Source organism: Eleutherodactylus coqui, chromosome 6, assembly GCF_035609145.1.
Source record: "Eleutherodactylus coqui strain aEleCoq1 chromosome 6, aEleCoq1.hap1, whole genome shotgun sequence".
NCBI lineage: Eukaryota > Metazoa > Chordata > Amphibia > Anura > Eleutherodactylidae > Eleutherodactylus > Eleutherodactylus coqui.
In genome coordinates this window covers 241,110,188-241,223,918 of record NC_089842.1, presented here as the reverse complement: position 1 = coordinate 241,223,918, position 113,731 = coordinate 241,110,188, and the positions used below count along the sequence as shown (strand labels likewise).

The 113,731-nt window shown below is 47.1% G+C and overlaps 3 protein-coding genes across 3 annotated transcripts in view; all 3 read right to left on the bottom strand.

Moving 5' to 3' along the window:
- SV2A (synaptic vesicle glycoprotein 2A) overlaps positions 1-4,807 on the bottom strand; it is a 176,629-nt gene extending 171,822 nt beyond the window's left edge. Inside the window, exon 1 of the mRNA XM_066605941.1 lies at positions 4,738-4,807. The gene's annotated coding sequence lies outside the window, so the exon portion shown is untranslated. The remainder of the gene's footprint in view (positions 1-4,737) is intronic.
- Positions 4,808-36,998: 32,191 nt separating this feature from the next.
- Positions 36,999-42,978, bottom strand: SF3B4 (splicing factor 3b subunit 4). The gene is made up of 6 exons (XM_066609181.1): positions 42,886-42,978; positions 42,147-42,275; positions 40,906-41,442; positions 39,516-39,677; positions 39,234-39,368; positions 36,999-37,552 (listed from the first exon to the last, which is right to left on the bottom strand). The coding sequence occupies exons 1-6, from the start codon at positions 42,917-42,919 to the stop codon at positions 37,368-37,370; spliced, it is 1,182 nt and encodes a 393-aa protein (XP_066465278.1). The 5' UTR covers positions 42,920-42,978; the 3' UTR covers positions 36,999-37,367.
- Positions 42,979-49,681: 6,703 nt separating this feature from the next.
- Positions 49,682-107,209, bottom strand: MTMR11 (myotubularin related protein 11). Its single transcript, XM_066609180.1, has 17 exons — positions 106,893-107,209; positions 93,385-93,445; positions 89,055-89,191; positions 85,340-85,412; positions 83,786-83,928; positions 79,774-79,849; positions 78,200-78,341; positions 75,640-75,727; positions 75,461-75,549; positions 72,209-72,333; positions 61,750-61,822; positions 58,889-58,959; positions 57,284-57,456; positions 57,016-57,186; positions 56,689-56,928; positions 54,246-54,515; positions 49,682-51,736 (listed from the first exon to the last, which is right to left on the bottom strand). The coding sequence occupies exons 1-17, from the start codon at positions 106,947-106,949 to the stop codon at positions 51,581-51,583; spliced, it is 2,145 nt and encodes a 714-aa protein (XP_066465277.1). The 5' UTR covers positions 106,950-107,209; the 3' UTR covers positions 49,682-51,580.
- Between the last annotated feature and the right edge of the window lie 6,522 nt (positions 107,210-113,731).

The following is a 113,731-nucleotide window of genomic DNA, read 5'->3' as shown; positions in this document are numbered from 1 at the left end:
TACGAACTAGATAGATATGAGATAGATTACATAGATAGATATGAGATAGATGAATACCAGATAGATAGATGGATAGATATGCGACAGATAGATAGATATTAGATAGATGTGAAACAGATAGATATATTTGAGATAGAAAGATAGATATGAGATAGATAGATAGTTACATAGATAGATAGATACATAGATAGATATTAGATAGATAGATACATAGATAGATAGTTACATAGATAGATATGAGATAGATAGATAGATAGATAGATAGATAGATACATAGATAGATATGAGATAGATAGATAGATAGATAGATAGTTGCATAGATATGAGATAGATAGATAGTTACATAGATAGATATGAGATAGATCGATAGATATGAGACAGATAGATAGATAGATAGATAGATAGATAGATAGATAGATAGAAATGAGAGAGATAGAGAGATAGATATGGGATAGATAGATAGATAGATAGATAGATAGATAGATAGATAGATAGATAGATAGATAGATAGATAGATAGGAAATAGATAGATATGAGATAGATAGATAGGAGATAGATAGATAGATAGATAGATAGATATGAGATCGATAGTAGATAGATAGATAGATAGATAGACAGACAGACAGACATATAGATAGATAGATAGATAGATAGATAGATAGATAGATAGATAGATAGATAGATAGGAGATAGTTAGATAGAAATGAGAGAGAGAGAGATAGACAGATAGATAGATAGATAGATAGATAGATAGATAGATAGATAGATAGATAGATAGATAGATAGATAGATAGATAGGAGATAGATAGATAGATAGAGACCTGAGACAAAGGGATAGATTAGATGTATATCAAGGAGGGGGATTGATAGATGTGAAGGAAGGAGATAGATAGATAAATAGATAGATAGATAGATACGAGATAGATAGATAGATACGAGATAGATAGATAGATATGAGATAGATAGATAGATAGATATGAGATAGATAGATAGAGAGATAGATAGATATGAGATAGAGAGATAGATAGATAGATAGATAGATATGAGATAGATATGAGATAGAGAGATAGATAGATAGATAGATAGATAGATAGATAGATAGATAGATAGATAGATAGATATGAGATAGATAGATATATATGAGATAGATAGATAGATAGATAGATATGAGATAGATAGATAGATAGATAGATAGATAGATATGAGATAGATAGATAGATATGAGATAGATAGATAGATAGATATATAGATATGGGATTGATAGATACGAACTAGATTGATAGATAGATAGATAGATAGATAGATAGATAGATTACATAGATAGATATGAGATAGATGGATACCAGATAGATATATGGGATATATGGGATAGATAGATAGATAGATAGATCGATCGATAGACATGATATAGGTAGATGGATAGATAGATAGATATGAGACAGTTAGATAGATAAATAGATAGATATGAGACAGATAGATAGATAGATATATAGATATGGGATTGATAGATACGAACTAGATTGATAGATAGATAGATAGATAGATAGATAGATTACATAGATAGATATGAGATAGATGGATACCAGATAGATAGATAGATATCAGATAGATAGATCGATATGCGACAGATAGATAGATATTAGATAGATGTGAGACAGATAGATATATATGAGATAGATAGATAGATAGATAGATAGATAGATAGATAGATATGAGATAGATAGATATGAGATTACATATATATGAGATCGATAGATACGAACTAGATAGATAGATATGAGATAGATAGATAGATAGATAGATACCAGATAGATAGATGGATAGATATGCGACAGATAGATAGATATTAGATAGATGTGAAACAGATAGATATATATGAGATAGATAGATAGATATGAGATAGATAGATAGTTACATAGATACACAGATAGATATGAGAGAGATAGATAGATACACAGATAGATATGAGATAGATAGATAGATAGATAGATATGAGATAGATAGATATATAGATATGGGATTGATAGATACAAACTAGATTGATAGATAGATAGATATGAGATAGATTACATAGATAGATATGAGATAGATGGATACCAGATAGATAGATAGATATCAGATAGATAGATAGATAGATAGATATGCGACAGATAGATAGATATTAGATAGATGTGAGACAGATAGATATATATGAGATAGATAGATAGATAGATAGATAGATAGATAGATAGATAGATAGATAGATAGATAGATAGATATGGGATAGATAGATAGATAGATAGATAGATATGAGATAGATAGATAGATAGATAGATAGATACCAGATAGATAGATGGATAGATATGCGACAGATAGATAGATATTAGATAGATGTGAAACAGATAGATATATATGAGGTAGATAGATAGATAGATAGATAGATAGATAGATAGATAGATAGACAGGGGATAGATAGATAGTTACATGGATACACAGATAGATATGAGAGAGATAGATAGATACGCAGATAGATATGAGATAGATAGATAGATAGATAGATATGAGATGGATAGATAGATATGAGATAGATAGATAGATAGATAGATAGATAGATAGATAGATAGATAGATATGAGATAGATAGATAGATAGATATGAGGTAGATAGATAGATAGATAGATAGAAGATAGATAGATAGATATGAGAGAGATAGATAGATAGATAGATAGATAGATAAATAGATAGATAGATAGATAGATATGAGGTAGATAGATAGATAGATAGATAGATAGATAGATAGATAGATATGAGGTAGATAGATAGATAGATAGATAGATAGATAGAAGATAGATAGATAGATATGAGAGAGATAGATAGATAGATAGATAGATAGATAGATAGATAGATAGATAGATAGATAGACAGATAGACCTGACAGTGTAGTACAGGCAGGGCACATGCCCCCCTCTATGTTCCCCTAACAGTGGGGTACAGGCGCGACACATGTCCTCTATATATCCCCCTGGTAGTGTGGTACTGGGCAGGACACATGTCCCCTCTATATACCCTGGCACTGTGGTACATTGGCACATGCCCCCGTAGCACTGTGGTATGGGCATGCAATGCCCCTTTTATATACCTATTACTGTGGTACTGGCAGTGCACATGCCCCCTCCCTATACCCTGGCACTGTGGTACGGGCAGGGCAAATACCACCTCTATATACTCGTGGCAGTGTGGTACGAGCAGGGCACATGCCCCTGTATAAACCCTGGCACCATGAGATGTGGACACATGCCCCTTTATATACCCCTCTCGCACTGTTGTACATGGGCATATGCCACTGTATATACCCTGGCACTGTGGTGCGGGCAGGGCATATACCTCTCTGTATACCCTAGCATTGTGGTACGTGGGCACATGCCACTGTATATACCCTGGCACTGTGGTACGGGCAGGGCACATGCTTCTTTCTATATACCCCTGGCAGTGTGGTATGGGCAAGGCACATGCCCCTGTATGTACCCTGGCAGTGTGGTATGGGCAAGGCACATGCCGCTGTGTATACCCTGGAAGTGTGGTACGGCAAGGCACATGACTCTGTACATACCCTGGCAGTGTGGTACGGGCATGGTACATACCACCTCTATATACTCCTGGCACTGTGGTATGGGCAGGGCACATGCCCCTGTATATATCATGGCACTGTGGGACATGGGCACATGCCCCTTTATATACCCTGGCATTGTGGTACATGGGCTCATGCCCCTGTATATACCCTGGCAGTATGGTACGGGCAGGGCACGTCACCTCTATATACTCTGGCAGTGTGGTACGGGCAGGGCACATGCCCCTGTATATTCCTTGGCAGTGTGGTATGTGTGCACATAACCTTGTATATACACCTGGCACTGTGGTACGTGGGCATATGCCACTGTACATACCCTGGCACAGTGGTACGGACAGGGCACATGCTCCTCTCTATACCCTGGCATTGTGGTACGTGAACACATGCCCCTCTATATATCCTGGCATGGTGGTACATGGGCATATGCCCTCTTTATATACCCTGGCACTATGGTACATGGGCACATGCCCCTCTATATACCCTGGCATTTTGGTACATGGGCATATGCCCCTCTATATACCCTGGCATTGTGGTATGTGGGCACATGACCCTCTATATACCCTGGCATGGTGGTACATGGGCATATGCCCTCTCTATATACCCTGGCATTGTGGTACATGGGCACATGCCTCTCTATATACCTTGGCATTGTGGTACGTGAACACCCACCCCTCTATATACCCTGGCATGGTGGTACATGGGCATATTCCCTCTCTATATACCTTGGCACTATGGTACATGGGCACATTCCCCTCTATATTCCCTGGCATTGTGGTACGTGGGCACATGCCCCTCTATATACCCTGGCATTGTGGTACGTGGGCACATGCCCCTGTATATACCCTGGCACTATGGTACGAGCAGCCCCCTCCTCTGGCACTACGGGGGTCAGTAGAAGCGCTGGGAGATCTGCCGGCTCCTCTCACTCCCAAGGTCACAGCACAGGACAGCCGCCGCCGCCCGCGGGCCGTGCAGGGCATGCGGTGCCAGCGGAGAGGACATACAGGGCGGCACATTCATGTCCTTCTACGGAGGAGGGTGAAGGATTTCCAGGACAAGATGGCCCCAGCGCTGTGCGGGCAGCGGTCACCGTGCAGAAGGGCACGGGGTCAGACAACGGGCGAGCCTTACCTTGTGTCCGGCATGCCCGCCGCGGTGCCCGGGAGGATGCTGAGCTCTGGGTACCAGGCTGACAGCGGCTCCTACAACAGAGCATCGGGTGATACCACTCCGCGCAGAGAATAGGGGGGGAGCAGAGAGGAGGCAGCGCTCACCCGCCTCACCGCCTCCCCCGCCGCCGCCGCACCGCCTCACCTCCCAGTTACCCTGGTCAGCCCTCTAGTCAGCCGGCCAGCGGGGCACGGAGGGCGGCCCGTGCCCCTCAGCAAGGCTGCCGGCCGCGCCGTGCCCCCCTCCACCTGCCGGCGGTGCCACAACTAATGGGACTCATTGAAATGCACTGAAGGAGCTGAACCTGACAAATCGTGTGTTATTATTAGTCTGCTCCAGCTGACTGCTGCAGGAGGGGGGGAGGTGGCACCTGAGTGCCAGATGGGCACACAAGGACTGGGCACTCATCTACCCCATTACAGGATGCCCCTAGACCAGTGTGCCAGTCATAGATGCCCCTATACTAGCGTGCCAATCATAGATGCCCCATATACTAGAGTGCTAAGCATAGATGCCCCTGGACCTGTGTGCCAGTCATAGATGTGCCGTGACAATGTGCCATCTATAGATGCCCCTATACTAGCGTGCCAATCATAGATGCCTCCTAGACCAGTGTGCCAATAATTCATTCCCCTTATAGCAATGTGCCATCTACAGATGCCCCTAGATCAGTGTGCCAATCATTGATTCCCCCTATACCAGTGTGCCATCTACAGATGCCCTAGACCAGTGTGCCAATCATAGATATGCCGTAACAATGAGTCAGTCATAGATGCCCAATAACAATGTGCCATCTACAGATGCTCTATACTATTGTACCAATCATAGATGCCCCAATACTAGCGTGCAAATCATAGATGCCCCTAGACCAGTGTGCCATCTACAGATGCCCCTATACCAGTGTGCCATCTACAGATGCCCCTAGACCAGTGTGCCATCTACAGATTCCCATAGACCAGTGTGCCAATCATAGATGTACAGTAACAATGTGCCAGTCATAGATGCCCAATAACAATGTGCCATCTACAGATGCCCATAGACCAGTGTGACAGTCATAGGTTCTGCTTTACCAGTGTGAAAGTCATAGATGCCCCTCTAAAAGATGCCCCTAGGTCAGGATGCCAACCAACCATAGACGCCCCTAGACCAGTGTGCCAATCATAGATGTCCCTATACCAGTGTGCCATGTGCAGATGCCCCTATACCAGCGTACCAGTCATAGATATCCCTATACCAGTGTGCCATCTACAGATGCCCCTAGACCAGTGTGCCTCCTACAAATGCCCCTATACGATTGTGCCAGTCCTAGATTCCCCTTATACCAGTGTGCCTCCTACAGAGGCCCCCATACTGGTAATCCCTCAGTGGTGCTGTTGGTGGCGCTGCTGCGGGATGCACACACAGATGGCAGGGAACCTCCCCTGATTATCCTCCTTGGTTCCGTAGGGGTAGAGGAGAAGCAAGGAGGAGTTCAGGCGCACACATTTCGGCCTGCAGCAGTGGTGCTCCGACGCCAAGGAGCTGGTAGGTAATTGATTCCCAGGGGGACACTGTTACTACAGGGGCCAACATAGGGGTCACTATTACTACTGAGGCCACTGTAGGGGTCAATATTACTACTGAGGACACTATAGGGTCACTATTACTAATGAGGCCACTGCAGGGGTCAATATTACTACTGAGGACACTATAGGGTCACTATTACTACTGAGGCCACTGCAGGGGTCAATATTACTACTGAGGACACTATAGGGTCACTATTACTACTGAGGACACTATAGGGTCACTATTACTACTGAGGACACTATAGGGTCACTATTACTACTGAGGACACTATAGGGTCACTATTACTACTGAGGCCACTGTGGGGGTCACTATTACTACTGAGGACACTGTGGGGGTCACTATTACTACTGAGGCCACTGTAGGGGTCACTGTTACTTCTGAGGCCACTATGGAGGACACTATTACTACTGGGGCCAACATAAGGGTCACTATTACTACTGAGCTTGATAAAGACCCTAAGAGGGGTGGAAACGTCGCCAGTCTTTTATGGAGGAATAAAAGTAGAATATTTTTTGAGACATCTGATGCTGCCTAGTCTGCCTTCTTTATTGGATTTCTATGGTGGGTCAAGATCCGGACCCTGCTGGGCTTTGCATTTTTACTCCTCGCTGAAACATACAGCTTTTGAAGACCCCAAGGGATCTGGGAATATCCCTGAAGTGCTCCAGTTGATTTAAACCTGCTTAACTATTACTACTGAGGCCATTGTGGGGGTCACTATTACTACTTGGGCAACGGTAGGGAACACTATTACTACCGAGGACACTGTAGGGGTCTATATTACTACTGAGGCCACTGTGGGGGGGGGGGGGATGGGGTCACTATTACTACTTGGGCCACTGTAGTGTCACTAATACTTCTGAGGCCACTGTGGGGGACACTATTACTACTGGGGCCAATATATGCATCACTATCACTACTGAAGCCACTGTGTGGGTCACTATAACTACTGAGGCCACTGTGGGCGTCACTATTACTACTTGGGCAACGGTAGGAAACACTATTACTACTGAGGCCACGGGTAAGGGACACTATTACTACTGAGGACACTGTAGGGGTCTATATTACAACTGAGGCCACTGTGGGGGGGAGTCACTATTACTACTTGGGCCACGGTAGTGTCACTATTACTTCTGAGGCCACTGTGGGGGACACTATTACTACTGGGGCCAATATATGCGTCACTATTACTACTGAAGCCACTGTGTGGGTCACTATAACTACCGAGGCCACTGTGGGCGTCACTATTACTACTTGAGCAACTGTGAGGGACACTATTACTACTGAGGTCACTGTGGGAGTCACTAATACTGCTGAAGCCACTGTGGGGGTTACTATTACCATGTGGGCCACTGTAGGGTCACTATTACTACTGAGGCCACTGTGGGGGGCACTATTACTACTGAGGCCACTGTGGGGGACACTATTAATACTGAGGCCACTGTAGGGTCACTATTACTACTGAGGCCACTGTGGGGGTCACTATTACTACTAAGGCCACTTTAGAGTTACTATTACTACTGAGGCCACTGTAGGGTCACTATTACTACTGAGGCCAGTGTGAGGGTCACTATTACTACTGAGGCCACTGTGGGGGTCACTATTACTACTGAGGCCACTGTCGGGATCACTGTTACTATTGAGGCCAATGCGGGGGACACTATTACTACTAAGGCCACTGTAGGGGTCACTATTGCTACTGATGCCACCTTAGGGGTCACTGTTACTACTGAGGAAACTGTGGGGGGCACTATTACTACTTGGGCCAATGTAGTGTCTTTATTACTGCAGAGGTCACTGTAAGGTTACTATTACTACTGGAGCCACTGTGGGGGTCACTATTACTACTGAGGCCAATGTAGAAGTCACTATTACTACTGAGCCAATGTGGGGGTCACTCTTACTACTGAGGCCACTGTAGGGTCACTATTACTACTGAGGCCACTGTAGGGGTCACTATTACTACTGAGGCCACTGTGGGGGTAACTATTACTACTGAAGCCACTTTAGGGGTCACTATCACTAGTGAGGTCACTGTGGGGGTCTCTCTTACTAATGAGGCCACTGTGAGGGTCACTATTACTACAAAGGACACTGTGGGGGTCACTATTACTACTTAGGCCACTGTAGGGTCACTATTACTACTGATGCAGCTGTGAGAGTCACTATTATTACTGAGGCCACTGTGGGGGACAATATCACTACTGAGGCAAACGTAGGGCTCACTATTACTACCGAGGCCACTGTGGGGGTCACTATTACTACTGAGGCCACTGTTTGGGTCACGATTACTACTGGGGCCACTGTAGGGGTCACTATTACTACTGAGGCCACTGTGGGGGGTCACTATTACTACTGAGGCCACTGTGAGAGTCACTATTACTACTAAGGACACTGTGGGGGTCACTATTACTACTTAGGCCACTGTAGGGTCACTATTACTACTGATGCCACTGTGAAAGTCACTATTACTACTGAGGCCACTGTGGGGGACAATATTACTACTGAGGCCAACATAGGGCTCACTATTACTATTGAGGCCACTGTAGGGGTCACTGTTACTTCTGAGGCCACTATGGAGGACACTATTACTACTGGGGCCAACATAGGGCTCACTATTACTACTGGGGCCAACATAGGGCTCACTATTACTACTGAGGCCACTGTGGGGGTCACTATTACTACTGAAGCCACTTTGTGGGTCATTATTACTACTGAGGCCACTGTGGGGGTCACTATTACTACTTGGGCCACTGTAGGGGTCACTGTTACTATTGGAGCCACTGTGGAGGACACTATTACTACTAACGTCACTGTGGGAGTTACTAATACTACTGAAGCCACTGTGGGGGTCACTATTACTACTGAGGCCATTGTGAGGGTCACTATTACTACTGAGGCCACTGTGGGGGACACTATTACTACTAAGGCCATTGTAGAGTTACTATCACTACTGAGGCCACTGAAGGGTCACTATGACTACTGAGGCCACTGTGGGGGTCACTATTACTACTAGGGCCACTGTAAAGTTACTATTACTACTGAGGCCTCTGTAGGGTCACTATTACTACTGAGGCCACTGTAGGGGTCATTATTACTACTGAGGCCACTGTCAGGATCACTATTACTACTGAGGCCAATGTGGGGGACACTATTTCTACTAAGTCCACTGTAGGGGTCACTATTGCTACTGAGGCCACTTTAGGGGTCACTGTTACTACTGAGGACACTGTAGGGGGTACTATTACTAATTGGGCCAATGTAGTGTGTCTATTACTACAGAGGCCACTGTAAGGTCACTATTACGACTGAGGCCACTGTATGGGGTAACTCTTACTATTGAGGCCACTGTATGGTCACTATTACTACTGAGGCCACTGTAGGGGTCACTATTACTACTGAGGCCACTGTGGAGGTCACTATTACTACTGAAGCCACTTTGGGGGTCAATATTAGTACTGAGAGCCACTGTAGGGGTCACTATTACTACTGAAGCCACTGTGGGGGTCATTATCACTACTAAGGTCACTGTGGGGGTCTCTATTACTACTGATGCCACTGTGAGGGTCACTATTACTGCTGAGGCCACTGTGGGGGTCACTATTACTACTTGGGCCACTGTAGGGGTCACTATTACTACTGAGGCCACTGTAGCATCTATATTAGTACTGAGGCCACTGTGGGGGGTCATTATTACTACATGGGCAACTGTATGGGTCACTGTTACAACTAAGGCCACTGTGGGGGACATTAATACTACTGAGGCCACTGTAGGGGTAAACATTACAACTAAGGCCACTGGGGGGGGGGTCACTATTACTACTGAGGCCACACTGGGGAACACTCTAACCACTGGGGCCAATATATGGGTCACTATTGCTACTGAAGTCACTGTATGGATCACTATAACTACTGAGGCCACTGTGTGGGTCACTAAAACTACTTTGGCCATTGTAGGGGTCACTGTTACTACTGGAGCCACTATGGGGTCACTATTACTACTTAGGCCACTGTGGAGGTCACTATTACTACTGAAGCCACTGTGGGGGTCACTATTACTATGTGGGCCACTGTAGGGTCACTATTACTACTGAGGCCACTGTGTGGGTCACTGTTACTACTGAGGCCACTGTGGGGAACACTATTACTACTAAGGCCACTGTAGAGTTACTATTACTACTGAGGCTACTGTAGGGTCACTATTACTACTGAGGCCACTGTGTGGGTCACTATTACTACTGAGGCCACTGTGGAGGTCACTCTTACTACTGAGGACACTTTTGGGATCACTATTACTACTGAGGCCAATGTGGGGGACACTATTACTACTAAGGCCACTGTAGGGGGTCACTATTGCTACTGAGGCCACTTTAGGGGTCACTGTTACTACTGAGGACACTGTGGGGGCACTATTACTACTTGGGCCAATGTAGGAGTCACTATTATTACTTAGGCCACTGTAGGGCTCATTATTGCTACTGAGGCCACTGTGGGGGGATCACTTTTACTACTAAATTCACCTAGGGGGTCAATATTGCTACTGAGGGCCACTGTGGGGGTCACTATTACTGCTAAAGCCACTGTGGCGGTCAGTATTACTACTTGGACCACTGTAGGGTCAATTTTACTACTGAGGACATTGTGCGGGTCACTATTAGTACTGAGGACACTATGGGGGCCACTCTTACTACTAAGGCCACTGTAGGGGTCACTATTACTACTAAGGCCATTGTGGCGGTCACTATTATTACTTTGGCCACTGTAGTGTCACTATTACTACTGGGGCCAATATAGGGATCACTATTACTACTGAAAGCACTGTGGGGCTCGCTATTACTGCTAGAGCCACTGTGGGGCACACTATTACTACTGAGTGCCACTGTAGAGGTCACTATTACTACTGAAGCCACTGTGGGGGTCACTATTACTACTGAGGCCACTGTAGGGGTCACTATTACCAATGAGGCAACTGCAGGGGTCAATATTAGTACTGAGGCCACTTTGGGGGATATTATTACTACTGATGCCACTGTAGGGGTCACTGTTACTACTGAGGCCACTATAGAGGACACTATTACTTTTGGGGCCAACATAGGGGTCACTATTACTACTAAAGCCACTGAGGGGGACACTATCTGTACTGACGGCCACTGTGGGGGTTACTATTACTACTGAAGCCACTGTGTGGGTCACTATTACTAATGAGGCCACTGTAGGGGTCACTATTACTACTGAAGCCACTGTTTGGGTCACTATTACTACTGGGGCCACTGTAGGGGTCACTATTACTACTGAGGCCACGGTGGGGGTCACTGTTACTACTGAGGCCACTGTAGGGTTACTGTTACTACTGAGGTCACTGTGGGGGTCACCATTACTACTAAAACCACTGTAAGGGTCACTATTACTGTTGAGGACACTGTAAGGGGTTATTATTTTACTGAGACCACTGTAGGTGACACTATTACTACTAAGGCCACTGTAGGGGTCACTTTTATTACTGAAGACACTGTGGGGGGCACTATTACTACTTTGGTCAATGTAGTGTCACTATTACAAATGAGGCCACTTTGGGGGTCACTATTACTACTGAGGCCAATGTAGGGGTCACTATTACTACTGAGGGCACTGTAGCGGTCACTCTTACTATTGAAGACACTGTAGGGGTTACTATTATTTCTGAGGCCACTGTTGGTGACACTATTACTACTAAGGCCACTGTAGGGGTCACTATTACTACTGAGGACACTGTGGGGGGCACTATTACTACTTGGGGCAATGTAGTGTCACTATTACTAATAAGGCCACTTTGGGGGTCACTATTACTACTGAGGCCACTGTAGGGTTCGCTATTACTACTGAGATCACTGTAGAGGCACTATTACTACTTGGGCAACTGTAGGGTCAATATTACTACTGAGGCCACTGTAGGGTCACTATTAATGCTGAGGCCACTTTAGGGGTCACTATTTCTCCTGGGGCCACTGTGGGGGTTGCCATTAGTACTTGGGGCACCGTAGGGTCACTTTTACTAACGATGCCACTGTGGGGGTCACTGTTACTACTGAGGCTACTGTGGGGGTCACTATTACTTCTTGGGCTACTGTACAGTCGTTTTTACTACTGAGGCCACTGTAGGGGTCACTATTACTACTGAGGCCACTGTACGGGTCACTATTACTACTGGGGCAACTGTAGGGTCAATATTACTACTGAGGACACTGTGGGGGTCCCTATTACTACTTTGGCTACTGTAGGGTTTCTATTACTACTGAGGTCACTGTGGGGGTTACTACTATTACTTGGGCCACTATAGTGTCTCTTTTACTACAGAGGCCACTATGGGGCTTACTATTACTACTGGGTCAACTGTAGGGTCAATATTACTACTGAGGACACTGTGGGGGTTACTATTAGTGCTTATTCACACAGCCTAAGTGCATTTTGGTAGTTAAGACTTTGTGCAACTGAATATTGATTCCCCCCCCCCCCCCCCCCATTTTCTGACCACTCTGGTACACATTTGCGCCGGCCCATTTACTTCAATGGCCTATTGCGATGCATAATGCGCACCAAAATAGGTCATGCCGCGTATTTTTTCATGCGTTTGCCCATGTGAATGAAACCATTGAAATCAATCGTAATGCGCTGCACAATCGCGCCCGTGAGCACGAGCCTTTACTATACAATTACAATTGGCCCTCTGAAGGCTACGGAGCGTAGCTGCACATGAACATGCTAAAATACTCTACCAGCCAAATGAGTTTCCATAACTCTGCCAGTCACAGATGCTGCCCATAATACTGGCAGTCACAGATGCCCACTCAAACAAAGAAATCCCAATTCACTGACAGCAAGTAGAGATCTTGAAAACGGTGAGTGATTGAAACGCAAAAAGATATTAGAAAGTGGCAGAACTTTTGCAAAACCCTTTCAATCACTGGTTATTCCTGCCAGCCACAATCCCCTCCAGATAGTCCCCGCTGTTACAGTGGGTTATGGAACGAGCGCTGGCTCTGCTTGCCTCCATCTTTGTGCGGTATATAAATAGACGTGTAACCGCGGGTGTAGACTGACTTTAATCCGGTCCGCGTCTTGTACCTTTCATTCCATATCCTCTACCTGAACACTAGCGAAGCTCCATTAAAGAGTTCCCCCACTGCTCGTGTGAAATGGCCAGACAAAAGCGAAATGTCAGTTTTGCGCGGCGTATCGACGCTCACCGGATCACCGGAAAAAAGTAACGCAACTTTGCAAATAGTTTTATAAATCATTCTTTTTCTGTATACAGCTCCCATGCAGACCTATGTCTCCATAGAAGAGTAGGCAATGAGAGTAAGGGCCACACAGGAAAACACGTACATCTTAAGCATGCTTTTACATTATTAAAAACTTGTGCGCGGTAGACGGTTTAATATATTTTCATCCGTCTTTTTATACGAAAACCGTATCCCAGGAGCTAAGGGAGCAGGAATTGCAGAATGGGCAGAGAGGTGCTGCAGGACTAGGAAGAAGGCTAAATGTGACAGTTTGCAGATGGCAGAGTTACCCGTGAGAAGAATAGAAGGAACTGCTCCCCATGGAGTGGCAATTGGGAGACTGCTTGAAGCTACAGCAGCGCCCCCGGTCTCTGGAGAAGTCACTGGTCCATGTTCAATGAGCACAGGACTAAGTGAGAGCATCCTGAAGGAGCAATGCTCTGCAGGAGGACGGCAGGATTAGCATCTGGAGTTCCAGGATTCTTGGTTGTAGAACGGTTTCCGTAAGTGAGGTCAACCTTGGTAAACACTGATATGTACACCAGTGAGTACAAGTTAGCTTAGCAGCAGTGATTGGAGCGAGCCTGGACACAAAAATGCATATGAAGTTGAATGAAGTAAGCACTTTCGGATACTGTGACATCCTACAGTGTTCTGTTGTTAGGGACTGTGTGCGGAAATCTTCCGTCTGCAGACTAGTGCTCGGCTCCCAGTTACTGTGTTCACATAGTGAGTTACTACTTCGCATAACTACTGTATATTGTTACATTGTGCATTATACCATATGTGTTACTTCCTAATAATCAGTATTCTTGGTCAGTGATAGGATTGCATACTATGAAAGTGATTTGCTTCTAAAAATGCCTTTTAAATTATAACATTGTGCTTAAAAGGTTTCTAATTTTGTAACTCCATCATCCTCATCGTATCCTGTAACCTGTGTTACACATCACCACCCGCGACAACAGTGGCATGGATCTCCGGATATCGTGGTGGAAGAGTGCCCCTGACCCTGGATTAGCTTGGGTCAGTTGAAGTGAGTACTTCCACGCAACATTGTAAGTGAGGCTGGCCTCAATCTGACAATAGATATGCACACTGAGGAAATGGTTAAAACAGCGTGTTAGCAGGCTCAAATTGCGGACACTAACATTGTGCAAGTTTCTGATGCTGGAACCCGGGTTATGGACGGTGTTATGTAAAGGAACATTTTACGGGATACCAGCTTTTCTTAAAGACTGTATTGGAGTATTAACCCCTAAGGGAAAGCTATGCTGCTGTGGCCATGACCGGACATTGTGTGAAACGGTGCTGAGACTAGTTGAGTGCACAAAGTATTGTCCTAAGGATCTAGTTACCCATAGTTAGCAACAGAGGATTCAAAGTAGAAAGGTTTAATTGTGTATCCATTATTACTAGACTATTATTGTTCTTTCTTTTTCTATGTTTATCAATAAATATTGTACACTTTGGTTACTCCATCTGCTGCATCGTATTCTGAATCCTGCGCCTCACCACTATCCATGAGGTGACCTGAGAGTTTACAGGACCTCAGAGGGGCGGCGGGTTGCTGCCTGGGCAGTATTTATTTTTTACCAGCCATATTAATGGTTGGTAAACAATATTTGCCACCTGCAGACCGGCCGGGTAGCAACCTGACAAGGAAGAGGGAAGAGGGCGCTACTGCTGTGCTGAGAGTGTGACCCCCGACCTCTTCCCCAGTGTCTGCGTTCCTGCACGCAGATGTCGACCAGTAAACAGTGCAAACACCAGGCAAAAAAGTCAGGGGTCACACTTTGGTCACAGCAGCAGTTGGCCCTGCCACCGCCAGACCTACAGAGCAAGTGAGTTAAATGCTTGCCGGATTTGTGCCTGGCTGGGGGTCACTATTATTACTGAGGCTACTAACGGGGGTCACTATTACAACTGGGGCCACCATAGATGACACTATTAACCCTTTCCAATCTACTGTCTGACGTCTGAAGACATTCTGATTTGAAGGTTGCACAGCTCTGATGTCGGAAGACGTCCGGCAGGGTATTCTTACTGTATATTACTGACCGCTCTGTTGTCGGGGGCCTCTCCAGCATGTCCCATACTGCAGTACTGGCTCTAGCCAGCAGATGGCGCCATTGTATAATTGCAGAAAGAGAAAGCCACCTAGGAGAACCCTGAATCCAAAGTTGGATTGCAAAGGGTTAATACTAGGGCCACTAATGGGGGTCACTATTAATACTGAGGCTACTAATGGTGGTCACTTTTACTACTGGAGCCTTTAACTAGGTGACTATTACAGCTGTGGACACTAACAGGACACTATTACTATTGGAACCACTAATGAGGTCACTATTACTACTGTGGCCACTAACGGGGTCACTATTACCATTGAGGTGACTAACTGGGTGACTATTACTACTTTGGCCACTACAAGGTCAGTATTACTACTGGGGTCACTAACGGGGTCTCTATTACTACTGGAGGTGCTAATAATGTCAGTATTACTACTGGGGCCATTAAATGGGGCACTTACTATTGGGGCGACTACTGGTACACTATTACTCTGTTACTTCAGACAAGTCTCAATGGCTCAAAAATGTGTTGGTTAACTTGTGTATTGGGACTTTCAAAACCTGTAAAATTAGTGTGGTTGGCGCCATTTCATACTTTGCCTTAGACAGCATAAAGGCTTGAGGCACACCTGCCACCACCCATGACGGAGACATAAGTGTGCATAGGAGCTGTATACATAGAGCGGTGGGAGATTTTGCTAATACACTTGTCACATCTGGCTGGCCTAGGTTTCTGCTATAATGTACACCAGTTTCTGGCATACATTACTGTAAAGGTGATGGGCCGTGCCCAGCCATGCCCTTTAATGCTAGGCCTCGCCCACTTTTGAAAAAAAATCGTAGCAATTTTAATACTTGTACCAAAATTGCAACTATTGTAATCCTGAAAACTGGTGTACAAAACATCATAGATATTCCCTAATGGATCAATCGAATAATAGTTGCAGAGATGCACAGCACACCCCTTTAAAGGGATTGACTGATAACAGGTTTTACCTGCCCTGCAGACACCTCAGCCGCGGGTCAGTTCTGAAGTTACTGACAGTGGGGGGCCGCGCATGCGCAGCACCGCTCCATTGTCTTCAATGGGACATCCCGAGAATGGTAGTGGATGGCTGCGCATGCGTATCACCACTCCATTAACTTCAGTGGGACTGCTATGATGGCTACCTCTGGTGGCGCTATCGAAGTGAGTCAGATATATAGACCGGGCAGCGGCTTACCGAGCAGACAGCGGATAAACAGATAAGTATACAAAAGACACCCTTGGACATAGCGGTCCCCATCTTACGAGTCCATCAACTAATTTATGGTGCGCATGGGTCCCTTTAAATTTCAGTCATCTGGTTTACCTATTTGTGTCACAAGTGGAAGTATATCAGCACATTTCCATTTAGCCCCCGCTCTGTTTGCCAACACGTCAAGCAATGTTCTGCTGTAATCCATCTTATATAATAGCGCAGATCGCTCATTACTGAATGGCGGCTCTGCCAATTCTGGAAGTTGCTTACTTCCAATCTTCCTATATTTGCAGCATGCAGTACCACTTTTCACCACTGCTGTCAGCGAATTCTCTTAAGCAGCAATGCAACAGCGCCCCCACCTATATTCTAGTTTACGGCTTTACAAATTTCTCAGATCAGGGACCCCCAAACCAGGTAGAAACCCAACTGCTTGTAGCAGCCTTGCTTGTACTATGCATGTGGCTGAAAGACACACGGGCAGGGCAAACCAACTGCAATCCTTGGGAATCAGTCCACAGAAAACCAGTGTGACCCTATTTAATTACACGTCCCCCTCAGTGTCCCCACATATAGTTCCCCCTTCTGCAGCCCTACTTAATTATAGTTCCCCGCCATGGCACCACTGTGTTATAGTACCCCCTCTGTGGCCCCACTTAATTATAGTTCCCCGCCATGGCACCACTGTGTTATAGTGCCCCCTCTGTGGCCCCACTTAATTATTGTGCCCACACTATGTTATAGTGCCCTCCTTGTTCTCGGGGTTGTCCTGGGAGGCAGTAGGCATGTTCTGCTTCCCCTCCACCTCAGTTATATAATGGAAGTCCATCCAATATCTCCATCCTTATACAGGACTCCACTGCCATACACAGACTCCTCCGCCCGGCTCTGGGCACACTGTGTGGTACCTGAGTCCTGTGTGAGAATGAAGAAAGAAGATGGACTTCTACTGTTTGACTGAGGTGGGCAGGCAGGGTGGTGGGACATGCCTCATGCCTCCCTAAACAGTGGGACAGCCCCCAAGATCCATGACTGTCTCTCCGAATTCGAGATGGTTGATAGACATGCTTTAGCTGAGTTAGGTGATATAGCCAATTAAAGGGATATTCTGGGACATAATAAAAGGTTATATGGCCTTAGAGTAAAGAAAAACCGAATACTCACCTATCCTGGCGCCTATATACCCAAATATGCCCCAGCCTTGTGAACATCATGTTCACAAAGATTCCCTGATGCCAGTATTTACCAAAGTCGTAATCCTAAAATTTCAATTATGAGCTGTGCAAAATAGTCAGATTCACAGTAGAGTTTTATGGAAATCCCCAATGCACTGGAGACTTATTATATTCCTCTTATGCTTCTTCCATTGCGCTACAATAAACAGGCTGGAAATCCTAACGACCCTACAAATGTATTGTGCCAACGACTTGCGCTGCCCGTTCAGGCTGCAATACCCGGCTGCGGGGATGATGGCACCCAACCTATACAAAATGATGGGGACACCCAGGGGGATAAGAAATAATCATGGGCCCCCACACCAATACTTGGAATGGGGCACTAATACAAAAGTTATCATTTCAGATAACTTTTCACTCTCTCCTACGCATAATTTCTCTTCGGTGGAGGTAGCCCCCCACAGCTATGGGACCCCATAGCATCCTCTATGCCTGATATCTAGGTAATTACTAGTGATGAACGAGCATTGCCCTTAGCGAGTACCTGCCCGCTCGGGAGCAAAGATTCGGCTGCCGGCGGCGGGCAGGGAGCTGCGGGGAGAGCGGGGAGGAACGGAGGGGAGATCTCTTTCTCCCTCTCCCCCCTCCCGCTCCTCCTGCTCACTGCGCAACTCACCTGTCACCCGCGCCAGCACCCGAACCTTTTCTTTCAAGCGGGCAGGTACTCGCTAAGGGCAATGCTCGCTTGAGCAATTGCCCTTAGCGAGTATGCTCCTTCATCACTAGTAATTACCGCCATAGATTCAGGAGGTGGCCAATATCCTCCAAATTCAGCTCCACCCATGCCTGCTTCAGCATCTCCATCAGTTGGTCCCATTTTGCAGATAAGTGGGAGCAGATCTCACAACCCCTTCCAGCATATCTCCAACATGTGCAATGGGTTAACAGTCCGGTGAGTTTGGGAGCCGCCTCATTCATTGTCAGGTTCCACCAACCACTCCTACGTGATCCAAATTCGATGACACGGAGCGTTGTCCTGTTGAAAGATGGCACTGTGGTCAGGGAAGACTTCCTTAAGATATGGGTGCAGATGGCTAGCTAACAGGTCTCTGTAGCGTTTACCATTCAAGGATCCTAACGGTCCTAGGCCATGCCAGGAAAACACTCCCCAGACCATGACACCGCCATCGCCGGCCTGTTATACCCCATTGGTGCACCCATAGGATTCGGCTTGGGCTGTTTATGCCAAATGTGAATCTGATTGTCTGTATGGTTCAGCAGGAAATGGGACTCGTCACTCCAGATGACCTTCCTCCTTGTGTCCAACATCCATCGATGTCTTTCCTAGGCTCATATGAGGTGTTGTTGCTGATAACGTGGGGTCATCAGGGGCCTCCTTGCTAGTCTTTGGCTATTGAACATCAGTCAACACAAGGTACACAACATTGTCATTGTGGGAATTTGTCTAACTTCCCCACTGTTGTACTGCTGGGTCAATTGGTCCATTATGGCATGTTGAGATACCAGACGTGCCACCCGACGCTTGCATCTAGGATCAACCACAGGTAGTCTCCTGCTGTGATATCTTCTGTCGGATGTCTGTCCATGGCTCAACCAGTCTTGGTACACTCTTGATACTGTACTTCAGGAACAGTCAGCAAGTGTGACTGTTACAGAAATACTGGCGCCGCACCTCCAGGCATCAACAATCTGCCCGCGGTCAAAGTTATCGAAGTCACCATATTTACCCATGACTGCCAAACGTTGGTTTCTGCTGCGCAGAAGAGTGGTCTGCACATATCTGACAGCAGATCATGACGTGGCCACGCGGTTGATAACAAGATATCACGTGCCAGCCGTTCCTAATGCAGTGATCGTTGGGTATCATGAAGAAAGTAAATGGTGAGCTCTCTGTACAACTGTTGTCTGAGTCTATTACATATATGCAGGTAATTCATGGAGATGATCCCAGGGAGTTCTGGATTACTGGACTCCTTTCGCCTTCACCAGACTGATGATGGATACTCCAGGGTGGTGATATGCTGCATGGTGGTGCATATCACCCCTTCAGAAGGTGGAATTCAGTAGCAAAACATGGTGGAGAGACTGTAGTCATCTGAAACTACATTTTTAGCATGATTGGCTGATTTGCCACTTTGTACAAGCCCATTGTTCTTCTGATCAGTCGTACAAACAATCAATCAATCCTACAGATGACTGATTATGACTGCGCCATTACACCTGTAACATACACATTACATCACACTTTACACGTACATATTGCATCATGACTATATAATATGGCAACTTTGAAGCAACTTCCCTGCAAGGCCTCCCATTACCCAATAAACCATGGCGCCAAACTCAACTATATATGCTAGCATTATTATAGTGCCAGTCGGTAGGTACTATCACAGTCCAAACCTGCCCAGGGATTTAACACAGCTATTGTTCCCGTCATCATGCTCCAATTTCCTGCCCAGGGATCTCTTCATCACCACGGTTTCAGGGAATTGCAGGGAAGGCGCCTCCCTCTCCTCCCTCTTCGCCCCAATCGTCCGGCCAACCTTTGTTCAGCTTCGGCTCTTCTCCCGGTTATCAGGGCCTTCTGATCTCTTTCTATGGGCAGCTTCCAGCATGGGGGAACCCCTCAACTATGTAGCCATTATAACGGCCTCCGCCACTTTAGGAGCTCACCGTGCTTCTGGCTCCTCGTACACTGCCGTGTCTGCTCTCTGTATTGCCATGACGCGGCTAGAGAACCACGTCATTGCAGTGCAGAAAGCAGATGCAGCACCTAGAATGTTCCCAGCACTTCGTCCTGCACTTCTTCTAACATTGGTGCAGTTTTTCTGGGCAGTGACATGCCAGCCACGTTACCATGCGCATTACTCTGGAGGCAGAGACACCTCTAAATAGTACTTCTGGGCACTTTTTAACCACCCTGCTCCCTGTCGCTGGTGTGGCAGGCTGCGGGGCATGAACCGGTGCTCTACTGTGCCTCTTGCTCTACCAGCTACATCGTGGACTGGGAGTGGGCGGGGCTTAGCGAGCTGCATTTCAGGGATCATTCACACAAATGTGAAATTCGCACAAAAAAATCGTGGCTAACTACTTAAAAATAGCATGCTTAGTTAGCAATGAAATTGCCCATTCACATTATTGGAGCTGCGTGGTGTGGAAGGAGAGAGAAAGGTGAAGGAAAGCCCCGGGGGACCCCCTTCTCTGCATGGCTTCCCTTCATCTCAGTGGGGCTGGAGGGATATCCCCAACAGTGGCGAGACAGGGCTTCACCTGCACAGGAGAATAAGGGATTCCTGGGCTGCTGGGGATTTCCTTATTCTCCCCTGCAGGTGAACCCCTGTCCCGCCGCTGTTGGGGATATCCCTCCAGCACCGCTGAGATGAAAGGAAGCCCCGCAGATAAGAAGGTTCCTCTGGGGCTTTCTTTCATCTATCCCTCTCTCCAGAGGCGTAACTTGAAGCTCCTGGGCCCTGATGCAAAACCTGTAACAGGGCCCCCAACTATAATGCTTTACTCATAGTACTGGGCTCCCTGTATGGAAAAGAGAGGCCTTATGGGCCCCCTAAGGCTCCTGGGCCCGGGTGTAACCGCATCCGCTGCATCCCCTATAGTTACGCCCATGCCTCTCTCCCTGCTACAGGGGAATTACCCCATAGGGGAGAAACAGAGATGAAAGAAAGAAGGGGAGTGGCTATAGGGCTTCCTGGAGAGAGGAACAGCCCTCTAGTCCCGCCCCCTTTCTAGTTTTGCTATGGGGGAATCCCTGGGAGAGCCCCTCTAGTCCCGCCCTCTCTTTTTAGCCACACCCCCTCTCTCCCAGCTACAGGGCAATTCCACCATTTATATGATGTTTCCCATTGGGAGTTCTAGGATGTTTACATGATATAGGATGTGAAGTGTAAAACAGTGTGACGGGGGACTTCCAGGATGGCCGTGTTATGTGATTATACAAGATGCTGTCAGAGTCACTTGAGATTACAGTTGCTCGTGTATGTGAATAATAAATCCGTCTACCCTAATTTTACACCAAAAATTGTGCCAAAATCTTAGCACAATTTGTATCTTTTTGGCACAATTCTTGGCACAATTAAGGAATTTGAAAACTGTCAGAAAGTGTCTACAAACACATGATAACGAGTCGCCAGCATGTAGGACAGTTTTGTAGCATAATTTGTGCTGGAAAATTATTGCATTTTGAATCGTATTCTGCACTCTTGATCTTCACTCCTCGTGACATTATCGCAGATCCTGACCTACTGGTGGGGTGCCGGCGCAGGCTTGACTGAGGAGGAGGGTTGGGGCGCAACATGCCTCCTGCCGATAGCGTCCTACATCCGGGACTGTCAGAATCTGGGATGGTTGTGAAGCCCGAAGCCCCTTTATATAATAGTAATGTCTTCCATATAGAGTAATGCCCCCTGGAGACTCCCTAACCCCAGATCAGCTCAGCGTCTCCTTCTCTCCAGGCAGCGGGCTCAGGCGGCACAGTATAGTGACATCATCGTGCCACCTACACAGGGACAGTGACAGCGCCTGGAGGAGAGGAGACTCTCAGCGTATTTTACTGCACTTTTTCCACAAGCCTAATGAGTTCCAGATGTGTTCTTTTTTTCTATACAATTATGTAGCGCTTCTCGCATCTCCTAGCCTATTTTGCACACATTTGCGCATCCCCATTTACTTCTATTGGGACTTTTGGTGTACAAATGCGCAGGAAAAGAGATTATGCTGCATTTTTTGCGTGACCAAAATGCACAGGAAAATATGCGTATGTGAACAAACCCGTTGAAGTCAATAGGTTCTATTCTCTGCGTGCAAATTTTGCATGAAGCTGGCCTAAGCGTGGCTCTGACGACTGTAGGGCCGACAGCCTCCAACTCCCTGCTCTATAGTTGAGAGCAGTGCTGAGATTGCCCCAGATCTCCAGTGTTTGCGATGCCCCAGGGCAACAAAAACAGATTTTTTTTAGGCAGCTTTCATAGAAGTGTGATGCCGGCTACATTATCGTGGCCTCCCTCCTGATCCATACACCAAAATGGCGGCCTGGTGAACAGGTGATTGGCCAGTGTCGTGCGCGACACGGATGTTGAATAGTGCCATCTACAATGTCATTGGGTCTTGTCAGAAAGGCGCTGCCCCTACGGGTGGTAACGGGTCTACGTGTAGCAGACTCTATTATACCCATGCGTTCTCATCATCCTCGTACATTATGATAGAGGTCACATTGTGCAGTCCTGTGTAACAGTAGTCCCTTACGGGTATATACTGGATAGTATGGAGACTACTAGATGGTCTGTATATAGCAGTGACTATAGGAGTTCTACCACCATCTAGAGTCAAACCCTCCTTACTGCAGGCTGAATGTACATTGAATTTAGTGCTAGCTGTAGCAGAAATAATGAGAATGCATGGAAAGACAACCTCCCCTTATCCACACTCGGCACATAACGTTGTGGCCCAGGGTTAGTGGGGCCCCTCCATAATGTTACATGTCTGTCTCGCGCCATTGTCTTGTCAGTGTCTTATGTGTAGTATGCATTTGATTCATGTGTATTGCACTTCTGCAGTACTGAATGGGTTAAAGTCTGGGTTATGTCTGGAAAATGTATCGCTGTGTGATTTATGTGACTATGCTTTATATATATGTATGTGTTAGCAAGGTGCAAGAGAGAGAGAGCTGAGGTCTTTTGCAAGAGTTAGCAATTCAGTCTAGTCTAGTCTGAGTCTGCAAGTTAGTTGGAGAGAAGACAGTGAGTGAGCCACACAGGCACTCTAGAAATTGGCCTATGTGTAGAGAGAATGGCGGAAGCTGAGAGACATCCTTCTGCTTGGCCTGGGACCAGTCTACCCAGGATAAGCCGGTGCTACCACAGCTGAGAGAGAGAAGGACTGCTACTTGGCGAGAAGAAAGCATAAGTAACGTGAGTGAGAACCGGTAGAGAGTGAAAGAGAGAGTGTCGCCGGGAGTGGAATCAAGCAGATAACTTGGACTGTGGATGTATCCAGATATCCTGAGAATCTTCCCTGTTGTACCATAATATTTTGTTGTATCTGTGCCAGAACTGTTGATGTAAATTGGACGTTGCCAAGTTACAGTAAACGGACATTACCGACCGTTCCCGGTTTTGTCCCAAACGTTTTCCCTGTGTGTGGACTACTTTATTCCATCGTCAAGATTCACTGTAGAGGACGGAATGTTGGCGTCACGTGTGACAAATGGAATTAAGGTAAGCCCCGGTTACTTCCCCTGTGATCTGCCCAAGCAGTAATGTGGTCAAGTCCCGAGCTACCCTTAGGGAGGAGATGGTAGAGCCCTGTGACAAGGCCTTTATCTACCCAGTTGTCTCCTCGACTGTGGGTCCGCTCCTCAGACGCTTCAGTAACAGCCCAAATTAGGTAACACACGAACACCAATGCTGGTATAGAAGGAGTCGCCACAGCTTTATTTATCGAAAAACACACCAACCCTGAAAGAGCAGAAATACTTTACTTCCAACAAAACACATGATGTGCTAACCCACTGCCCGTCTGGACAGCATGCAGGTAGGTTCTCATCGCCTTCAGGGTCCAAACCCACCAAGGAGGAGAATGCCGCCTGAACAGCATGACAACCACTCCATAAACAGACCTACTGTACGGAACGACGACCACCCTCATAAACAGACCTACTGTACGGCACGACGACCACCCCCATAAACAGACCTACCGTACGGCACAATGACCACCCTCATAAACAGACCTACCGTATGGCACGATGACCACCCTCATGAACAGACCTACCGTACGGCACAATGACCACCCTCATAAACAGACCTACTGTATGGCACGACGACCACCCTCATAAACCGACCTACTGTACGGCACGATGACCACCCTCATGAACAGACCTACCATATGGCACAATGACAACCCCATAAACAGACCTACTGTACTGCACGACGACCACCCTCATAAACAGACTTACTGTACGGCACGACGACCACCCTCATGAACAGACCTACCATATGGCAGGACGACCTTCACCATAAACAGACCTACTGTACGGCACGGCAACCACCCTCGTAAACAGACCTACCGTACAGCACAACGACCACCCTCATAAACAGACCTACTGTACGGCATGACGACCACCCTCATAAACAGACCTACTGTACGGCATGACGACCACCCTCATAAACAGACCAACTGTACGGCACAACGACCACCCTCATGAACAGACCTACTGCCTTTTCCACACCATCCTGCAGCTCAGGAAGGAAAATATCCAATCCAATGGGTTTGAGATGGACCTTCTCCTGAAGCAACAGATCGCCATTGTCCCCTTTCAGCATCTTGTGCCCAAGCGAAAAACCTCCTAAAGCCCTACAAAATGAACAACCCTTAAATTTAGTACACGCTTTAATTAGGGTTAGTAAATGTGCCAATTTAACCTTCCACATCATTCTCGGCAATAATACAAATGAAGACGTTAATTGTGCCCACCGCAATCTCCGAAAACTCAGTCAATGGATTCCGCCAAACGTATCCCCAAATTCGGGCCTAGGGGACATGCAAATGCTCTGTGAAAAGCCCAGTATTTGAAAGAGTGCCCCATGACCCATATATGTACAAGTCCTGGATCTGAGGAAAGAAACAAACACAAAAACAGTTAGGTCCCAATCAAATCTGGACGAACATATGACCGGAAACAACCTGAACTCCATCTACCCAAAGCCATAATACTCTGCGAACCGAGGCCCAAAGCATCTGACTCCGTGGCAGCCCCAATTCTGAATGAATGGGAACCAACTGCTGCCAACTTGGATAAACAGGCCGGAAAAACTATAATAAACTGGAAGCGGGTCAAAGGTAAGCCGTCCTGATGAACCAACACTGCGCGGATAGAACTCTCCACCGATCTCCGAGATGGATAACCACGAACCCCTGGACAACCGATCAACTTCTGATCTACGAATGCAAATTTGTAACCCTGAATGCAAAATTAAAACATCCGATATTCCCAACTCACCCAACTGGGATAAACTGAAATCAACCGATCGCCAACCCAGTAAGCTCCAAATCTACGATTACAAAAGCGGCTCTGAATAATGAAGTCTCATAACCGTCCGAAGAGACATGAAGTAAAGAGACCAAGAAACACTTACAGTGAAATGGAAGTTACAGTGCGCTGTACATTCACCGTTACTTTTAGCCAGACAGCCCCCCAAAATTGTCCAGAAATGGTTCTTTTATAGCAAATTAGCAGAAACCTTCTTCATTTTGGTGTCTGCTTTGCAAAAATCAGAACTGCTGACAAAGATATGTAAAGGATGGCCTCTTTATTAGAGACCCCGACCTTCTCACGATTGGCACTTCCTGTATGGAAATTGTCCCCGTGACCCCAAAGTGCAGCATAAAATCACGTGACAAGTTTTCTGTAGATCAGTTTCAGGCCTTTGTACCCTGCTGTACCGCCTCTAGCTTGGATACAAGATGTGATACGGGTGGGCATATAGGCTCTAGTACCCTGTTGTACCGCCTCTAGCTTGGATACCAGATGAGATATGGGTGGGCATAGAGGCTCGAGCACCCTGTTATACCGCCTCTAGCTTGGATGCAAGATGTGATACGGGTGGGCATGTAGGCTCTAGTACCCTGTTGTACCGCCTCTAGCTTGGATACAAGATGTGATACAGGTGGGCATGGAGGCTCTAGTACCCTGTTGTACCTCCCCTAGCTTGGATACAAGATGTGATACGGGTGGGCATGGAGGCTCTAGCACCCTGTTATACCGCCTCTAGCTTGAATACAAGATGTGATACGGATGGGCATGGAGGCTCTAGTACCCTGTTGTATCACCTCTAGCTTGGATACAAGATGTAATACGGGCGGCCATGGAGGCTCTAGTACCCTGTTATACCGCCTCTAGCTTTGATACAAGATGTGATATGGGCGGGCATGGAGGCTCTAGTACCCTGTTGTACCTCCCCTAGCTTGGATACAAGATGTGATACGGGTGGGCATGTAGGCTCTAGTACCCTGTTGTACCGCCTCTAGCTTGGATACAAGATGTGATACGGGTGGGCATGGAGGCTCTAGTACCCTGTTGTACCTCCCCTAGCTTGGATACAAGACGTGATACGGGGGGCATGGAGGCTCTAGTACCCTGTTGTACCGCCTCTAGCTTGGATACAAGACGTGATACGGGGGGCATGGAGGCTCGAGCACCCTGTTATACCGCCTCTAGCTTGAATACAAGATGTGATACGGGTGGGCATGGAGGCTCTAGTACCCTGTTGTATCACCTCTAGCTTGGATACAAGATGTAATACGGGCGGCCATGGAGGCTCTAGTACCCTGTTGTACCGCCTCTAGCTTGGATACAAGATGAGATACGGGTGGGCATGGAGGCTCTAGTACCCTGTTGTACCACCTCTAGCTTGGATACAAGATGTGATACGGGTGGGCATGGAGGCTCTAGTGCCCTGTTGTACCGCCTCTACCTTGGATACAAGATGTGATACAGGAGGGCATGGAGGCTCTAGTACCCTGTTGTACCGCCTCTACCTTGGATACAAGATGTTATACGGGGGGCATGGAGGCTCTAGTACTCTGTTGTACCGCCTCTAGCTTGGATACAAGATGTGATAGGGGTGAGCATGGAGGCTCTAGTACCCTGTTGTACCTCCTTTAGCTTGGATACAAGATGTGATACGGGTGGGCATGGAGGCTCTAGCTTGGATATAAGATGTAATACGGGCGGCCATAAAGGCTCTGGTACTCTGTTGTACCGCCTCTAGCTTGGATACAAGATGTGATACAGGAGGGCATGGAGGCTCTAGTACCCTGTTGTACCATCTCTAGCTTGGATATAAGATGAGATACGGGTGGGCATGGAGGCTCTAGTGCTGTGATGTACTGCCTCTAGCTTGGATACAAGATGTGATACAGGCGGGCATGGAGGCTTTATTACCCTGTTGTACCACCTCTAGCTTGGATACAAGATGTAATACAGGAGGGCATGGAGGCTCTAGTACCCTGTTGTACCGCCTCTAGCTTGCATAGTAATATACGTAGTATGTAAGGCCGAATGAAGACAATGTCCATCTGGTTCAGCCTGTTTATCCTCCAATTTTGTTGATCTAGATTCTAGATGAAGGCAGATGGAGACTGTAGGCCCGATATCATTCTATGTCCTCCTCCCTGACTGTCAGCTAAACTGTTGTTTATCTGCACAAGCGATTGAGCTGTATCCTCCAAAAGTCTGAAGTAAAGTTTGTCAGTCACTGCCCGTTCCCAGTGCTTGAGGTTCTCAAGTTTAACCATGTGGAGTTTCTCTTTACTTCTACTGCTGAAGAGTCATTGGTGAGAAGGAACGGTGGCGTCACGAGTGACAAATTCTACAGTCCACCTATACAGGTAACCTGTAAGCCAGCATTGCCTGAAAGAGGCCTAGCGGTACTTGGGCAGAGGTTGCATGCGTCCCTCTGGGGAGTCTGGCAGAGCCACCGTGACAAGTGCCATCTCTACCCCTGCCAGCTCCTCAGCGTGGGCCTTGTGTCTCGGTTGCTGCAGGATGTTACATACAGGATACATCACATGAATGGACCTCCTAAAGATCAGCAAAACTCTCACTTGCCGATATAAAAGTTCAAAAACTTTCCAAAAACCTTTGACTCGACATGTCTAAAGTTCTCATTAGTAGGGGTCTGTCTAATGAGATTTTCACGTAGGTAGGGGAGCTGCACTCCTTCAGCTTCAGTCAGCCTCTCTCAGCCCCACATGGGAAAAACAAAGGAGGACTGTATTCCGATGGACCTCATGGTTCTCCGGAGTACAGCCAAGAGATTCTGTCAGGAGCCAGGGAACAGGCCATGCTGGTATGGCTCATGGAGAAGATACTGGAGAGGAAAGGTGCAGGAGAGTCACAGATCTGTGTGTTTCCTGCCTCTCCAAGATATCTTCTGGCCAGTTCCTACAGTGTATTACACCACTATTAGAAGGTACCATCCTTGCAGGGTCGTAGCTATAAGAAGAGCAGAGGTAGCAGATACACGTGGACCCGATGGAGGTTTTCTAATAAGACGATGCCAGTATTGTGAATAGAGGATGGAGGCCGTGATGAAGATTGTCCATGGTGGCCAGGAGCTTCAAGTTACACCTCTGAGTCTATTATTAAAGGGAACCTGTCAGAACCTACAGAACCATAAACTAAGTTATGGCGCTGTTAAAGGAGATGGGTACTTATTTTTTAAACTCACCTGCTACTATGTTCCTGCGCTGTCACCTGACGAAGATGCTGCAGCGCACAGCAATCTGACTAATTTCAGATTACCATGTGTGCGCTCTCTCATAGACTTCTATGGGAGAGTGCGCACACAGCAATCTGAAAAGAATCAGATTTTTGCGCGGCGCACAATCTTGGCTGGATCGCGGCAGTTGGTGATGTGTATTGCATAGCTGCAGCGCTGATTGAGTTACTGTCTGGGTTATGGCTGGAAAATGTATCTTGTTGTGTGTCATGTGACCTTGTTTTATATGTGTGTTTGCAAGGTGTATTAGAGGGTCTTCTTCCCGGGGTTTGCAAGAGAGGAGCCTGCCTGCAAACAGACACCTTTAGTCTGTGTGTGGAGAAGATGGAAGAGGCTGCGCGAATACCGTGTGTGTCCTGGGCCCAATCTACCCAGGCCTCTATGCTAAAGACTTGAAGAACCACAAGTACGCGAGATCTCCGAGTCTCCTGATGGTAGATGTAAATTGTTGTGAACTGTTTTCAAGTTGCTCTTCAAGTAAACGGACTTTACCGACCGTTCCCGGTTCAGCCTTGAAATGTTAACTCTGTGTATGTGGACTCTTTATTGACATCTTCAGGAGTCACGGCTGAGGACGGAACGGTGATGTCACACGTGAAAAGGACTGAAGGTAACCACAGTTGGGTTACACTTTTAATAGCCTACCCTCGGTTCCTTGGACGGGTCCCCATGCTACCCTCAGGATGGGAGATGGTAGACCCCCCTGACACGACCCACACTATCCCCCACTGTCTCCTAGGCTGAGGGCCCGCTCCTCGGACGCTGCAACAGCAACATAAGTTAGTTTATGGTTCTGTAGGGACGTGACAAGTTCCATTTCATAAAGTAGATAGATGTCCGGACTCTTATCAAGTAGTCAGATGTAGAATATTGTGCAGCATGGGCTTGGCACACGTTCCTCGATTCCAGGGGTATGAAGACCACAATACAGATTATATAATGATGTAATATACACATGTCAATCTATTGCTTGCACTGATATTAAATTACAGCCTGTATGATACTCCAGAGCTGCAATCACAATTCCACCAAGCTTCAGAGCTGAAACCCCCCAACATCTGTTTTGGAAATGGGTTCCCTCAGGACAGAAAATAATAAACTAGCTTAAACTCACCTCCTCTGGGTCCCCACATGTCCCACGCTGGCCTCTCCGGGTGTCCCCTGTAATGTTACGTTTACAGGCTGCAGCAGCCCTCAGATCATCAGTGATGCTTCAGTGGCCTCCTTCCATGCTGTTCCCCCAGCAGGAATACTGCTATCCAATAGGTGGCGCTGCAGAGGTATTGTTCCATCTTCCTTATTTGCATATTTCCCAGAGGTGCATGGATGGCCTTATAAGTCTCCTCACACCTTCTAGCTGCTCTCCTTAATAAGAAACTAATACACTTCTCCACTTGTAGAAGGGTATTGTTGGAACGCTACGTGCTAGACACCAACTCCTACTCAGTTCCGGAAGATGATGTCACTGCAATAGCCGGGCGCTCCAGGCGCACACATCTGCGCTGCGTATTTGCATGATGGGGGTTGCATTTTTGGTTGCGCCTTTGCATGTTTTATGGTATTTTTTTGCACACGCATGTTGTGCGTATTTGCACGGACAAAAAAAAACAAAACATGCAAGTATGTGGCATGTGACACCCGCCTCAGCTACATGTGTTGTTCTGTCGAGACCATTGTTTTTGGAGTCCCAGATTACAAAAACATACAATAGGAATTGTTCCATTTTATGTCAGGTTACAGTTTGGGGGGAACGGGATGGGTGAAAACTTGAAATTTTGTGAACTTACCAGAATACCCCCTTTAAGTACAGCGGAGGTTCCATTATCATCTGGAATGCTTTTCGTGGCATGGTCTCTGTCCGTAGGTGGCAGTGACAAGAACCATGAACACGGAGGTGACGCTGACATTCTAGACAATAATGTGCTGGGACATGGGAATGGTCGGCCATACTTCCAACAAGGCAACGCGCCCGTCACTAATCCAACATTGTTTTATGTTGGTTTGAGGATATGGATGTTCCATGATTAGGCTGGCTGCACAGAGTCCCAGCCAGAACCTACTGAACATCTCTGGGACGAACTGGAACATTGGGTCATCAGCATCCATCTTCTTTGACAGAGCTCACCAGAGGTTTGCAGGATGAGTGGAGGGAAATACCAGCTGAAGTGTATCAGATGTTAGTAGAAAGTATATCAAGGAGAGCATCTGATGTCAGTAGGGCCAAAGGAGCCCCAATAGGTATTAACATTTGGGGATAATGACTACTTTTGATTCTTGCTCAGCTGTCCAATTACTTTGGGCTGGACAGTGTATGTTGGCTCATGTTCCAGGCCTAGGGCTCCAACTTATCCAACTGTATCGCCATAAAAAAGGTCTCTGCTGTCACCATAATGCAAATCATGACATCAAATGCAAACTGGTCTACTGCCGCACTGAACGGCTGGGCAAGGATCGCTTCTGGTGCAGCCTAAAAGGGAGTCCCCATCATAATCTGTGGCTTTATCAAAGAAGTCATCAAGAGAAAGCCCGAAATCTGATATCTTAATGTGACCTTCTCTGGTCAGCAGGACATTGTGGTGTTTGACTCATGGAACGTAGACATTGTATCCCACAACCATCGCAGATGCAATACATTTGCCAGTAGAGTCGTCCCACCACAAGCTGTCATTGATCAGATGATGGTAAAGAGGTTCCCGCTGACCAGCCCAAGGATGTAATATGCTGGTGCTCGGCCTGAAAGGCACCATAGCCATGCACCAGGAACCCGCTGCCGTCGGTCATTCGGAGGATGCGGCCTTCCGCTAGTCCTGCTCTGTGGTCTATCAGGAGTCTCTTCTTTATGGTCTTGACTACAAGGTTCTCTCTAGAAGGAATCTCTTGCTAACATCCCCTTCCCAGAACCTCCTTCTCCCAGGGGTGTAGGTCCGTGATCAGGGTACGGTGGAAGGATCAGATGCTTCCTTAAGGGCTCCAACCCACTAGCGATAGGTTTTCTTGTGATGCGAGAGTGATTGAAAACGCACGATTATGAAACCAATGATTTTCAATGGTTTCATATTCACTTGTGATGTTTTCACTGAAGCCTCGCAGCGCTCAGAAAAATCTGCGACAGCCCCATTGAAAACATAGGGAGTGCATCGTGGACTTCTGTCACAGCTGTGGCAGAGGTCCACGATGCTATGCCACTGCTGTCAATGGGGCCGGAGCTGCTGTGGCCACATTGAAAGCAGTGGGTTGCAGGCTACCCCCGCAGCAATGATTTTCAGAGAAGGGCTTGAAATATAAGCCCCTCCCTGAAAATCATGCCAAGCTGTAAAAAAAAAAACAACTTTTTACTCACCTAGAAGAGCCATCCAGCTCTTCTCTCCGACCCCGGCAGTCGTCTTCTGTCCTCTGGAGGCCGGGGATTGAAAAATCCCTGCCTCCAGAAAACACTGCCTCTGATTGGCTGAGCGCTGGCGCCAAGCCGTCATTGAATGACAGCAGAGCGCTGCCTGTGATTGGTCACAGCGCTCAGCCTTTCTGGTGGCGGGGATTTTTCAGCAATGGTATAGCATCTAGGACGTCTTCCACAGCTGTGACAGAGGGTTCAGGAATCCCCTGCCATAGCTGTGACAGCTGTGTCAGGGGAGCACCATGTACTCCTTATGTTTCCAATGGGGCTGCGGCAGATTTTTCTTAGCGCTGCGAGGCTTTAGTGAAAACATTGTGAGTATAAAACCATTGAAAATTTGGTTTTCTAATCATGCGTTTTCACTCGCATCGCAAGAAAATATATCGCTAGTGGGAAGGCGTCCTAAGGTTGCATTCCCACGTAGAGGTAGCGGATGGTGAGTGACGCTCCACCCAGCCACAGTGGGATCTTGCTGATGGTCATTATTGGCAACCATGACTGAGCAGAGTCTAAGCCGGTACCGGTCCCTGGGGATCACCCCGAGTCCATCTGTTCCATGAGCTTCAGTTTCAGCTTTGGGTCCTGCAGCCTTCATGTCTCGGCCATTTTCTCAGTCCTTTACTTTTGGTATTTTAACGTTTCCTCTAATCTTTGGCGCAGCCCAACCCTCCAATGGGTTCTGTTTGGCCGCTTTCACGCGGGACGGAATATTCCATAAGAGGGCACATTCCACAACTCTGCTAAGGGATATTCAGCCCCAGAATCCGCAGACTTTGATGCGGTTTGAAAATGATAGAATTCTGCCCGCAGTTTCGCATCAAAATCCGCATTCAGCCGCGTAGATTTTGGTGGGGAATCCCGGGATGGCTGAAAGCCCCCTTTAGAAGAGCCACTGCTTGCAGTCAATATCTTGACTTAATGTTCGGGCCTTCTTCTAGACCCTTCCCACTGCTCCCGCTTCTTTGGACGTCTCACTAGAAGCTTATTGCCTTGTCCAGCCCGGCGTTACCCTGCCCAACAAGAACCCAAAATGATATTCCTTTATTGGCAATGTTCTCTGGTAGGACAAGAGGGCACGTTCTAGTCATGGTAGAACAAGCTCAAAAAAGAGCTGCTTGGGTTTAGCAAAACATGGCTGCTTTCTTTCATAAACAGCGCCACCCCAGTCCACAGATTCCATCTGGTATTGCAGTTAAGCCACATTCATTTCAATGAAGCTTCGCTGCCCTGCGACATGACCCACAGACATGGGTGGCGCAGTTTGCAGAAGAAAGCAGGCATGTTTTTTCAAACCTAGGACGCCTTTGGGCCTTATTCACACGACCGTATATACGCAGGAATTCAGCGGCGTCCAAAAATCACGACCATCTGAAGCATTGGATTCCAATGTATTCATGCAGATGAGCGATTTTTGGTAGCGTAAAAAAAAAAAAAATCACGCCGGAAAAATAGCGCCGTGGCGATCATTTTCAGTTGCCGATTTTATACGCTGCGTCCAAAGATAGTTCTTGCTCTAGAAGCTCCCATAGATTTCTAAGGGAGCTGTAAAAAAAAAACAAAAAAAGACCACACAAGGGAGAGGGAGTTTAGCCACGTCCAATGCTGGGAAAAGAAGACAGCTGCCGCTATTTGATTGGATTTCTGCCAATCGATACATTTCTGCACTGCAGCATATTTTATTGCCGCTACGCTGCAGCCGCCCGTGTGAACGCCAGAAAATACGCAGCTAAAAATTTGGACTTGAACGCGGCTATTCTTCATTCATTCGAATTTACAGCAGTAAAACCACATCCGGTCATATGAATGAGGCCTATCGCCTGTTTCACACTGGTGACGCGATATCATCACAAGAAAATTGCTGCAATATCGCATCGGTGGTCCGTTTGCTATCACTGCGCTTTCTTGCAGCATTATAGCGAGTTTGTAACACCAAGGATTATCAGGAGGGGGGGGGGGGGGGGGGGATTTGAGGCAGCGCTTCTTAGATGCAGGGAATTTCCAATCCCCGGCCAGAAGACAAGGGCCAGGACCGGTGAGAAGACGCAGCAGAGCCGGACAGCGCTTCTAGGTGATGGATGTGGCTTTTTTCCTGCAGCCGGGGCTAATTTTAGGGCTTTTACAGTAAGAGTTCCTACTATCAAAGTTGCATCGTGTGAAAACCGCGTTTTCGTGCGATGCAACAAAGAGGAAGGCTCCATGGGAAACCACGGGCTACAAAACATCGCGAGTCACAGGGATATGGAGAAACCCACGAGGCTTTGGACTCGCAATGTGGCAGGTTACAAAACAGCGCTAATGTGAAGGAACCCAGAGGGAAGCACGGCCTGCACATGTATGTGATTTGTAGCATCGCGAGAAAATCACGCGACTGTCGCCCGTGTGACGGAGGCCTTAAGGTGCGATCTCTGCATCATTCGCCAGATAACGTCTATAAACCGCAGACTATGCAGCGCTCACCTGTGATTGGAGCCCGACTTACTACGTTTTCTCAGGGCTTCCATCTGTCTTAATTAGCTTTCTGCTTCAAAAGCCAAGTAAAAAGTTTGTTTTCACCCAATTGAGTTCACTGAGTTTAGATTTTTTTTTTTTTTTTAACCCTTTCCAATCCACTGTCTGACATCTAAAGACATTATGATTTAAGGCTGTCGGTTCCTCTTACTGTAGATTGCCAGCCTCTCTGCTGTCGGAGTCTATCCAACGTGTCACCTCATGCAGTACTGGCTTTAGCCAGCAGATAGCGCTGTTGTGTAACGGCAGAAAAAGTAAGCCCCCCCCCTAGGAAAATCTGGATGCAAGTCTTACATCACAATAAAAAAAAAAAGGGGGGGGGGGTATTATAAACAACTTTGGCCATTATAACAAAGGAGATTAATACTTCCAACCCGGGGAATCGTAACAAATGGCACAAATAGGCTTTCCAGTTTTTCAACAGAAGCGAACTAAAAACTTTCCACTTGCTATTGGCCATGTAAATATAACCTTAAGCCACCGTACACGTTACAGTAAAGTCATCCCAGCCCACCAGTTTCTGTGGACCGGATGACTGATGCAGATGGGGGCTTCCTGACTCATGACAACCTCCGGCCAGCCAACAGCTTAGATGTCAGTCAGCACTGACCATGGCATATAAATGGTTAAACAGCTGCAGTCTGAGTTCACAAGCATCTGATCGCGACCATTGAGGGCAGATATAATTGTTTAAGAAGGGGTATTGCAGGCTTTTACTATTGCTGACCTATCCTCAGGATAGATCATCAGCAGCGGCGGCGGCAGGGGTCAACCAATCAGCTGATCCTCCGGCCTACTTGTGCAGCAGGAACAGACTAGTGTAATAGAAGGCATCACCCCCATGGATTTCAATGGGAGCGAAGTCAGCTATTACACTTCCAGCCCGACTACCGTCTGGCTGCAATGCACTGACAGCGGGCCGGAGGATCAGCTGATCGGCAGGGATCCCGAGTGGAAGAACCCAACCAAGCAACAGACCCGGAATAACTAACACAGCCACCACTCGTTGGGTATAGAATGGGCTTGGCTACCGAGCCCACTCCCTACGCTCCTGGTACCTAAAGATGTACATGTACGACCTTGGAGGTCAAGGGGGCGTCAGACTTCCTTTTAGTTTTTGCAACAGCACGTGGAGGAACTCCAGTCCTCAGCGCCCCCTACAGGTCATGTTTTCAGGATTTCCTCAGTATTGCACAGGTGATGGAATTATTGTCGGTGCCTCAGGTGTTCTTACCATAGGAGATCCTGAACACATGACCTGTTGGTGGTCCATGAGGACTGGAGTTGGAAAACACTGGTATATACAATAAAACGAGCTATACTCACCGACTCCAGACCCCAGCTGCTCCGTTGGCTCAACCAGATGGCTTACCTCCTGCAGCAGTGACAGTCCATACCCACGTGGCAGCTGTAACCAATCACAGGCCTCAGCGACGTACACCGATTGGCTGCAGCAGTCATGTCCGTAAGCTGGTGACTATGGCTTATCTTATATACCACACCACTACTCGCTAAAAAGTATTAATAAACTTGGACAATCCCTTTAAATTACTGGGCCCTAGATGGCTAGCTCCCCCTGCCGCCTGGAAGCCGTGTGCCTCCAGCTCTGTACACCGACAGCGGCCACCCCCCCAATGATGACCTTCCCTGAGGATAGGTCCTGGAAAGCATGATCGCCATGTAATATGCTAGAAGTAAAAGACAAAGCGGTTCTGGTAATTTATTACAATCTACCATTTACAAAGAAGAGTAATCAAAAAACATCAAAAACAAAAAAAAAGAAAAAAAGAAAAAACGGTAAACTTCCCGCTGTGATGCATCATTTGTCTGAAGGAACTTCTTTCAAGACGGATGACAATTAATGAAGGTAGGACTCGGCCGTGTCCCCGCAGGTGGGATGTGTGGGCGTTGGGGTCACCACGGCTGCGGCTATACAACACTTGTCATTCCAAAAACCGGACAAGAATCCAACATGGATTTCCAGAGTAGACATGAGAAGAACGATGCAGCTTTACTGTCCGACTGCGGTGATGTCCCGCTATGGTGGTAGTCCATCATTACCATTTACTGTGCCATTGGCATCCTCATGGGTGCAGGAGGGCGGGGAGCTGGTGGACGTGGGGGAGCGGGCCGAGGTGGTGGGAGAGGACCCCGCTGATAACCGTAGGGTGGAGGTCTGGGTGGTCCATTGTATCCATGTGGTGGCATTAGAGGAGGTGGTCGCATACCAGGAGGCATTGCCGGGTGTCCTACGGCACAAGATGAAAATAAGTCAGTTTCCACCACGTCTGGACAATAGAGGGGAGGGGGCGCACTACTTATATGTGCAGGTCAGCAGTTTTGGTTGCTGGGTGTCTAGAAGCCAGGAATAAAAGGAGCGACCGCGCCTGGCAGAGAGGTGTGCGCCTCAGCCCTGGGGGACTGGTTTCTCCCCTGGGCATTTACTATTGATGACCTATCTTCAGGATAGCGCAATACCAGCGGCGGCCCAACGCACGGGATACCCGCAGATCACCTATCCTCTGGCCCGCTGGTGGTGCATTGGGGCTGGACAGTCATCAGTGGTCATGGCCACAAGTCTAACAGAGGCTTCACCGTCATTGGAATCCTTGTGATCGATGCCTCCTATTACACTTCCATCTCCTCATTGTAGTCACAGCAGGAGGTGTAATAGGGGGCATCGCTCCTGCTGATTTCACTGGGAGAGAAGCCGTCTATTACACTGCCAAGCCTAACTACTATGACGTCATCCGGCCCCGCTGCACCGACAGCAGATCAGCAAATCCCTGCCTATCGACAACTGGGGACCTATCCTAAAAATAGGTCAATAGTAAATGCCCAGAATATCCCTTTAAGATCCCCCTCCCCCATTATGTTAGCACAAGTCCTTTATTTTGCTACCTAAAAGGGGTATTCCCATATGCCATGAAGACTGATAGATGCGGGTAACAGAAGCGGGCACCAGTTATGACCCCTGCCCGACTACACACGGTGTCCAGACCTACAAAAAACAGTGCAGCGGGCCAGCATCTTCATAACTCCAATAGAAGTCAATGGGAGTTACACAAGAAGCATAGAAGCAATGCACAGCGAGCCACGAGGCCTTCAAGTGAAGGGAACAGATTAGCTCACTGCATAAATGCCATTAACTTCTACCAGTGTTACAGAATCAGCTGGCGAGGTCCGTTTGGCTGGTTCTAATAAAGGCCCATTTACACGAGCAGATAAATCGCTCAAAGGGCAGTGTGAGCGATTATTTTGCATTAAAAAAATTGGGATTCAAGTAGCTTCTCAGCTCCTTAAATCCCAATTATGTATGTAAATGAAGCCTTCCCTGAATGCAGATGATAGCCCAAGGCCATTATCGGAGCTCAGATCCTTTTTGTTCTCCATGGGATACAATGCTATCAGCGCTCCCCGGGGGGGGAACTACTCCTAAAAGTGAGCTTGATTTTAACAATCACCAAAAAGTGCCCGAAATGCGGGAGCCCCCGCGCCCATTTATAAGCACCGATTATCGCTAAAACAATCGCCGATTAGCGAATTTTTAGCGATAATCATCCAGTGTAAATGTGCATCAAGTCTCATCTACCCCATTCAGTCGGGCCAAGGGCATTGGGAGCCACATCTGGAGATACCCTGGGTGCGGGACCTGCATCTATCAGACATTCATGGCATAGGTTATCAATCCTGTGTATATGCCATGAAAGTCTGAGATGGAAATACCCCTTTAAAAAAGGGGTTGCCAAGTCTGGACTACTAACGCCTATCCATAGTGCGGGTTATCTATACTTCAGACATGGACAAGCCCTTTAAGTTTTATGTGCTGATAGAAGTTGACTAGATTGTTCCCCACTTGTTATTGTGCGGCTTTCTGGTTAACAAGAATACAGAATCCCTCTGCTAACGAGCTGGTGTGCTGTAACTTACCCATTGCGCCAAAAGGAGGAGCTCTTGGTGGCATGCCCATTGGAGGAGGGCCTGGATGAGCCACGCCATGCGGGCGTGCTGCCAGCTGAGCCGGCGAGGGTCCCAGAGCGGGATGTGGAACTTGCATCTGTAAACCTGAGAGAGCACAAGGTGTTAGAATAGCCCTTATATTGGATCAGTGGCCACTAAGGGGCAAGCTGCTCACCAGTAAGCAAGCCCATCTAATACAGCAGACCACAGGCTGATGACCCGGTACGCGTATGGATTACTTCTAGTACTCACCAGGGTGCATCGCTCCAGGCTGGAAGGGCAGTGGCACTTGTGGGTGACCAGCAGCAGCTTGACCAGCAGCAGTGACCGGAGACATTGGTGGTGGAGGCATTGAAGGCGGGATTCCCGGGGGCAGCGCTCCAGGCGGAGGTACGGGAGGAAACGCAGGCATGCCTGGAATAGGAAGTAGTTCACAATTACGGATGGTGCAATGAAAAGTGTTAAATGGCACCGATGATGCTGTACTGCAAAGCTCTGTCAGTCATAGAGGGGATCTGGGCACACCCCGGCTCCGCCCCATTGTCCATGCAAGACAGACAACTATTGGGACCCTTTATTGGTCTCGGACGTCTTATACACAGTGATGACTATTCCTCACCAACACAGGCCCAGATTCTGCCCCCTCCCGAAATATAGGATGTGTAGAGCTGGCTCATGAAATGCGCACACAGGAACAGAACAGGCGGTGTTCTAGGACTACATTATTGATGACCTGTAGTATGATCAATAGTATACCGGCAGGGTCTGCCTCATGGGTGATCGCCACATCCGCTTTTCAGGTACGTGACATCACATTCACTGGTCCCGTGGCCCGACAGCAGCTCAGTCCTACCCAAGTGAATGGATTGAGCTGCAATACCAGGTATAGCCACTATACAATGTACAGCACTGTACCTGCTAGGGACTGAAGGGACAGCGGTGCTCACCCAAGTGCTGTTGTCAGTTCAATGAGCCGATCAGCGGGAGTCCTGAGTGGTGGACCACCACCAGTCAACAGGCTAGCAAAATTGGAGTCCCAGAAAACCCCTTTAATACACCAGTGTTCATCTATGGATGCACTGGAGGTAAATGTAGCACAAGTATACAGGACTATACTTACTAATCATACTATACTATTGTGTCCGGACAGCAGCCTTTGAGGCAGATGTGAACATGGCCTGAGGAATCTCAACACATTGAGCGCCCCCCCATACCTGTTGTGTATGGGGGCCACAAAGAGAACGCACATGTCCGCTGACAACCCATCAATGAAGGGTTGGGCGACCTTCACTTCGGGTTCCCATCATGTATCCAAGGACACCATTACATGAACCGAATACAGACTGTCCTTTGTTAGGCCCCCTGGGGGCCAGCGGAAGCCCCTGCCGTTAGCTGAGGGGTATTACAAATTAACCAGCTGGGATTGGAGGCTTCTCTGATGCCTATTATGTCAGCAGGAACCTGGCTGTCAGTTACCACGGTGATCACATGTTCACGGCTTCCGAGCCCCCGTGATCACCATGACGGAGTAGTAAACGAAGGCGTGCCAATGAATGACACTGATGTAAAGGAGTGATGCCAATGTGGGCACAACCATGGGAGACCCTGTGAAGGGCGCGGAGTTATGGCCTAGTTTACTCACCTGCAGCGACAGCGGTGGTCAGGGAGGTGATGACAGCGGGGACAGAAGGAGGTGGAGGAGCATCTGCGAACAGCTGGTGAGGCCTGTCCGCCTGTGACAGCGGGTTCTGTGCCGCCAGCAGTCTCTCCGCCGCTGACCCGTGCCGCTCACCCTTGGAGTCCTTCTTAAAAGCATAGGAGACGGTGATGGGCCGGTTACACAAATACTGTCCGTTCATTGCCTCGATGGCGGCATCGGAAGCATCGAAGCTGGCGAAGTTGATGAAGGCGTAGCCCTTGGAGTTTCCCGTGTCGGGATCGCGCATGATCTTTGGGGTTTGGAGGATGACCCCGAAAGCGCTGAAGGTGTCGTACAAAAGCTTCTCGTCGATCTCGGGGTCCAGGTTACCGATGAATATGTTGGCTCCGACGTCCAGGTTCTTGTTGTGCGCCGAGGCCTTATTGACTCGGATGGGCTTCCCGTACAGTTTGATCATGTTCATAATTTTAATGGCGTAGTCGGCATCTTCTTCACTAAGGAACTCCACGAAGCCGTAGCCTGAGGAAGGGACAGCAGCGTTACACAGAGACATGTCACAATAACCCCGCCCACTGCGCCCCTTCGGTTTTTTGGGTTTTTTTTTTTTTAAATGGGGGATAAAAAAAATGAACACAGGCAGGGCCTAAGAGGAAGACATCCATGCGGGCCTGAGGACCCTCACAAGGCTCGAAGCTGCCGTAGTGACAGAACTGCACCCGGAGCTTTCGTCACAGGGGGCCATTTAAGTGGCAGAGGAAGAACCAACGCTGCCGGTGGCGGACAGAGGTCAGGAACAGCCCATACAGACTTCATGACCGTAGGGCGTTTATATGCGGTCGGCGGTCCAGAAGTGGTTAAAAAAAAAAAAAAGAAAAAAAAAACTTTATTAGCAGCTGTATAACAACAGAATGGGGACTGCAAAACTTTTCCAACTGGGGACTAAGTTTGCAACGTTGGGGCCTTCAGCGCTCCTCGTGGGCAGCAGCTCAGACGGGGCTGTCCGGATAAACGTCCTACATTGGCACTGCGCCCACCTGTCAGTGTCGCGCCACACGAGATGCCCATCTCCAGGTGATGCCCAATGCGTAAAAACGAGGCGGCGCCATCCCGTCGAGGACAAGCTTTGCTTTTTCCAGGACAGATTGAAAAATTACGTTGCTGATGCGACTGGCGGTTACGGTCACCCAGACCGCGCAGTAATGGCGGTACAGTCCCCTCCTTACCTTGGTGCTGCCCTGTGACCCGGTCCTTGGGCATGTGTGTGTTCACCACCGGTCCCGCTTGCAGGAAGAGCTCCCATAGCAGCGGCTCGCTCACCTTCTCATCCAGTCCTCCAACGTAGACCGTGGCGTCTGCGGACAAACAACACGTTTTAGGGGCTTTTCATGGGTGGGGGTCCGCCGCTGAGGACCTCCAATAATCAGAGGCTGCAGCAGTCGGGGGGCGTGGCTTGAGATGGTAAGGTCATAGGTCAGATGGATGGGGAACAGAACGAGCTGCTATATCAGGGACCGCCACTACGTATTGTACGGCGCTGTGCCCGGAGTGAAGGGCTGCTCAGCAGCTGATTGGTGGCAGTGGGCCACAACAACCGGATCCCGACAACCCATCCTGGGAACACCGTGTAGTAGCGTACGGCCTGCGGGTATATCCACCGCCCCGGAGCACAATGGGCCGGACATGGCAGATATCCGCGTAATATACAACCTGCTGCGCTCTGGTCCTCACATCCGGATTACACAGCCGCTCTCCAGCCATACCTCCTGAAGACACTCACTACGGCTCAGTATACCCAGTAACACCTGTAGGACTACAAGTCTCAGCACGCCATGACAGCAGCCACAGCTCTTCTACGTGCGGGGCGAGTGAGGCATGCCGGGATTTGTAGTCCCGTGGCTGCGGAGCTCTGAGCCGGTCAGATAGCTTCCATATCCTCCCCCTGTACATCCCGCTCTCTCTCACCCTGGTTCCGCTCTGAGATCGGACCCGCCGCCATGTTGACTCCGCCACCGCAAGGCCACGCTCGCGCCTTCCGCCTTACTTCCGGGACGTCACTTCCGCCTACGGTTACACCGCTTTAGAAAAGCTTTATTGACATTGGAAACACGAGCACAGTGTGCATGCAAGTCACGTGGTGTGTGCAGTAGTGTCCCCTGAACTGTAAACTGCATTGTAGCCCATCCTGACTGCCGTGGTGGCACCATAAGTGCAAGCAGGTCCTGACTACAAATAATCATGCTGAGCAGGGCAATAAAATCCACAGAGGTGTTATAAGACATATACGGACACATACACGGATACATATACGGACACATACGTGGAATTGTCCGCAGGTGCCGAATTCAATGTGTTGAGATTCAATTCAGATTTGCAAAAATCTGGGTCACATGTTGCGGACAAGCCGCGCAGAAACTGACATGTAGCGCTGAATTCCAATCCACAACATGTCATTTGTATCGCCGTCTCCGCTGCGGGCTCTTGGCTCTATGGGGAGAGATTTAGCGGAATACAGGAGGAAAATCTGCTCCAAAACCTGCAGGGTCTGAAGCAGCCTCTCTGCTGCAGGAAGCTCGCGGAAATTGCATGCGGTCCCGCTGTGAACATTCCACAAGATTTCGTCCCGTGTGACCCCGGCCTAAAAGGGAAACCGTGAGACAGAAATGTCCATGCGGACTAATTCTGTCCAGTGTAAAAGGTCCCTGAATCACAAATAGTACGTGACCCTTCAGGCAGACCCCAAAGTACAAACCCATAAATAGAATCTCTCCGATCCCCTAAATACATAGAGACCCCACACCAACTCCCTAAATACATAGAGACCCCAAACCAACCCACTAAATACATAGAGACCCCAAACCAACCCCCTAAATACATAGAGACCCCACACCAACTCCCTAAATACATAGAGACCCCAAACCAATTCCCTAAATACATAGAGACCCCAAACCAACTCCCTAAATACATAGAGACCCCACACCAACTCCCTAAATACATAGAGACCCCAAACCAACCCACTAAATACATAGAGACCCCAAACCAACCCCCTAAATACAGAGACCCCACACCAACTCCCTAAATACATAGAGACCCCACACCAACTCCCTAAATACATAGAGACCCCACACCAACTCCCTAAATACATAGAGACCCCAAACCAACCCACTAAATACATAGAGACCCCACACCAACTCCCTAAATCCATAGAGACCCCATACCAACCCCCTAAATACATAGAGACCCCACACCAACTCCCTAAATACATAGAGACCCCACACCAACTCCCTAAATACATAGAGACCCCACACCAACTCCCTAAATACATAGAGACCCCACACCAACCCCCTAAATACATAGAGACCCCACACCAACCCCTTAAATACATAGAGACCCCACACCAACCCCCTAAATACATAGAGACCCCACACCAACCCCTTAAATACATAGAGACCCCAAAGCAACGTCCTAAATAGAGACCTCAAACCAACCTAAATACATAGAGACCCCACACCAACCCCCTAAATACATACAGACCCCACACCAACCCCCTAAATACATAGAGACCCCAAAGCAACATCCTAAATAGAGACCACAAACCAACCTCCTAAATACATAGAGACCCCACACCAACCCCCTAAATACATAGAGACCCCAAAGCAACCTCCTAAATTCATAGAGACCCCAAACCAACCCTCATAATACATAGAGACTCCACACCAACCCCCTAAATACATAGAGACCCCAAACCAACCTCCTAAATACATAGAGACCCCAAACCAACCTCCTAAATACATACAGACCCCACACCAACCCCCTAAATACATAGAGACCCCAAAGCAACATCCTAAATAGAGACCACAAACCAACCTCCTAAATACATAGAGACCCCACACCAACCCCCTAAATACATAGAGACCCCAAAGCAACCTCCTAAATTCATAGAGACCCCAAACCAACCCTCATAATACATAGAGACTCCACACCAATCCCCTAAATACATAGAGACCCCAAACCAACCCACTAAATACATAGAGACTCCAAAGCAACATCCTAAATATATAGAGACCCCAAACCAACCTCCTAAATACATAGAGACCCCACACCAACCCCCTACATACATAGAGACCCCACACCAACTCCCTAAATACATAGAGACCCCAAACCAACCCCCTAAATACAGAGACCCCAAAACCAACCCCCTAAATACAGAGACCCCAAACCAACTCCCTAAATACATAGAGACTCCACACCAACCCTCTAAATACATAGACCCCAAACCAACCCCCTAAATACAGAGACCCCAAAACCAACCCCCTAAATACAGAGACCCCAAACCAACTCCCTAAATACATAGAGACTCCACACCAACCCTCTAAATACAAAGACCCCAAACCAAACCCCTAAATACATAGAGACCCCACACCAATCCCTGTAAATACAGAGACCCCAGATCAACCCACTAAATACATAGAGACCCCAAACCAACTCCCTAAATACATAGAGACCCCAGACCAGATCCCCGAAAATATACAAACTTACTCCAGACCCCCTAAACAAGTACAGACTCTAGGCTCATAAAAATACCTCAGACCAGATCTCCTAACAACTAGAGACCCAAGACCACCTAAAAATATAGACCGCAGACCAGACACCCCTAAAGAGAACCTGTCACGTCCCTACAGCATCATGAACTACATGATGGCCCCGTTGGGGAGGTGACAGGGAGTCGGGGATGGATTTGTTGTACCCATTCGCTGTGTCTCCCTATGAAGGTGGCGCGGCACTGGAAAATACGACTATTTTCAGAGTGGCTGTGGGGACGTGACATGTTCATTTTAAAAGTGACACTCCATGTAATCCCCTCATCACGGTGGGTGGGTGTGGTGGGGTCACGGGACCCCTGCTCTCGGTAATCAGTAGAGACCAATCAGACTTTAATCACCTAAGATATGTCCGGACTCAGATGCAGCACCGTCTTCTCTTACGCAAATCCTGGTGATGAAAGCGGTTGTGGCTGTACTTGACGGTTTTTCTCATTTCAGGAGTCAGGCAAAGCTGGGTGACGACCCCTGTGAGGGCGGCCATATTGTATTGCTGAAAACACCTCCAAATTAGGGCTTCTTCATGGACATATTTTCCGTTTGTGTGCTGTCCGGACAACATACAGGCCCATTATAGCCTACTAGGCGGTACACACAAGACATTTATCACACGGACCGCTGCTCATCGCTGCCTGTCCTATTGCTGCATATATCACGGATGAGGACAGGACATGTAATGTGTGCCGTCCACGCAGATCGCACAGGACATGGACACGTGCTTGTGTGGCGCCTGATGTAAGTTGCATCTGACATTCGCACTTGCCTGCCTGGATAAAGCCTGACTAAAGGCTCGTCCACACGGGTGTAAATGACTTCCAATGAATTGAGGACTATGTAACATATGGCCCGCCCGCCAGTATGAGCGCTGCTCCTTGTCAGGTGGAGGACCCTTCTCAGACATTCAGACAAACGTATATGCAAATACGTTGGCCAATACGGAACATATTTGCCCATGAAGGAGGTTAGGAAATGGTAAGCAGCAGGCTCCTACATCCGGGCTAGCAGGTCAATCAGGGGGTTTTTGCGATTGAAGAAGTTTGGTCTGGTGTCACCAGTAGAGCAAAATGTCATTGTTCCCAGCAAGAGAAACCACATAATGTTGTAGATATGATAGCTTTTAATGGCTAACAAAAATACATGATGTTACAGCAAGCTTTCGAACCTCTCAGGGTTCTTCCCCAGGTATAATGAAATGGATCAGAAGAGGCATGCATATCCTGACCGCGGACAGGATACAAATCCCCAACACACAGCAGGACTATAAGATCCCGGGACATTCACATGTTCCACGTCTGATGTTGTGTACCTGATCCAGTGCAGTAAATGCCCTGTTGGGGCCTTTATCTTGGAGAAACAGAGCAAAAACTTCAGGCTCGGATGAGGTCTCATCGTCAATTAAACATAGAAAGACAGAATTCCCTGTGGCCGAGCACTTCTAGTCACAGACACAACTTGGAAGGCATGAAAGTTATGATACTGAAAGGCAATTTCAAATCACAGCAGCACAAAAAAATTGAGGAATATAAATGTATAAACAACCTTTGACACTTTCAACAGAGGGTTAAATTCTTCAAAAGGATTCATGCGTGACTGGGAGGTATGAGGCATCTATAACACAGATAACACGCTAGCCTGGTGACCCCCTAACACTAATTCAGGGACCATAAAACCTTCACATCTATGTTTGTATTTCTGTTGTGGTATTCGATGTAGTGCAAATTAATTACATCCATGTTCTGTGCCTTGTCATATGAATATGTGTGTATATATATGCATGTCTCTTCGGATCCATTTCATTATGCCTTGATGAAGGACCCTGAGAGGTGCAAAAGCTCGCATGAACATCATGTATTTTTGTTAGCCCTTAAAAGGTATCATATCTACAAGATTACTTGGTTTCTCTTACTGAGAGCAATCATTTTTTGCGATTGAAATGCCTAATTAGGGAAAGTTATCTTCTCTCCCCTCCGTTGTCCGCAGGGTAACTCCCTCCCCCTCCTTTTTTTTTTGAGCTGCCATAGACGTCTATGGCAGCTTTTCTGTGTAACGCGGACAGATATAGAGGACCTTTTTTTCCCCAAACGAAGATTTTGCGAGGAAAAAACACGTTCGTCTGAATGAATCAAAGGCAGCACTTGGTCGCGTTATACGGGCATTGGATTCTCACATGTGGAAACGCCTCCGCAAATATGTTCATCTGAACCCATTCTCAGAGTGCTGTGTCCGTGTGCCGCCTGATGCTAGTTATTCCTGAGTCTCTCGGGCGCAGCTCACCCCCCAGACAGTGGGCACCCAGCCATATTCATTGCTATAAGGACAGATTCAGACGACCGTGGGCGCAACTACGCCCGCTGGCACGAGGGGAATTCCTTCCCCTTCGCTGGCTATTCAAACATCGCGCCAGAGCACAGGAGTTTGAGAACAACCGCGGTAAGATAGGTGCGGTCCGATATTTGCCGCACGTGGTATTCGCTACAGGGTGGGTCCTATCTTTTCCCGGGTGTAGAATTTTCAGGCGAGAATCCCGATAGTGAAAATGAAACCACTGAGATCATTGTTTTTGTTTTGCCCCGTCAAAAGGCCGTGATTATCACGTCCGCATAAGGGGGGAAACCACATTCGTCTGAATCCGCCCTGAGGCTTGTATGAAGAGTGTAACATTGACTTGCAGGAATCCTGCCTTCCAATAGGTGGCGCTGTGGAGGGATTGTTCCGTCTTCCTTATCAGCATTATTCCTGACACAACCCCATAAATCCGCCATTTGGGTAATTTCTATAAAGGTGTAGTAGACACACACGACATACGCTATATACTCGTTTTATTATAAATACCTTATAATAAGCTTTTACATCACTACAAAAATATACAGGCGAGCAGAGAGCGCTGGACAACGTACCGCACGCGTCATCTCCCAGGCGGTCGGCGTACAGGAAGCATATTATTCTACAGGAAGACAAATCCATTTTAACGTTAAAAAAAAATACAAAAAAACCAAAAACCATGAAATATCAGCCCTCCACTCATCACGTTTTATCAAATCCAAGACCCTATCCAGACAGCAGTAAAACAGCGATAAACGAGTCACCGCGGCTCCAGCCCCCATAACGAGTCACCGCGGCTCCAGCCCCCATAACAAGTCACTGCGGCTCCAGCCCCCATAACGAGTCACCGCGGCTCCAGGCCCCATAACGAGTCACCGCGGCTCCAGGCCCCATAACGAGTCACCGCGGCTCCAGGCCCCATAACGAGTCACCGCGGCTCCAGCCCCCATAACGAGTCACTGCGGCTCCAGCCCCCATAACGAGTCACCGCGGCTCCAGCCCCCATAACGAGTCACCGCGGCTCCAGCCCCCATAACGAGTCACCGCGGCTCCAGCCCCCATAACGAGTCACCGCGGCTCCAGCCCCCATAAAGGAGTTTCTGTGGCTCCAGCCCTCATAACGAGTCACCGCGGCTCCAGCCCCCATAACGAGTCACCGCGGCTCCAGCCCCCATAACGAGTCACCGCGGCTCCAGCCCCCATAACGAGTCACCGCGGCCCCAGCCCCCATAACGAGTCACTGCAGCCCCAGCCCCCATAACGAGTCACCGCGGCTCCAGTCCCCATAACGAGTTACCGCGGCTCCAGCCCCCATAACGAGTTACCGCGGCTCCAGCCCCCATAACGAGTCACTGCGGCTCCAGCCCCCATAACGAGTCACCGCGGCTCCAGTCCCCATAACGAGTCACCGCGGCTCCAGTCCCCATAACGAGTTACCGCGGCTCCAGCCCCCATAACGAGTTACCGCAGCTCCAGCCCCCATAACGAGTCACCGCGGCTCCAGCCCCCATAACGAGTCACCACGGCTCCAGCCCCCATAACGAGTCACCGCGGCTCCAGCCCCCATAACGAGTCACCGCGGCTCCAGCCCCCATAAAGGAGTTTCTGTGGCTCCAGCCCTCATAACGAGTCACCGCGGCTCCAGCCCCCATAACGAGTCACCGCGGCTCCAGGCCCCATAACGAGTCACCGCGGCTCCAGGCCCCATAACGAGTCACCGCGGCTCCAGCCCCCATAACGAGTCACCGCGGCTCCAGCCCCCATAACGAGTTACCGCGGCTCCAGCCCCCATAACGAGTTACCGCGGCTCCAGCCCCCATAACGAGTCACTGCGGCTCCAGCCCCCATAAACGAGTCACCGCGGCTCCAGCCCCCATAACGAGTCACCGCGGCTCCAGCCCCCATAACGAGTCACCGCGGCTCCAGCCCCCATAAAGGAGTTTCTGCGGTAAGTGTCCGTGTGCGGATAAAAACCATATCTGCGACATTACAGCATTTTTGGGCTAAAACGTGTAAGTATTGCTCTTTTGTTACTTTATTACAGCCCCGGAAATGGGTCACAGTTTTGCATCTCTGAACCCCCCGTCAGGCCACTTTCACACAGCCAAGAAAATCATGCGAGATTTATGCTCTCTTTTGACAGTGGAAGTCAGGTGACCGCTGCCTACCAATCAGAGGCCGCAGCCTCACTGCCTATTCTCCTGGCATCAGCGCTTACCTCCTGGGTGCCATGATGCCAGGAGTCCGGAACGCTGACCCTGCTGAGAATCGCGGAGCTTGAGAACTGGATTGTGTTTGTTTTATTGTTTTCACTCATTTGGCTCTAATTTTAAAAAGTGATTTTGCACCCGGACGAGCCCTCTAAATCCGCCGCAGGTCAATCTATGCTGTGGATGTTTACTGTGGATTTTATCCCTTCAAATGGAGGGGGTGGGATGCGCAGTGAAGATACAACAAAGTCTCTACCATTTGTGCAGATTTGCCGCTGAGGATTTTCCTCTGCAGCAGATCTGCAACGTGTGAACATACACCTTAAAGGGCCACTCCGGCGAAAACACATTTTTCTATCCCTGTCCCCATTATCTTATTGCTTGTCACACTCAGGGGTCCTCCAACAACTTTCATGCAGTGCAGCCCCCTGTCTGATACTTATCAGACATCTTCTTGAGAGTGAGATTTTTTACTTTCACTTTCAAATGTATCCCATGATGCATCAGCACAGCATTAACTGAGGTTGTAGCATTTCTGCTTGCTGGGGGTGGGAGAGATGGATTATCATTACCTTCTATAGATCACCTAAATAAGCTACAGCCCATGAGTACACAGTGAGGAGGATGATCTGTGATCTCCTCTAGTATACCTGTGTGACAGGAGCTGTGCAATCATCATCAGTAACTGTGACAGGAGTCTCTGTGTCCCCTTCTAGACAGTTTGGAGTCATGTAGGATTCATGCAGCAGCATCACTCGGACCATGAAGTTGACTAGTATCCAACAGTATAACCCCAAGTAGATCTGAGCTGTTCAGCATTGAGATCACATGACCATCTGAGGAAAAAGGCCGGGAAATGCAGGCAGAAAGAAATGACTAACGAAGGTAACACAAGTTCACTGGGGGAATAGCTACATAATGAATGAGAAAACAAAATCCCCGGAGTGGCCCTTTAATTGCCTGCTTTTTTAATGTCAGGAGTTTTAACGCGAAAAACGCCCAAAATACATCTTTTAAAAAAAAACATAAAAACCAACGCATTTTAAAATGCCAGACAATAAGGGCTTGTACACGCAAACATATGTTCAGTCCATGTGCCATCCGTGTGTTTCATGGATGGTACTCGGACCCATTATAGCCAGTTAGGCGTGAAAAAAAATGTTCTGGTCCGTATCACAAAGCGGAATCAGACATGCAATATCCACTGCCCGCGGTTCGCGCACAGCAGCCGGGCATGTTCATGGGTTGTGCGATGCGAGTTGCGTCTGAGTATGGTGGGCGCAGCTCACAGACCCCCGGGTGCATGAGCCCTATGGTGGAGGGGGCGGCATTACAACTCGCTCTTGGCCGAGGAAGAGCTTCATTCAAGGAGCTTCCAGAGTGTCCAATGAAATATTTTGCTACAGGAAAAGTTCCAAAAGTTGTGATGCTGTGACGGAAGACGCGATTCCTCCAACGTTCACGGTCTCAGTCCTTACAGGACGCAGGGTTTCTGTCTAGAAATGGCGCAGCTCCTGGCAGCATCTGCTATCGGTACGGTGAGGAGGAGACGCCATTTACGTCGGACTGGACTGAACCATTATGTCTCTGATCCTGGCTGTTTACACGGAGCTTCTTCAGTTTGTCTTCAAGCGTTTTTAGTTCTTCAGCTAGGCTGGCCACTGGGGGGCGCTGGTTGTCACCCTACCGGGGAGAAGAGAACGGGAGTTGTTAAAGGGTCGTATACATTTTTTAAATAAGCATTTCAAACCTGATACACTGTGTTATGCCTCGGGTTGCTATTCAGCCGGTAACAGTGCCAGTAATCCATAAACGGACACGGCAATACCAATTGCTTTATTTATTATTATAAATACAGCAAAAGTTGTTTTTTTAAACTTCAATCACCTTTTAATTTCTCAAATAATTAATTAAACTTTATTTTTTTACTCATCTTTACACTTTTTTTTTTGTCCCCATAGGGGACTTGAACTTGAGATCATTTTGATCGCTCATACAGTATAATGCAATACCATAGTATTACATTATACAAGGTTTTGCCAAAGGCATCTCTTGATAGCTTTTTAGTTATAGCAGCCATGGTAGCCAAATGACACCTCTCAATCTCATCGCATGGGGGGGGAGGGGGGGGGGGGGGGACATTCGAGACCCCTAACACTTAAGTATCACTGTCAGAATTGTTAGCAGCATTTAAACGGTTAACTTCTATGTATGGAGTGGGATCAGCTCCCGCTCCATACAAACCTCATGCACCAAGGATGTAACTGTAGACGAGTCCATGTCCTGGCCGAAATTGTTGGCTCGGAGCTAAACAACAGAAATAAAGACACAAACTTTACACGGGCCTCACAGCCCAACTTGTCCTTGGAAGATGCTGTTGAGGTTATGCACCAGCAGGGGGCAGGCTCCTACAGGACAACTATATCCTTACCAAAGCCGCTGTGCCCTGAAGGACAATGTGCGAAAGTTATTTGTAGGTGTGTGAAGACGGTGAGAAGTAGAACCTTACAGGAAGCATCAGCTGAATGCGTGTGAGAAGCCTACAGGAAATGAGAAAACCAGAAAAGAGACCGAAGAAGAAGAAGAAGGACACTGAATATGTCAGACAGATATACAGGGGGCTCAAAAGGGTGGAAACAACCATAGAGAGTGAAAATGATTTGGCAGACGGTGATCCAATTTTGTATACAAGCTGCTGAGAAAGAGGGAAACCTGTTGGACCATGTCACCAACATGACGGCCATTTTGAATTCTGACATCTTGGATTCAACTCAATGAGAAAGTAGGGGTGTGATACACCAAACAGGTAGTGGATGTCACCAGTAAAACAACGGGGCGCTTCATTTTAACATAACTTTATTAGTTCTCCTGATAACTCAGTGGTTTGTCTTCATTACAGGCAATGTGAATGATGGCGTTCTCTCAGGCAGACCATATGGCGTTTGTCCTTATGTCAGGTGAAGGACGCACACGAGTCATCGCCGCAGATTTCAATGAAGGCCGCCCAACCTTACCTTGAATTACCACCTCTTTCCAAACAACAAAAAACAGGTTCTGTTGCTCATAAACCCAAATCTGGAGTACCGAAGACAGTTCCTGATGGGTGAGGCCAGAGCGGCGGTCGCTGATGCTTCGTCGGTAACGGTTTTCGGCGTCCAGATTCGTTTCAGGCTGGATTCTCATGTGAGATTTGTGTTTGGCGAGACGCCCGGACCTCGCACGGATATGAACCCGATTCTTCTGAATGGGGTCATACTCGTGAGCGATGTTTCCCCACTGGAGTTGGCGGCAGCGTTGCCCCACATGCTAGGTGCACGCGAGTGGGGCAAACAGTGGGAGAAGCTCCGCGATCCTGTCAGCCGCGGCGGAGGAGCGCTACTTACCCAAAGTGATGCAAGGAGGCTTTGATACAACAACGCCTCGCATCCGCATGGTGGTGAGCGCCATATCAGGCCAAGTTTCACGACCCGACATCACCCTCGCCCGTGTTGTTTTAAGCGATGTGGCTCTAAAATTGAAAACTGACTTCCCCAAACAACCCCATAATATTCCTCCCTAAGGCCAACCTCACCGGGGCGAGGGCGATATCGGGCCATGAATCATGCCAACATCATTACTTCGGTGAAGCAGCGCTCCTCCGCCGCGGCTGACAGGATCGCAGAGCTTCTCCCATTATTTTCGATGGGGGTGAAACCTGGCATCACCTTGCATACACCTGGCACGCGGTGCGATGATGCCACCAACACCATTGAGAGATGTGATGCGAGAGTGCGCCCAAAGATAGGACGTGTTGCGACTTGTTACTTTATACCGCGTTCTGATAGACAATGAAGCCACACCACAGTCATGGCTTAATAGGCAATCTGCAATTACACCCTGGGGCTCTCAGAAGACACCCAGCTTCCAGGGTAACTGAACAATGGCATTGTGGGGGGCCATTTGGGACCCCTGGACAACGATCTGGGTATTTGAAGGCCATTTTCAGAATTGACAATGGCCTTTAGATGGTTAACAGCCGGCACCATCACTGATTGACAACTGTGGTGATCGTCACCTTCCCATAGAGGAAGAATTGGCTCTCCACGCACATTCAGAAGACCTACATGGGCTAAAAGTATCAACGTAGTTCCATAAAACCATAAAATTACTCATTTACGGTTTGGGCGCATCCTGTAAAAATACAGAGTCTTACCTGGACGTCGGTGGCGCAGCGCAGGTAGCAGCGTGTCCACAGCCGGACCCAGGGCGCCACACACAGGGGAAGTAGAAGGTCCGCCATGGATTGCTCCGACGAGATGTTGCTCCTCAATTGCTTCTCTTCTTCCAGCAAGCTCTCCACGGACTGGGAGCGGCGCCCCCCTCTCTTGGACACGGTCACACTCTTTCTTGGGAAGAATGGAGACTGTAAGACGAGCACGCCCTTGGAAAGTAGATACACGTTGCAGGCGTTGGAGACATCCAGCTTGAGGAAGAAGAAAAGTCAATGAATGTGTCAGTAGTATGATCGGGCACCTGAAGAGTGAACCACCACTAGGACTACACGGCCGCGCGACCAAAGATGACCTAACACTCTCATTGAAGTCGATGGGGTCACATTGCGCCAAGGTTAATATTTAAAAATTTTTTTTTTGCAATCTGTGGGTCATGACAACTTGTAAGTTCCACTGTGACTCCATTGACTACAATGACATATCGATCTTCAGTCAAAGTAACCATGTAGCAGAACTATCAGCTGTCCTAGTATATGCTGGTGTTCTCAAGGTAATGACAATTTTGCAGCATTTTACCTTAAAATTCTATGTTGTGTTATTCCTCTGTTATTCTTCCTGGAAATGTATTAATACATTGTTACTACTCCCTACAGAGTCTGGCACTGATTGGACAATGACAGAGTATCCAGGAACAGCAGGTAATGCCCAATTGTCAAGTTATTCCTACATTTCTAGGAGGAACAACAGAGGAACAGAATATGCAGAGATCTATGTTAAGATGGCCTAAAACATACTAAGTATTGCCGTGTACATAAAAGTCTGCTTTTATTGTCACCCTGTCTCCAAAGAAAAAAATGTAATGAAAAGCAATCCAAATGTCGTATGTACACTAAAATAGTACCAAAGGAATCTACAGCTCGCTCCGCAAAACACGAGCCCTCACGCAGCGCCATTCACATTGATCCACAGAATATGGCTGGATTAACACGTATGTGCGCAAGCAACACGCAAAGAATACAACCAGCTAACTTCACATCAGTCACATGTGTGTATTTTCCAGTGCATTTTGGTGGCACAAACCCCCCCCAAAACTCAGCATGCTCTATCATCCTGCGGTCCCCATAGAAGTCAATGGGGATGTGCAACATACAAGGCGATGCAGAAAACACTGTATAAGGCTTTATTCACACAAGCATATATCAACCGGCAGATATACACTGCCTATCTGATGCATTGGTTTACAGTGCATCAGTTCAGATGGGCGTATTCCTGCGGCATTATAGCTTTTACGCTGGCTAGGAAAGATAGTTCAGGAACTATCTTCTGGCTGGAATACGTCGGTCACTGCCATAGACTCCTATGGGAGTCTATGACATCTGCCGGAGAAAGGAGGTGGGAAAGAGTTTAGCAGCGTGTCTGCTAAACTCCCACCCCATCCCTCCTCCTCTCCACCCCTTGCCAGCTGTTTGCAATGGGAGGAGGCAGGACAGGGCTCCCGTCCCGCCCCCTCCCATTGCTGGATTCCAACAAGGGGCAGAAAGGTGGCGGGAGCTTAGCACACTAGCGCTGGGGACGGAAACGGGGAGGCAGTTTTGCAGAACTAAACTGTCTCCCCCCGCCCAATGGCATTCCGAGCGTGGCGTATACTCGCCATGCCCGGACAGTCTTAACACATGTACAAACGGCATTTTTGTGTGCCCATTCATGCGATTTACAGTCACGTTGTGGCACGGCTGACCGAAAATCACTACTCTCGTGTGAATGAGCCCTAATTCCGCTGGAAAAAGAACACATCTGGAACTCGGTAGACGAATTAGTAATTTCAATGACAACATCTTTGTTTGAGAATTAACGTCTTCTGGGTGCAAAAAGTGAACAGTACTGCGCGCTAAAAAATGGTGATGCGCGTGCAAATAGTTTGAAGAGGGCCTTAAGGTAATACGTCATTTTTACTGCACCCTGTACACCATAACCCCCAGGATTTCTTTTCATTCACCCCCAAAAGTTTTTTAATACGCTAAACGGTACCATTAAAAAAATACAACTGGTCCCACAAAAAAAAAAAAAGGGAATGTATGTTGGTGGAAAAAAAAAAGTTATGATTTTTTGCTTTTTTTTTAAAGCAGGGAGTTAAAAATAAACAAAAATGGCTGGTCATAAAGGGGTTAAAGGGATATTCAGACAAATATTATTCATGGCATACTCATGCTGCAGGTGGGGGTACAACCACGGGGATCAGACGATACCTAGAATAGGCTATAGGGGCTCTATAAACAAGTGTTTCCCGGATGAGGCCCTCTTCTTGACCAGGCCCGGTGCCTGACGTGGCATCACCATGGGTAGGGGCAGAGCACCAGACATTATTTTACTGCCCATTGTTTTCACTTCCCCTTTAATCACATTTTCACATACCCGTCGGCTCACCTTGTCGGCGTTATGCATGACCCCGTTGCCGTTTAATACTGCTTGTTGCCTGATGCGATACAAAGGATTGCGGAACTGCTGCCTACGTGAGTGATGGTAAAACAAGCTCCATTCCCAAACCGTTGGCGGAGCTGACTTCACCTCTTCCACCGACTTGTAGTCCCCATTCAGTAATACCTTCTCGCGCACAATGTCCCTCCAGCCGTTTATCGGCGTGTACGTCTGACTAGAGGAGTGCCGCTGAAAACAACAAGGCGGGTATTGAGTCATCGCACCCATTGTACACTAGTAGAACGGGACAGGTGTGACATCTCCTCTGGACATTACCTGGCTGCCTCTGATGCGGTCCCAGGGACAGTTGTGCGTGAAGGTGCTGCAGAAGAGGTTGTAGGTACTGTCATGAAGAGCCAGGAGGTAAGACTCGGTGAACTCGAAGGCGGTCGGGTACTGCTGCAAACACTGCCAGACACAGTCCAGGAACAGCAAAAACACCGGGGACTGCAAGAGGGAGAAGGAACCAGATGGGTAAGTCATTCTGGCCATTTTTGACCGGTTCCATCTGATTCGGTAAGAAATAACAGCCATAGCCACTCACTTCTTCCTTGTCCGATTGCTTGAAGTGATTGATCCTCTGCATGAAGGGGTGGCCGGCCGATACCCATTCCTTCTGAACCAAACTCTGGAAGCCAGACAGAGTCCTTGAGTAAGGGTCCGAAAGCACCTGCACCAACGATGCCAGCAGACAGTTTACATCCCGGTCCTCGGGCTCTGCGGTGTGATGGAGGATAAATACACCTTATAATACAGTAAAGGACAAAACAGTCCTGGCTCACCTCCTTCCGTAACGTCCACAGACGTTCAAGGAAAGGGCCGCCTCTTGGATGAAGTCTGTGGAGACAGCGGTCAAAAGAATCGGTCGACTGGTGTCATGGAAGCCCAATTCTCCTGACAGTTGTGGCCATAATCTCTTGACAGCCCACGGCACTGGTATCTTGGCACCAGTGGCGGTCCATCTTGTAGGGCTGTACTGATTTAGGTAAATGGCTGAAGAACATCAGGCATATCTAAGATTATAGGCTTTGCTCCTGTTTTATCCTGGTAGTTGAGATGTGGGGCCATGAAATGATGGCATTTGGAAGCCCCCTAAGGATTGAGAAAACTTTGATTCCATATTTTTAAAGGCATTTCGCCAACCCCTCTTCATACGCCTGACTAGGGGTCCTCCACGATTCAGAATGTAGAGCTGCTCATAAGAGCCGATCCTGTTCCCGCATCCTTTTTGATGGCCATTCATCTGAACGGCCATCCTACCATGCTCCTGTAGAAAAAATATGGTGGGCTATGGTCTCCTCCAGCTATATCTGGTGGGGGCTTCCAAGACCTGGGCTGTTCGCCATAGGTGATGCTGAAAGAGGTTGTGTATGATTTCACAACCCCTTTTAATATACCGTTAGTTGTAAATCAATGTTGCAGACAAGAACAGCCTTAAAGGGGTTGTCTGGGACTTTTACTGTTGATCTTCAGAATCAATCATCAATAGTTGATCAGCTGGGATCCACCGTTCGGGATCTCCATCCTATGTCCAGCTGATCGCCGTGCAGCTGGATAGAGGTGGAAGCAGAGAGCGCCATCTGTATGGATGCGCCCCGGTCATGTACTACAGGCACAGCCACCATGGAATATAATGGGGACTGCTGTGTCTGCACTACCAAACTGGGTCGCAATATGGACAATACTATCTGCTTTCAGCAAAGGCTTAGGAGTCAATTGATCGATAGGGATCCCAAGCGGCAGATTCCCACTGGTCAACTATTGATGATCTATACTGAGCATAGGTCATCAATAGTGAAAGTCCGGACAACCCCTTTAAGGGTGTGTGACCCTGTGCAGTACATCTCCTGTCTCTACTACAGCAGGTGCGACTGGCCCTAACGGCCTGGGCCCCAGAGCTTGCACCCCCTAATCTTTCACTAACCTATACGTTTTATTGACTGTGTTATGTGGCAAAGCTATGCACTGCGTGGTACGGTTATTTGTACATTATATGAACGGACATTATATGGTGCGCCATAAGGAAGCGGTTACGGTACTACATAGGGCATCATCCAAACAAAGCCAAGCCCTAGTGGCAGGTAGAGGGGTCATGGCTGGTCCCCCAACTATAGACCCGTCTGATTGATTACTGTAGGCTGTAGTGTACCTTGGAGAACAACAGATCGATTCCGTTCGCTCAACAACATGGAGACTTCACTGGCTTTCTTCAGACAAGACCTGCAACGGAGATGAGAGAGCATGTATATGTGTAATATGCAGCCATGCCATAATCACACAGATCAGAGTATAGCCCTTCTTAAAGGGGTTGTTCAGTCGTAAACTATTGATGGCCTATTCTCAGGACAGATCATCAATAGTAGATTGGTGGGGGTCCACTACCTGGGACACATGCTGATGAGCTGTTTGCCAGGCCAGCATGTTTGTGTACTGAGCTGATTTCTTCAGGAAGCAGACAGCTCCGTTCCCACTGCAGTGGCCAAGCTTGGTATTGCAAACAAATTCCCATTCATTTCAATAGGAAGTTGGCCTGCAATACTAAGCTTGGTCACTACACTAAGAACAGAGCTGTCAACTACCTGCAGAATTCAGTTCAGTACATAAGTGCATCAGCTGTCAGGGGGCCTGGTCAACAATCCCCCGTCAATCTACTATTGATGACTTCTGCTGAGGACAGACCATCAATAATTTACAACTGGGCAGCCCCTTTAAATTGTAGGGATAGGATGGAACATGCTAGTGAGGTGGGGGGTTATAGCTTTCCTGTGCTGGAATCCATGACATATAGCAATTTGTTGAAGTTTAACCCCATCCTGGCCACTCCCTGTAAGTTAATAGACTAAAAGGCCAGGTCTTATGTGCTGTGTTTGATTGCACGGTGCAGGCAGCAGGATTGGGCTGTCACAATGATAGGCAGGTCCTGTAGTGCCATAGGGACCTTAAAATAATCAGTTCCTTGTCACAAAGAGCACCAAACACAACAGTCATATTGCTGGGGAATCCTGCGATTTCGGTAATGACTACGGGGATTCCTTCTGCAGATAGGGGCTTGAAGGGATGCAGAGAAGACGCAACGTGTGCCCTCTGTGTCTGTGCATACAGATCACAGCTAATAGTGACCAAGGGGCTGTTGTCATTAGGGCTTGTTCACATCAACATGGAAACCAAATGAAACCCATTATAGTCAATGGGGTGGTTCTGCGCTGTTCGTTCCGTCATATGACTGTTCCGATCAGCCAGGGGGTGCAGTTTCCTGCACCTTCAGTGCAGAAATAAAACAGAAACCCCAAGCACTGATGTGAACAAGCCCTTAGATTTTCATCAGTGATCTCTAAGTGGGGTCGGCAGGGAACACATAGATACTGTCCTCCCTGCTAACCTGCGCCACCGTGGTAGATATGCATGACACATACCATATCAACTAGTCTTATAACCCTGCTGCACTGTTATAAGAGGCCAATGTGAAAGGGGCCTCCAAATTTTAACCCCTTAGTAAAACTACGTCCTGCTGTTGCAGGACGTGTATGGAGGGAGGTAGCGGCGCTATCTCCCTCCATACAGCGCGGGCATCAGCTGTTTATTACAGCTGACACCAACGGGCAATAGCTGTGCTCGGCCGTCCGGCCAATCGCAGCTATTAACCCTTTAAATGCCGCTGTCAATTCTGACAGCGGCATTTAAATCCCCCGAACGCTGTTTGGGGGTCCCGCACAACCCCCCCGCGGTGAGATCGGGGGAGCCGTGCAGGTGTCGTGGCAGCCGGGGGGCCTAATGAATGGCCCCAGGGCTGCCTTAGCAGACTGCCTATCAAGCCATCCACACAGGGTGGCTTGAAAGACTGCCTGTAAAAAAGCAGTATGACGTAATGCTATAGCATTACGTCATACTGCAGGAGCGATCAAAGCATAGCATGTTAAAGTCCCCCAGGGGGACTTCAAAGTAATGTAAAAAAAATAATCAATAAAGTTTTTTTAATTGTTAAAAAAAAAAAAGTTATAAAAGTTTAAATCACCCCCCTTTTGCCATATCCATTATTAAAAAATCAAAATCATAAAATATAAATATGTTTTTGGTATCGCCGCGTCCGTAAAAGTCTGATCTATCAAAGTAGTGCATTATTTTTCCCGCATGGTGAACGTCGTCTGAAAAAAAAAAAAAAGAACGCAGAAATACACTTTTTTAGTTACCCTGTCTCCCAGAAAAAACGCAATAAAAAGCGATCAAAAAGTCGTATGTATTCCAAATTGATACTATCAGAAACTTCAGGACATCCCGCAAAATATGAGCCCTCGCTGAACTACGTCGACGAAAAAATAAAAAAGGTATCGTGCGCACAAAATGACCGCAGAAAATAATTGAAAAAAATTAAATATCTTAAAAAAATAAATAAAAGTACGACAGCAAAAAAAATACTATATAAGTTTGGTATCGTAGCAATCGTACCGACCCATAGAATAAAAATATCAGGTCGTTTTTGTTGCAATTTGTGTGCTGTAGAAACAGGACGCACCGAAAGATGGTCGAATGGCGTTTTTTTTCCATTTCTCTCCGCTAAGAATTTTTTAAAAGTTTTTCAGTAAATTATATGGTACAATAAATAGTGCCATTGAAAAATACAACTCGTCCCGCAAAAAACAAGCCCTCATACAGCGACGTCGATGGATAAATAAAGGAGCTACGATTTTTTAAAAGGGAGTAGGAAAAAAACAAAAATGGAAAAAAGCAAAAAAGCTCCATCACTAAGGGGTTAAGAAGTTTTCTAACAAAACGGCCACTGAAGGACGGGTGAATGCATCTCTGGATGGAGCAGGTATGGGCCAGGGGCAAAGTCTAGCACCACACTCTTCGTTCTTGTTAGGCTGAATGGTAAGCCTACCAGTGGCACTAGGCTCCACCCCTTTTTACTCCATTGAGAGATGCATTGACCAATCCCAGGACAGGTTTCCACAATCAGCAGCTATTTTGTTAAATTTCCGTCCAACCCCTTTAAAGGAGATTTAAAGAAATTACCTGACGTGATCCAACCAGCGAGTTGCTTCTAGATTGGACAGCCATTTCTCATTAGGCACGGGAGTAGCGGTATCTAGAAGAAGCAAACAGTCTGCTCAGAGTTTACAATGACTTTGGTACCAAAATAACCCAAAATAACATGAACGTCATTTTACGGGCCGTTATAATTCTGGAGATATCACATTTCTATGTTTTTTGTTAACTTTTATTATTTTTGCACAATATTAACACTCTTTTACAAAATAATCGTGTTGTTGCAATTTTTTACAATTTTTCAACTATTTTTCTAGCGTGTTTTAGGGCGGGGATACACTGCGACTTTTGGCCACTACACGGGTCACATAATCAAAGATCGCTGTGTAGTCCTGCAACGTGGCACTATCACCGAGGTTGGACTTTCCACAACCATGCGGATGACGGCCACATTAACCTCCGACCCACCCCGCGACCCCATTGACGTCTATGACAGTGCGACGTCGCGGAGCTCCAAAGAGATCTTTGGTTGAGGCCAAAAGTCGTCATGTAGCCCTTGTCTTAGGATGTGTGATTTGGGACAACTTATAGTTTTCATTAGTACCATTTTGAGGCACTTAGGTCTTTTTTTACTCCTTTTAGTCATATTTTTGGGCGGTGGGACAAACAGCTATGCCAACATTTTGGATTTTTAGTTGTTTTTGTTATAGCATTTACCACGTGGGATAAATAACACATTAGGTAATTAGTGGTCGTTTCGGATGCAGCGATAATAAGTCTCTCATGACACCCATGCAGAAAAAAAAATTCTCACTCCGTCCTTTTTGCGTCTTTCTCTCCCCTTCTCTCTCACATTCTGCACCCCTAGAAGCTTCTCATGGCACACAAGGCTACCACGGCGCCCTGGTCGGGAATCATTGGTGTAATGGGGCAATATTTATTTTTATATTACTTATATAGATTTTTTTTTTTTATTTCTTCCCTACAGTTTGACTTTTTTTTATATCTTTATTTAGTTCTGTTTGGGGACTTCAGCATGCAGTCTTTTGATTGCTGTAATAATGCACTGCCATTCTTCGGTATTACAGTGTATTATACCAGTCAGTGTTTCATTGATAGGCAGCCTATTAGACCCTGCCTTAGGGGCCATTGTCAGGTCCCCGACTACCAACGTAAGGGGGTTCCCTCTCAACTGCCCCATTTAAATTTCAATGTTGCAACTTCTGGCAATTCCAGCCAAATATGAAACTTTCATAGGTAATATGAAGCCTCCAAAACTGGGAACCAAGATCTGTATCTCTTCCATGTGTTGAACCAAAATATGCGGGTGTGAATGAGGCCTTACAGTAATTACATGGCCGCCATGGGAACACCATATTCTACAAGATGGCTAGGTGGATGGAGACATTGAAACGAGGCTGGGCTACGCTGTTTCCATAACTCTCATAGAAGTGAATGGGAGTTGCGTAAACAGCATGGAACACCGTGCTTCACTGTTCTCATAACTTCTATTCACTTCTGCTTGAGTTAAAGTGGTATTCCGGATATGGATTGTTTTGTCAAGTTTTCACCCATCCACTGGATAGGCAAAAACGTATAGATAGGTAGGGTCTGACCACTGGGATCCACACCTATACCAAAAATGGGGAGTCCTGTTTCCCCCTTCCTCCAGAATACTACATTAAAGAAACAGCTTAGCAAAGTGCGCCTGGTTGTTTCGGGCCTCCCGGCCACTGCATGCAGACGGGCCGAGGCAATGGGGACTAGAGCCAGATATAAGTGCAATTCCCAAAGGTGAGATCTGCACCTATCGTGAGTGAGAGTTGCGTCCAAGAGGCTCATGTGCAACTCATATTGGGCAGCACACGGACAGCAGTTTGTATGCTCTTCGATTTACACAGACACAATACATTGGCGTGCAATGGTGGCATGTCCTACTTCTGGTCAGTGAAATGGCAAGGAATAGGACATACTAGGAGTTTTTTAATGCGGACCGTCAGTCCATATGAAAAAATGTCAATGTGCATAACCTCATAGGCTTATAATAGGGCGGTGTGCTGTGAGTGGATTAGCATGGATAGCACCCAGTCTCAAATACGATAGTGTGCCGGAGACCTTTCATGGCATATCCAGTTGGTTTTCCATCCTCACGGTAGGTCATCAAAAGTTGATCGGTGGGGTCAGCTACTTTAGATTGTCGCTCTTCAGCTAATTCTCTGGCCGGATGTCCATATCAGTGGTCAGACCCAGAATTATAATAGAAGGCCTTTCTATTACACTTCCGATTCTGACCACCGATATGGACATCCGGCTCAGCTGCACTGACAGCAGCTGGAAGATCAGCTAATTGTCAACGATCCTGAGTGGTGGACCCTTGCCAATCAACTATTGATGGCCTATCCTGAGGATAGGTCATGACTAGTAAATGCTTGGAAAATCCCTTTAAAGGTACCTGATAGTTGCCCAAATAATAATCGCCCAAATTAGTAATTATGGGCCACAGAGCAGGGAAGTGAGCGAGAAGTTGCTGAGTAGTCTCTAGTCGTTCCTTTTCAGATCACTGAAATGGAATGACTACTCAGAGTCTTCTCACTCAACCTTTGAGCAACTCCCGTTTGCAGTGAATGGAGACGTGCGGCTGGAATGGCTGTCGAGTGCTTCTGCGCCCAACGGTTGTAGCGTGTAAAGGAGTAGTTGAATGGGCTTGATACCAATATTCTGAGCATGCAATGCAATTAAAGTATTAGCTGCCACTTCCCTTGTTCTGCTCCCCTTCACAGTGTGACATGGGGCACAGGGGAACGCTCCTACCAGAATACAGGGGGGTTGAAACATCTGCACCGTGAAGAACCATGATAGGATTGACATCCATATTTGGTACCATGTGAAGTGGGCGCTGTAACAATAATACTGAGTTGAAGTGCCCTTTAATCATCCCACAGTTGTATACAGCGGAGAGTCATAAATTAGTCATTTCCTGAAATGTCTCTATTAATGTCAAACTATTTAACCCGCAGACACAATATAGATCCAGTAAATGGAGTCGGGGAAGTGTTTGTACCTTGGGAGCGATAACTCCTACTTCATAGATAGATTACTTTTTTCTTCTTCCGTTTAGGCTTCCTCTGGTTCAATGAAAATGCAATAACTCACCCTCGATTGATCAATGTGGGAATTTAATTGACACTCATCTAGTTTCATCACTTACTAACTGGAGTGCTCAGAGGTACAAAGGTTTCTCATTAGCCTGGGGCTGGATTATGGACTCTTCACTTGCCAAACGAAAGGGACGTTCATGTACGGCAAATGGGGAACACGTAAAGGGACACCTACAGGGTCTAATATACATTTGTTGTGTATCGGTGTATGGCCCGTAATCGCCAACTACAATCTAAATTGGGCGGAGGGTTCCCCTGTAGGGCATGCATGACTGGGCAAAGAGTTAAAGGGCTGTTTCCCTCTCCAGAATCCTATATCAGTGTGCCAAAATGCTCCGTTCTCCAGATATAGCAGCCATTGATTCCTTTGGTTGTTTACTATTTGTTGCCAAGGAAACCAACCACCCTTTCAATGGAGAGAAATAGCAGAGGAGGCCGATGCTGGCACCCTTCTTTCATCTAAATCTGATGGCCGGGATCTCAAGAGCATATACGCACCAGATTTGGGCCCGGCCACCAGCCACCATTGTGCTTTCCATATAGGTGGTGGTCTGTTTCCATGTTATCAAGCAGTAAACAAACAGAGGAATCAATAGCTTCAATATCTGGAGAACGGAGCATTTTGGAAATACACGTCATATGGGTGAGTGCATCAACCAGCGACTATCAGAATCCAATGCATCAGATCGTAGCGTATATCGGTCCGACCGTGAAAACGGCTCATGTGAGAGAGACCATAGAGAAATGAACTGAAGAGGAAATGGTAATTGTGGCATTGTTCTTTAACCCTTTGCAATCCAATTTTGGATTCAGGGTTTCCCAGGGGGCTTTCTCTTTCTGCCATTATATAATGGCACCATCTGCTGGCTAGAGTCAGTACTGCGATATATGACATGCTGGAGAGGCCCCCCCCCCCGACAACAGAGCGGCCAGTAATCTACAGTAAGAATACCCTGCCGGACGTCTTCCGACATCGGAGCTGTACAGCCTTCAATCAGAATGTCTTTAGACGTCAGACAGTGGATTGGAAAGGGTTAAAAAAAAATTTCCCCAGAACTTACCATGCTGGATAAATAATGGGATATTTTATAGTTCGGGCTGTTATGGATATGGTGATTAGTTTTTTTTCTTAAAATTTAGGTAAAAAGTTTAAATGCTGCGGTCAGCATTGACTGCAGCATCTGTGGGGTTAAACAGCATAGAGGAGTGATTAAATGAGCAAGCGCTCAACTTTTGAATCTTTTTGGAGGGTAATAACATGAACAAATGTCCATGTCACCTCTTCCCTAGGATAAAGGGATAGGCAGGAGGATCACAGATGATCTCTGCTGTCTGCCCCTCCTCCACTCTGCACAAAGTAACAGCTATAAATTCAGTTTTCCCAGCCCCACTTCAAATGGCTATAGCTTCAGGTCTATCAATGCTACAGACTTGCTTCTGGTGTCATTTTAAAGCCAAGAAGCATGGCAAAGGCATCGCAGTAGCACTGACAGAACCGAAGCTACAGACACTGGAAATAGAATGAGCTCTGTTTATTCTAAACTGTAATACCTTTATCCTGCAGAACAAACACAGCACAGGGCAATCAGTAGGGGGGAAGGGGTTAAATATATCTAAAAGGGAATCTGTCACATCCTTTATGCTGCCTTCATTAAGGGAAAGCATACAGTAGTGACAGACATGCTGATTGCAGTGATCTGTCACTTGCGGGTTATGTCTTTATGCAAGAGCTGCTCTTCATATGAAGTGTGAGTACAGTTGCTAAAATCTGTTGGTTTTGCAAGCTGGCAGAGAGAAGGTCTCCAGCTGCTAAAGAGGAATATAGTCTGTATTAGTTAGTGCCGGACAGGCAAGGCTTTTCTTTTGGTTCCTTATGTGCTTTTATATTGTTTACTTGCAACTGTGCTAATTAAGCTGTCCGAGTGTTAGGGCCCATTTACACGGAATGATAATCGCTCAATAATCACTCAGACAGTTTTGAGCGATCACTTTGCATAAGCTCTTAAGTAGCTGATTAGCTACTTAGGAGTTATTAGTGTGTAAATGAAGGTGGACGCTGTATGCAGAAGACAGCGAGAGCACTGTCATCTGCACACAGCTGCTTTGTTCTCGGAGCTATCGCTGAGAGCCCCGAGTGGGATACCAGCTGAAAGAATAGTATCAGCGGTATCCCGCTGAGAACTCAGTGTGCAGCGCTGATAAGAGCTTGCTAAAAGTTAGCGCTGAACGAACAGTGCATGATGGACGCCCATTGAGACACAATGATTATCACTCAAAAGATGATTTTTGAGCGAATTTTGAGAGATAATCGTTGCGTCTAAATGGGCCTTTAGTGGTAGTTTAACCCCTTAGTGACGAAGCCTGTTTGCGCCTTATTGACGGAGCCAAATTTTGGAAATCTGACATGCGTCGTTCAACGTAGCATAACTCCATAAAGGCTTTACATATCCAAGTGATTCTGACATTGTTTTTTCGCCACATGTTGTACTTCATTTAGGTTGTAAAAACAGACCGATATAATTTGTGTATATTTATTAAAAGTACCAATATTGGAAAAATGTTGAAAAAATTGTCATTTTTTCACATTTTCAACAGTAATAGCTCAAATATGTCCAAACATACTGTACAAATATTTGATAAGATATATATTTCCATCTGTTTACTTTATTCTGAATGCACACTTGAAAAACTTTTGTGTTTTTTTTAACCATTTAGAGGACATACAAATTTGACATTACTTTTCAGCATTTTGAGGAACACTTTGCTTTCCTGCACCAAACCAAGTTTGCAAAGGCTCATAAGTGTCAGAATAATAGATACCCCCTCAAATGACCCCATTTTAAAAACTACACCCCTTAATGTATTCACTGAGGGGTGTCATGAGTATTTTGACCCCACTGTTTTTTTTCAGGAATTAATTCAATTTAGAGGAGAAAAAATACAATTTCATATTTTTGCAAATATGTCATTTTAAAGACATATTTTTTTCCTATAGAGCCCATGAAAATGAGGATTTACACCCCAAAATGGATACCCCCGTTTCTCCCGTGTTCAGAAACATACCCATTGTGGCCCTAATCTTATGTCTGGATGCATAACGGGACCCAAAATGAAAGGAGTAGTCGGTGTCTTTCAGAACATAAATTTTGCTTGAAGGCGTTTTAGGCCCCATAGCACTTTTGTAGAGCTCTTGAGCGGCCAAAACCAAAGAGAGCCCCCACCAGTGACCCCATTTTGAAAACTAGACCCCTTAACGAATTTATCTAGGGGTGTACTGCCCATTTTGACCCCACAGTTTTTGAATGAATTCAAGCCAAGCAAAAGGAAAAAATTGTGATTTTCGTTTTTTTGTCAATTCTGTCATTTTAAAAACAGCTTTTTTTGTACAGCACACACATGAATGGAGCCTTGCACCCCAAAATGGATACCCCTGTTTCTCCCGTGTTCAGAAACATACCCATTGTGGCCCTAATCTTATGTCTGGATGCACAACGGGGACCAAAACCAAAGGAGTAGTCGGTGGTTTTTAGAACATAAATTTTCCTTGAAGGCGTTTTAGGCCCCATAGCACATTTGTAGAGCTCTTGAGTGGCCAAAACCAAAGAGAACCCCCACAAATGACCCCATTTTGAAAACTAGACCCCTTAACGAATTTATCTAGGGGTGTACTGCCCATTTTTACCCCACAGTTTTTGAAAGAATTGAAGCAAAGCAAAAGGAAAAAATTGTGATTTTCGTTTTTTTGTCAATTCTGTCATTTTAAAAACAGCTTTTTTTGTACAGCACACACATGAATGAAGACTTGCACCCCAAAATAGATACCCCAGTTTGTCCCGTGTTCAGAAACATACCTATTGTGGCCCTAATCTTTTGTCTGGATGCACAACGGGGCCCAAAATGAAAGGAGTAATCGGTGGCTTTCAGAACAGAAATTTAGCATGAAGGTGATTTAGGCCCTATTGCCCTCTTGTAGAGCCCTTGAGCGGCCAAAACGACAGAGAACCCCCACAAATGACCCCATTTTGAAAACTAGACCCCCTAACGAATTTATCTAGGGGTGTACTGTGTATTTTTACACTACAATTTTTGAATAAATCAAAGCAAAGCAGTAGGAGAAAAATTACAATTTTCATTATGTCGGCAGTCGTATCAATTTAAAAACTGTTTTTTTTGTACAGCACACATAGGAATGAAGACTTTCACCCCAAAATGGATACCCCCGTTTGTCCCGTGTTCAGAACCATAACCCTTGTAACCCTAATCTACTTAAAGGACACATGGCTAGGCCTATAATGGATGGAGCACCTGTTGGATTTCAGGGTACAACGGTATAAATTCCAGACCCCATTGCCCACTTATAGAGCCATTGAGCGTCCAAAACGATAAAACCTCCCCACAAATGACCCCATTTTAAAAACTAGACCCCTTAATGAATTCATCTAGGGGTGTATTGCGTATTTTGACCCCACAGTATTTGAATAAATCTAAGCAAAGCAGAAGGAAAAAATTACGATTTTCATTTTTTGGGCAATTTTGTCAATTTAAAAACAGTTTTTTTTGTACAGCACACATAGGAATGAAGACTCTCACCCCAAAATGGATACCCCCGTTTGTCCCGTGTTCAGAAACATACCCATTGTGGCCCTAATCTACTTACAGGAAACATGGCAAGGCCTATAATGGAGGGAACACCCGTTGGATTGCAGGGCACAACTGAATACATTCCAGGCCCCATTGCCCACTTGTACGGAATAAAAATTGACACCTTAAAAAAATATCCCCCCCCCACACACACACACCCACCCCTACCGCTCCGCCCTTTTCGGCGTTACCCAAATCTTAGATAAAAGTAATAATGTGAACTGTGTAATATTTCCAAAGACAAGGGTAATTACGGAGGCTGGTTGGGATTGGTACATGGGGCTATAAAACCGTGTATCCCCCCTCCTCTCATGCTTTTTGGGGGTATTTCGTGACCTCAGTAGCGGGGATGGGGTGTAAAAAGTGTCGCTCTGTGAGTCTCCGTAAGCTTAATGAGATGCGGCGGTCTCACACAGAAGGCGCTCAACAAGCTGCTCCTGGAACTGCAGGAAAGCGAACGTTCCCGGGGCTTCTTGTAAATTGCGTATTACAGGTAGCGGTCTGAATAACGCCGGGCTCACATGGCTGTAGGTGGAATCTGCTTGCGGAGGCCCGCAGCGGATCCCAGCTGTGAGCAGGGCTGTGACCCTGCGTACGGCTGCGTAATGTACTGCGCATAACTGCCTACTCACACAGGCGGTCATACGCAGTATATATATATTTTTTTGTTTGTATTTTCCGCACCGTCGCTTAGCGATGACGCGGGTACCCGCAGCCCGTATATAATGTAGTTGCGTATGGGCAGCGGGTATATCCGCGACCATGGAGCACAATGGGCTCCATGTTGCGGATATCCGCGGTAAAATAGAACCTGCTGCGTTCTCTTTTCTGGGAGTGGATTACGCAGTTCCGACCCGCTAATGTGAGCGGAATTGTGTAATCCAATGCGATTGATCTGCGTAATACCGCGGATCAGACGCATGCGGAATCCGTAATTCCTATCCGGTCATGTGAGACCGGCCTAAGGTAGATCGCTACCTTTTTATCACGTGATCGGGGACCGCCCAACGAGGCCACCCGTCACTGCTCCAGGCTCTCGGCGACCGTTGGTCGCTGGGAGCAAGGAGATTTTAAATTTCCTGGGCTCCCCGACTCCTGTGCATGTGTCCGATGTTTTGCCGGCGGTCGCATGCGCAGAATCCGGGAACGTTCACGGAAGAAGATCGCGTCGGGGCGCAAATACGGAGGCCTCCGGCAAAAAGTTTCATCTCCTCTCACCGATCGCATCAGTGAGGGGAGATGAACCTTCACCTTTTTTTTACTTTTACGTGATCGCCATTATCCATTGGATAACGGCGAACACGTGATCAGGAACCGCTCACCGCGGCCCCCCGTGACATCTCCAGGCTCTCGGCTAAGTTTTGTAGCCAGGAGCAGGGAGATTTTAAATTACCACGGCTTTTGCGCATGCACCTGCCATATTGGCGACGGGCGCGTGCGCAGAAGCTGGGGTAAGGTCCGCGGATAAATCCGCGGGCCTTAGGTACGTCATTTCATCCTCCCTCACGGATATGATCCGTGGGGGGAGATGAAACGCAAGTTTTTTAAACTTTTTTTATTTAACTTTTTGCACTTTTTTTTTTACTTTACATGATCACTGTCATCCATTGGATGACAGTGATCATGTCCCTGGTAACATCCCTCTGCTCTTGGCTACACATGGCAGCCAAGAGCAGAGGGATTTTGAATTTCCCGGGGCTCGAGCCCCTCTGTGCACGCGCCCGATGTCAATCATCGGGCGCGCATGCGCAGACCGGGATTTCGGGTCCCGGGACATCGGGACATCGCAGAGGACCGGGGGTGAGTATTTTCACCTCCCCTCATGGATCCGATCCATGAGGGGAGGTGAAACCTTACTTTTTTTTTACTTTTTCAACTTTTTTGCGATCGCCACTATCTAATCGATAGCGGCGATCGCGGGCCCGGGGACCGCTCACAGCGGTCCCCGGTAGCACCTCCTGGCTCCCGGCTACCTTCAGGAGCCGGGAGCCAGGAGATTTTAAATTTGCCGGGGGCTCCCGGGCTTCTGCGCATGCGCGTGACGTCATCGCCTGGCGCGCATGCGCAGAAGGCCGCCGGCGGGTCCGGGAGGACGAGATCTCCGTGGGACACCGCCGACAAGCCGGGTAAGTAATTTCAGCTGCCCTGGTGGAGCCGATCCAGCAGGGCAGCTGAAGAACTAACTTTTTTGACAGTTTTCTTTACTTTTTTGCGATCGGCGCTAGCCATTGGCTAGCGCCGATCGCAATGCCGGGGGGGACTGCCCGCATCCTGGGATGACAGCTCCATGCTGTCGGCTACCTGCGGGCACCGACAGCATGGAGCTGTCACGTCCTCAGGCAAGTGGGCATTAATCCAAAGAGGATGCATAAAACTACGTCCTCTAGGATTAAGGCCCACTTTCTGAGGACGTAGTTTCCCGATGGGGCAGTCGTTAAGGGGTTAAAGCCTAGTCCTGGCTGTTGACTTTGGGTTTGCTGAAAAGGACACTCGTCATTTGACCCCAGCAAAGGTGATCCCTCCACCAGATGTGGGTTTTTTTTGGGGGGGGGGGGGTTTGCTTGCATAGTTGGCCTAAACTGAAAGGTCAAAGCATAACAAAGCCTGATGGAAGGGCTGATGGAGGGTCCATATACGGTGACCTTTACTACTTAATTGGAGGCGTGCATGGTAGTCGGTGGTCTTACCATTACAGCACAAGGCGCGGAGCTTGAGGAAGGAGACCTGGATGTCGGCTACAGAAGGCAGGTCCTCGCTCGTGTCAATAATCACACACTGCGAATGGCTGCCAAATAAGAGGGATCTTATTGACCTAGAAAATCCAATCAATAATTAGTAACCAGTCGGAGGATTAACGCTTGCACAAAGCCCGATGCATTCAGGCCGAGGATCCGCCACGCTGTAGCTTCACGTATAAAATGACAGAGAGGAAGCGGAGACAATGAGATGTAACTGAAGACGAGGGAGAAGTGTATTTTCAAAGAAATCTCAGAACAGAAGGTCACGGCCGGTAATGGGAGAATGACAGTGAGCGAGGAGGGATTACCTTACAGGAGTGTCATGGAGTGGAAGGAGGGGGGAAAGGGCTCGCTCACGTAAGTTATAAAGTAATTAGCTGTGCTTCATGACCCGATAAAGTGGAAAGGGCAAAAGTGTGAGGTTTTAAAAGGCTGCCATTCAGAAAAAGGAGATAAGCCTTCAGATAACAAACTAATATTTTAAGAGGCAATCCCACCAATCTCCACAGGATAGGGGATCTAATCGGTGGGGTCCTACTGCTGAACGGGTGTACCAAAGTTCTCTGAATTAATGGAATGCAGGTCAAGCATGTGTATGGCCACTCCATAGATAGCTGAGCACTTGGTCCTGACTATGCCTGCCTTCCGCTGTGGGATGTCACTATTACTACTTAGGGCTGCTGTGGGATGTCAGTATTATACTGGGGGCTGCTGTGGGGTGTCACTATTATACTGGGGGCCGCTGTGGGGTATCACTATGACTACTGGGGCTGCTGTGGTGTGTCACTATTACTACTGGGGCTGCTGTGGGATGTCACTATTATACTGGGGGCTGCTGTGGTGTGTCACTATTACTACTGGGGCTGCTGTGGGATGTCACTATTACTACTGGGGGCTACTATGGGATGTCACTATTACTACTGGGGCTGCTGTGGTGTGTCACTATTACTATTGGGGCCGCTGTGGGATGTCACTATTACTATTGGGGCCGCTGTGGAGTGTCACTATTACTATTGGGGGCGCTGTGGGATGTCACTATTACTACTGGGGGCTACTATGGGATGTCACTATTACTACTGGGGCTGCTGTGGTGTGTCACTATTACTACTGGGGGCCGCTGTGGGATGTCACTATTATAGTGGAGGCCACTGTGGGAGGTCACTATTACTACTGGGGGCCGCTGTGGGATGTCACTATTATACTGAGGGCGGCTGTGGGATGTCACTATTATACTGGGGCCGCTGTGGGATGTCACTATTATACTGGAGGCTACTATGGGATGTCACTATTACTACTGGGGCCGCTGTGGGATGTCACTATTACTACTGGGGGCTACTATGGGATGTCACTATTACTACTGGGGCTGCTGTGGTGTGTCACTATTACTACTGGGGCCGCTGTAGGATGTCACTATTATAGTGGAGGCCACTGTGGGAGGTCACTATTACTACTGGGGGCCGCTGTGGGATGTCACTATTATACTGGAGGCCACTGTGGGAGGTCACTATTACTACTGGGGGCCGCTGTGGGATGTTACTATTAATACTGGGAGCCGCTGTGGGGGTGGGTCACTATTACTACTGAGGGCCACTGTGGGGTGTCACTATTACTTCTAGGGCTGCTGTGGTGTGTCATTATTACTACTGGGGCCCACTGTGGGATGTCACTATTATTATTGAGGCCACTGTGGGATGTTACTATTACTATGGGGGGGCCGCTGTGGGGAGTTACTATTATACTGGGGGCCACTGTGGGATGTCACTATTATTTGTGGGGTCGCTGTGGGATGTCACAGTGTATTTAGAGAACAGACCACCTGCTGTTCTCTAAATATATGCACAGTTACATCCTGTATTATGCTCTCCCTATTCAGCCAATAATTTTCATTAACACCAATGTAAGAGCATCTCCATTAATGTGATTTATCTGTGATCCAAATCAGGCGTGCCTATGTCACTATTACTACTGCGGGCCACTGTGGGATGTCACTATTATTACTAGGGCCACTGTAGGATGTTACTATTAATACTAGGGGCCGCTGTGGGATGTCACTATTACTACGGGGGCTGCAGTGGGACGTCACTATTATACTGGGAGCCACTGTGAGATGTCACTATTACTACTGGGGGCCGCTGTGATACGTCACTATTATACTGGGGGCCGCTGTGGGATGTCACTATTATACTGTGGCCGCTGTGGGATGTCACTATTATACTGGGGGCCACTGTGGGGTGTCACTATTACTACTGGGGCCACTGTGGGATGTCATTTTTAAATTGGGGTCCACTGTGGGATGTCACTATTACACTGGGGGTCACTGTGGGATGTCACTATTGCTACTGGGGGCCGCTGTGGGATGTCACTATTATACTGGAGCCGCTGTGGGATGTCACTTTTGCTACTGGGGGCCGCTGTGGGATGTCACTATTATACTGGGGCCGCTGTGGGATGTCACTATTATACTGGGGGCCACTGTGGGATGTCATTTTTAAATTGGGGTCCACTGTGGGATGTCACTATTGCTACTGGGGGCCACTGTGGGATGTCACTATTATACTGGGGGCCACTGTGGGGTGTCACTATTAATACTGGGGGCCGCTGTGGGATGTCACTATTATACTGGGGGCCGCTGTGGGATGTCACTATTATACTGGGGGCCGCTGTGGGATGTCACTATTATACTGGGGGCCGCTGTGGGGAGTTACTATTATACTGGGGGCCGCTGTGGGTGTCACTATTATACTGGGGGCCGCTGTGGGATGTCACTATTATACTGGGGGCCACTGTGGGATGTCATTTTTAAATTGGGGTCCACTGTGGGATGTCACTATTGCTACTGGGGGCCACTGTGGGATGTCACTATTATACTGGGGGCCACTGTGGGGTGTCACTATTAATACTGGGGGCCGCTGTGGGATGTCACTATTACTACTGGGGCCACTGTGAGTGTCACTATTACAACTGGGGCTGATGTAGGGGATACTATTAGTAATAGCATTACTACTGAAGCCACTGAAACCCCGCCCCCATATTACCAAAGCTCTGCCCCACTCCCACCCCGCCCTGCCAAACAGCAGGGATAGAACCCCTGCGCTGCAGCAATATGACAGACGATCATATGTTAGCTATGACATAGGCCCCCAGCATTGTGTATAGTGAATGGGCTTCCAATACTGAGACAGTCCAGTCTGTCCGGTTTACCTCACGTCCTCCTTATCAGGGTCTGTGTTGGTCTGAAATCCAGCCGATCTCAGCAGATCACTCCCACCCTGGTGATGCCAGGACCACCTCTAAGACAGGGGTACAAGATGGCATCATATCACGGTGCGATCCATCACATTACTGTCACTGCTATACATGAGGAGGTGGCCGATACTCACAGGAATGCGTCTCTGCTGAAAGTGCGCAAAGGTTTTCTTCAACTCATTGTCCAGCAGCTTGCAAGGAACCACAAAGTATTTGGAGAGACTGGAAAAAGTATGAACAGACTTAAAGGGGTTGTTAAGTTGTAAACTATTGATGACCTTTTCTCAAGCCAGACCCACCCTCCCATAAATCAGCTGTTTGCAGGGCCAGTGCGCTGGTGCACTGAGTTGATCTCTGCAGGAAGCATACAGCACCGTTCTTACTGTAGTGGCTAGGCTTGGTATTACAGGCACTGACATGAATGGGAACTTATCCTGCAATACCAAGTCTGGCCACTGCAGTGAGAACAGCGCTGTCTACTTCCTGCAGAAATGTACTCATGTAAAGTACCCAATTGAAATCAATGTATTCTTTTCCCATGTGAGTTCTGTCTATATCAAAATCAGACGGAACTTGCAGGGGATACATTGTTTGTGTGAATGCACCCTCACAAAGATACCACAAACGTGTACATACGGTAAATGTAGACTTCATTACGGCTATGTGACATGTGCAAGAGATGAGGGACCTCATGAGTGCTGTGAAACCCTCTCCATAGTTACTACAATCTTTAGGGAAGAGAACCGGCTGAAGAGTCACATCACTCATTTCTCTCACATTTGTAGAATTTGAGACTGGGGGGGGGGATGAAATAGGAACAGTAATGGTCCCTCATTTTGACTTTTCTATGTTGACCCCTACAATAATCATTACTGGTAACTGAATATGTATTATTGAGCTGACTCCATGCAGATGATTTGGAGCTCGTAGGACAAAAAAGGAGCCCTGACTGCCATAAAATTACATTGACTGGCCTCCTTATTAGGGACCCCCATCTAGTAGCGCCTTGTGCCTCCTTTGGACTTCAGAACCACAACAATTCATCGTGGCGTATGTGGTGCAATGATACTGGTAGACTGTCACCCATATTTCCCTGTCAATCTGCAACTTTTCTGGTCTGGGAAAAGTTGAGTAGGTTTAGGCAGATAGTTACGTGGCATTTCCTGCCAAGCAGAGCTCCTCAATATTAATTCCACTGCCTTTTTCTCCTGTACCAAAAAGGCTTTTGATTCCATTTACCCCTTTAGGGACCCGCAATGAAGCCCTTAGTTGTAGTGATAACGAAATTAGCCATTTGCTGGAGATCCCATGTCTGCCTGCTCCTCCAATACACATCCTCTAGACTTACTGTCTGCGATATCCCTCCACTGAGATGGGACAAAGGTAATAATAACGAGGATTATGGGTCATTCAAAGGTCCGAGCTCAACAGCAGTTATATCTTCGAATCCGTGAGTATACCACAGATGCAGCGAATCCACTCCCATCGCTGGGCGACCCGCGGGAACCCACAGAACCGCATAACTGAGAAACGAATCATCTGTAGCATATCATGTTTGGTATACACTTGTAGGTAAATCCATGGTATGAAACATGGCGGCCATAGCTCCTCGATTAGAGGGCCTCCTAAGAAAATATGGCCGAAATGTAGAATTGGGTTTCCATCCGGAAGATCTGCGCATATACTTAGCCAGCCTTTAGTGATGTTATGAGGAGGATGGAGGAGATTGGCCCCCGACTAAAGGGGAATCTCTGCCCCCACCCCCATTGTCAGACCCAAGGGTGGCATTACAGGGTGGTGACTGTCGGAACCGTAAACCCCATCACTGGTGACAGCATAGACTCCGCTAGGTGATGAAATCATTCTGCAGGAATATCGGCCCCTGCGGACAGGAAGGTTCTTCTAGTTGCTGCACATTAGACATGTTCTGGTCAGATGAAAATATGGGGTCATCGATTCATGCTGCTTGTGCCAAATTCTGACCACCTATCAGCACAGTGTAATGGGGCCTTCAGCTCCAGTTCAGGATGGGCATGGCTGCATCTGCGAGGTGATCCTGCCTGGGGTTCTCGGGGAAGTTCTGAACTTATATAAGATGGACATTCACTTCTATCGGAAGACCTGAGGAATCTGAGACAGAATGGTTGCTTGGAACTTGGTGCCTGACAACTGCATTTAGGTTTTGTGGTTGTTAGGTGGAGTATCCATAGCAACCAGCCTGTCAGACAAGAGCTCAGAGTAAGACGGCGCTGCCCACCTGAACATAAGGGAACTCAAAGTCGTCAAAAGATACATTTAGGTGGAGAGATTCTTTAAACTTTAGTGAGGAACCGCCGCTATCTACGAAACCCACAGCCTCCCTCTGGTTTCATAATTAGGGGTTTTGCTTCTGCTAAGTGCATTTAGACGGCGACCGTATGAATAACTTGTGCTGGAAGCTACTGCTGCCGTGTCAGATGATGTGATGTCCTAGAATGAACCGCCGCTGGTCAGATGACACTGAGGTAACGTACACTGAAGGATTGTGGGTAAAAACTAGCATGTACTGTACTTAAATCCCACACTTTATAGACTATTTCCTTTAGGAAGTACGGCACTGTATCGGGGGACATTCACCCCTACGGCTTCTATTATCACAGTCTTCAAGGTAAAAGAACAAATCTCCAAATCTCAGCAGATGTTCCATCACATTACCTTGTGCAGGTGTCACAGCGCTCGTTGAGTGGGGTCACCCTCCAGGCGCTCGCTCCCACCCTTTCAATTTCATTCTCCCAATCTGCAGCTGACTCAAACATTTGTGTAGGATAGTCCATGCGTGTCGGACTATCCCTCTTATCTGAGAAAACCAAAAGGCTGCATTAGTAACACTTAAAGGATATGTACAGTGCATTACTTATTTACCAATCCTGAGTTATTATACTCCAGAGCTGCACTCACTATTCTGCTGGTAGGGTCACTGTGTACATACATTACTTATACTGAGTTACATCCTGTATTATACTCCAGAGCTGCGCTCACTATTCTGCTGGTGGAGTCACTGTGTACATATATTACTTATCCTATACTGATCCTGAGGTCCATCCTGTATTATACTGCAGAGCTGCACTCACTATTCTGCTGGTGGAGTCACTGTGTACATACATTACTTATCCTCTACTGCTCCTGAGTTACATCCTGTATTATACTCCAGAGCTGCACTCACTATTCTGCTGGTGGAGTCACTGTGTACATACATTACTTATCCTGTACTGCTCCTGAGTTAAATTCTGTATTATACTCCAGAGCTGCACTCACTATTCTGCTGGTGGAGTCACTGTATACATACATTACTTCTCCTGTACTTATCCTGTGTTACATCCTGTATCATACTTTAGAGCTGCACTCACTATTCTGCTGGTGGAGTCACTGTGTACATACATTACTTATCCTGTACCGATCCTGAGTTACTTCCTGTATTATACTCCAGAGCTGCACTCACTATTCTGCTGGTGGAGTCACTGTGTACATACATTACTTCTCCTGTACTGACCCTGAGTTACATCCTGTATTATACTGCAGAGCTGCACTCACTATTCTGCTGCTGGTGGAGTCACTGTGTACATACATTACTTATCCTCTACTGCTCCTGATTTAAGGCCTATTTAGACACAACGATTATCGCTCAAAAGATGGCTTTTGAGCGATAATCACTGCCTCTAAATGTGTGCCCATTGTGCACTTTTCGTGCACTATTCGTTCATCGCTGACTTCAAGCCAACTTGAAGTCAGCTATGTGTCTTATCGTGACCGAATGCTGAGTTCTCAGTGGGATAGCGCTGATAGTATTCTTTCAGCTGCAGTCCAGGTCGAGAACAAAGCAGCTGAATGAAGATAACAGACCTCCAGATGTTATCTGTATTCAGCGAAAGGCTTCATTTGCATACTAAAAACTCTTAAGTAGCTGAGTAGCTACTTAAGAGTTTATGCAAAATGACCATTTAAAACTGTAACTCACACTGATGTTTGAGCGAATTTTGAGTGATCATCATCGCGTCTAAATGGGCCTTTAGGCTCTGGGAGGTAAGTATAACACATTCCTGGACTCCACAGGTCACCTACTTTCAGTCCATAAGCTCAATATATAGGGCTAAAAGAAGGTGACAGAGGCTCTTTAAGGATTGTTAGAAGTAATCAATATGTTGTGGCCCCTTCTGGCCATGGGCCCTCAGGTATTAGCAAATCTGATAAATAAGAGCTAAGAATGAAGGGTAACATGCTTCTCTCCTCACCTAGACTTCTTAACATGGCTTCCTGCTGCACCACTGAGCCGAAGACCTGCTGGTTCTTAGCCATAGTGTTTGTCATCTACCAGAAGGAGAGAGGAAAACAGGTCAGCTTGTGCGGTGTCGGACTCTGGATCTACAGTCCTGGCCAAAAGTTTTAAGAATGACACAAATTTTGATTTTCACATAGTTTGCTCCTTCATTGTTTTTAGCTCTTTTAGTTGGATGTTGCTATGGTTACTGAAGTACAATTATAAGCATTTCATAACTTAAAAAATGTTATTGATAAATACATCAAGTTTATGGGGCTTCATCAGAGAAATAAAGTACAGGAATTGGACTGTGGAGGACTGGGGTAAAGTTATTGTCTCTGATGAAGCCGCCTACAGACTGTTTGGACATCTGGAAGAATGATTGTCCGGAGAAGAAAAGGTGAACGCTATCATGAGTCCTGTGTCATGCCAACAGTAAAGAATCCTGAGATTATTCATAAGTGGGTTGCTCTTCATCCAGGAGAGTGGGCTCACTGACAGCCTAAGAACACTGCCATGACTAATGAATGCTATCTAAACATCCCCCATGAGCAACTTCTCCTCACCATCCTGTAGTACCTTCTCCCCACTATCCTTGAGCAACTTCTCCTCACCATCCTGGAGCAACTTGACCCCACCATCCTGGAGCAACTTGACCCCACCATCCTGGAGCAACTTGACCCCACCATACTGGAGCTACTTCTCCCAACAATTTAGGAGAAACTTCTCGTAACAATCTTGGAGCAACTTCTCCCAACAATCTTGGAGCAACTTCTCCCAACAATCTTGGAGCAACTTCTCCCAACCACCCCGGAGCAACCTCTCCCCACCATCCATGTGGTGATAAACAATGCTTGATGGAACACCATGTCACAAGGCATGATTATTTTGAACTGTGATTAGTGGTGGGTTGGCTGTGGTTTAGTGATCAGTCTGTGAATGTTGAAATGCACTGTATTTTGCTTGACAAAGATCCTGAGTGGGTCGAAACATCGTGATTATGGAGGAATAAATTATATTTGGATTTATACGCCTGGTAAGCTGTCACTTGCTTTGTATATATTGGACTATGCAAAGGAGTCTGTGGCTCAGACTCTCCTCTGTGACGTGCATTAAAGGACCTACATGGTTGGTCGTTCGGTTGGCAGGCTCTAAAAAGTGCTGTGGATTAATTGTGTTATATCTCTTTCTGTCTGTTTCTGTCTGTCTATCTCTCTCTTTCTGTTTCTGTATCACTCTGTCTCTCCCTGTCTCTTTCGTTCTCTTTATGTCTCTCTCTGTCTGCCTGTCCCTCTCTATCTCTATTGCTCTCTCTCTCTCTGTCCCTATTGCTCTCTCTCTGTTTCTATTGCTCTCTCTCTCTATCGCTCTCTGTCTCTCTATCACTCTCTCTCTGTCTTTCTATTGCTCTCTCGTTCTATCTATCGTTCTCTCTCTGTCTGTTTCTCTCTATTGCTATCTCTATTTGTCTCTGTATCACTCTATCTCTGTCTCTCTATAGCTCTCTCTCTCTCTCTATCTGTTTCTCTCTGTCTCTATCGTTCTCTCTTTCAGTCTGTCTCTCTATCACTCTGTCTGTCTATTGCACTCTCTGTCTCACTATCTCTCTCTTTCTGTCTATCGCTATCTCTCTCTGTCTCTCTCGCTTTCTCTCTGTGTTTCTATTGCTCTTTCTCTCGCTGTCTCTCTATCACTCTGTCTCTCTATCGCTCTTTCTCTCACTGTCTCTCTCTATTGCTCTCTCTGTCTCTATCACTCTTACTCTGTCTCTCTATTGCTTTCTCTCTGTCTCTCTCTCTATCGCTCTATCACTCTGTCTCTCTATTGCTCTCTCTGTCTGTCTCTCTCTCACTGTCTTTCTCTGTCTCTCTCTCGCTGTCTCTCTATTGCTCTCTCTGTCTCTCTAATCGAACTTTCTCTCACTGTCTCTCTATCGCGCTCTCACTCTGTCTCTCTCTTTGTCTCTCTATTGCTCTCTCTCTCTGTCTCTCTCTCGCTCTTGATTGGGCAGTGTATGTTGCAGCTTAGCAGTGTATGCTGTGTTGCTTAGCAACGCTTCACTCATTCCAGCGCATGCCTGAAGCACAGCAGCGCCACCCGTAGGCGTAACATTGTAACTTTCACCCCACCTGACAGTCCCTGAATGTATTACACTCACAGTTGATGATTTTACGGCACCGGTGAGCCTGTGTGTCATCTAAGGACACCAACATCATCCACCAAAGTTACAGCAAAGGGGGCAAAGTGTGGGGCAAGAAGAAGCATGGAGGCTTATTATATTAGATAGGTGAGAATGCCTTACTTCACCTGACAACTATCACAAATCTCCAACAGTCTCCCCTCGCTGCTTGAAGATTAGTTGTATGAGTACCACATTTCCCCCCAAATGTTTGAGGTTATGTTAGTGCAGATTTGCCACTCAGCACTCCCCTCCCTCACATTGTATATAGGGAGATGGCTGCCGGCCCCCAATACTGGAAAAATGGGGGGTGGGAAAAGGAAAAATTGTGCAATGGCGGTAGATACATAAGTCCAACCAGTGCAGGTCTTCAAAGGCAGTCTGTGGGGAATCGTTGTTGATGCCCCGCCACCTGTTATGAGCAAAAAATGATATTGCATTGATACGTAGTCTGACTGTATTCTGCTTGTGCAGAAAATAGCAGACTCACACCAGAGCAGCTCAGAGAATAAATACTGTACCTGAACCAAGCTCATAACAGAAATACAGCACCAGAACCAAATCTATAACATATTAACATAGTATGTTAGGCTGAAAAAAGACATATGTACATCTAGTTCAGCCTAACCAAGCTCATAATATTAATACCATACTAGAACCAAGCCTGTAACATAAATACAACACCGGAATCAAGCACCGCACATAAATACAATACCAGAACCAAGCTCATAACATAAATACAGCACCAGAACCAAATTCATAACATACTATAGTATGTTCGGACAACAAAAGACCTTTGTTCATCTAATTCAGCCTTTACCTCTCCCCTCCATTGTTTATCCAGAGGAAGGCAAAAAAAACCCAATGAGGTAGAAGCCAAATTTTTCCATTTAAGTGAAAAAATTCCTTCCTGACTCCATTCTGGCAATCAGAACAATCCCCGGATCACCGACCCTTTTGAAGTAATCAGTGACTATAACATACAATATTGTAACGCTCAACAAAGACGTCCAGGCCCCTCTTGTACCCTTTTATTGAGTTATTCATCACCAGGTCCTCAGGCAGAGAGTTCCATAGTCTCACTGCTCTTACAGTAAAGAACCCCCTATGTCGTGTAGAAACCTTCTTTCCTCTAGACGTAGAGGGCGCCCCCGTGTTACAGTCCTGGGATAAATAGATGGGAAAGATTTCTGTATTGTCCCCTAATATATCTATACATAGTTATTAGAGCGCCCCCTTGTTACAGTCCTGGGTATAATAGATGATAGGAGAGATCTCTGTATTGTTTGAATTAAGCGATTATGTTGTGGAGGCACTGATGGAATCACAGTAGCACCTCAGTATATAAAAGGGGAAGAGACAGAACCAGGAGGAAGATGAATTATGTAGCTCCACAAGACTGCCATACGGAGAAAAAAGACCTGGGCAGACCTAAGGGAGGGCAATCACTCGCAGCCTACATCTGCCTGGTGTCCCCCTACAAGCTGGTGGGCAGGTCGTGTGTAGCTGAGGCTGGCCATGGGTCCAAATACAAAAAAAAAGTTTTCTGACAACTTATTTACAGCATCACTGCTCTTGATGCTCCCAACTGTATGTAAAACCATTCTTTATTTAGATGGGAAGTGAAAGGCAATAAGTAACCACATTATGAGCATCTCCCTCAAGAAAACTCCACAAACAGAGCAGACTAGTCACGCAATGCTTGTGGTTTTTCTTCCTTACACAGACCAGGGGAAGCACCGATGACCACTTCCCCTTAATAGGAATTTGCATAATGGTAGTCACCAACTTATACTTTTCCACTTACACTAAAGGCTTCAGTCTTCAAGCCGTTGTCGCTGAAATGGAAGTGCATCAGCTGAAAGCCTCTGCAATAGATCAGTAACTCCTCAGGGACAAACTTCAGGCTCAATGAGGGGGTGACGACTTTCACTTTACTCTGATGAGCCACTAGAAAGATAAAGATGGAAGAAATAAGTGAAAGAAAGTGAAAGGAAAGATCTCCCCACTGTGCAAGGAACCTGCAACCCAACTCCACCCAAGTAAATGGGGCTGAGTGCACAACCAGGCGGCTAGTAGGTGGCGCCGTGGGTCCTGCACTCTCAGGATTAGTGGGCATCCCACAGGTTGGACTCTCCCCAATCATAAAGTGATGGCAAATCCTAGCAATATGCCATCACTTGTGATGGAAATACCTAATATCTTTCCCCCTTGCACTAATCAATCCCCATAAGCTGCCACTAAAGCTATATTCCTTTTTTTCCCTGTGCGAAAAGGCCTGAAATCTTCCACAAAATCCACAAACAAGAGTGCGAGTACCAAGGATCCGATCTATAAACTAACAGTGTTACCAAAAAAGTCTCTACAGTTTGTGGCCGCACCTACCAATGTACCTGTCCTGGTGGCTGTGGCGTGCACTTAGTGCCCCTCTCTGCAGACGTCCTCCTATCAGCGGCATGGAGGGTGCACGCATGCTCCCGGCTGTGATCCGAAGGGGCCAGTGCGCCCCTGCTAATCCTCTAAGGACTCTAGCTATATCAGGCATCTTCCCACTATGGAAGGTCCTTGAGTATTGTGGCAATTTTGGTCTCGCTCAAGGAGTTACTACTGGTTTCCTGAGAGGTATTGTCTCTCCTTGAGGAGAGCACCTAGAAGGCGAGTGAGGAGACTTATAAGGCCATGCAAGCTCCTCTGGGTAATATGCAAATAAGGGAGATAGAACAATACCTCTACAGCGCCACCTATTGATTGGCAGCATTCCTTCAAATCAATGTCTGACTCTTTATACAGGTCTTAACAATGATTGGGAACTGGAAGCCAAGCCAGAATCCATACACAGACAGCTGTTTCGGGGTGTTTGCCCCTTATCGGTGTGCAGTATGATTCTGGTTTCCTGGCATTAGCTTTCTCTGACTCTACGTTCCCATCTCCACTCCTGACCTCGGCTTCATACACTGACTCCGCTTCTGATTACTGCCTGCCCTGACCCTTGGCCCGCTTGTCTATACTGAACCTGTTCTCCATGATTTGACCTCTGGCTTGTTCCTCATGCTGAAGTGTTCCACCTGTCCTCAACCGGACTGTCTGACTACGGCTACCATAAAACCGTGGTGGGTGTCTGGAATGCGTTGGCTATGACCCAAGGAATCCAGAAATGCAATATTGTATATTTCTCTCCCTTCCGCATTAACGTCTAGTATTTCAGTCCAGCTGAACTGTCTGCTGATCCCTAATTTCAGAAGACGCTCCTGATCCCCACTGCTGTGCACATACTGCGTCAATCTGAACCATACGTGCAGTCAGGGGTGAGGAATGATTTACCGGATTCTTTCCTTGGCCACAGTTATGTCACGGCTCTCACCTGCCAAGATCCTGTCAGCGCAGGGTAGGGCGATGTCATTGTCACTGTCAAATATCACCTCCTCGGAGGAATCCTGTCACAGGACAACATTTTGTTAGTACTTTCAGATGGTATGACAAGGTAGGATCACAATGAAATGAGACAATGGCAGTTTTGTTTTAAAGCGGTTTTCTAGCATTGTGAAGATATTAAACCATCACTCCACCCAGAGCTACATTCTCTCTCAACTCTTAATGCGTACCTGTTGTTTCATTCCTGGCTATTATATGATTTGTATATGGCCTCTTTAACCAGTCTATCCTCTGCAGACTTCAGTGAGCTGGTGGGTGTAGACTGCTGCTATGATGTCTCCATACACTGTACACATAGGAGAGCAGGATCTCCTCTCTATCTCTGAGCTGGTGGGTGTAGACTGCTGCTATGATGTCTCCATACACTGTACACATAGGAGAGCAGGATCTCCTCTCTCTCTGAGTTGGTGGGTGTAGACTGCTGCTATGATGTCTCCATACACTGCACACATAGGAGAGCAGGATCTATTCTCTATCTCTGAGCTGGTGGGTGTAGACTGCTGCTATGATGTCTTCATACACTGCACACATAGGAGAGCAGGATCTATTCTCTATCTCTGAGCTGGTGGGTGTAGACTGCTGCTATAATGTCTCCATACACTGTACACATAGGAGAGCAGGATCTCCTCTCTATCTCAGAGCTGGTGGGTATAGACTGCTGCTATAATATCTCCACACACTGCACACATAGGAGAACAGGATCTATTCTCTCTTTCTGAGCTGGTGGGTGTAGACTGCTGCTATAATATCTCCACACACTGCACACATAGGAGAGCTGGATCTATTCTCTATCTCTGAGCTGGTGGGTATAGACTGCTGCTATGATGTCTCCATACACTGTACACATAGGAGAGCAGGATCTATTCTCTATATCTGAGCTAGTGGGTGTAGACTGCTGCTATGATGTCCCCATACACTGTACACATAGGAGAGCAGGATCTCTTCTCTATCTCTGAGCTGCTGGCTGTAGACTGCTGCTATGATGTCCCCATACACTACACACATAGGAGAGCAGGATCTCTTCTCTCTCTGAGCTGGTGGGTGTAGACTGCTGCTATGATGTCCCCATACACTGTACACATAGGAGAGCAGGATCTCTTCTCTATATCTGAGCTGGTGGGTGTAGACTGCTGCTATGATGTCCCCATACACTACACACATAGGAGAGCAGGATCTCTTCTCTCTCTGAGCTGGTGGGTGTAGACTGCTGCTATGATGTCTCCATACACTGTACACATAGGAGAGCAGGATCTCTTCTCTATCTCTGAGCTGCTGGCTGTAGACTGCTGCTATGATGTCCCCATACACTACACACATAGGAGAGCAGGATCTCTTCTCTCTCTGAGCTGGTGGGTGTAGACTGCTGCTATGATGTCCCCATACACTGTACACATAGGAGAGCAGGATCTCTTCTCTCTCTGAGCTGGTGGGTGTAGACTGCTGCTATGATGTCCCCATACACTACACACAGAGGAGAACACGATTTCTTCTCTCTTTCTGAGCTGGTGGCTGTAGACTGATGCTATGATATATCCATATACTGCACACACATAACAGGATCTCTTCTCTATCTCTGAGCTGGTGGGTGTAGACTGCTGCTATGATGTCTCCATACACTGTACACATAGGAGAGCAGGATCTCTTCTCTATCTGTGAGCTGGTGGGTGTAGACTGCTGCTATGATGTCTCCATACAGTGTACACATAGGAGAGCAGGATCTCTTCTCTATCTGTGAGCTGGTGGGTGTAGACTGCTGCTATGATGTCCCCATACACTGCACACATAGGAGAGCAGGATCTATTCTCTATCTCTGAGCTGGTGGGTGTAGACTACTGCTATGATGTCCCCATACACTGCACACATTGGAGAGCAGGATCTCTTCTCTATTGCTGAGCTGGTGGGTGTAGACTGCTGCTATGATGTCTCCATACACTGTACACATAGGAGAGCAGGATCTCTTCTCCATCTCTGAGCTGGTGGGTGTAGACTGCTGCTATGATGTCTCTATACACTGTACACATAGGAGAGCAGGATCTCTTCTCCATCTCTGAGCTGGTGGGTGTAGACTGCTGCTATGAAGTATCCATACACTCCACCCACACATAGGGGAGCAGGATCTCTTCTCTATCTCTGAGCTGCTGGGTGTAGACTGCTGCTATGATGCCTCTATACACTGTACACATAGGAGAGCAGGATCTCTTCTCCATCTCTGAGCTGGTGGGTGTAGACTGCTGCTATGATGTCTCCATATACTGTACACATAGGAGAGCAGGATCTCTTCTCTATCTCTGAGCTGGTGGGTGTAGACTGCTGCTATGATGTCTCCATACACTGTACACATAGGAGAGCAGGATCTCTTCTCCATCTCTGAGCTGGTGGGTGTAGACTGCTGCTATGATGTCTCCATACACTGTACACATAGGAGAGCAGGATCTCTTCTCTATCTCTGAGCTGGTGGGTGTAGACTGCTGCTATGATGTCTCCATACACTGTACACATAGGAGAGCAGGATCTCTTCTCTATCTCTGAGCTGGTGGGTGTAGACTGCTGCTATGATGTCTCCATACACTGTACACATAGGAGAGCAGGATCTCTTCTCTACCTCTGGGTATAAACTTGTGATATGTATTCTTCTCTTTCTCTCTGAGTTGGTGGGTGTAGATTAGCTGCTGTGATGTATCCAAACACTGCACACATAGAGGAGAGCAGGATGTCTTCTCTGTCTCTGATTGAGTGGGTGTAGACTGTTGCTATAATGTCTTCATATACTACACACATAGGAGAACACGATCTCTTCTCTATCTCTGAGCTGGAGGGTGTAGACTGCTGATATAGTGCCTCCATACACTGAACACACAGGAGAGCAGGCTGCCTTCTATATCTCTGGGTGTAAACTTGTGATATGTATTTTTCTCTCTCTCTGAGCAGGTGGGTGTAGATTTGCTGCTGTGATGTCTCTATACAGTGCACACATAGGAGAGCAGGATCTCTTCCTTTCTGTCTCTAAGCTGGTGGGTATAGACTAGCTGCTATGATCATTCTCTACACTGCACACATAGAGAAATTGAGATTCTATTTCCACACCTCTCCATAGCACACCTTCATAGGTTACAGCATCATGGAGGAGATTATACAGCAGTAGTGAGCAATGTAGAGGTTAATCCAGAACTGGGGTAAAATAAAGCACTTACTAAAAGCTGAGTGTTTTTCTTTCAGCTTCTCTCTCTCTCTCTGCAGCAGCTTCCTAATCCCACTCTCCTCTCCATAGACTTCTATGGGCAGCATGAAACCTGATCTCTCAGTAAGCTGTTTGTCAAGAGAGATTTTAGCGGTAAAGTGAGAGTAGGTGCAGGAGGCAGAGGGAGGAGAAGTGACTGACCTAGTGTAGAAATAGGCTTTTTTAATATTTGCTGGTACTTCTGATTTCTGCAAAGTTTGTTTGAAAGTACTATGTCTATTTAAGTCATATTCAAAGGTCCAGAAAGCTGAGATTTGGGATTCTGTATGCAGTAATAGCTTTATACAACTATTTGTGCTATCAGCCCTATAGAGCTATTATTTAACAGTTACCTTATAGACATCACAATGGCGGGCCATACTACTACCAACAGAAATACGCCTTAGCTCTTTTATTCTGGTATTACCTGGGAGGAGCTGAAACAATCTGGTCTGAAAGCGATCCGGTAGCTGGTACAGTAGAGGGTCCCAAAAACATCGTAGTAGCCATCTTTAAAATGGAAGCGCTTCCTGACCCTCAAGGAAGCTTCATGTATGTGTTCTCCTGTGAGCGGGAAATATATAATTTTATTTTAGCCTCACACTTCGAGTCAAAACATAAGAAGATTGGTGACAAAGAGCAGAACCGAGAGTTCCTATAATGACCACCACCTCTCATATTCCCAGACACTACTATAAAGCGAGAGCGGACACAAGGCCGCCCCTTCCCTTGTAGGACGTAAACCATCATCGGTCAACAAGCCGCGTGTGTTTGACAAGATAAGTCCTGACTCTATTGCATGCTTTCCTGTAGTGGTTTGCAGTCAGCTTCTATGTGTCAAGACTAAATGTCACCATGTGAGCACCAGGATTTTCCGTTGTCACCTTTGCACGGTAATTTACATGAATATGGCGTACGGAATAAGAAGAACATCCACATAAATGTTAAAGGGACAGAAACGTTCTCATGTGCCTTAAAGCAACCTCGTAGTCAGGAGCTCAAAATTGATCTGTAAATTAGTACATACACCCGATTATTACCTGCTATACTCTGTCAAAAACAATCCGCTCCCAGAAGAAGTTGTCAATTTACTGCAAAACTCGTCCTGTGGTTTATATTTAAATAATGGGAGTTGTGGTGATAAGATGGACGGTCTTGTCACTGGAGGCCCTAAAAGTGGTTCCCCCTTTGGCCTATAAGAGGCTCTCGGAGGCTCCTTGTGTGCAGTGACCTCTTCTTCCGCTTGTGTAGAGCTTGTTGACCACTACACGCCTCTACAACACAGAGAAGAGATTTCACCCTGTTACCAGAGGGGGGCGCATTATTGGGATCTGAGATGGTCCTATCAATTAATTGTCCCCCACCGGACCATTCTGACCAGACTGTTAGGAGGTGTTGGGACCAGTAGATGTGTGAGGGCATACAAGGTGACTGGGCTCTGGACGCCCCCTACAGACCACCAGTAGAGAGGAGGGTCTGACCAGACTGTTAGGAGGTGTTGGGACCAGTGGATGTGTGAGGGCATACAAGGTGACTGGGCTCGGGATACCCCCTACAGACCACCAGTAGAGAGGAGCGTCTGACCAGACTGTTAGGAGGTGTTGGGACCAGTGGATGTGTGAGGGCACACAAGGTGACTAGGCTCAGGACCCCCCCTACAGACCACCAGTAGAGAGGAGCGTCTGACCAGACTGTTAGGAGGTGTTGGGACCAGTGGATGTGTGAGGGCACACAAGGTGTCTGGGCTCGGGATACCCCCTACAGACCACCAGTAGAGAGAAGCATCTGATCGTTCGACAAGCACCAGCAGCTCCAACTGTTTCATTGTCTGCCATCCAGAGACAGGGCGTGCCATTGTTAGACCCCTGTGTCTGTTGGAACCATTTCCAGACGCCAAGCTGAAGGGCATTTGTTCTCATGGTGCTCATTACATGTACAGCCTTTGATACCCACTGTCACCTCATTTTGTAGTGGTGTCATAAACGACATAACTAGATTGCTACAGAGCGGGACCAGGTTGTCTTCAGCGATGGATCCAGGTTTAGTTTGGGCAGTGATGACGGCCGTGTTCATGTCTGAAGACCTCGGGGTGATGCCTCAATCCTGCCTTTGCTGTGGAGTGACAGACTGCCCTCTTCTGGTGTGATGGTCTGGGGGGCCATCACAAAAGACAGTCGGTCCCCCCTAGTAGTGGTATGAGGGACAATGACAGCTCAGCGATGTGTTCAGGACATCCTGCAGCTACAGCGACTGAGGCACAAGGCACACCACTGAGGAGATGACAGGGTAGCTGTTAGGATTGTCATGGTGGCACTACCAACTCCTCCCCTCAGGGACGTGTGTGACCCTTGGCCCAGGCCCTGACAGGCCTCTCCAGGCAGCACCAGGGTAGAGGTTACCTGAATAAATGGTATAGTAGACTTGAAGAATTGTGTCACAGGGGATGCCACTGTTCCTTACTCCGAGGGATGTCCAATGGGAAATAAGAAAGTCCACACATGGTTAACTTCATAAACTCAGTTGCTGGGAGCGGTCAACAACTGGAACCTTACTTGAAGATAGATAGCTTGATACAGGCTCACAATTTTCTGTGGTTAATTTCACACACTAGTGCAGGAAAGACAAGGACGGAGGTCAAGGAGGAATTACAGGATGACACCGGGCCTACAGCTGGGCTAGTGGACACACACACTCCGGAGGAGGACAAGAACACTCCACTGACACTCACTTCTGGGAAACTTCTAGGCACTGCACGGCGGACTCACTCTCCTTCTCTTCTCCACACTCACTTTTTCTCTCTCTTTAGGGTAGGGGTCCTGGGCATGAACCTCCAGTGTACCGTTCCTCTGCTTCCATTCTTCACCACATGAAGGTTGAAGGGGTATTAGTGTATCTTGACGCCACCAGGAAGTCCTGGTAGAGTCAAGATTGACAGGGGGTGACTAACCCTCTACCTGATTGGCTGCAGATCTGGTGGCCCTGTAGGTCCTGGAAGCCCACTAAGCTTCCTTGCAAAGGCATACAGCGTTGGCCACAGCTGCAAGGGAGTGCAAAGTGCCGTTAACCGCCTTTAGGTGCAGCGACCCAGAACCGGTGCCCTTCCCTGGTCATGGGCGAAGTGCTGTATCTAGTTAACACCTCTAAGACTCAATGAAATGCTCCTTTTAAATAGCAGTAGAGGATTCCCAACCTACCATACGAAAATAAGAGCCGTAATGTAATTGGTAGCACTACTGGTGTATTTCTGCAGCTGCCTCCAGTAGAGGGATGCCCCAACCACCATACTGCTGATCGCTTTATCGGGCCACAGAAAGAATAGAGAAGAGGCCGCGCATGTGTGTGTGTCTCCATTCACTTTTATGGGATTTATGTAAAAAGATTCCAGAGAGTTGAATGGAGCACGATGTGCATACGTGTGGCCACCTCTCTATTCATCTTCCACCTGGAACGCGGCGGCCACGTTACCCAAGGAGAATTGGGGTCCCTTGTTCTGCCCAAAGGGCCGTCCAGATCAGTGACGTTGGGATGTTGGGTCAGATTTTCAGTAACTGGTGAGACTCCACCAACCAGACTTTTATCAACGATCCTACAACAATAAAGCTTATTTGTGTAAAACTAGATAAAACCTCTATTAGTCGGGTAATATTAGTCTTTAGTATTGATGGCCTACCTGTAAAGGGGTTGTACGAGAAACAACTTTAATGACTTATCTAAAGGATCGGTGATAAAAGTCTGATTACCACTGCGACTCTCGCCAATCTAGAGGACAGGGCTCCTGTGTTCTCCTGTTATTGTCTCTTCAATCAAATGATCACTGGGGGTGCCAGAAGTAACCAGGAGTTGGACCCCCAATGATTTGATATCCTAAGGATAGGCTATCAATATTAAAGGGATTCTGTCATCAGAATTTCTGTTACTTAGGTCCCACCATAACGCTACCTGGCAGGTGTAACAGAACGAGTCACGGAGGTGGGCCGCATGAGCCCCCATTCTCAGCTTCCAGTATTGGTGCACACCTCCTCCAAAACTCTGTTGCCTCCCCCTGCCACCAGCACAAGTCATGGGGAAATCCCGTGCTTGCGCTGTGCTAGACTTTGGTGGCTAGGTGGGGGCTCACCCCGTGACTCGAGGCGGGTCAATTACCATACAGCGTGGGAGAATATAAAAGTAAGTATCTGCTGAAACGAATATTCTGCTCTTTATTACAAACACATGTCCAGGTTCGGTTACACGTGGCAGGTAGCGCCATGGTGGCACCTTTAGGAATGGAAATTCTGATGACAGAATCCCAAGTCCTGGAAAACCCCTTCATTATCCAGTTCTAGGTAAATTAGATTTATTGTTGTACAATGAAGAACTTTTCGACTTTGCGTTGAGTTCCCGTCCTGGAAAACTCCTTCAAGAAACACTTTTTCCTTGTAAAACACAAGAATTACCCACAGACAGCCTGGCAGAAGCCTACAAGGAGAAACGCTCCCCAGAAGACACGGCCTTCGCTATAAAGTGGAGACTGCGACCATAAAACACTAAATTATAAAGGAAGCTTTAGTGGATCCACATGTCTACAGTCTCTTACTGAGAGCAAGAACACTTTTTTTTAACTAAGTACCAAAACTTTTTTTAAGCTTGTTTTACACGAAAAACACAGCAAGGAGGCGGGCTCGGCAGGAAGTTTACATTTGTGGATATGGGGGCTGGCTGGGGTTGCCACGGTAACGGGCAGGCATGCTGCACCCTCGCTGCATACGCTTCCTCACCTGGCAGGCACTTCAGGCCGACGCTGCGGTGGTTTATTTTTGGAGACTTTGAGCTTCTGACCTGCGGGGTCAAAACAAAACACGTCAGGGGTTGTTAGCGGTTCCTTATTATGTTTGTACACCACATGCAAATAGAAAAATATACAAATGTATATAAGCATATTTAAAAATGAAGAACTCCCATTTTGCACTGACATAAGTATTCACACCCTGTACTCAATACTTAGTTGAAGCCCCTGTCAGTGATTCCAGCCTCCAGTCTTCTTGGGGATGATGCCACAAGGTTCGCACCACTGGATTTGGGGGTTTTCTGCCCAACCTCTGTCAGGTTGGATGGGGGCCGTCTGTGGACAGGTCTCTCCAGAGATGTTGGAGGGCTCCGGCTGCGCCAACCAAGGATGTTCACAGAGTTGTCTGTAGGCAAGGGCATACATATTATAGAGGCAAGCCATTCGGCTTCTATAGGACCCTTCGGGAGAGCCGGCCCCAACTGTGATTCTACTGCCTTTTTTTTCTATGGGATAGCAAGACAATATGAAGGATCTTCCTCCAAAGAAGAACTGCATTGTTAGCAAACAAGGAGGTAGAGAATTTGCTCAATGGTCATTTCAATGGGCATCGAACAAAAATCAGATGCTGGGTCCTACTGGATTTGGTGGCAAAACTGGACGTCATAATGGGGAGTCCATTTAAGTTTTTGCTATGGGGCCCCATCATTTCTATGTACGCCACTGTCCCTAAACTCCTTATGTGTTGTCTTGGCTGTGTGCTTAGGGTCATTGTCTTGTTGGAAGGTGACCCTTCTGCCCAGTCGAAGGTCCAGTGGATCATTAAGAATATCTCTGTATTTTACTCCACTGAGCTTTCCATCAACCCCGACTAGTTTCCTTGTCCCCCAGCATGATGCGTCACCACCGGGCTTCACTGTAGGGATGGTATTGGGCAGGTGATCAGCGGCAGCTGGTTTCCTGCAGACATAATGCTTAGAATTGAGGCCATAAAGTTCAATCTTGGTTTCATCAGAATCTTATTTCTTGCTGTCTGAGAGTCCTTTTTTGTAAACCCCAGGTGGCCTTCATGTGTCTTTCTGAGGAGGCTTCTTTCTGGCCGCTCTGCCATAATGCCTAGATTGGTGGAGGTTGCAGTGATGGTTGACTTTCTAGAAGTTTCTTCCATTTGCACACAGGATCTTTGGAGCTCAGCCAGAGTGACCATTGGGTTCTTTGTCACCTCTCTTACCAATAACCTTCACCTCCGATTACATAGTTTGGTGGGTTGGCAGCTCTAGGAAGAGTCCTGGGTGTTTCAAACTTCTTGCATGTAAGAATCATTGAGGCTGCTGGGCTCCTGGGAACTTTCAGTGCAACATAAATGTTTTTGTAGCTTCTCCAGATCTGAGCCTCCACGCAATCCTGTCTGTGAGCCCTACAGGCTATTTCCTCCTCATGGCTTGGTTTTGGCTCTGATATGCATTGTGAGCTGTGAGACCTTATATAGACAGGGGGTTGTCTTTTAAAATGGTTTTCAACCACCTGAATTTATTTGGTGTACAATTAAAGCGTAGAAACATCTCAAAGATGATCAGGAGAAATGGGAGGCCACCAGAGCTAAATTCAAGTGTCATACCACAGGGTGTGAATACCTTTGTCATTCTGTTGTCACTTTGTCATTATGGGGTATTGAGTGGGGAGGATAGATTTTTTATATTTATACAAGGCCACAACATAACAAAATGTAAGAAAGTTAAAGAATCTGAAAACTTTCCAAGTGAGATATATACATATATACACACACAGTTGGGTCAGAAGTATTTGAACAGACAACCAGTAATGAGGTTCTCCCTGCGCCCGGCACCCCACGGCTCCCCCATCAACTCACCAATAACTTCCAGGTAACCTATAAGGTTTTTCCTATATATATTCAGTGTTTATTGTTAACCCTTTCCAATCCACTGTCTGACCTGTGAAGACATTATGATTTAAGGCTGTACAGCTCCGATGTTGGAAGACATCCGTCGGGGTTCTCTTACTGTATATTGCCAGCCTCTCTGCTGTCGGAGCCTATCCAAAGTGTCACCTCATGCAGTACTGGCTTTAGCCAGCAGATAGCACTGTTGTCTAACAGCAGAAAAAGAGTAAGCCCCCTAGGAAAAGCAGGATACAAACTGGATTGGAAAGGGTTAACAGCATTATACTTGAGAAAGGCCCCTTGTGCGCAGAAACGCGATGTACCATATTCCCTGACAGCTAAACTGGTAGTGAAGACTTGCACCTCCTCATTCACACCTTGGCACTTTTGTCTTTTTTTGTCCTGTATGTCTTTGTTGGAGAATTAAGTCTGCTTTAAATAAGTCAGGAGCGCAGAGGTTTCCTTCTACTGCTATGTGCAGGGTTTTTTTTGCTTTTGAGACCTTCAGCTTTAAAGGGGTTGTCCCGCGCCGAAACGGTTTGTTTTTTTTTCAATAGCCCCCCCGTTCGGCGCGAGACAAACCCGATGCATGTGTTGAAAAAAAAAAAACGGATAGTACTTACCCGAATCCCCGCGCTCCGGTGACTTCTTACCTACCTTGCGAAGATGGCCGCCGGGATCTTCACCCTCGGTGGACCGCAGGTCTTCTGTGCGGTCCATTGCCCATTCCAGCCTCCTGATTGGCTGGAATGGGCACACGTGACCTGCGGTGCTACGAGGAGAAGCTCTCCAGCACGAGCGCCCCATTCAACACGGAGAAGACCGGACTGCGCAAGCGCGTCTAATCGGGCGATTAGACGCTGAAAATTAGACGGCACCATGGAGACGAGGACGCTAGCAACGGAACAGGTAAGTGAATAACTTCTGTATGGCTCATAATTAATGCACGATGTACATTACAAAGTGCATTAATATGGCCATACAGAAGTGTATACCCCAACTTTGTTTCACGGGACAACCCCTTTAATTCAAGGAGTTTAAAGTCACCTCATAGTCAGAAGCTCAAAATTAGTCGGTATCTGTGTAAGACGATTACCTGCTATTTATTTTCCTCAGTTCTTGCACCTTGGCTGTTTTTAGGTCAAAACTGTCATTTGTGACTATAGTTTAGCCACAGCCTCATCTGAAGTAGTCTAGGACACACCTCCTGTTTTATCAGTGTTTCAGGGAGACGCATCTCTGTGACATCATTGGTTCCGGCTGCCTCCCCTGCAGGAGGTGTGTCCCAGACTACTTCAGATTAGACATTGCAGTTAAACTACAGTCACAGATCACAGCTCCGTCCTAATAGAGTTAAGCTCAAAAGCAGCCAAGGGGTACTTGCTGAGTAAAATAAACAGCAGGTAATCATCCCCCGCAGGTACTGATTTATATAGCAATTTTGAGCTCCCAACTGGAGGGTTTCTTTAATAAAAATCTAGCATCAACTATTGAGGAATTCTTCACATGTTGTCCAAAGAGGTGTCAATGCAAGTGATGGTGGTCATCATTAGGCTGAAGAAAAACAAGTCTATACGAGAGTTAGCAGAAACTTTAGGGGCTGCCAAGTCAACAATGGTAGATTCTTAAAATGATAGAAGGCGCTGGTGATCCCGGCAACACCAAAACGCCTGGAAGAACCTAAAGTGAATGATTGCAGAATTCTTTTCTTGGTAAAGCAAAACCCCTTCAGAACTTCGAGCCAAGTGAAGAACAATCTCAAAGAGGTCATCATATCATTGTCAAAGTCTACAATCAAGAGCCGCCTTCATGAATGCAAATACAGAGGGTTTATCTAAATATGGATTCCACTGCCTAAACATAGCTTCATGCAGCTCTCAATTATCAAAGCCCTTATTAACGACCAATACAATAACCTTATAGTTCTGGAACAGTAACCTAATTAACCCCTTGAGTGGCACGCCTGGATATTTTCCGGGACGAGCTCCACTGCTCATAGCGACATAGCCCGGAAGATTTCCGGGCTATGTATCACTATGGGAGCTGCAGAGCACAATGCCACAAGCTGTGACAGTGTGCTCTGCCTGCACAGACCCACAGAGAACAAAGCAAGGGCGTTGAAAAACCAGCAGAAGATATTGCCGATATGCCGGCAATCTCCTGCTTTGTTTACAGGTTGCCATAGAGACCATCGGCTTGTCAGAAGCAAGCCGATGGTCTCTGTGGCAGGGAGAGCTTGGTGCTTGGCTGTCAGAGGACAGCTAGGTACCAGCTCTTACAGCAGAGATCAGAGAAAACCTCCGATCTCTGCTGTGTTAACCTTTTACATGCTGCAGTCTATGTGACTGCAGCATGTAAAGGGCTGTCACTGCAGCATGTAAAGGGCTGTCACCATCGGACCCCCGGAATGTGATCAGGGGTCCTGATGGGTCCCTGTGGAAGTCCCCTAAAGGAACAAAAATTAAAAAAATAAAAAAATTAAAAAAAAGTAAAAAATTATAAAAAAAATAATAAAAACACTTGTCTCCCTTTACTTTGTAAAAAAATCAAAAATACAATCACACATGTGGTATCCATGCGTTGTAATGACCCAGAGATGGAAGTTAATACATTATTTAACCCCTTAATGACATGGCCCCTTTTTTTCTTTTTTCCCCATTTCTTTTTTTCCTCCCCCCTGTTTAAAAAATCACAACTTGTCCCGCAAAAAACAACCCCTCATATGGCCATGTCAATGGAAAAATGAAAAAGTTATGGCTCTTGAGACGCAACTGCAAAATTAGTTGAAATTCAATGATTAGACCATTTTAAAAAACCTGCCCTGGTGGGCACGACAGGGTGGTAGGAAACCCGCCACTCAAGGGGTTAAGGTGGTCTGGTGTTTTTTTGTTACACACCCTGTTATGGTGTTGTGTCATGTGTATTGCCTTGAATGGTCACTAGAGGGTTAACGTCTGGTGCCCTCACTACCCAACACTCCACGACTATGCAGAATTCACCCTATCCTGCTCTGTTACTTGTCAATCACCCCTAGCTAGTTCTGGGATTGGGTAGAAGGATTTCCCTTAGCTCAGGATTGGTTAGTGGGGAGAGTATAAAAGACAGAGCGTGGGTGTGGTTAAGAGAGAGAGGAGAGGAGCAAGTGGAGTCTAGTCAAGTCAAGTCTGGAGTCTGTGGGAGAGAACAGAGGATGTTGGCAAGTTTAATTCAGGCTAGTCTCGGAGTCCAGTCATGGAGGAAGCCAAGTCATGGAGGGGAGCGCAGGAGGATAGAGGGTAGTCTTCTTCACCCTAGGCCAGAAGGTCTCTGAGCCAGGGCAGACCCCGCGGGAGCTGAAAAGAAGTCAGGCACCGCAATTGTGAGTTTAACTTGTCCCTGCACCTTTAGAAATCAGAGTGTCACAGGAGAGCCAGCATTGATCCCTCCATTCCTCCACAAATAACCTCCTAGCACAGTGCCCACTCATGTCATTCTTCAGGAAAGAATTAAGGAACAAATGTATGATATTTAATCTACGCAAGAAGTTAATGGAGAATTAACTGCCTGTACTTGGAAGATTGTGAATGTTTTGTCTGCAAGTTCCAGTAAACTGTGTGCCTTCGGTTTTACTGACACTGCCATGGACTTGTCTCTTTATTTAATCGTTGCAACGTAATCAAAGGCACTGGCATCACACCGAACTTACACTAATCACTAAGTACTCTCGCCAAGAAACCCTATTGCAATCCCACCTACTGCACGACCCACCATTATAGGCAGAGTAGCAACCACTGTGACAAGGTAAGAGTTAGCGCACCCACTTGGGCTACCTCCTGCCAACTCCTGCGCGCTGCATTAGACACTTTTCTTTATGCCTGCTCAAGGCTGATATAACAGTTCGCCGCTGAAGCTGCCTATCTTCCCTGGCATCTGCATGGTATTTGTCTGTGAACCAGATGGCATGCACCCTCTTGAAAAGCCAGTACGTACCTTGCAAAGTCTTCTTCTGCCAATTATGTGGTACCATTGTCTACATCCGACATCCTCCCTCTGTAGGGTGTCTGACTTTGTGGTCATTAGGTCCTGCTTAAAGGGCTTATCCCAAAATTTAAAGTTACCCCTTATCCAAAGGGAATGCAGGATAACTTAATGATCAGTAAGCGTCTCACCACTGAGAACGGGGGTCCCATGTCCCCTTCTCTTGTCACTGTAGGGTCGCTCCCCCAACCCGCAGTGCCGTCAGGCTGAATGGAACGCTTGCTGCTCATATGTGGCTACCGCTCTATTTATTTCAATGGGGTTGATGGAAATTGCCGAGCTCTTGTACCCGAGTGCTTGTTGGCTATCTCCAGCAGTCCCATTGAAAGTGAATGGAGTAGCACCACGCATACTTAACCATCAATCCATCCAATCTCCTCACTTCGGAGTGTGCAGTAAACCTACAATGAAGCGGAGGACCGGTGGGGTCTCACCGACAAGACCCTCCTATCCTATGGATAGGGGATAACTTTTAATTTTGGGATAACCCCTTTAAGGTCCTATCAAAGTGTATTCCCTGGTTTCTGACTTAGTCTATTCCTCACTTCACTGCATTCTCCATTCCTGACCGCGGCTTGTTAAATTGTCCACGTCTGTCTGCTGCCTGCCCCAATGTCCAGGTTGAACCTGTTCTGTGTGTCCTGACCTCCCGCTTGTTCCTCGTTCTGAAGTTACTCTGCCTGCCCAACCCAGATTGATGTGACTACACCCGCACCCGGGGACTGCACCTTGGTCTGTTGTAGGTGCCACATTACTGGGACTACTTCCAGGGTAACAGGCTGAGGACCTTGCAGCAAAGTCCACATCCCGACTGGTGGGGTTAAAGGGTGAAGACCGGGTTCAGACAGTCAACTTACTTTATACCATTATTTTGTGCCAAAAAAGTGCCACATGACATTAATTTCTGACGCATTTCACAACTCTACAAAACCATGTCCCCTTTTTCGACCCTTTTCAAAAATGTCTAAGCAGGGGCAAAGTCCAGTTGTAAGCTACTGATGGCCTTTTCTTAGAATAGGTTATCAATAGTAGATCAATAGGGCGTCTGGCACCCAGGAGCCTCACTGATCAGCTGTTCTCTGGGTCAGTGCGGTTGTGTACTGGGCTGATTTCTGTAGGAAGCAGATAGCTCCGTTCTCACTGTGGTGGCCAGTCTTGGTATTACAGGCAAAGTTGCTATTTACATCAATGGCGATATGGCTTGCAATACCAAGCTTGGCCACTGCAATGAGAACGGAGCTGTCTGCTTCCTGCAAAAATCAGCTCAGTACAGGGTGACAGACCCCCATTGATCTACTATTGATACCCTATTCTAAAGAAAGGCCATCAGTAGTTTACAACTGGATAACTCATTTTACCCTGTGAGTTCCTGCAATCATTTAACCCTTTAGCTACCCATTAATTACACCTTCTGATGCATTTGACAGTTTTTCTTTCCTCCATCCTTCTGGTATTGTCATCATGCGGTGCCTCCTCCGCCGAACACGGGCTGGACACCGTGTGCACATGTTCTTTCCAGAACTGCACGCTATGACTCACTGCAGCCTTTATATTCTGGAAGCCAGAAGTGTTTTCTGTTCTGTAAAAGCTGTTCCCAAGTACTGCTGGAATGTGAAAACTCCCATTGTGGGATCTACGAAATGTAAAAATAAAAAATGACGGAAATGAAGCCAGCGGTTCTAGTCTGGAGGCTCCTACCACCTGCAATAACTCCCACAGGACACCAAATAGTCACCAGCTATCTCCAGGAGGGGGCGCTCCGGGCTGCTTATAAATAAAGTTGATTGAAATCGAACACAATATATATTCAGCCCCTGAAGACCCAAAAGGCACAGCCGCCATTCATAAAGATAGCTGCGGTCTGTAAGGGCCCTTTTACATGGGATGATTGTCCTTGTGGTTGGGTGATGTACAATGTATTTTTTTTTATATTTGGTATTATTCCCTCCACAGCCAATAATGCCACAACAGACAGACAACCCCTTATGGCCGCTTTCACACGACTGTGAAACTTGAGTGAGATAGGATCCCCGCATCCTATCTATTCACATTCCTTTGAATGCATCACCGGTACAAGTGTAGTATGTCTCCACCATAAGTAAGGGGTGGCCAGGCTCAGCTACAGTGAATGCCCAGATCATGCCCAAAGCTGCCAAAAGCTCCCGATTGGCTGCCACACACACACAGCTTCACAGAGGGTCCCACTGACTTGTATGAAGACTGTTCTAGGCATGCTCTGTGACCTGCAGGGAGGGGAGTAGATGGTCACAGCTGATCACTGAGGGCTCATTCACACAGCTATATTGCGTTTTTCGATCCATAAATGTTGCTCTGTGCTGATAGAAAGTCAGAATTTGGCGCAAGCAGCATGAATCGCTGACCCCTTCCTGTCAGCTGGCCAGAACATGTCAGCACCTCCATCTAACCTGCGGCAACTACAGGAAGCTTCCTGTCCACAGGGGCCGGTATTCCTGCTGAATGATTTTAACATTTAGTTCAACTTATGCTCCGACAATCTGCTGCAGTTCTGAGGGCCAAAGAAGGCCCAACCCGCTACTAGATGGGCTTAAGCAGACGAGTGGAGGCACTTCCTTACTTGAAAAACTTGCCTGTATAACGCGACAAAGTGGAGCCATTGATTTCAATGGATGCATTCAGATGAGCGCGTTTCTGGTGCGCAGAATCTGCGTACGAGAGAAGATAAGTCCTGCCCTATCTTTGTCCGTGTTATGCAAAAAGCTGCCATAGAAGTCTACGGCAGCTTAAAAAAGGGAGGGGGAAGGAGATACCCTGCGTACAACAGAGGGAAAAGAAGACCGCTCGCCCTAATTTCCCATTCTATTCCATGGGAAGGGTAGAACGCGCGAGCGTGTGAACGGGCATGTTCGTCAAAAAAAGTACAGTTCTGTTTGCGGGCACGTGCGTATTCAGGCCGGTTCTTGCCGTCTCCCAACCTATGCGCAAATACAATCTGTAGCGGCAAACATATTTGCACCTACGCCCCTCTGAAGCCGCCCCCATAAAATGGCCGTTCAGTGTAGACTACTGTTAGATCACACACATCCTTTGGCCGCTTTCAGACGATCGTCATTTTACTGCATACTAGGTCCGTGTTTGGCGGATCGCAATCCAGTTCTATTTTTTGGTGTATTTGCGCACCAAAGATCCCCATAGAAGTCAATGGGGAGCGGGCAAATGCTCACAATACGTAAGGAAATGCATGAAACGCTGTGTAAGGCTCATTCAGACAAGCGTATTGTCACCGCGTATTACGCACGCATATTTCCTGTGCGTAACACGCGGTGAATGGAGGCGATGAACTTTTATGGACTTTCATTCTTCCATTCACACTTGCGCTGGAGCTGCGAGGGGACATCCGTACAAAGCGCAGGAGAAATAAATCGCAGCACGCTCTATTTCTCCGTGTTTCATACGCAGTCCTTGAAGCCCTTGGAACGCTGCCCCTCGTAATGCCTGCGAATGGACAGCGTTTAATACGGGCCCCAATTTTCACAGAGCGGGGGATTGGAAAAAAAAGTCATACTGTGCATGTTCGTGACGCCATAATCCCGGGCTTGCACAGTGCCTATCACAGCCTATACGTGATCTCTGCTGGCTCTCTGCCCGCACAGTGTAGGGGCTGAGATGAGCGAGCCCTAAGGGCTCATAAACCGACGTCCCGTTACATACAATGTGTTATGTTGTGTCCACCGGTATGTTATACGCCTTTTGTTTGGTGGTGTTTTCCATCTTGGCTACAGAACAGACGCAGACAAGTACGGGCTTTGTCATCAGAACAAGCGGCGTCTTGTCCGCTCACAAACCCCATACAGGCTGGCTTGATGTTTCCAGGTCAGTAAAAGTTACTTCCTCCAATAACTCTCTTTCTAAACGGTTCAGCTTACCTGCGGCCGGATGACGACTTCAGCTGAGGAGTGATACGATTCAGCCGCCATACTGTGACATTAATTCCAATGGCTTCGTTCACATTTCTGTATTTTATGTAATTTGTACACCAAAGGTCCCCATAGAAGTCTATGTAGGGTGCGCAAAATGTGCACACAATACGCAAGCAGATGCATGAAAAATAACGTAATGCCGCTGGAAAAAAAGAGCTCAACTGGAACTCATTAGTAATTAGCTATGTCAAAGAATCGGCCGGTGGATACATGCTGACACAAGCAAAAAAAGGCTCGTTCAGGGCGCAAAGCCGTTGCTTGAAGCATGAGCGAATGCACATACGCCTGTCTGAAGTCGCCCTGAGACTATAAAGATGCATACTAATGTACATTGTGCGTCAGGTGGTCAAGAGAAGCTGTAAGGCCATCTTTGTTTCTCCAGACCTGGAGGGTCGCTTGAACTACTGGAATCCACGTTGGCCAGGAGTATACATCCTCAGGGAGGCGGTCATACCATTTGTGTAACCCGGAGCCCTGCAGGCAATAGGGCCCAGGTGACACATAAGAGACTGTTGCGGCTGTGTTGGATTGGGATTGGGTGACGTTGCAGTGTCGCCCTCGGCCCACATAATCCACAGCCCAGCTCAGCCTCATCTTGACACCGGACGCCGATCTGAACACTTCTCTGCTGGTGTGTGGATGGTTGGGTTGGCTGGGAGGCGTGTGTCCCAGCTGGCCAATCAGCACTCGTCTGTACACACTTATAGCTGCTCCTCCGCATGGAGGATGCCGGTTATACTTCTTGTCTGGAGGTTTTCTGGTCTAGTCGCCGGCTGCTCTCTTGTTCCACTGTCACATAAGTCTGTTCAGGATATTTGGGGGTGTTATTACATCTACTGACTTATTGCAGTGCTGGTATTACATCTGGTTCACTGTGTGCTTGTTCCATCTGTACCATATGCATATTGTTATACAGTATATTGTTGTATACAGTGTTGCTGGTTTCCAACTAGGGAGGGTTAGGGTTGCCCCAGGTTCCTGACGTGGGGTCACCTTCATCAGGCAGAATTTTCCCTTTCCTTTTCTACATATGGCACAGTTGGTAGATGAAGAAGTGATCGCATACAGAGCGTAGTCAGTAAGCCGGATCCGGCGCTATATCTCACTAATGGTGTCCTACACTGAAAAAACAATACCATACTTGAATAGGAAGACTTGGAGATGCTGCATGATCATATGGAGCACCGGCCCCTGGGGGCCCCGGAACATGGATTTCAATTTTGTATTGTGGCGACTGTAAGAAAGTAAAACCCAATTTCAAAGTTGAAGAGTAGCATGTGAGAAGCAGAAATCCGCTCCACATGTCTCTTAGTCCAGTGGGACCGCGGCTAGGACTGAAGTAAGGCAGTGTACTGGAAGTAGTCTCCTGCTATGATACATGCATGGAGCCGTTCGGCAGTGTGGTCCTGGGCCGACGCTATCATTGTGGGACCGTGTTAGTGAACGGTGAGGGCCGATTCACTGCAGATACAATGCAGATTACTAGTAAGAGTGCGACCAATCAGAAGACAATGCAGATTACTGTGCGACCAATCAGAAGACAATGCAGATTTCAGAGTGAACATGTGGGTTGGAATTTGGGGCGATCCCATTCCTTCCAGGGACCCTTGATGCGGATCAGTACTGTAATCTCCCGCAGATGGCGGCGGACGACATCCTGGATGATCGGCCCCACCGTAGCAGAAGGAGACTACTTCCAGTACGCTTTCCTTCAGTCCTAGCAGCGGTCCCATGGGACTTAGAGAGCAGGTTCTTGCTTCTCACATGCTAGTCTTCAACTTTGCAATTGTGTTTTACTCTCTCTTACAGGGGCCACAACAAAAAACTGAAATCCATGTTCCGGGGCCCCCAGGGGCTGGTGCTCCGACCATCATGTAGCGCATCCATGTCTTCCTATTGAAGTATGGTATTGTTACTTCACTACAGTACACCACTGATGAGATTTAGCGCCGGATCCGTCTTTTTGACTGCGCCCTGTATAGGGAAGGTTAGTCCAGCATGGCCCCAGGTAGAGCAGGTAGGTACAGATGTTGCACATTTTACCTTGACATTTTATGATAGCTGCAATGTACCACATACAGCGCTGTAAATTGAGTTATCATGATGCGCCAGTCATGTTAATGATTGCTATATCCGTACTGCCAAGTAGTGCAGCTCAGGACTGCAAGGATGGGCTCAACGGGACAAGTAGAGATACTATAGACACAAGGACTATGTCAGCTGCTACAATGACTCAATCCTGTCCTCCTCGGACAACCCTCACAGGCTTAATACAGTCAAATGTATTCCTTATGCTTCATGTGATAATCCCACAGACTGTGCCCTACGGCATTTCCAATTTAACCCTCTAATTGCCTACCTCTATAAACAGTTCAGTCTCCATAATAGCAACAGAAGCCTCCAGTAGTGTCAGGGTTAATCAGCAGACATTTCCATAGGGGATTACACAGGGGACTTCTGGTCCTGCTAGACTTTTACAACTAACCGTTTCTTAATGAGGGATTATACACAGACCTATAATAATTTCCAGTCACTTACCCAAATAACCCTGTCTACCAATCCACAGCACCATCTGTACAGTCGGCCATAGGTGACCATATCCAAGTCTTCCAACAACCTAGTTTGCCATCTGTACAGCCGGCCATAGCTGCAATGCACCTATAGCACCTTATCCAATTCATCCAACAACCCAGTATGCCATCTGTCCAGCCAGCCATAGGAGAAATGCACCTATAGCCCCTTATCCAATTCATCCAGAAACCCACTACTCAATCTCTACAGCTGGTCATAAGCATAATGCACATATAGCATCTCATCCAGTTGTTCCAACAACCCAGTATGCCGCCTGCACAGCCGGCCATAGGTATAGTGTACCGTAAGAACCTTATCCTACTCTTGTAACAACCCAGTATGCAATCTGTACAGCCAATTATATACATAATGCACCTATAGCACCTTATCCAATTCTTCCAAAAACCCAGTTTGCCATCTGTACATCTGCAATAGGCATAATGCACCTATAAAGTCTTAGCCAAGTTTTCGAACTACTAAGATGCCATCTGTACAGCTGGCCATAGGCGTAATGTACCTATAGCACCCTATGCAATTCTTCCAACAACCCAGTATGCCATGTGTTCAGAAGGCCATAAAAGTTGTAGTGCCCAACATCCCTGGGCATTCCAATAACCCCCATTTAACAGCTAATGATTATCAGTACCCATCATTACATCACAATTACATCTGACCAATCAAAATCCGGATCATAATAATATAGGAACCGTGTATTTCCCATAATAGAGCAATATGGACATTAAATAAGCAGAGGAAGTCAGGCTGGCAGAGCTCAAACACTGAGGCATTGTATAGTAATGCCAGGGCATGGCATGTGACTCTGACCACACAATAGCTCCACCACAACATAACTCACATTGCCAGTATAAACATAAGACCCCGATGAAGGAGCGGAGAAAAGGCAGGGGTGCAAATGATTTCATTGTCTCCATTGCTTCCTACAGAGGAGATACAATTTTTCGGAGTTTGTTACAATGTTTGCACTTCTGGTAAACAAACAGTCAGACTTGGCATGCAGGACTCACACAGGCTTGGCATGCAGGGATCACTTACCATGGCCTCTCTGGGGTCCTGCTTGAGGGTGAAGGTGTTCTTGGGTCTGGGTAGCATGGTGTAGAAGGTCTAGAAGACAGCTAGCAGTAAGCACTGAGTAGACAGGGAGAGTCAGCTTCTGTGTGCTGCTCCCATGGTGACAGTATAAAGAGGACTTTGTTCTAGTGCTGAGTCTTGCAGAATAGGTTGGGGCTGGGGGTGGCTAGCAGACCCCCCTGCCCAGTGCTGCTGCAGGGACTGGCAGGACTGTGTAGAGCAGGGATTCCCCCTGCAGTTGGGGTAGAAGACTCAGACTCTCCTCCTGCTGCAGTGTCTGATCTCCATAGTGAAACTGACACTGTAACCACATGTATTCTCAGCCTCTTAAAGGGACAGTGTGCAGTCTGCTGCTAGGATGCCTTCTGGCACTCGTGTAACCCCTTCATGGCGGTTACAAAGGATCCTTTAAAAACTGGATGTTTTATTATTCTCAGGTCAAAACAACATATTAACCCTTAGGGGCAAGCTGTACTGTTTAATGGCAGCACTCCGGGGTCCATACGATGTGTTGTAGAACTTTTATTACTTTTTTTATTTGGCGGGGGGGGGGGGGGGGGGGGGAAACATCAAGAAATTCCATCATTTTTGGGGTTTTTTTGTTTTTACGGTGTTCACTATTCGGTAAAAACAAAATGCTAGCTTTATCTGATCGGCACGATTACTGCGATACCGAGTTCGTAGTGAGTTTTTTTTTATTTTTTACTACTTTTGTACTATAAAAACACATTTATAAGGCTTGCGTCACACGAGTGTATCCATATTTGCGCTGTATTTTTGCTGAGTGGGCGTTGCGTATATATGCACGTAAGTGCGGTTTTCACTGTATTTTTTGTGTGCGCAAATTGTTTGCACTCGCGCTTGCAAAAAACACACACTGGGGCGATTTTCCGGTGTGTAAAATCCACCAGATAGCGCATACGGTGCACATTCTGGCTAGCCGCTTCTATGCCGTCTGGAAAAGATAGGTCTTGCAATATCTTTTGCCGGAATACGACAGCTGTTCCCATAGACTCCTATGGGAGTCTATGAGAGCCATCAGGAAAGGGAAGGGGGAGGGAGTTTAGCAGTGGCTCGCGTTGCTAAAGTCCCTCCCCCTGCCCTTGCCTGCAGCTCCCATAGACTGGGGAGGGGAGGGAGTTTAGCATGACTAGCTCTACTAAGCTCCCTCCCCGTCCCCCATCCCCTCCCCTTCCCAGCACTTGGCAAGGGGCATAGAGGGAAAGGGAGTTCAGTACACTAGCTCTGATAAGCTCCCGCCCCATCCTGCCCCCTTACTTTGCCAGCAGCTGGCAAGGGGCAAAAATGGGGAGGGAGTTTAGCACAATTGAACTCTCTTCCCCGGCCCACGGTATTCCGTTCATCTGAATATGCAAGAAAACTGGAGATGCAACTGGAATGCCTCACGTTTATGCGATTTTCAGCCGCGATTCGGGTGACCGAAAATCGCAGCGCCCGTGTGAAAGAGCCCTGATGCTTTCAGCCATTGAAATGGCCAATTACTTTAATGAGGAAAATAGAGCATGCTGCGTATATTTTGCGTGACCAAATTGCACACGCAATATACGCACATGTGAGCAAACCTATTGAAATCAAGGGGTTCTATTTTCTAGCATAGGCCTACGGAAAACCAATTGATTCTGTGCCACATTCTAAGACCCATCGGAGCTCTGTGGGGGCTTGTTCTTGGCAGGAAGAATTGGAGTTTTTATTGGTACCGGTCTGAGGTACGTGGGACTTTCCAATTCCTTTTTATTGCCATTTTTGGGAGGCAAACAAAAGAAAAATAGCAATTCTGGCGCTGTTTTTTTACAGCGTTCACCATGAGCAATAAATAACAGAATATTTCATTGTCTGGGTTGTTATAAACGCGGTAATACCCATTATATGTTACTATAAAAAAAATGGGGTATTATGGCCATTTTTATAATGTTTTTTTGTGGAGAAAAATGTGTATTTTTTTTAAACTGGGTTTTTTCTTTCAACTAAACTTTATTGAACTTTTTTGATGCTCTATTTTAGTCCCCCAAGGAGACGTGAAGATGTAATTGTTCGATCACTAGGATAGTACACTGCATTACTTATGTAGTTCATTCTATTACCTTAAGACAGCAGCCCATTAGACTCTAGGCTGAGTTACATGGCAGTCATGGAGGCCTTTGTCAGGCTTCTGGCTGCCATAGGAACCCATTGGTACCTTGCCATCGCATTGCAGGGTGCTGATAGATGTCAGAAAGAGCCCCTCCCCCTGTTATCTGCTTTGATACTGCAGTTGCTATTGATTGTAGAATATAAGGGGTTAAACTGCAAGGATCTGAGGTTTATCCTGTCCTGGCAGTTAAAGCAGGAGCCTGGCTGTCAGTACTGCCTTGATTGGTGAGGTCAGTGAAGAGGTGTATTAGCCGTCACTAAGGGGTTAATAAGATGTGGTAATAAAAGGTTTGCCTAAATTTTACCTTTGGGATATAAGTGGAATTTCTGTGTGTGGTCTAGTTGCTTTGGCCCCCACAGACAGGGAGAACGAATTTTGTTGCCAAGTTACCTGACAGATAATTGTGTACACTGTCCAGCCAAAAGTAATTGGACAGCTGAGCAAGAATGAAAAGTAGTCATTGTTTCCATATGTTAATACTTAGTGGGGCTCCTCTGGCCCTAATGACATTGAATACTTTCCATGGTATGCTTCCTACTAACATTTGATACACTTCAGTTGATATTTCCCTCCATTCATCCTGCAAACGTCTGGCTAGGTCTTTCAAAGAAGATGGACACCGTTTTTAAAATTTCCTGAACCAATGTTCACGTTCGTCTCAGAGATGTTCAGTAGGTTCTGGCTGGGACTCTGTGCAGCCAGTCTAATTGTGGGACATTCATACCCTCAAACCAACATAAAGCAGTGTTGGATTTGTGACGAGGTGCGCTGTCTTGTTGGAAGTATGGCTGAAAACTCCCAGAGTATTGCCACATTGTTGGCAGCACAGCCTAGAATGTCAGGGTCACCACCGTGTTCATGGTTCTTGTCACTGCAACCAACGGGCTGAAACCCTCATGCCACGTAAAACATACCCAGACCTTAACAGAACCTCCGCTGAATTTAACTGTTGTGGCAACACCCTCGAGCAAAAGGCTTTCCCCATCATCTTCCACACCTGGTGCCTCCATCTGATGTGAAGATGAAGTAAGGAAATCTGTCCCCCCATTGAATGTTCTTCCATTGCTCAACTGTCTTCCATTGCCCAACTGTCTTCCATTACCCATTGTAGACGGATTGATGCGTTGTGCTTCGTGATGGACAGCTTGTGTGCAGCGGTATAACCTGTATATCCAATAGTGTGTAGTTCCCATCATAGACTATGGCGGACACCTCGAAGGGTCTACATCAAATGTAGCATGGTTTAGGGCACATGATATCATAATAAGACACAATCTATTCTACTGATAGGGGGGTCTGAATACCTCTGCTATAGTCTATCTGTGGTCATTTCTCCATTAAAATCCAAAAGGGAATTCTCGATATGTATATGGAATAGGGGTGTCCAGATTCTGACCACCCCTATTTAATAGGACCACCTGTGTAAAAATAAACAGAGACATATTTATCCTTCCATGGCCACTGTGATCCCACGTATCAACCCGGCTGTGGCTCCGGGGGTTTGATGTGACAGATGATGTTACAGGAAGTCAGGTGATTACTGCAGCCAGCGTCACGTGCTTGAACTCCTGGCGTCACGGCGCCCAGGATGTGAGCAACAATGCCAGAAGAACGGGCGGTAATGCTGCAATTGGCTGATTTCCTGTGACATCCCCAGGACCGCCGCGGGCTGCAGCTCTAGATCCCCGCGGCCGCGGAGAGGTAAATATTTCTCTGTTCATTGTTTTCACACAGGGCGTCCTATTAACTTTTGCTTACATTCACTCTATCCAGCTACTATTTAGACAATAGTTGTCCCATGTAAAGCTACCCTTGGACTATCCTTGGCATATAACATCCAGTGGTTTAGTTGCTCCTCTCTGTCCATGATGTCCAGTTGTTTAGTTGCTCCTCTCTGTCCATGATGTCCAGTTGTTTAGTTGCTCCTCTCTGTCCATGATGTCCAGTTGTTTAGTTGCCCACTACATCTTCAACATCCAGCGGTTTAATTGCCACATACTATTCTCAGTGTCCGGTGGCGTAATTGCCCCACTCCATCTCCAACATCCAGTGACTTGGTTACTCCACTCTGTCCTCCATGTCCAGTGACTTAGTTGCCCCACTCCATATATGACATCTAATTGCTTAGTTGCCTCACCCTTTCTCATAGAATCATAGACTGGTAGAGTTGGAAGGGACCTCCAGGGTCATCGGGTCCAACCCCCTGATCAGTGCAGGATCAGTTAATCATCCCAGACATTTCTCCAACACCCACCAGCTGGGTTGCCCCACTTTGTCCCCGACGTCCAGTGGCTAGATTGGCTATGACATCCAGTGTTTCACTTACCCCACTCCGTCCCTGACGTCCAGCAGTTTCCAGTTCTATGGTGGTCTCTACTTTGCCTACACAAGTGCCTCTTTACCTCCTTCATGGCTGTTCTGAGTGTGAAATGTCCTGAGAGAATCTGGGTGATTGAGAGGATTCAAAAAGTGCCAAACTATCAAATATTCTGGAGTTCAAAAAAAGTCCACAATTAACCCTTTCCAATCCACTGTCTGACGTCTAAAGACATTATGATTTAAGGCTGTACAGCTCCGATGCTGTAAGATGCTCGTCTTGGTTCTCTTACTGCATATTGCCAGCCTCTCTGCTGTCAGAGCCTATCCAACGTGTCACCTCATGCAGTACTGGCTTTAGCCAGCAGATAGCGCTGCTGTATAACAGTAGAATAAGAGTAAGCCCCCTAGGAAAACCAGGGTACAAATTGGATTGGAAAGGGTTAAATTGAATTTTCTTTTCTGTTCTAAACTGTGGTTATTTCTGCTCAGTCTTCTGATTTGGGGGCATTTCCAGATCAGGTCACAGTTCTGTAGCGGATAATCAGTATCCGTAGTGCTGGATGACGGACTAAGAGAATAGCTGTGTACATACATATATGGCTATTCCCTCCGCATTGGAACTTGGCAGGGAATTTTAAGGATTTTGTTTCTCAGTAAAAGAATGAAACCATAAACCCAATTAAACGCTTTGCTCAGTAGACGGAAACCTAATATAATAAGCCTCCATGCTTCTTCTTGCCCCACACTCTGACCCCTTTGCTGTAACTTTGGTGGATGATGTTGGTGTCATTAGATGGCACACATGCTCACCGCTGCCGGAACATCATCACATGTGAGTTTAACACATTCAGGGACTGTCAAGTGGGGTGAAAGTTACAATGTTAAGTCTATGGGTGGGGCTGCTGTGCTTCAGCCATGCACTGGAGAGAGTTAAGCGTTGCTAATAGAGATGAGCGAACCTACTCGACCACGCCCCTTTTTCACCCGAGAAAAGATTCGGGGGGCGCCGTGGGTAAGTGGGTGGGTTGCAGCGGGGAGTGGGGGGGAGAGGGAGAGAGAGAGGGCTCCCCCCTGTTCCCTGCTGCTATCGCCCGCTACACCACGCCTCCCCCCGCCCCCCGGCGCCCCCCGAATCTTTTCACCCGAGTACAGAAGTACTCGAAAATCGCGGTGCTCGATCGAGTAATTACTCGAAACGAGTACGTTCGCTCATCTCTAGTTGCTAAGCAACACAGCATACACTGCTAAGCTGCACTGTACACTGCCCAACCAAGAGAGAGAGAGAGACAGCGATAGAGAGACGGAGTGAGAGAGCGATAGAGAGAAAGTGATAGAGAGACAGAGTGGGAGAGCAATAGAGAGACAGACATAGAGACAGCTATAGAGAGAGACATAGAGACATCGATAGAGAAAGAGAGAGCAATAGAGAGACAGAGTGAGACAGTGATAGAGAGACAGAGAGAGAGTGAGCAATAAAGAGACAGAGTGAAAGAGCAATAGAGAGAGAGACAGTGAGAGGAAGAGTGATAGAAAGACAGAGTGAGAGAGCAATAGAGACAGAGAGAGAAATAGACAGTGAGAGAAAGAGCAATAGAGAGACACCGCTAGAGAGAGACAACGATAGACAGAAACAGAAAGAGAGCAATAGAGACAGAGGAAAAAGAGCGATAGCGAGACAGAGAGAAAGAGTGATAGACAGAAAGAGAGAGATTGTGAGACAGACAGAGAGCAAGAGAGACAGATAGAGAGAGCAATGGAGAGACAGACAGAAAGAGAGCAATAGAGAAACAGACAGAGAGAGAGCAATAGAGAAACAGACAGAGGGAGAGTGATAGAGAAACAGAGAAAGAGCAATAGTGAGACAGACAGAAAGAGAGAACGATAGAGACAGAGAGAAACAGACAGAGCGATAGAGAGACAAACAGAGATAGCAATAGAGAGACAGAGAGAAACAGAGAAAGAGCAATAGAAAGACAAAGAGAGAGCAATAGACAGACAGAATGAGAGCGGTAGACTGACAGGGAGAGCAATAGAGAGACAGAGAGCAAGAGAGACACAGACAGAGAGGGACAGACAGACAGAGACAGAAAGAGAACAAAAGACAGAGAGACAGAGCGATACCGAGACAGAAAGAGAGAGATAGACAAACAGAAACAGAGAGAGAGAGAGGCAGACAACAAAAGAGATAGATAGAGAGAGAAAGACAGACAGGCAGAGAAAGAAAGACAAGCAGATAGAGACCTGTAGGCTTTTTTATATTAGATATCTGCTCCAAATACAAAGTAACCCTCTAAATAATCACCCAACCAGCAGATTTAGAAATTCACAACCA

What these genes read in the sequence shown, in the direction of transcription:
- SF3B4 (XM_066609181.1), bottom strand. Translation starts at nt 42,919, where the DNA reads ATGGCGGCGGGTCCGATCTCAGAGCGGAACCAGG. An exon ending in GATCTCAGAGCGGAACCAGG is followed by an intron (nt 42,276 to 42,885) that starts GTGAGAGAGAGC and finishes GTTTGTCCGCAG; the next exon opens with ACGCCACGGTCTACGTTGGA. An exon ending in TCCTCCTTTTGGCGCAATGG is followed by an intron (nt 37,553 to 39,233) that starts GTAAGTTACAGC and finishes CTTGTGCCGTAG; the next exon opens with GACACCCGGCAATGCCTCCT.
- MTMR11 (XM_066609180.1), bottom strand. Translation starts at nt 106,949, where the DNA reads ATGCTACCCAGACCCAAGAACACCTTCACCCTCAAGCAGGACCCCAGA. An exon ending in CCGCGCCTTGTGCTGTAATG is followed by an intron (nt 61,823 to 72,208) that starts GTAAGACCACCG and finishes TGCTTCTTCTAG; the next exon opens with ATACCGCTACTCCCGTGCCT. An exon ending in TCGATCTGTTGTTCTCCAAG is followed by an intron (nt 57,457 to 58,888) that starts GTACACTACAGC and finishes ATCACACCGCAG; the next exon opens with AGCCCGAGGACCGGGATGTA.